This window comes from Magallana gigas, chromosome 1, assembly GCF_963853765.1.
Source record: "Magallana gigas chromosome 1, xbMagGiga1.1, whole genome shotgun sequence".
Taxonomy (NCBI): Eukaryota; Metazoa; Mollusca; class Bivalvia; order Ostreida; family Ostreidae; genus Magallana; species Magallana gigas.
The window spans coordinates 30,029,832-30,167,470 of NC_088853.1; the positions used below are offsets into that span (position 1 = coordinate 30,029,832).

General features: G+C 32.7%; 4 protein-coding genes, 6 long non-coding RNA genes and 1 other non-coding gene across 11 annotated transcripts in view; 4 read left to right on the plus strand and 7 right to left on the minus strand.

Moving 5' to 3' along the window:
• Window positions 1-1,379, minus strand: part of LOC136269925 (uncharacterized) — a 3,036-nt gene extending 1,657 nt beyond the window's left edge. Inside the window, exon 1 of the long non-coding RNA XR_010707545.1 lies at window positions 880-1,379. This is a non-coding gene — a long non-coding RNA (uncharacterized lncRNA). The remainder of the gene's footprint in view (window positions 1-879) is intronic.
• A 14,099-nt stretch (window positions 1,380-15,478) lies between these two features.
• Window positions 15,479-21,457, minus strand: LOC109619504 (uncharacterized). Its single transcript, XR_010711879.1, has 4 exons — window positions 21,370-21,457; window positions 17,075-17,149; window positions 16,626-16,780; window positions 15,479-15,709 (listed from the first exon to the last, which is right to left on the minus strand). It is a non-coding gene; the product is annotated as an uncharacterized protein (transcript).
• Window positions 21,458-31,999: 10,542 nt separating this feature from the next.
• LOC105339336 (uncharacterized) lies at window positions 32,000-33,655 on the minus strand. Its single transcript, XM_011444829.4, has one exon. It carries the CDS (start codon window positions 33,653-33,655, stop codon window positions 32,000-32,002), a length of 1,656 nt encoding a protein of 551 aa, XP_011443131.3.
• A 6,216-nt stretch (window positions 33,656-39,871) lies between these two features.
• On the plus strand, window positions 39,872-41,739 carry LOC136273674 (uncharacterized). Its single transcript, XR_010711881.1, has 2 exons — window positions 39,872-39,943; window positions 41,638-41,739. It is a non-coding gene; the product is annotated as an uncharacterized lncRNA (long non-coding RNA).
• A 4,777-nt stretch (window positions 41,740-46,516) lies between these two features.
• LOC109618155 (uncharacterized) lies at window positions 46,517-52,580 on the minus strand. The gene is made up of 5 exons (XR_010711883.1): window positions 52,415-52,580; window positions 50,074-50,154; window positions 48,383-48,451; window positions 46,755-46,803; window positions 46,517-46,558 (listed from the first exon to the last, which is right to left on the minus strand). It is a non-coding gene; the product is annotated as an uncharacterized lncRNA (long non-coding RNA).
• A 16,790-nt stretch (window positions 52,581-69,370) lies between these two features.
• LOC117687197 (uncharacterized) lies at window positions 69,371-72,717 on the minus strand. The gene is made up of 5 exons (XR_004600196.2): window positions 72,605-72,717; window positions 72,360-72,434; window positions 70,561-70,668; window positions 70,049-70,153; window positions 69,371-69,470 (listed from the first exon to the last, which is right to left on the minus strand). It is a non-coding gene; the product is annotated as an uncharacterized lncRNA (long non-coding RNA).
• A 7,612-nt stretch (window positions 72,718-80,329) lies between these two features.
• Window positions 80,330-84,739, minus strand: LOC109619268 (uncharacterized). The gene is made up of 3 exons (XR_010711886.1): window positions 84,591-84,739; window positions 82,351-82,498; window positions 80,330-80,862 (listed from the first exon to the last, which is right to left on the minus strand). It is a non-coding gene; the product is annotated as an uncharacterized lncRNA (long non-coding RNA).
• Window positions 84,740-89,314: 4,575 nt separating this feature from the next.
• LOC105332630 (C-type mannose receptor 2) lies at window positions 89,315-91,831 on the plus strand. The gene is made up of 4 exons (XM_066078730.1): window positions 89,315-89,620; window positions 89,988-90,067; window positions 90,155-90,245; window positions 91,593-91,831. The coding sequence occupies exons 1-4, from the start codon at window positions 89,320-89,322 to the stop codon at window positions 91,730-91,732; spliced, it is 612 nt and encodes a 203-aa protein (XP_065934802.1). The 5' UTR covers window positions 89,315-89,319; the 3' UTR covers window positions 91,733-91,831.
• An 8,440-nt stretch (window positions 91,832-100,271) lies between these two features.
• On the plus strand, window positions 100,272-106,319 carry LOC117687168 (uncharacterized). The gene is made up of 4 exons (XR_010707548.1): window positions 100,272-100,613; window positions 104,084-104,163; window positions 104,909-104,999; window positions 106,009-106,319. It is a non-coding gene; the product is annotated as an uncharacterized lncRNA (long non-coding RNA).
• A 939-nt stretch (window positions 106,320-107,258) lies between these two features.
• Window positions 107,259-107,915, plus strand: LOC136275808 (protein unc-13 homolog C-like). Its single transcript, XM_066085845.1, has one exon. It carries the CDS (start codon window positions 107,259-107,261, stop codon window positions 107,913-107,915), a length of 657 nt encoding a protein of 218 aa, XP_065941917.1.
• Window positions 107,916-120,805: 12,890 nt separating this feature from the next.
• LOC109621133 (perlucin-like protein) lies at window positions 120,806-122,343 on the minus strand. Its single transcript, XM_034465532.2, has 4 exons — window positions 121,957-122,343; window positions 121,511-121,590; window positions 121,240-121,330; window positions 120,806-121,114 (listed from the first exon to the last, which is right to left on the minus strand). The coding sequence occupies exons 1-4, from the start codon at window positions 122,255-122,257 to the stop codon at window positions 120,879-120,881; spliced, it is 708 nt and encodes a 235-aa protein (XP_034321423.2). The 5' UTR covers window positions 122,258-122,343; the 3' UTR covers window positions 120,806-120,878.
• Window positions 122,344-137,639: the final 15,296 nt, after the last annotated feature.

Below are 137,639 nucleotides of genomic sequence, written 5' to 3' on the forward strand. Positions count from 1 at the left end.
GAGCTATCTGGCACTGGTATTCAAACCGGTCTGATCATCACATATATAAAGAATTATTTTAAACAATGTTGTTCAATAAAAAATAACACGCGCAACCTTCAGTTTTTGTCTGTAATTAATCAATATTGGCTTGCGATCAGTTCTCGCCGAGTACCATTTCTCACCAGTGCATTGTTACGTCATTTTATCAACACATAAAATTATATACGAAAATATGATGTTACAGTGCACCAGCGAGAAATGGTCCTCGACGAGAACTGCTCGCAGGCCAGTACTGCCAGTAGTCAGATTAAAAAAAGAGAATAAAAAATTACATTTAAAACATTAACAAGGACAATTTAAGTACACATCATAACTGCTAAACAAGAAAAATTATGTGAACTGGTAGAATAGTACGCATAGTTCTAACCTACATGTACAAGTACATGTACCAGGTACCCGTTGGTCTGCTAAACCTTTCTAATGATACAATGATTGGCATCATAAAGATATTAAAGTCATGTTTTAACTCTGAAGTCTGAAGTATACAATTTTATTTACTTGAAGTTATGTCTACAGGATATTCATGACTACATTTGGAGTCTTCTGCACAAGAATATGATATGTTTCTAATTAGACCCTGCTTTGAATTTTGAGTTGAAAATTCACAATCTGTTATTTTTTTAAATAGATAAATTCAGTTACCCTTTCCAGTCCCCCATGAACCTCGAGCGAGTCTAAACATCCATGAAACATGTAAAAATTACACGTTAGCCTAGTAAACAAACACCCACACCATAACAAAAACAAACAGTGTGCACGTACTTACATGTACATCTATACTATATACTAAATTTTAACTTTAACTTTTTTAAACTTTAAAAGGAGTAAAAGCCTCACCTTCTTCAGTAACATCCACATAAATCATACACTTTAATGTCCATCTTTTCCCCTTTATTACTCGTAGCTTATCAACGGCTGATCGTCGACAGAAGTGTGGCTGTCAGAATTTCCTCGTAAACGATTCACACGAGAAAAATATCCTCCTTAAACAAATATGTAGTATTGTTCCCTGTGCATGTTCATATGTTTCACAGTAAATTGAAAATGCATTTGTACGTCGAAAGAATACACAACTTCTCTTCTGCATTACGGCTCTCTCTTTTCTACAATGCCGTTCGTTACTGTTTACATTCGGCGCGCGCGCGGGGGTTACAAACAGGGGCGCCCCGACAAATAGTTGCACATAGAACGTTAAAATAATGTGTGTTCATTGAATTCATAAATGATATAGATGAAAAAAATGAAATTGAATCACAACTATTTATCTAAGACGCAACACAACGTAATGCAGTATATGCCTGGGCCTTAAAGTGGCATTTGTTCGCTTGTGTGTCTATGTAGACAAAATTAACTCGTTCATGTAACGTTACGATTCACACATATTTGTTTTATGAAATTTGAAAAAAATAGGGCACAGAACTTTTTAAATTTGATACCAAATGACATTATTTAATATATTAACAATAACTGAATTAATTTTTTTTCATAAAATGATAACGATTTTTGCTATCAGAAAAATACGTGTATGAGCTGCTGACCCCTAATTATAGGGGCCAGCCCTTTTTTCTTAATTTTAAATGAAAGCTCTCGTTATTCTGAACAACTTTTGTTCTATATGTATTAACAAAATATTTTTAGTTTAAAGGTTATAATACAAAAAGCAACAAAATTTCAGCCCCGAAAAAATCTTAAACTTTGGCGACAAATAGCTCAAAAACTAACAAAGAAATTACCAAAATTTTCATGCCAGCAAAACTATAAAATGTTACCGACAATTTCGCCAAATTTCATGCATATATCATCTCTAGTTCCCGAGATCAACTCTGGACAAAAGACCCCCCAATTTTCAATTAAAGGGCAATAACTCATAACCGGAAGTGAATTTTAAAAATTTGAAAAAAAACGTCTAGAGATATTAATATCATCTACATACCCTGAAAGTTTCATAGCAATCAGACAAAAAATATTCGAGAAATCTCGTGCACAAAATTTGCGGGAAAAAAAAAAATAATAACTAGAGCAAAGCTCGTTGCAAAGCAACGAGTGGGTCTTCCGTTAATGTCGGAAGTAAAGCTGGAAGTTCCTGTAAAAAACAGAGCTCTTAAACCAATAACAAGAGTAACTAAAATATAAAAGATGAAAAAAATCGAATTGTTCCTGGTATGACTTAACAAAATACGAATGATTTTAAGTACGACTTAACAAACAACTTTCCGATTTCAAGAACGACTTAACAAAAAAAATCCGAATGTGTTCAAGTACGACTTAACATTTATTTTTGGTACGAGTTAATTTTACTTTAAACATTACGCTATTTTTTAAACCAAGGACGCGGAATCAAAATTTCCGGAAAAATCAATTTTTAAACCCCGATATCTCTGTAATGCATCGTCCGATTTTAAAACAGGTTTCGGTTTTAAATTAAGCTTAATAAAAGTTTCTTTGCTGCTTTATGATTAATAGCAAATTATTGGTCAGGAAGGAGTTATTATGAAAAGACTTAGTAGCCCTCCTGGCCCCTAATTTGAGGGGTCAGCCCCTTTTTCTTGATATCAAATAAAAGGTCTCGCTTATATGAACATATTTTGTTTTACAAGTGTTCGTGAATTGTAAACCGTTCTCGAGATATCTGTACAAATGCGTTTTAGGGGCCGACCCTTTAACCCCTTACCGGGGCCACTAACAACAAAATTTTTGGTATCATATTGTTAAGAACATAATTTTGAAGAACTTTTGTTCTGCATTGCTTTTAAAAATATTTCTTCTTTTTCAGATATTTATGATCAGAGATTTGAGTTCTGGCCCCTTGAAACCCCTAATTACGTAATATATGACTTAGGTATGGTAATGTATAGATGAACAGCTGTACAATGAACATTTTTGCTTTTATAATTAATAACAAAATATTTTTCAGTAAAGAGTTATTGTAAGAAAACATTAGAGCCCTCTTGGCCCCTAATTTGAGGGGCTAGCCCCTTTTTCTTGACACTAAATGAAAGGTCTTGTAAATATAAACATATTTTGTTTAACAAGTGTTCACAAAATGTTTACCGTTCTTGAGATATCTGTACAAATGTGTTTTAGGGGCCGACCCTATAACTCCTTAATGGGGTCATAAACAAAAGCATTTAAGATAGCATATTGTACAAAACATTATTTTGAAGAACTTTTGTTCTACATTGCTTTTCAAAATATTTCTTCTTTTTAAGATATCAATGATCAAAGTTTTGAACTTCTGGCCCCTTGAAACCCCTAATTACGTAATATATGACTTAGGTATGGTACTGTTTAGCTAAACAGCTGTACAATGAACATTTTTGCTTCAATAATTGATAACAAATTATTGTTCACTAAAAAGTTATTGCAAATAGACTTTAGAGCCCTCTTGGCCCCTAATTTGAGGGGACAGCCCCTTTTCCTTGATATCAAATAAAAGCCCGTGCAAATTGAAACAGCTTTTGCATTACATGTTTTAACAAAATATTTATACGTCAAAAGATATTACGGAAAATGTGCGAAAATTTTGTGAAAAAATTTGGTGCTAATTTTCAGGTTCAGGCGAGCTTCTAGGCCTTGCGCATTTTTCGCAATTGGAAGCATGAAGGGAAATCTACAGACATTCATCTACAATCCCTGCAAATTTCAAGCTTTTATCTTGATTAGTTTTAGAGGAGATGCGTGGACAAAATGACCCTTAAAATTTACAAAATCGTCCATATCTGAAACCGAAAGTGACGTAATCATTTGAAATTTTAATGATCAGTAGCGACATTAATGCTTTATAACTCCTAAAAATTTGGTGTAAATCGGTTGAATAGTTTCTGAGAAATAAGGCTCCAAAAAAGTCAGAAAAAGAAAAAAAAGTATAATAATAAAGAAAAAGAAACCGTAGAATAACAGAAGGGTTTTCCGTTGAAAACGGAAAACCCTAATAAGAAACAGTAGAATAACAGAAGGGTTTTCCGTTGAAAAACGGAAAACCCTAATAAGAAGAATAAGAAAGTCGACAAAAACAATATGTCTCCCCTTTGAAAGGGGAGACATAATAAAATATGGCAATATGTTTCTTGAATGTCCGAGTTTAATTGTGATGGATAAATCATTCACTTGCTAAGCACGACCTCTGGTGAGAGAATGACTTAGATGCAAGATCCAGGATGTATAGGGAGTTCGTTCGTCATCAAAAATATAAGCCCTTCCACCTTTAACCTCTGATGTCATTTGGAAACCATTGTCCTCGACACATGTGGGCAATCTCCAGCAGCTTTTAAGAACCTTCTCGTCTCCATCAGAAATTTTTTTTGTTTTTGTTTTGTTGTTGTTGATGTTGGTTTTTTTTCTTCAATGATCATAATTTAATTTATAGGAAAAATTGGTCTATATATAATGTGCAGGAATATATGATATGAATGGCTCTGACAAGTATTATTTCACTTCACAATATTTAATTAGTACATGTATCCAATACATAGATATAATAGTCAGACCAAATTGTAAGAATTCGAAACGTATGTTTGCTCGTATTGTAAAACTTTAAAACACGTCAAATGATTTCCACTTTTTTTATTCATTGCTGAGTGTGAGTAAGAAGTAGCAGTAACATGAAATGATAACGACTGAGAATTACAAGATAAATTTGTTGTTAGATAAAAATAAAATACAGGTAATTGAAATGGATGCATACATGTGCAAATGCGTATATAATTCTTGATTTTAGTTTATAGATTTTATTGGTATCAAACATAATTTTATTGAAAAATTATATAAAAGGTTATAAATGCTTTTTAATAATGAAATGTATCGATGCATGCTTTTAAAAAGTGCAATTATGAAAAATGATGACGTTTTTGACAACAGAACGTTAATGCCACTCAAGAGAATGTAAATAGTTAGGCACCCTAAGCATTTTGGTACAAGTTTGAACATGTACATATTTCCTGTAAAAAAAAAAAATAATGAAGTCTATCGATCCAAAAACAATAGTTAGAGGAGAATGTATTGTTTCTTGATGTAATTAGAAAAATAAATCCGGTTTGTCATCCGATCAAATCCCGAGAAGGCCGACTATTTCTAGTTGAACAACTTTGATTAGTATATGGAGACAGAATGAGCCTCTACACTTTGGTCAAATGATGTCTTAGAGTCATTGATGTTATCTAACCACAGATCATAACTTTTTTGGTCTCAGTATTGAATGCTTAACTTCATGATATAGAAAAATCTTTTTTTTATACGTTTCATTACTTCTTATTTTAAGAATTGAAATAAGCCTAAAAGATGATCATTATTTCGACAGATAATTGCTTTTTTCAATATATGAAATGATGTTTACAAGAAAATCTTAATAAATTTCTTGCAAAGCAACGAGTGGGTCATCCGTGAATATAAACAGTGATGGTTGTCAGTTCCTGCTCAAAGCAGGATCGTGAAATTATTTGTTAGAAGTAATATCTTTCCTGATTAAACAAAATTATTCAGTGGAAGCATGCATATATCAATTAGATAATCTGATAGAAAAAAAACAAGTTTAAATTTTCGACTATCAATAAGTTCATCAACGGGACGTTCATATCAAAAAGCAAGTTCAATCTTTTTTTCAAATCCAGTGTATCCTACGACACTGTCTACTACGGTTAGATTTATCTCAGCGAGATTCGTCGAGACTGAAAATTTTTTGACGGACGTCTCTTCCGAATCTCAGACCAGTGCCACACAAAGTGATTCGGGAAAATTTGCCCAAACTTCGGCGGGTTGTTATGATAGAAATACGCTGAATTAAATCATCTGCTCGCTTCAACTTTTTACTTTGAACATCCCTTTAACTCCCTATCAACATAAAATGTTAGGTTCTTACCGTTAAAAGATTTATATATCCCACAAAATATGAACTTGTTTATTTTTCAATTCATTTCCACACTCATTCACATCTCCAATTCTGAAGAGTTCCAGTCAAGGTCACAAATAGCCTGTTTCAGAATATGTCGTACTCAAAGATTTCAACCTTATCATTTCATGAATATCACATTATAAAATTAAAAGGTTTAGTTATAAATACCGGATATTTCCTTGTTATTTATTATAAATTCCATATTTTTTTTTTTTTTTGGCAAATAACTTGACATCTAAATGCATTTATAAAGTTTCTGTTTGCCCTATTATAGTTTTCTATGTAAAACTACGAATACGACATATTTTAAAACAGTCTATTTATGACCTTGACTGGAACTCTTCAGCATTGGAGTTGTGAATGAGTGTGGACATGAATTGAAAAAGAAACGAGTTCATATTTTGTTGGATATAAATCTTTTAACGGTAGGAAGCTTACATTATATATTGATAGGGAGTTAAAAGGATGTTAAAGGTAAAATGTTGAAGCGGGCACTTGATTTAATTCAGCATATTTCTATCATAACAACTGGCCGAAGTTGGGGCAAATTTTCCCGAATCACTTTGTGTGGCACTGGTCTGAGATTCGGAAGAGACGTCCGTCAAAAATTTTTCAGTCTCGACGAATCTCGCTGAGATTACGGTTATATGTAACTAATGATTGCTGTTGGATTACAAGCATTATGAAGCAATCTTCGGTTTTGCTTAAAAAAGGATATACATTCATATAGCTGGGATATCTCCAGAGGAACAAAACCGCTGAAGTGTGGTGTGACCCGATTTTTGATCAATGCAGCAACTTAATTTATCGTTGAAAGGATAAACTCAGCCAAAGTTTCGGCGTTAACAATGTTACTGAGCACTTACTACAGGTAACACCCAGTACATATTTAAGATTGCAGAAAATTATAGCGCGAGATCACTGTGACGTCATACATATTTTTTTTGCCCTCGAAAGTTCTGATAAATTGTCGGATAGGGGAAGGAAATGACGTCATATGTCATCAAAGTTCAGATAGGTACATTTTTTACTTACGTAAGCATGTGTTGTTAACTTTATTGCCTTAAAAGTATTTCAATTGTTAAATAAAAAATATGTTAGCGAATTGCAAGTAAGAATTGTCCGTAGAAAAACGCTTCCTGCTCCACCATGTTGAAATGCACTGCAAAGGAATATCAGGAAATGTAGAACTTTTTTCACACGGTTTCACAAAAATGTATTTAAACAATGTGCAGATCATCGTCTCAAGCTGCGAGTTTTGTGTCTATTCTATTTCTATAAACCCGTGGCTGCGTGCTTGGAAATTCCCACGTTTTACATGAATAAAATCATGAATATTTATTACGTGACGTACGCACCGATATCCAATGAAAACGGTTGTTATCTATGTAGGAATTTTTTAATGGCGACGTCCAGTGGAAAAAGTGTGGATTATGTTTGAAACGAATAACTGATTTAAAGTACTATAACTCTTTAGCAACAGAGGCCAGTAAGTTTATCAGTGCATTATTAACTGAATTAAGTGCTGCACGAAAGGGATACGCATGTAAATATTTTGTAAACAAACTTAACTGATTTGTTCGATTAGATGAAGATATTCAAAATAAGATAGACGTTTTAAAACAGAAGTGCTGTGAAATATTTGAAGATCAGACAAGGTAACAAGTGTGAGACGAATTTTTTAAGTGCTAAACCATCCTTGCAAACACCAGTTAGAAAATTTTCAAAGCGAAAGTATAGAGCAGTTTCAGAGACCCTTTACCTAGAAAATTAAGGCAAGGCAAATATTGCCGTTTGTCAGTGCTTCACGATGTTCTGCTCAAGAAAGCAGAGAAGGGGATGCTTAACCATCACCAATCGACGATGATCCACCACCAAGAAAGCCTACAACAGTTGACAGTTTACACTACTTAAATCAGTGAAGAGAAGGATTTTTCTGTGAAGGTAAGATCTTTATTACAAAATTATTAAAAAAAAACTTGAAAAAAGTGTTACGTAAAGCTACAGTATGCACGGATCCAGAAAACCAAAAAAGTATTATTTTTGGGGGGTAATTTTTATGTAACTTTAAAGAAATTTGCTTTTGCGGGGTTGAGGGGGTGTGATGGGGACCCCCTGACCCCGCCTCTAGATCTGCACATTTATAGACTGTTAATAAATATATGCCTGTTATTATGTCCTAGCATTAGCAGACCAATCTTATGAGATATTTATGTCATGATCCATATCTTCCTGTAAGAGACTTAAAGTAATGTGGATTTTTTTGATGGTATTTAAGTGCTTGCCAATTTTCATTTGTATAATATCAATATTTTTTTTTCAGATTGCTATCAGGAAACTACAGATCCCGTTTTATTGACAGTGAGGTTCAAAATTATGTGTGTAAGGCAAACGACAGGAACCCTTTCTAGGTGTAAACAGTCTCTTAAAAAAGATGACAAATTTAGGTCAGCTTTACTTGATTGGGTATGTAAGGAAATAAGAAAAAGATGTGCAACCTGTGTAGAAAAGAAAAAACAGTACTTCATTGAAGTATGATAACAATATCAGGTAGAAAATATATTATATGAAGTTATTTTGAAAGCACTATCTATAGTCAATTTTTTCAAAGTATTGTCAGTAAAGACGTTAAGTCCTCTAGTAGTACACAGTACACCAACAACCTGTGTACTGCACATTTGTATTGTTATGTGGTAGAAACCACCAACTTTCGCAGATTCAACATGTCATCAGCTTTGTTCTTGATCAGTGTGGAACCACCAAAGAGGTACAAGACAAACGAACGGTTGACTTTGTAGTTTTTTGTGTTTTCTCTGCAAATCTGATAAATTTTACAAACTAGCTAGACGCGTCATCGCTAAGAAGAAAACTACGTTCAAATTTAACATGGGGACTTTGCCTAATCATATATTTGATATAACTTCTAAATAATAAGCGGGAAAATATAACAATCTTATCATTATCAAAGCATCTAAAAACACTAAAGAAATTGAAAAATAAATGCTTACCGTACTCTTTTGCCAACTGCAGATGCTAAGGACTGTTGAAGCTGATGTTCTTACAGAATCAGATGCATGCTATATAACTAATGCTGAATGCATTTAAATTTAGATCAAACATAATTTAGAGCTTTTTGTATTTTAAAATTAGAAACTTGTGTTCAAATATTATTACTTTCTCTTTATTTTTCTAAAATGTACTTTCTTTTTGTTGGTGAAGACCATCTGCCCATGTATTATCTGTTCATTATTTATGTGTTCAATATGTGTGTTTTAAACATTCTTCAAATTATGTAATATGAGCAACCTCAGCCAATATTTATTCATCTGAGGAAGTCCGTATATTTGTGCGCGCTTATTAATAACACAAAGACGGCTAAGCAAAGATATCCAACGTGATGTTACAACAATCAATATGCCCTGAATAAAGACAACGCAAGCACACGGAATATTTCAGGTCCGATAAAATTCAGACATTTTTTTCTATCCTGAAATTAGCAACATGCAGCCAAATCTAGTTCGTTTTCGTGGCTATAGACCATCTGTGTATTTAGTATCCAATCAAATTCTAATTTGTCTTAATTTTTTTTTTGTATTGTGAAAGAAGAAAATAGCTCAGACATAATTTCTACATTTTAAAAGTTTTTTTTTTTAATATATTTTTTTATACCAAAGAAGGTTGTAAAAGGTTTATCTTGCACCAAAATCAATCTACGTTGAATGAACACATGGCAAGGACACTCTACTTATTAATGACCTCGAAACTTGCGTGTCATTAATTAGTTAAGATGTTAGAGAACCAAATTGGTTTTTTTTCTTTAACTTAGATTCAATTTTGTTATTAGAAATTCTAAACGTAGGATTGTTTAAACAATGTTGGACATGGAGTGATATATTTTTGATCAACAATTATTTTAGTTATACTTTTGCTGGCAAACTGCTTAAACAACTTAGTTCATAGCTAAGTGGGCTCCAATATTCGTACTTTATTCAGACACAATATTTCAACTGATAATCACAATTGATGTAATTCTATCAATTCAAGTATCCTTACTTTTCAATTTTACATTTTAAGTTCTTTAGGTAAAAGTTGATAGCATAACAAATAACTCGTTATCACATTAAGATAAATGATATAGTAGAATTTAGCAAGGAGTGTCAATTTTCTAACATGTTTATATGTGCCTCTCATGTACGCTTGGTATATGCTGTAATACATACCGAACATCACTGCGTCTTCCTGGAAACGTTAAAAAGGACAATGTAGACAAGTAGCAAGAAGATTGATTTTAAAAGAAAGAACTTGATGGAGTGCATTTTTATTTTTTTGATCATAGGTTTCGTAAATATGAGAAGAGAAATGTTGACGTTTTGTTTACGATCAACTCAGCTCCGCTACAGCATTATTGCTAGCGAATGGTTTACGATCAACTCTCTCTTCATAAATTCATGGCAAATTTATAGTCGAAACTATAAAAACTCGGTCAACGGCATCTGATTGGCCCTGAAAGGAGGCAATTGCAAGAAAACTAGTAATTGAAGTTTTTAGTTGTGTTTTTGTACACATTTTTTGTTGTATGTTTTTATATGTTTGGTGATTAACATACGAGTATTTCAAGGGACACAACTCGATTACGACGATAGGTGGCACTTACTTTTCTAACAAACCGGCTCAGACATGATTTTCACATTTGGGAAACCTTTTCTAATACATTATTTATTTTGTAAAAAAGTTAATCTTACACAATTATCAATCAACGCTAAATGAAGACATGTAAGGACACTATACTTATTAAGTGACTTGAAATTTGCATGTCATTGATTAGTTAAGACATAAGAGATGAATTATTTTTAACCGGGTTTTCCAACGGGAAAATCCGGTTATTAAAATGGAGAAAATGGCGGGCGGGTGGGCGGCTGCCAAAAGGGTACCCTCATTGTACGGATAACTCCTCCTACAGTTCTCAAGATAGGAAGTTGTTATTTTGCAGATCAATTGTACTTATATTAGAGATGTGCATATTGCTAGAATTTTGCAAAATATTGTATATAGGGTACCCTCATTGTACGGATAACTCCTCCTACAGTTCTCACGATATTGCATATAGGGTACCCTCAATGTACGGATAACTCCTCCTACAGTTTTCAAGATAGGACGATGTTCTTTTGCAGATCAATTGTACTTATATTAGAGATGTGCATATTGCTAGAATTTGATTTCCGATAATTTATCCAAAAAATTCCAGCTTTTGAACTTAGTCATTTTTTGGCAAAATATTGCATATAGTGTACCCTCATTGTACGGATAACTCCTCATACAGTTTTCAAGATAGGAAGTTGTTCTTTTGCAGATCAATTGTACATATATCAGAGGTATGCATATATCTAGGATTTTGATTTCTGATTATTTATAAAAAAAAAAAATACTAGCTTTTGAACTTAGTCAATTTTTTTGGCAAAATGTTGCATAGAGGGTACTCCATTTCACTGGATATGGGTTGACATGGATTATGGATACAGTTCACATAAAAGAAAACCCGGTTTGCTGTCACATTGACAGCTTTTCACTTGTCTTTTTTTTAAACTTAACTTCAAAGGATCAAGGATCAATTGTCTATTACAATTGAGTTGACCTGTAGGGCTGGTACATATATTGAATTCTGTCTTTACAAATAGCATATCTATTTCCGTTACAATTCTTGATTTTAGGCCATACACAGTAACCTGTTCGGTTCTAGCTCTCATAATGTTTAATGTGTTTAAACAAAGTTTCACAGTCGTTGTCCCAGCAGTATGAATAATAGAAGCTTTTTATTAATTTAATACCTTTACTTTTTCTTTTCAATTTACTTTCTATAATACGACACATGTACTTTATGTGCGTTTATTTACAACCAGGGACATATTAGCAACTAACAAAAAGGCGATTTTAAAGCTCGTTGTATGCATATTTTTTTTCTTATTCTATTGCCATATTAACATGTTATCCTTTAAAAAATAAGGAATGTTTTATTTTACTACATTCCCGTATAGGATCACACATTGTTACTGTGATGATGTTATTCTTACAAATGTCCACAATGATGGTAAAATCGGGCATTTATTTTCCTCATTACTTTAAAAAATACATGTTTCAATAAGAACATTCTAATACATGGTTTCTGATTATGTTGTCCATCGTAATACTAGGTAAGTGTACATACAAGATTTATAATAAAAATGTCAAAATGTTAATTTTGTGATACCACCCAGTCAATTTGTTAAAACTATGATAATTTGAATTCTGTGTATATACCCATTAACAGTTTATAATACGATGTTAAGCTGACATCGGACACGTAGCATGATTTTTGAAAGTGGGGGAGGGGGAGTGTTCATTTTCCTAGCTTTTTTTTTTTTTTTTTTACATAGAATTATAATAAAAATTGAACATAAATTTTTCAGTTAAAATTTAAATCATTTATTGTAACGGACACATAAACACATTACGTTAAATCTTTTCTGGAGTTAGCGCCTATTAAAAGCTTCTACGTAGTTTGCTATTAATTCAGTCTATGTGGCAAAATGACAATCAATCAAAGCACTATTGTTAAAAAAAACATGTATAGTATTTCTTTGTTCATATTATTGTACTTTCAGGTCATTTTCCCAGTACATAACAAGATATCTGTGAGTCAATGCTCACAAGTGATACCCCCGCTCTGATATGAATATGCAAAATAAGCAAAGTCGACATTGAATAGAAAGCTGGCATCCGAATGGTACAGAAATATATCCCACAATATGGCATGCCTAAACAAATAGTTTGTTCAAATTTCAAGCACCTGCGATAAATAGCTGGTGAGAAATCTTTGACGAAAATTTGTTTGAAAATGTTGGCTAAAAATAAACAAAGTCATTATTTAACAGGAAGTTGACGCCCGATTGTTACAAAAATATATCCCACGATATGGCATGCCTTCACAAACACGGTGTAAAAATTTCAAGCATCTGCAATAAATAGTTGCTGAAATAAATGGGACAGAACTTTTTATTACGGACAGACATACAGAAGGACAGACGGACACACACACAAGGGTAAAACAGTATACCCCCCCCCCCTCCTTCGGAGCGGGCTTATAATAATTAATAATATTGATAACTTACATTATTTTGTAAAAGGTAACGCGGGGTCTATTCATCGTATGAGACATGGAATTACAACTAATTCGTCCGATTACTAATTAATGGGTCTCGGGGGACAACGTTTCAAACATACAATTTCCTTTATTTTTTTCAGAGTGAAAGGTCAACTTCTGAGTAAACAGTGTGCAAAATATACAGTAAATGACCGGATAGTATATCTGTTTACCGCGCTCAAGTTTTGGTTTTATGTCTGAATCGTCCCTGACATTTTATATAAAAATGATGTTTACGAAACAAATTTAGTTTTATTTGTAATGAATACAGAAATATCTATTTTCTACTTACAGAGACAATGAAAGGATCGCGCATATCTTTTTATTTTTTAAATATATTATCCATTTTTTGATAGCAAAAAAATGCACGACATTTATTTTTCTCAATTGTCAAATTCTCAACTGACGTCATTGAAGGCGTTGACTCCGACGTGGATAGCGTCGATATTGAAGAATTTGTTAAAAAAAAAGTTACATGATAACCTGCATATTTAAACAGTTTACCTTGCATTTGCGTTGTACGACAGTGATGCGAAATACCCTGCGCAGAGGGCGCAAAATTTTAAACCCGGGACCGACCTTAATATTGATATTGTCCATTTATGATCAAAATACCATGCACATAAAAACAAGCCTAGAATCATCAACGGATCAGGAAAGTCCAAGGTCTCGTTTTCTTAAAAAACGATAATGGAATTTCATTTTACACTTTTCAACATCCTTTGTCAAAATTTTCAAAATGATTCAGTGTCATTATAACAATTTAAGCTATATTGAGCATTAGTGCTGAGCATAGCGCTCGTTAAACTGTTGTACCATATAGATAAGGAATTGAGACTCAATTAGTGGTCAATCTAAGTACTTCCAGAATAATTTCTTGATTAATTAAAAAAAAAATGTAAATTGCTGAATTGTAAATTTTGTCATTTTAAAATAATTAAATAAATAACAAATAAGGTATTTAATTTAAACATTAGTTACTTTTTGATATATTGAGTCTCATGCATGATTTAAAATTCTGATTTGCGGACTATACACATATATCCGCTTATGATCATGAATGACTGGTTTTACACAGTCTAATCTATTTTCTGTTTTTTTCTGATAGAATTGAGTAGCTAATTTCAAATAAATCGATTTACAAATCAAAAATGTGTGAACCCCTCATCCTATTTGTTCACCATGCTAGTGTACCATGTGTATACGTACCCAAGATACACATGTGTCTAGAACAGTAACTTTGTTAATTTACCTGTGTAATTGTTTTGAATCATTTATGTGTGAATTGATATTATGAAATCGAAAAATGAATAAATAATTAATTAAACTGCCAATGCACGTGTTTTAAGATATTATAAAAATCGATAAAAAGGCGACGAGAAAAACAAATTTTACAATCTTTTATGAAGAAATCTGACTGACAAAATGTATACGGATACAAATTTCTAAATCTACAATACTAAACATAACTAGATATATCAAAACGTCAGACCTATATCACTCTTTTCGCTGTAAAATCGAATTTTTTTTCTTCAGTTTTGTAGGGATACTTCCCTCTGGTTGACCTTGTGACGTCACTTTTCTTAATCATCATTATCACACATTTCTCAAGGCAGGTAAAATTAGCGACTTTGACGCGGCGTTACTCCGTAACCTTTGCATCGATTTCAATGCGGTATTTTTTGTATATAATTCTGGTAAATAAATTCTATGATATAAGTTTTACATTAGCTGGGCTGCAGGTACCCTTTAAAGATTCTGAAATGGCAATTGAAAGATCTGGATCATTCAAGTTTATTGAGGAACACGAACAAGTGATTTCATGGGGGGGGGGGTTAATTCTAATCTTAAAAAGTAAGATTAGGATCTGAAATGTCCACAGGGAGAGTTCTGTTTGCTATGGAGGATGTAAGATTGTTTTAATTTAAACAGGTAAATTGGCCACCTTGTTTTAGGTTATCTATGTAGATATATGCACATTAAATTTATCTTGAATTTAACAAATGTGTGGAAAATATTTTCTATTAAAGTCTTGCTCCTTTTTAATACCAGGTCATGTACTCTACTATGAAATTTTATGATTTTCGCTTAAATCATTGGTTTTATAATCCTATTTGAAAGCTTTTTGGCAGACAGGTGGTCGTCATTATAATATAATTTTCTACTCCAGGCTTATCTTTAATTAAATGCATATACGATACTCCTCGGCAAGTTTGTGCATGTGCTATGATACTCGTATTTCCATTTAGGCCTATTAGCCTATTGTTTTCAATTAGAAACATTTAATGCATTCAACGCAGAAGTTTTAGGTTAAACATACCATCGGCAAAGTACAAGACGGTTAGGATTCATGAATTGCATTTCATTAACACATGTGTTTAATTAATTTATCAACATAGAACTAAATATATTATAGTACAATTTCCACATAGATATATGGATAATGTAAACTAGTTTTTGAATACAAAGACCTTTTTAATTAATTATCTTAATTTTATTCATAAGGCACCAATGATTCATCCAGTCAAAGCTTTCTGTGCTCCATGAAGTCGTGTAGATACAGTATTTCCCGTGGCCGTAAATTTTACCGCTTTGAATCCTTTCTGAAAAAGTTCTTAAAATTTTAACTAGAATTGCATTAAAATGTACCATTTATTATTTACTTTTTGTATTGACAGAGATTTTTGATCCAAAGTATATATCATCAATGGATGATAATTTTGTTCTGCACTTTACGCCATAACGATAATTAGTCAGGCAGCATTTGTAATAACCCCATTATGAAAATATCTATTCCATTCTCTTTACACCATTACCTCAACATACGTCGCACGTCACAGGTGAATATTTATGTTCATTTTATGTTCATTACGTACATTTACAGTCATAACATAATATCTTTTAGAAATTAATGCTATGATATGGTATGCGATTTTAATGATATGCTATTAGATTTCTTTGTAATGCTATGAGATTTGTATGCAAAAAAAAAAATGATATTTAGGACTGAATTGAATGGTATGGTGTGCCATGCTATGATATTTTAACAAAAACGCCTCCAAACACAGATTTTCAAACTTTTTAAAGTAAAATGATAAGAAGCCAAAGATTACTTCTGATCCGGAATATGAACATTTATGTTTGAAAAAATCATTAAGTTAAAATAGTTTTGAATGCTATGCTATGGTATGTTATAGTAAGACACAATAATGAGAATCTATGAGGTTGTATGCTATGGTATGATATTCCACTGCTGTATATGGTATGATATTCCAATGCTATGGTATGATATTCCAATGCTAGGTACATATATGCGATTTCAATACTATATTATGGTTTATGTTGTAGACGATATGTTTGAAATGAATGTATAAGCTAATAGCAATATCATCTTGGGAGATTACAAAAAACAAATTATTTCTTTAATGCCCTTGTAAATAATTAATGATTGCAAACATCCGCGTCTATGCAAACAAATAATACATTTTCATTTAGTCTAGTTATATTTATATACTTAACCTCCCCAATTCTCTTCGTGTTCTTTCTCTCCAAATTCCTGCTCCTTCCCATCCTCCTGCTCTTCTTGATTTTCCTGCCTTTCCCCATCCTCCTGCTCCTCCCCAGTTTTCTACTCCTGGATAGTAGTATCTCCTCGGTTTATTGCCACTCATATTCTGTAAAATTCAAACGAGGAAGTAGGTATAAACTACCTACAATTAGTAAAATGGTGACGTTACAAAAACAAATATCAACATATGGAACTCCAATCGTAGATCACAATTGTTTATGTAATCCACAACTGAATACCGTTCCTGTTATACCTTTTAATAAACATTTGTTAAGATGAATATGTTGATAATATAGAGCTCTTAATTATATTATATCCAACAGGGTGGTAAAATACCAAAGCATGCCGTTTTTCACCATCTGTATATGAACACTTTGATATTTGCTGCAATAATACTTACAGGAATCATCTGTACACCTGTAACATTTACGTTGATTAGGAAAACTGAGACAAGTAGCAGGAAGATGAACTTCATCTAAAATATATCATTATTTTACAAATAATGCAATACGATTGACATATAAAAGAGTTTATTATCAACAGGCATGTTTGTCCTAGACGATGTCAAAGAAATATCATAATGATGTCAGGAATGCATTATATATGCTTTATATTTTAAACGCAATTCAATTACAACATTAAGCCTATTTGATTGTAAGACAGATGCCAAGCGAGTAAATTATATAAGAGCAACAAAAATTTTGGTAAAATAAGTTGACATTGATTTAAAAGACAAGTAGCGTCTGCATGTGCTTAAATACAGGAGTCTACGATTATAAAAAAACAATAAAAAATAATAGGATTTCTTTTGAAAACGTAACAAATCACAAGTAACACCTTTTGAAAGTTAAACTTAAATAGACTTTCATGAACTGTTGCTCTTAGTGCACTTGTACAGGGATGATACAAATCATGGATACCACGACAAAAAATATCCAATGGTCCATACGATGTTGCTATGATAGAGTTTAACTGTATTTATATGTCTTTTAATTGTTAAAAAATAAGGTAGCACAAACCGCCTGTAAAACAATTTTTTGGATTTTTTTCTTCTTAAAAACTCGGAATATCGTTTTGATACTATGTAAAAGCCAATGTAAATATATTTCCTTTAAAAACAAAATAAATTCTACCTATTAATTTTTCAAAGCGGACAGAAAAATATATCGTATTTTGATCATTCTGCACCTCATTTGAATGAGGTTTGCATTTTTCTTCAATATACAGACTTCTACAGTACAGGCACCAAAGATTCCGTATTTTCCGCGTGCCCCCGCGGTCAAAATTGCAATGCAGTTTAAGATAAGAGTCTAATGTAAAAAAGCGTACTCTTGCGGAAGGGTCGTTCAGCAAGCCAACACCCGGCTAAAACAAAAGTTATCTCCATCGCCTGAAAAATTAATTGACTCAAACACGTAACTTTATATCATCTTACTAACTAAACTATTTAAAATTACTATAAAGAGTGATATTTTATTTAGTTTCTTGACGATGTATTTGTAAAATTCATTACAAATAATTCGTATCCTCTTAAAAATATTATAACTAGTTACGAACTAAGATGTTAATCTCTTTTTTTCTTTTTCAATCGTATAATATTAAGAAGACGTATTAATTTTTTTCCTGTTTTATTTATGTAAACTTTAGACTGGTTTAATTAAATTAATGAAATGCTTTGAAAATGCCGATTTATATCAGTGCGATCAATTTTAAGAGACTGCCACCGAGTTTGCACACGAAGAATTACCCCTCCCCTTCCAAGAAAATACACATTTACTTATGTAATTTAATTATATTCGTATGTTGTATGTATTTGAAGTTCTTAATCTACTTGTACACTGGCAATGTTTCCTGTACAAGTGACATAATACACGGCCAGGAAACCACCGCACAAAACACTGACCACGGTAAAATTAACACGAAGCAGTTTATGGCAATTTAGGTTTTCAGGTTGCCATCAGAGTAAGATTGATAATACTAAATTATTAATATTGTTCTTTTATTTCATATTGTATTAGAATTATCTCATTGAATTTTTTTTATCGAAATCGACAATTCCATCATAGATATGAATAAGAAATAAATAAACACAAATCTTATTTTTATCAAAGGAATTTAAGACACCAGTGGATAATTAAAAAGAAACGCTTAATGTTCTCTTTAGCCAGTTATACAATAAACGACTGCAGATTCTAAGGACTGTTGAAGTTGATGTTCAAACAGAATCCAATGGACGATATATAAGTTGCAAGCAATTAAATTTAGTCCACACAAAATTAAAGCTTGTTGTGTTTAAAATAAGAAATTTGTATTCAAATGTAATTCCTTTCTAATTAAAGGTGAAGACCATCTGCCTATGTATAATGTGTCCAGTATCTAAATGTGCGTTTTACACAGTCTTTAATTATTGTAATATTAGCAAGCTCAAACATGATTTATCCATTTGAGGAGGTCAGCATATTTATGCGCGCTTATTAATAAACCAAAGATATTTGTTTTGCCTTGGACTAGAATGTTTCGACGTCATTGGATGAATCGCGTCACGTGGTTGCCTCATAAATTTCTTTACAGGGCAAGCGTCAAGATTTAAACGGCAACATGGCAGACGTAACGTCATTTGAGCTGATTTTTTACACAAACGTTCAACCATACCTTTAATTTTTAAGCCCCAAAATATTTAGAGTGACCCCCCTTTGCCCGTGACGTAATATTATGATCCTACAATAGCATCGAGGTTTGCACAAACGACTGACGAGGAAGGTAAAAAATTAGAGAATTAAGCTATGAATGAAATCGTTATATATTATCTTTTGTTTGTTTACATATCAGACTGTAGGTCCTTGACAAAACAAAACACTTATTAGGTTCGTTACTGACTGTTTACAGAAATTCGTGGTGTCGGTAAAGTCCATAGAAGGCTCGGCTCCGCCTCGCCTTCTATGGACTTTACCGACCCCACAAATTTCTGTAAACAGTCAGTAACGAACCTAATAAGTAATAATATGCACGGTAACTAACGTGATGTTATAACAATCAATCTACGCTAAATTCAAGCATTTTCGCTGTCTGAAATTAGCAAGATGCAGCCTAATTTAGTTCATTTTCTTGGCCATAGACCATTTGTGTAGTTAGTATCCTACCAATATCTAAATTTGTGTTTAATATTTATTTTGTATTGTGTGAAAGAAACCCATCTTAGACATCATTTAGACATTTTTAAAGTTTTTTTTAATGTTTGTTTTATTTGAAACCAGAGAAAGATGGTGAAAGGTTCATCTTGCACAAAAATCAATCTTCGTTGAATGAACACATGGCAAGGACAGTCTATTTATTAATGACCTCGAAACTTGTGTGTCCCTAATAAGTTAAGATAATAGAGAACCAAATTCAGATGTTTTAAAACTTAGATTCAATTTTGTTATAACATTTTTTAAACGTAAGACTGTTTATACAAAGGTAGACATAGAAACAAATATTTTTGATTAATAATTGTTTCAATTATACTTATGCAGGCTACTTGCTAAAACAACTAAGTTCATAGCTAAGTGGGCTCCAATATTCGTACTTTATTCAGACACAACATTTCAACTGATAATCACAAGAGAGAAATTTTCTAGTTTTATATAGAGTTCAGGGAATCAGTAAATCAGCAACGTATGTCAATAAACACATGTATATACATGCATGCATGTATCTATATATGTGCATGAATACTTATCAGTCCCCTTTTTAAAGTCATGTAGAATATTAAAACGTGGGTGCATTGCTAAATAGTGTGTGTGTGTGTGTCATTGAGATGGCGGCATTTCTTTGATGCCGGCAAAGCGACCCAGCGAATTCTAATGCAGTCGTACTGCAGGAGTATGTTGGGGGTATGTCTTTGATGCCGGCGATGCGACGAGCGTTTGAATTTAGCGAACTGCTGACAGAAAAGAGCTATCTATTTGCTAAAAAAACCGCTATTATTTCTATTTATAATAAAAATAAAACGGAAAACATTAAAATACATCATTTTAAAGATAAATCATTAAACAAAGCAAAATTAAAAAAGAAAAAGAAAAACTTTCGGCACGTTCTGGAGTTTTTAAGCGTCTCTATCGAATAGTAACATTAAAAAGTTTCAAAAAAAAAAAAAAAAAAAATTAAGGTTTTTCGTTTCCTTCCGGTGACGACCGAAAGTAACAGCGGATGTTCGGATATGCAAAGGGCACTAGGGCTAACAACTTTCTATCATTACTGAAAATTTGAAAGTCCTATCTTAAATATTTTTCAAGAAAAACTGTGAACAAACAAAAACGTAAATTTTTAAAATCTTGGTACCGGAAGTGACGACCAAAAAAAAATTCGCGTAATTTTCTTACAAATTTTGTCATGAATAAGATCTAAAAGTTTCATGAAAATCGGCTGAAGCATATTTGAGAAAATTTGACAAAAAAACCCAATAATAATAATAGTGAAAAAGAAACAAAGCAATAACAATAAGGTCTTCCGTTGGGAACTGAAGACCTTAATTACTATATTAAAAAAAGGCGATAGATTTTTTCTTTTTCTTAATCCAAACAGTTACATATATTTGATAAGAGATATTCATTAAAATCCCTGATTTCAGCATTATTGTACAAATAAATTAAAAGCAATTTAATCGTTAACAAAGCATGTTATGACAATGATGGTAAATTAAAAAGAAAAATTTACCGTTTTCTTTTGCCAGCGATACCACCAACAACTGCAGATGCTCAGGGCTGTGTAAGTTAGTGTAACAGAAACCAATGTTATATAACTAACGTTGAAGGCATGTAAATGTAGAACGGACATGATTTTAACCTTTTTTGTATTTCATAATAAACTACATGTATTTCACTTTATATTGTTTTTAAGGCTAAAGCACATCTGTGAAAATATTATGTATTTATCATGTTATATAACTAACGTTAAAAAGATTTAAAAATTAAAACAGACATAATTTAAACCTATTAGTCTTTCAAAATAAGCCACATGTACTCAAACTTAGTTTGGTTCAAGGCTAAAGCCCATCTGTGAAGATATAATGTATTTAGTATCTAAATATACGTTTAAACCATTGTTCAAATTGCGTAATATATCAAAGTTCAGACACGACTAATCCATTTGATAGGGTTTGTTTTTACATGCAAGCTTGTTACCAAACAAGGGATGGTTGTGCACAGGCTATCTTACGTAATTTAAAATAATCAATATGCGCTGATTGAAGACAATGCAAGCTTAACAATGAAATTTAGAACCAACATGATTCAAACATTGTTTTGTGTAGACAAAAAGCAACACGCATCCAAAGGATCACTTGTATAATATATGATAGAATTGACCTATAGGGCCGGTATTGGTTTCTGTCTTTACAAAAAGCATATTTATCCCCGGGTGTTTGTTAAACGCAGAACGGAAAACGGAACGGAAAGTGGAACGGAATGGAATACAGAATTAACAAGCTATAAACGATATACTAAACGTAATTTATTTAATATTGTTAAAACTGTTATTTATATTCAATTTTATTTACTTTTAAAATGTATGATTTTCTCTCAATTAACATTACCTGCTTTGATCACTAGTCCAAGTTTATCAAACTTAACAACATATCCAGCGCTCTATACGGATTAAGTTGCAGGACTGTGCAATCACGTAGGTAAACGTAAAGAAACTGTAATAGCTAACATACTAGGAATAGGTAATCTTAACGAGGCCCATTTTACTTGATCTGCGCATACGTTTTAACGCAGCGTCGACTCAGGCACGTCACAATACCCTTGACTGCCGTCACAATTGAACACAATAACGTCACAATTAAAATGGCGTCAAATTGCGCTAAATGTTTCGTTGATCTTGCTTACCTGGTATTCTATAGATTATGCATTGAAAGCTGGCATTTCTATTATTATTCTTTTAAATATTTAAATAAAAAACAACTTTGGAACCTCATTAATTTTGAGGGATCAATTTTTTGGTACAGATTCATTAATTTTATCCTGTTTTATTTCAATTTGTGAGTTTAAACAAACAAACACGGCAACTCGAAGTAAACGATTTTAGTCTTTCTCTTTGAACATGTTGAAGTGTTTATATACACACTCTTTTTAATGCCGACTTGAATATGCATGGATTATTTTCAGTTTAAAAAAATAAAATAAGTCTATAAATCATTGAAATTGAATCCCAAAAACATTTTCTTTTTCGATATAGTACATGATATCAGTAAAAATTGCAATTTTGTCGCCTTTACCACCCCCCACCCCCCCCCCCCCCCCCCTCCTCCTTCTACCCCCTTTTTCCACGAAAAACAGCGTCGCGAGTTAAGAGAAAAATAAAGCATGGCGAGAAAATTATTTCAAATTGTAAATAATATTTATCTTTTAGAAACTTAATATACAGTATTGCAATCGTTTGTTGGTGTTATGTAAACCCATTGCGACCTATGAAACACGTAGTTGGACAGAATAAATCCATATTTTGTGTTTTTACATGCCCCCTTTTCACTGCAATAAAGGCTACCTCCAATTTTCTTTTCATTTTTATAAGAAGAATGAAAATTGCATGATATATGTTAAAAACAAAGAATTTCATCATGTATTTTTTTTTATTTGTAAATTTCTTTGTTTATTGAAGAGTTTTAGTATGTAATTGTGGATAAAAACACGAAAAATGGTCCATATCTTGACAGTGCCCCCATTTCACTACAATTAAGGCAAGGTAACAAAATTTCGTTTTAATTTTTCTAAGCATAAAACATACAAGTATATTTCCAAGAATTAAAATTTTTTATCATTCCTTTTTCGTAATTTTTAACTAGATCGGGCCTCGTTAAGGTCAAGATCTAGTAAATGATTCCAGAGTATATTTTGGTGCTAGAACCATTATGACGTCATAATTGATTTGAAGAATCTTTTTCCCGTACTTTGCGGCCTAAAAGTAATTACAACGAAAAGTTAACAATTTCTTGACACTCTATATAAAATCATGGGAAAAGTAATCCCGATACCAATATTCAATTTGACATCATTTTAAAAAAAGATGTCAAGAGCTTATTTAATTCTGTTTTGGAGAGACTGTAGACATTCTACATTTATTTATTTATTCGTCAAAAATGAATAAAGCTCCAAAATGTATTACTCATTGTGTTTACCAAACATCTAAGCCTCGGTACGCCCTATCAAACAAAGCTATTGTTATGAAGCACCATTTAAATATTTTTTATCTTTAATCTTATAAACCTGAAGTCACCTTTCATTTACTAGATATCAGAAGAAAGAAAAGAGACTCTGACGGACATCTAGAGCATAAGTGACCCCAAAAATGATTTTGTTTTCGATTAAATGATCTTTAAAATAGTGAGACGAAACGGTGAGCAAACAGATGTTGGAGTCTTGACAATAATGGTGGATGTTTTTCGTCGGTCACGTTTTTGATATCAATATCTACTAATGAATTTTTAATTAAGATTTAAGCATATTGTTTCGTGAATACAAGACGAGACTAGGGCATTATTTTTGACTGAAACGATACACTCCAATGGGGAGGGAACTTACTTTTTACCCTTCAATTGGGGGGATAGGTCAATATTTCGTTGCGAAAATAGTGTTAATCATCTCTCCAATGTGAATTGAATATTATATAGGAGGGTCTCAACATTTTCTTGCTAGAGTCTCGATAATCCTATCTGCAATAGTGATTGTTTCAGTATTTTGCGGCCATTTTATTGTGAACGGATTGATATTTTTATTTTTTCAGAGGAGGAGAGATGATATTGAAGCGTTCAGTATTTTGCAGCGATATCTAGAGTCCGGGCTCAGAAATTTGCAGGATTTCAAATACACTATTTAAATACATAATTTTGGAATTTCTTCTTTCGCTTTTCCCCTCTGTTTTAAATATAATTTGAAATTTTGATCCATAATTACTTGTTAACAATTCTGACTTTCTGTATGTTGCAAGTAATGGTTAAAATAAGGATTTCTAAAATCATTGAGCCAGCACCCGTGGCTATAGGAATTTGTTAGAGCAAACTCTTGAACACAAGTTTTAATATACTTTAAAATACTAAGTAGAATGGAAAATGTTCCTATACAATAATTTTGCCATCAGTATTGAATCATTGTGTACCCTGCATCCAGCATCTTATCCTATTTTATCAAGTGCAATTAAATCGTACGTAGAAAAAAATTGCCTTTTCTTTTCTTAAATAACCAGAGACCCACCACAACAGCCCAGTGCTGTATCGCTATGAAAGTAAACTGTACAACAGAAAATAATGCACTTTTTATAACTAAAGCTGCTGCATTGCATTAAAATTTATGCAAGAAGTAATAGAAACTTATTCGTGTTCTTAAAAACAGTGACATCATGTTAGAATTTAGTTGGTTTTATTACTAAAGAACATCTGTGTAGAGGTATAGAACTGTTCATTTGCATAACATTATGTAATATTAATTAGCAGATACATGAAATTCTCTATTTAGCAAAGATCACATGAAGTTGCATGCATACATGCAAGTTTATTTATACTCAATACAATGGTTTAGAAAGTCAATCTCGTGTCATATAGGTTTCAATTAATCTGCGCGAAGCATTTATACACACTGACCACATTGATAATTATGTCCCTTTACGTAGCATTATGAAATGTAGATTCTATCACAGTGGCAAACTTGTTTTAACATTAATTTCAATGTGACCATAATTAAAACAAGGGATCGAAGTCTGACCCAGAAAAAAAAACTACCAGCTCGCTTCAATTCAGAATTTCAAGTTACAGCAGAGATATACGTCATTATTCTCTCGAAGTCGCCAGTTTATTTTACCTCGGACTTTTACCGGTCCAGGGTTCCCGTTAATATTTTGCCTATGACAACAAAAGCATTTAGACAAGTAGAGAAGCATTTACAATTTTTATACAAAAAATATATACATGGAGAAAAAAACACCTTTAAAGCAAATCCGCCTTGATTATATTTTGATTTCAAATAGTCTGTCAAATATAGTAGAAATTTTGGATATTAAATCGGGCTAGAGATCTGACCATTCTATTGTTATTTTAGAACTAAAGTTTAACCCTTTTAAAAGAGGTAGGGGGCTTTGAAAATTTAATAATAGTTTACTGACTGACATGGTTTTCATTGATAAAGTTAAGGAAACTAGAGACAGAGTAAAGAGTCAGTATGCATACAATGCTGATATTCTTAAATGTTTCAGTAAGGATATAGATGACTGTATATATATTCCTAGAGATGCTTCTTATGGAAATAAGGGGTCTTTCTACTTCATAATATACACACTGACCATATTAATAAATATGTCCATTTACGAAGTATTATGAAATGTAGATTCTATCACAGGGGCCAATCCTGTTTTAACATTAATCTCAATGTGAAAAAAGATATATTGAAGAAAATACTAGAATTATTCATGATTTAATGTCGTTGACTGAAAATGAAAACATACCAGGTCTTTTGGTTCTTATTAGGGCCCCGCAAGGATTTGCGGGTGCCCTATAGTAATCACTCTGTCCGTCCGTCCTTCTGTCCGTCCGTCCGTCTGTCACTCTTCCGTCCACAAATTTCCTGTTTTTTTCTAATAACTTTTTTTATGGTTGCCCAATCAAGTTCAAATTTGGTATGGTAGTTCAGTAGGCAGAAATACATATTTTGATGCTAAGTTTGGTTCTCTATGTCTTCTGGTTTGGAGCTGGGGTGGTGGGGTAGATTCCTAACTATGCATAAGAAGAATGGGCAAAGAGAGATAACTGCTGAGAATGAATGGGCAAAGAGAGATAACTGCTGAGAATGTTACCATTGTATACATGGAAGGCTGTGCAATATTTGTCCTTTGGGATTAATTAACCTTCCACAGGAAGAAAATCCTAAGCTTTATCTTTATCTGTCACATTGAGATTAATAACTGCACTGCCTGTGTCTGCAAATGAACTTTGTTTTGAAGTTAAGGTCAATTTTGAATGATGTGTAGTATTGTGTACATTCTTTGAAATATGGATTTGAAATATAATATTCATATTTTTTTTGGTTAAAATACCGTACACAATGATTTATGATAGTTTTATTGAATAGAGGCAAAGCCTAGGTATCATTGCATTGGTATCAATTCTTTGTTTTTTAACAAATTTTATTTCATCCCATGTTAACCCACTTTATCCCGTGGATATGACTCATTGGATATTTTTTTGATATTCCACAGTTGTGACTTCCCAATGGGATTTGCCTAGGCATAATGAAGTAAAAATAATGTAGAGTTTTATAAACAGTGTAAACATTGATTGCGGTGTATAAAATATGGGATAAATAGAATCTCATGATTTGTAGTATAATATGATTTTTATCCAACTTGTGTGTTTTATCCCCTCACTAAGGCTCAAGAAAACAACACTTTAATTGTTGGATGAAAATCATATCCAACTACAAATCACGAGATCCTATATATTCCAGTTCTTTACATCTTCTGCCGGGCATTTATTTTTCATCATTGTTAATATAAAGAGGATGGAATTCAAAGTTTTTTTCACTTCTCTATATTAATTGTCATAGCGGGGCCCTTCCTGACTGGTCAGTTTTCTAGTTGACTTTGAGAAAGCCGTCGATTCTGTTTCATCGTCCTTTATTTACAAAGCTCTAAAATACTTTGGATTGGGAAATGATATTATAAATTGGATAAAAATTTTCAACAAAGATTTTAAGGCTACTGTTTTACAATGTGGCTTCCTGTCAGAACAGTTCAAAATCCAAAGAGGATGTAGACAGGGGGACCCAGTAGCTCCTTACTTATTCTTGATATGTGCAGAAATTTTAGCTTTTCTCATAAAACAAAACTTTAATATTATAGGTATAATTGTCAATGACAATGAACATAAGATTTCTCAGTATGCAGATGATACTTCACTCATCTTAGATGGTTCACAAATGTCACTTTTCGCAGCTCTTTATACTTTAGAATTTTTTTCACACATTTCAGGTTTGAAGATAAACAGCTGTAAAACAAAAATTGTATGGATATTTTCTAAAAATATTTCTAACGAAGTCTTTCACCTTTCACATTCGAAACTTGATTGGGGCTCCACTTCTTTTAATTTACTTGGAATAGAATTTTCTGTTGATTTAGATAAAATGACATCACTAAATTACAACAAACAATTGCCAAAACGTTTTTCTCTAATTTAACAATGGAGGAGGGGAATTTTAACTCCCATTGGACGCATCACAGTTGTAAAAAGTTTGATAATTCCAAAACTTAACCACTTGTTTATTTCACTTCCAAATACAAAACAAGATGTCATACTATCTCTTAGTAAGAGCCTGTTTGAATTAATTTGGAATTCAAAGTGTGATAAAGTTAAGAGAGAAATTGTTACTCTCGATTACCTAAAGGGTGTTTTACATAAGGAATCATTCTTTGAGTATTATGAGGTGATAATTTTGGTCGGGGCGTGATTAAATCCAATAAAGCCCGAAGGGTTTTATGATAGCTTTGGTCACGCCCCGACCGAAATTATCACCTCATAATATTCAAAGAATGGTTCCTGATTACTTATATGTATATAATTTTAAGCCATCGTACGATTAAATATTTAAATATAAGTAAGCAAAACCCGCTGGCGCCTCAATTTGGCGTCATTTGTATTATGGGTTACATCGTACAAAATCGATACGTAGTGTTATCACAGGCAAAGACACTGGAAAACGTAAATATAAATGGATAACATATCTAATTTCATGGCATCTATTAAATGTTCATGGATTAAGAAATTAACTCAAGGCTACAAACCATGGATGGACTTTATTTTTATCAATAAATGGTAATGACTTTGCCAAAAAACTTATTGATTCTATCATGCATGGTTGATCAAAGAAACAATATTTTTTGACAAGATGTTTTTAATTCTTGACTCTGCTATACTAAAAAAATGATTAAAAGCTCATTAAATATCAAGAATGTTTTCAATATTCCTGTATGGTACAATTCTAATATAAAAATTACATGTAAATGTGTATTTGTCAAAGATTGGTATGAAAGGGGTTAAATTCATTGGAGATTTTTTGAATAAAAATGGAAACATGTTGTCAAGAATAGATTTCTCCAATGTTATATAATTGTGTTATATGTGCAATATCAAAATACTTGACATATTTGTCTATTGATAAGTCTACTTTGAACAGAGACTGCACTACATGTATGCCATTTTATTATAAGTCTATTTTTTTGAAAGAAAAAGTAACAAAGCATATATACATATGTTTAACCTCAAATTATTGTGTACCTACAGCTATCAACCAATGGAATGCTGAGCTATGTGATATATTGCCAAATGATCTCTGTGTACAGGGTGTGTTTAAATATGTTTTAGAACTACCAATGATTCGAATATTAATTGGTTACAATATAGAATTCTCCATAGAATTATTACTGTTAAATATTATCCTAAGAAAATCAGAATTACTAGCTCTGACTGCTGTACTTTTTGTAATGATTTGCCTGAAACTATAAAACATGTTTTTGCAACTTACAAGAGAATCCAGCCTCTATGGAATGCACTTGAAGTATATATATATGAGAAATAAAACAAAAATGTTAGTTTTGATGTCTGTAATGTATTATTTGGTGTTTTTCCCCTTGATTGAGAGAACACAATTCTAAATTTTGTAATTTAATTTACAAAGCAATATATATTTTTATATTTGCATATCCGTTGTTCTTTCCCACTGTAAGTCCATACGGAGGAACTGCAATTATTTTTGTATAATCGCATTTGCTCTGTCTGTATACTATGACGTCTTAAAGGTGTGACGTCATATACTTTTTCATGACATTATAGATTTAAACCACTATACGAAACATCATGTGTTTTTCTCCAACTCCATCAAATTGATGTATTTAATAAAAACATGTCTAATAATAACATTTTAAAGGAATTACTGTTATAACAAACCATTGTTTCTGTTAACACATTTATGGGGATTAAAAAGATATATTTATACAGTTTGAATGTTTAGTTTTGATGCAATAGCTAAATGTTAAGGTCTACGTTAATACAGGGTATTTGCGAGTGGTAAATTGTAAATATAAGTAATAAACAAGGATTATTAAGTGAAAACGGCGTTATGAATAGCAACTGCTCTGCTGGCATATGGAATATGCCAGCAGAGCAATTGTTATTCATAACGCCATGTTCACTAAATAACGTTGTTTATTTCTTAAATGTTTAAAACAAAATATGATGCCAATTTTTTTAGCGCTTTTACACTACTTAAATCAAAGATACAAGACTGAAAAGTATATTTATATTCAGAAATTGATGTATTTGAAAAAGCATGGTCTCCTTGGAATGATTTTATTAATCATCTGGCAGTTTAGAACTAACATGCATACGATAATGCATCAATTTAATATTTCTTATGTTTTTGGTTTTTTGGGGGTTTTTTTCTTTGGTTTGTTTGTTTGGTTTTTTTCCATGGATTGCAGTTTTACTGCTTAGGCATAACTATTACAAGCAACCACCCTACTCTTTATTTTATATTACAATATGGGATGAAAATGTGAGTATGTGAGAAGTGAGAGAGTGAATATTTCATAAAATGATTTATATATTCAACCTTTGTTTACAATAAAAATAATCACATTAAAAACACGCTACTTACATGCTCAAACTTCAATAAAATTCCTTAAATGCTTTCTAAACTTTTATTCTGCAACCACATCGACTTCAGACAAGGCCGGCGATTTTGACGTCTGCGAGAAAGGCTGATTCTGATTTGACGATCGGGAATCTGTTTTTATTATCTACAGTGCTGTAGGAATGCATTTTTAGTGATTAAATAAAGCTTGAGAGTCAGTCGTAGAGTTATATGCAAGATAAAGGGCTCACAATTCTTTGTCATGTAAACAAGGCTCGTGTCTCGTTTTTTGTTTACATAGGTTCAATATACTAGTAAAAAATCTTTTTAAACTGATTTGTCTATCTTCTTATTCATTTAAAGCATAAATAGACAGTTTCTAACATTTAACACATTCATTTTAAGTCTGAAACTAGAATTTTTACTTCAACATTCAAAATGTAAACAAAAACTTTGTTTACATTGCAAAGAATTGTAAGCTCTGTAACTCGCTTATAACTCAACGAATGACACCCAAATTTTGTTTGCCCATTAAAAATGCCATAGTGTAGCATTGTTAACATTAAAATCGGAAAAATAATTTTTGACCAAAATCGTGACCATGTCCATTTAAACACTGAAATCCGATTGGTTTAGACGCAGTTGATAATCCATTCTATTACCCTCAGCGTTAGCAACACACTTAGCAATGGGTAACATAACGAATTGTTACATGCGCGTAAATTATGCGCGTACGGTTCGCCGTAAAATTCGCCTCATTTCTATAAAAGGGCAGTAGGGGAAATCCGGGTAATTCCGGACAGTAATTAGGTCAGAGCTGTTTGCAGATAATAATAAACTGTCTGATAAGTATCGTATAATTGAACACATGTCATAACTACTTATTACATCATCACTATATCGATATTATAATGGTTTTTCGTAAGTAATTTTAGAATTATAAGCAAAATAATACACATTCGAATAGGGGGGCATTTCCGGACACAGTGCGGGTAATTCCGGACAGTGATTTTTTGGCTAGTTTTTACAATTAATTCCGCGGATATTCTTGCGTTCTAATAATGAGAGCATTTCTGGCTGTTACATTTGCATAGTTTGCGTTCTTTATAATATCGAATATTCATTTTTTTTTATCTGATATCTTCACCAGAGAGAGAGAGAGAGAGAGAGAGAGAGAAGAGAGAGAGAGAGAGAGACAGAGAGAGAGAGTACTTGCTCTAAGCATCACCTGGAAAGTTTTTTCCATTAAAACTAGAATTGCGCATTCAAGAAATTAATTTGCACATTTATTTGTTAAACATTTGTTAAATCTTAATTCTTATCCATACTTTAAATAAATCAACCAAATAAACCAATCAGTGTACATCACTTTACTCATAGTTTGGCTGTTTCGAAATAATTTCTCGAAAATGAAAGTATGCTTTTGATTAATTAATTGCACGATATTTACTTACTAGGTAGAATTCAATTATACTTTACATGCATCATCTCACGTGTGTTGAAATACCAAAGGTGTTATATAAATCGTAACTCTGGACACTCCTTTATAAGAATAGATATATTACAACTTATAATGTATTATATATAAAGTTCACGTATATTGTTAAAAAAAAAAATTCTAAGCATTAAAAATTCAAATTCAATCAATGTAATTTATTTAAGATTTCAAACATAATTCAAAGTAGCTTTTTGGTTGTTTTCATCCCTTTCTCCCGTGTTTTCATTTCTTTTAAGGCTTTCCTCTGTTCTAAATTTTGTTTTTGATCGACGATGTCCTGTGATGTCAGAAGGCGATGGGACGATTGGCGTGCTTTTACCTTGGTTGATGAAGAGGTAGCTATCGGAGGCAAAAACATCTCTGATATTGCCTCATCCCATACCGAGATTGATGCAGACTCTAATTGGAGCTGGATTTCATTGCTTGCAGGGGAGAAAATTGCTAAATCTCCGGAGGTGATGAGATTAAGCAATATGTCAGGGTCGTCAATAGCTGGGGGATCGGATGCTAATGGGGTGATAGGGGCAGTGGCTGTAGTCAAAGGCGCAGAATTTGTTGGCAGTGTTTGAAAACCGGAGCTCTCGGAAATGACATTAGAAGTAGTGGTCAGGTCAGATGTTGCGGTAGAGCCAAGTTGTTCGTTCAGGCCGGAATGGTCATGGGACATTAGAGGGATATCAGATGGTTCAGACGGTCTCATCATCAGAGGGCTGACAGCATTAGGGTTGAATGGGTATATCCCACATGCACGAAATCCGCTCCGGATGTTTGTTGAATTCACCGCCGTTTCCCACGCAACCGCAAGAAGGTCGGGAAATGACCACTTGTTGACTGAATTCAGATGGTTCTGGCCAAGGAAATCTGAACAAGCGCTATTGTAGGCGGTATTCATGGGACCAAAGACAGACCTATCTAAAGGTTGTAAGGCATGGGTCGTGTGTGGAGGCAAACTACTGATGTGGATATCATTTTGGATCGCAGACTCCAAAATTGCAAGGCTCTCATGAGAGGAGTGGCCATCTAAAATTAAAAGTTGCGGTCTTGCTTCCCCGCATTCTTTTAAAAAGATATCCTGGAACCACCTATCTCCTATTTCATCTGACATCCATCCATTCGCCTGGTAGTGCCATTTTGTTCCAGGTGGAGCAGCTGTGGTGTTGAAACCAAACAAAGACCTAGGTGTCTTTCCTTTAACAATCAAAAGTGGAGACATCTTTTCTCCCGCAGCATTGACACACGCCTTTACTGTAATATTCGTGCGTCCAGGGGAGGTACGACCGACCACAGATTTTGATCCCTTTTCCGCAATGACGCGAACTGGATCATGTTCGAACTGTTTACCAGTCTCGTCACAATTCCATATTTGAGACGGTTTGCCATGTAGATCTAGACGAGTCAAGATGTTGTCGAGGTCGTCAAAATAATTTTTGACGACCTGGGGGTTCACCATTCTGGCCCTAGTTGTCGAGAGTTTCTCTGCCTTTCTTATCGACAACTCTGGGTGTCGTTTTTTAAAACCCTCAAACCAATCCTTTCCAGGAAAATTTCCGGCAGTGGATGGAAGTAAAACTTTCATTTTTTTACAGAGAGCACCCACTCTACGCAGGAGTTGTCTTCGCGACACTCCCATTCCCTGTCTGGCCGCCTCGGTCAATGCGGTTGCAATTTTATTTTCGATTTCTATAGGAACCAAGGGGGCTCGTCCAGGTTTTCCAGGATTTTTATACTTTTTTTTGCATGTATCGTGCAAAGTAGATTTGTTTACTCCGTATTTCTCTGCGGCTTTTCTAACAGAGTATTCTCCCTTCTGCACTGCATCAACAGCCTTTTTCATGTCTTATGAGTCATTTTTTTTCTTTTTCTTGGCAAAATATGTCCTAGGCATTCTGAAATTTTATATTTTATAAAATTGTTATTTTTGTAATCAGTTATAGCTTATATATATGAATATGTTTATATATCAAAATACTTAGTTTTGTTTGGTTATTTAGGGTGGTATGAGCAACTGTCGATATTAATGTGGATTAAAGTACAATATAATTAAAATGCTTTCACCGGTTAAGAATTTTCAAATTTTACATTATATAACATAAAACTACGTTTTCAATATTTTTGGAAAGATAAAAATTTATTAATCTCCTACGAGATTAGAACTCGTATTTCAGATCCGTAGTGACCCCCTAACTCACTGCGCTACGCTGTTGGATGACAAATTCGGTATAGAAACTTACTGTTTATAAAATTATACTTGATTTTATTGTTTATTTCGATAAATAATACGTCACAACATGAAGGTGTCCCATATATACTACCTTAATTGTATTTTAAAAATTAATGACAATTGCAATTTAAAGTTCAATATTCCTAGTGGAATTTTATCCCGAGTATTTAGATAGACAACAATTTTTAAACATGTCATTCGGCAAAGGATTTACGACCTCTCTCTCTCTCTCTCTCTCTCTCTCTCTCTCTCTCTCTCGTGCAATAAAACAGTAAACAGTATAAACATATATATTTTTTCATAATAAGATTTTATGACAATGATTTTTTTTGCACAGCGTTACAAAGCTCATAGAATCAATTTTGATCATTTTTTCATTTCGTAAGTCATGTTTGCCGATTGCAGTTTTACTTTTGCAATTTCAAGCTTCCCCTCGTCCTGATAAATGCACCCTATAGAGCACCTCTGTTGAGGCCCAGTTCTTCTGCTACACACAATTGGTACCTCCTTCGGTTTGAGGAGCCATTGGTTCGTCAGTCTTAGATTAAATAAGAATTTAACGATTTCTGCACTCTCTCTTTTCAAATAAGCTTTCTTATTTGGACCATCAAAGATGGCTACAGCATTAGGGTCAATGGAATTTTCTAAATCTTCCTGTAAATTGTAGCCTGCACCCACCATCAGTTCTCGGGGACCCCAATGGTGCATACCAACAGCCCGTAGGTTGTGGATTATCAGTTTAGGCATGCTGAACAAAAAATGATATATCATATAGTTTCTATTTCTTTTGCGTGTGCAACACAATACCGGTAATTTGAAAGATTTATGTTTTGTAAACAAATATTAAAATTCAAAAATAAAACTTATTTTTTCGAAGGGTATGGTTAGGTGCGCTTGAAGAAGGGGGGGGGGGGGTCAGTATTATGTATTAAGAACACGTAATAAAAATATTTTAAATTCTCAAGAAACTATCTTGGATCTGAGCACTACTTTATTTACTTGATAAAATATGAGGTGTCAAGAACCCCCATTTTGTAAATATATAAATAAGCCTTGTATTAACTTTCTGTGTACAGCTGAGTACTGTGATTTTCCATGCTGTCCGGAATTACCCCACTGCTTTAAAACAGTGGGGTAATTCCGGACAGGGTTTTAGAAATTAAATTATTTCTTAATTTAAAAGTTTTATTATTCATTTGACTTAAAAATTTGTTTTCATCCTTTTTTTCTATGTTATTATGTCTATTAATAAATTACTTTCAAATGAATATTTACGTTTATGGTTGATTTAAGTTTTTTTCTCTTAGCTTCTCTTCACCTTCAAATTTTTCCGCAGCTAAACAATCAGAGTGACAAGGTCCAAAGTTCAATTTATAACGTAGATATTTTTAATCGGAATGCATCGGTATTCACGCAAGGAAGTAAGAAAACAAAAGAAAAACAAAAGAAGATTTAAGTAATGATGAGTTTATTTTTAGATACTCACATGACAACGTAAAAGCTTAAAAATAATACATGACGTTTAAATCTGTCCGGAATTACCCGGTGTCCGGAATTACCCGGATTTCCCCTAAAAAATTCTCTAAAATTAAGACATTCAGTATAATAAATTAAATCGTTTGGGAGTTTAACAGTTGAAATTAACAACCCTTGAAAACCGTATTAACCAAAGAAATTGAGTTTAATATTATCTTTCTTTATTTATGGTTACATTTAAATTAATACGGGCTTAGCCCATGTGGATTACATATAGTGTAGAAGCAGAAATATCGTTGGGGATTTAATTTTGTTAATTTCGTTGGCAGTATAAATCAACAAATTAAATCCATGACGAATTCTTAACCAAAGCATTAATAAATACAAAGAGATTACGATATAACGAAATTAAATGCCAACTGAATTTTATTTGGTTAATGAAACAACGAAATTTTGACCCAACAAAAATATGTGCTTCTACAGTACTCTGATCAAGCGAATGGTAAATGAATGGAATTTAATCTTTTGTAAGATATAAAAGATTGTGTTTAAGGTAATTATCCATACGTCACAAAACAACGTCTGACGTAATTCACGCGTTATTACGTCTTATCTGTGCCCGACCTAATTGAGACCTAACGTTAAAAGGTATTTCAAAACAAAGAAATCAAGCTGACATAGAAATTGATTCAGAACGAATATATCAAAATCCTGACAACTGCAACCAATTAGGCCTACCGGGGTATTATTCAGCGAAATAACATGACTGGGTTGTGTCGATTGCGTACTTGTTCTGAAAATATAGACCGCTTACTCTTGTCATGCATACACATCAATCCATTATAAGGTTGAATTTTATCCGATTCTTTGAACATTAATTCCTGAAAGTCCATAAACATCCAAAATGAAATCGTGACCGAGATCTTTATTCAAGTGCATAAGGGAGATAAAAACACAAGGGGAAATACTTTGACCCATATAATCTAATATAATCATTATAGTTATATGTCTTGTAAACTTTTATTCATGGTGTCCTGGTTTACAGTTTTTATAACATTTTAGTTGCAGTTCACATGACATAAACAAATGCATGCCATACAAGACCGTCTTTTTAAGATGGTAATGAATGAGATATTTCTGCTGCTGTATCTTATTTACAACCAAACGATTGTAGAGTATCAGCATGAGATAAGTCAGCACTCCAAGTACATAGAGTCATTCTAACGAGTTTCCCTGCAGGTGTCAAACTCGGGTTTTTACCAACACGAGGAACCTTCAGAATCAAAAATCAGCAAACTGGTAAGTAGTTGGTTTTTTTTTTAAAGTGGTTACTTTTACCGATTCCAGAATGTAAATATCTTCAGGCAAAATACCCAAAAATCACTTGTAGACTAATTGTCCACGGAACAATTAGACTAATTGTTCACGGAACAATTAGAGGCCTTTCCACCTTTAATAATGATTTTTCAAAAATCCCAAAATGTTGATAATTATTGAGTAAATTAGAGAAAAATCAATATCCGAAACAAACAACATCAAAAAAACTATTTCCGCAATGCGGTATTGATCCGAGTACCCTTAAATTTGTTGGCGAAAGTGTTGCATTCAATTATATAACTTTATCACGATACAAAAGATGTTATTGACAAATGTCCAAACATAAATCTTTAATCGATTCACATATGGTTTTCAATCACCGAGATAAAATTCAACTAGAATACACGATACTTCTATTTTTAAACCAAAACATGTTTGAATGACGTAAGTTCTCCGTCTGGATAACTGCAGTTTTTGTTATATAACATCCATTGTACAAGTTACAACGTCCACTCTCACAGTGTTACATTACGTTCACAGTGTCATCTTCTCTTGTTACATGTAACTGGTGGTCGTTGGCTGCATATTTCACAAACATAAGGTAATATTGCATTTAAAATACTTATCATTGACTTAACAGGCTTATATTATAATGCCTTTGATACTCTTCTTGTTATTTTTGTATATAAATTGAATACGACTCATATTCTGACTGCTTAAGAGTATAATATAACAGCAAACGATGTACATATGACAATTTGAATTGAAACAAAGCCTCCGTTGGATCGCATTTGCATCAAATAGTTTCTAATCTTCACATCACATTTTCCCGATAAAAACGTAACGTCGTCTGTCATATAGTGGTTTTTTATTTGGTTTTTTTTGTCATTAAAAAACAAACATCTCTGCAATGATATAAAGTTTCACCTTCTCACAATGTTTTTATTCACAGAAATTTTAAGTTCTCTTGAAAATGTCCTTGCTGCATTAGCAATTACGTTTTAACTGCTATCTTTGCTCGAACCTCTGGACTATAATTGTTAAATTTCCTCATCTTCTTTGCAATATAGCGCAAATGACAATTTGTTTTAATTGACAAATGCCATTGGAAATTATTTTCCTCAATTTAATCTAATTGACAATGCTATGATATAAGAACTACGAACGGTAGCACTATCTAACCGTCACTAAAAGTCATTTTTGATAATTAACTAATCAAATTTATTTTTCTTTAAATAATGTTTATATTTCTGTAAAACTTTCTTTATTAAATATGAATGATTTAGTCAAACAAAGAGAGATAACTTTTTATATAGGGTTTAAATAGCTTGGTTAATGATATTAACTAACGGAAAACGAATTTGTTTTACCTCCCACCGATATAATAATTCCTTGGGGGGGGGGGGTTATATACTGTTATTTAGCATATTTATACCAAAGGGTTTGCTGTTTCATGAGAGAGGGGGCATATGTCTACAGACATTTTGCTTTTTAATGTTTAAAAAAATAATTAACTAATGTCAATGAAATGAATATTTACTTTAATATATGACGTATACACATGTGAATATTACGTTTTATGCACATATGAACCGCAAAATAATATTTTCGTAACTCAAAGAGACCGATTAAGATGAAGAATTTTATAGACTCCCAATAAGCAAACCTTTCGTTTAAAAATAATTATTTGATAACATTTAATATTTTAATATTGATTAATTAGATATTGTATAAACCTATTAGTAAATAGCTTTCGTTTTGAAGATCTGACAGAAATTCCGAAATGTAGGCGGGAAACGGGCGTAAGCATTCGCTGTTCTTTGCAAAGGCAAATTTGCTAGCAACTTGTATCTCAAGTTTTAACTACTTTTAAAAATGTTAATAAAAAGTGTTGACTTTAGTTCTGGGTGTATAAAACGCTAAACCCAAAAAGCTTCGTTTAAAACTTCACTTAGTGTCCGTTTCTCTTATCACTGAACCTTTTTAGGCACAGCAAATTTATTTTATACTCCATGCGACTTGGGCCGCGAATTAAGGGCTCGTTTTATTTTTCTTTATCTTTTTTTAATTTTGAAGAATCTTATCCGTCCTAAATTTAACATTCAAGACGACCTTTTCACCCAAATATCTTTCTTTAATTCAAGTTTTTGTTTAGTCATTTATTAATACACCTGCATATGTTTAAGATATAAGCGATCGCGATTAAAAATAATGTTTGTATTAATTATTTCTTTATTCAGAGAAAAATGAAAATGATTATAGCATTAAGTTTTGAAAAAACCATGCTTTTTCACAAAATCCAGATTTGTTTCAATACAGTATATACATATAAATAGTTAAGTATTCAACATCTGTCTTCTAATTGCCTAGAGACGGGTCTACATGATCAACACAATTTCATTTAAGACCCAATGTTTACATCTGAAAATTAAATAACTTCTCTCTGAAAATAAATTGTTTAAAACTATAATCATTCCCACTACAAAGCATTTTATTTATTTATTTATTTTTTAATTTTGTCATCAAAGTTTAATGGAACTTAAAATTTCACTTTTTTGTCTCCGATTTTGACGAAATTCTTGAAAATAGGTCCCTTTTTTTTTTTTTAACAAAAACTTTAAAAAAGCCGCGGCTTATTTTCAAGGTTTTGGGTGGTTTTGGGTGGTATTTTTCTATTATACTATGCATATATATGAGTTTTAATTATCTCAGTAAGTTTGACAATATCCATCGTCTATTGCATATTAATAAGTTGATGGATTGTTTCCAATGATCGATACATCAATGTTAATTTAGATGACTACTTTTTTTTCTTTTTTTTTTTTTTTTTTTTAAATCAGTAACTTATGTGAAATAGAACTTAACAAGTTTATTGTTGTCAGTTTTAGATGAAGCTCTTCCTCTTTCTACTCATTTCGTTGGTCCTTGTCAACATTACATATACGGAACCACGTTCGGTAAGAACAAAAAACTTACATCGGGCGAAAATAATCTTTTCGCCACATGTTGACTTGCTAGGTCGTTTTTGTCTGTGTGAACGTGGGGTGGACGGACAAGCATCATTCAGGAGAGAAGAAGAAGAAAATAAAAGAAGATTGTAGCAATGATGTAAAGTATATATTTATTTTCATTATTTCTTTAATGGCATCCTATCCATATTAGGACCGAGTTTTTTAACCTTGAATATACATCATATGAAACACATTTTTAGTAAACGAAGAATTGACTGAAATAAATTATTTATTAACTAAGCAGTAATAAATAATTAATTAGTAAAATTGTGTTGAGGTATATGGGAGAAGCACAATTTTAAAGATAAACACTAAGAATATGAATAAATGCTTTGATGGAAGTGTGTATTTAATCATTATGAAAACAAAAATCATTGAAAATATTTATGTAGAATTAATTTCAACAGATTAAAAGCGACGTGGACAACTCTTCAAGAACAGGAAAAGGTCATTTATTAGAACGCATTCCGCTATTATATACAGATACTTAAACATGAAAATTATGTCCAATTATACGAGTATTAATCCCATACATGCAAGCTATACATCCAGATTCATTAAAGTTTGGGCTATTATGGATTAGATACCTCAAATCTAGATAACTTTTCAATTTTTAGCTCACCTGAATCGAAGCTTTAAGTACTAATCTGACCACGTGTTTTCCGTCCGTCCGACTGTCTGTTACCTTTTTGTTTTTAAATTGAATGACTTTTATAGAACAATTGGGCCAAATTTTCTGAAATTAACTACAAATCATTTTTTTGCAGGGAATTCAAAATTGATTAATTGTTAAGGGATTAACCTATTACAACAAAGACAAGTATAGCTCATTTGCGTCTTTTTGTTATTTTGAGTTAAATATTTTATTACTGTTCAGTGCTGCATCGATACCAAAATAGACGAATAAGTACACAAATATATTTCAATACTTAATGAAAATAAATTGTACGCATTGAATGATAGTAACTTTTGTATCATTTAAGCTAAATGATTTTAAAAGATTAATATCAAATCCAACTAACTCATTCAAGTAAGTCATGACAGAACCAACGTTTTAGAACACTGTTTCATACATTCGATGTGATTGCCTTTAGAAATTGAATTGGTATTTAATATTTGTTTTTGAAAATCTCTTCCATCTTTTTATCGAAATAAATAGTTGTTTATTTTTAGAGGTTTTTCTTGTCAACCATTACCTGATACAAGTTATCAACACAGCATCATAAATTCCTTGCAAAAAAATAGTATCACTAGTATGTGTTAAATGGTCATGATTTTGTTCAAAAATTATTTTTTGGATTTTAATGATTACAATGCTTCAGTAAGGTAATTTTGATAGGCAACCAAAATTTGAGAGTCATTTTTTGAGCTATAAGCGAGTTACAGAGCTTACAATTCTTTGCTATGTACACAAAGTTTTTGTTTACATTTTGAATGTTGAAGTGAAAATTCCAGTTTTAGATTTCAAATGAATATGTTAATCGTAAGGAACTGTTTATTGATGCTTAAAATGAATAAGAAGATAAACAAATAAGCTGGAAAAGGATTTTTTACAGGTATATTGAACCTATGTAAACAAAAACAGGACACGAGACTTGTTTACATGACAAAGATTTGTTGGTCCTGTATCTTGCTTAAAACTCATCGACTGGCACCCAAATTTCATTTGATCATTAAAAATGCATTCCTAAAGTATTGTAAATAATAAAAACAGAGAAACAACATTTGACCAAAATCGTGACCATGCCCCTTTAATGTGTCATTTAAATTGTTTTTCACGTTGTATTTCAGAAAGCAGTGACACTATCGAAACCATTATTGAGACACTGATCAATTTTGGAGCCAACGTTTTTCTTGTAAAAGCATTACTGCAAATAAACAAATAAGTGTAAACCGCTGTCATTTCTTGTATTCATTCTGATTATTCATGTCTTTTTTTTAAACTTCCAAAAAAATAAAGAATTTTGTTATACCGTAAATAAAATAAATTAACTTTATTTATTTTACAACGATTGATCAGCAAGTTCTTCACTTTATGTTAATATCTCTCGTTGGCACGGATGTTAGCGCCAGAGGGTAACTGATGTGGGAAGAAGCCGGAGTACCCGGAGAGAACCGATGTGTCCAAGCGGGCGACCGTCAACCCTATCACATACAACCACTGTCGATCAGGGATCAAACTCGGGTCGCAGTGGTCATAAGCGAGTGCATTGTCAACTATGCTACTTAGACACCACAAACTATTCTATTGATTTTTGTTATGTTTACTTATTTCGTTTTATTTGAAAAGCTCCTTTTGTTCAGCATTAGAGCTGATTGCGTAAGATGATTAACATAAGCTTATTTCAGTCTACTCAGTATATACAACAGATGATAACATGTTAAAAATATACAAATCAATGAAAATCAAAACTTAAGGTAATGATCCATACCCCACTAGATAAATAAAATGCGTACAGAATTTTTTCATATCTTTCAAGCGTGTATCTGAGGATATGTTCTTATCAAATTTTACCCTGTTGGCTGGTCCATTGTATTATAAAGGCTATGGCCGTTGCTAAATATAGAACCGATTGCGGAAAATGGCGCTTTTCTCATACATATAGAATATAAGCCTAAGCCTGAAATTTGACTTTCACAAAATCATTTTTTGACTTATATCCTATGTCAAATAAAGGAATTATTATTTCAAAACATAATTTTTTTATGTTACACTTGCTTATTTATCAAAAAATAGATAAACCTGCATACAAATTAGATACAATGAATAAATTTTCAAAGAGAATTTAAGTTCTTATAATTCTACTTACGTACATAATTCTCTAAAATTTTCATATTATTTACACCTTAACGCCTTTAATCAATTAGAAATAAAATTACCCAAGGGACCGGCCTTTTCAGGATCACAATAAGCATATTTTTGGTAAAATCATTAGAATATATTTTGAAAAAAGATCCGTAAAAATAAAACTGCATAGGTTTATTTTTCATAACTCTAAAAAATATGTTTTGATTATTGTTAAATAGAAAACATGATTTAAAAAAACTGTTGATTAATCTGTATTATTTAAATCTGATATTGGTATTATGGATCAAGATCGGTATTTAGAAATTGCAGTCACATGCGTGGATAATGCTAACTACCTGATATATGCCTTCAAGACAAAACCTCTATTCAAACTTTTTTTTACTGGTTTTAAAGACTGTTACAGTTCTTATAATGAAATAGCTTCTCTTCAGCACATGATTTTAATTCTAAAAACATTTTTTGTGGAAAATTAATCTATGCTTGTTGCTACGTTAAAACAAATTGGGATCTTTAAGCAGGGATTGGTTTGCTGACAGCAATATTTACAAAAATGCACGTTTTTAGCATATTATGGACACACGACAAGTTCTCTGAAATATATACTTTACTTACAGTTGAAGGTATCTAATACATAGAATGTACCCCGGGATTTTTTGTTACCAGTGGTACTACTAATGAATATAAACGTCGATAGCTAGATAAGTTAGTGAGATCTTTAAACCCAGCCTAGGTTTTTGTTTCATGCACTTTGTTTAATTGAATTGTAATGAAAATTTAGCATGTTAATTAACTTTTAAGAAAATTTGCATTTTTTTTTTTATTTTTACAGGTAATGTGTTTGAGTTTGTTTTAGTGAGCTGAAAGTGCTTGAATGCGAGTTATATCTAAAAACAATCGTAACTGCAGGTTTCGTTGAAAGTGAATACTGAGGACCACTATGATTCATTCTGTAAGTCAATACTATGAACTGTTCGAATTACGAGTTTAAATCAAAACCATCCGAAAAATGGAAATGGCTGCGGACTATCTTATCTGTGAGTAACGGCATTTGTGGGCTAAATGAAAGGTTAGTATTAGACGAGAGTCCACTGAACTACGAGTTATGACGTACAGGCAGGAGAACTGCGAGTTCCTGCTGAGAGTCAAATTGCTGAGAGCCATTTTAGCTAACAGTAAAGACTGACTGTGAGTTAATACTAATACTGAATTTTCAATTTTCTAAACTAATAGATCTAGGCAACATATATCCTACCTTTTGGGATTGGCTGAAAGTTATTTGAAATGTGAGTGATGGCTTACGGCCATCAGAATTGCGAGTCATGTTCGAGAGCCATTTGAACTTTGACTTAAGGCTTAAGAGCAATGCAAATTGGTTATCAATGTTACAACATCAAAAATTGGTATAGATGCAGTAAAAAAATTCGAATCGTTGCAATCTTAAAGATAATGGTTTAAGTATGATACGTTGATTTTAATGTTTGAAAATACTAATTTAAAATAATCTGTTTTCTTTTACAAGCTTGTTTTTTTCTGTTAAATAGTTTGAGGTCTGACGTTCCTAGTGTAAAATGTTCTTTTTGTTTTCTTTACATGCATGTATCACGATTCGTTTCGGCTTGAACAGTAAAGTTTTTTGAATTTTACAATTTTGTATATATATATATATATATATATATATATATATATATATATATATATATATATATATATATATATATATATATTCAGTTCATTATTCTATATTGAACACAATTTAAATATTTTTAGATGGATCTTCTAAATATTAGTGTTAAAGAAAAAGAAATGGAGGAACAGCATTTCCTGCAGAGTAACCAGAGGAAGAGTAAACGTTCAATTGTTGGATTCCCTTCAAGCAGTCATATGTTTCAGGCAGTCATATCTTGGGGGGAAATTGTATCGTACCGTGAACGTTACTTTAAGTATTATAATTGTGCATATCGATTATCGTTCTGAGCTTTTAAAGTCATTTAAATTTAGTCAATTTAACACAGTCCTGTCAAACACATATTTCCCTAAAACATGGAAACATACCAGAGTGTGTATTCAGTAAGAATTCGAGGAATTTCCGGTACGTGCAACCAGGTTACCATGTGATGCCAGTACCTACTGTGTACCGAGGAACCAGGGAATAAGCCGCAGAGGCTAAAAAAAGAGCCAACGCAAGTGGTCCTCCACTTTTTAACCTGCCTGAAAATTTCAAAGCCAAAGACATGAAGCCTTGCACCTTATATTTTTTGTATTATAATGTGCAAATGATAAACAAAGTTGTAGTTTTGATTTCTTTAAAGAGGGGGAACGTAGAAGCTTTGATTCTTCATATATTTTCTTATATTTATGTACCTGACACTTGCAACTGTTAATTATTTTCTTTACGATTCCAAAACGGACTTTTGGTATTTCATTTTTTCAGTACTTTTCGTAATTGTTATTATACATATTTTGAGAAACGGGAATAAATATCCATGTTTTCATTCTGGCCTAGTTTCTGGTTGGCTAGGTCAAGCATCTTTCTTTGGATTTTATGGGTTAAAATAAGTAATTACAATCCAGCGCCAGTTTTTTTGAAATGTGGTTAAATTTAAAGTTGTTCAGAATAACAATGCGTTAAAGTCTAATCAAGTTACTAAGTAACACTGTAGTAACATTTTGTTGATCGAAAGCAATTTAACGAAGCTAACACTGGGTTAACAGTAGATCACTTGTTATTCACTTTATACCCATAATTCATTCTACTTCCTTTAAATAAAGACAAAAAAAAAAGATTTTGCATTGATATTTCAATAATTCTGAATTAAAAGTAATATTATTAACATAATGATATGTTGGACATTTTTTTTTTATTTCAAGTGTTCCGTCCTAAAGTGTCTGCAATATCCCACACCCTCTTTTGTTGTCCATATAACAGAGTTAAGGTACATTTTCTTAGCTTCAAAATACATGTACCATTGTGAAATTTCTTTCAATATATATAATAATAGGGTACATTTATCATAAACAAAGATCAAATGCTCAATATTATTGTATTTATTTTTATAGCATTAAACCTGTACTAACATTTAATTAAAAAACAATTCTGTCTTATAATAAGAAAGCATATGCATTTCTGAGAAGATATATACCTCATATTGTAAATTCTATTGAAGTTTGAAAAATGTATGCTATTTAAGTGTTCTGTGAAAGTGAATGCAAAGTAATATTAAATCTAAAATTATAATCAAATATGTTTTAGATATGACATTGTTAATGTTATTGAAGATATTGATTAATTTATTTCCGTTCTTTGACCGTATTCAGGATTCTTTTTGTCTCGTTTAATGTCTGTCCTTCTACACTTGCAAACAGTTTCACATCGCCTTAAATTCGCTCAGACACAACTGCTCTACAGAGAAATAATTATAGACATTGGAATATGACCAATGTCAAATGTCAATGTTTGACCAATAAATTTGTTTATTGACATTAAAGGCGAAAATAATTTCCATTTTAAAATCATCTACTATCCGTGAAAAACTGCAAAGCAACTGGTAGTTTTTTTTTTTTATTTAATAAATACTTTGTCTCACATACCTCTCAAGGTTTCAACATACCTTAATTCCAGTGTAAAATATCATCTGTTGTGAATTTATCAATAAAAAGACATCAGATTATATCATTTGTTAATCTTTGCACCTATTTACAGCAAGTTTCCACGCATTACAAAAAAATCAGTAATTTTTTCGTGTAAGTAAATACATGCATACGAAACAAAAAAAATCGTTTACAAACTATTTGATATTTATTTTTGAATTGTTTTTACAGATATATTAAGATAGTATAGAACAAGTACGTGTATCGACAATGTTTCCAATCATTCTTGTTTCTGTATTGTCCTTGGGTTCTGACCTTCATATAAAAATATAATATAAAATGTACACGAATTAACATAGTACAGACATTTGATACTTAATTTTCTAAGTTTGAAAATCTCAACAAAACTAACTAGGAGTTGAAATAGGGATACATTTCATATGAAATAACAATTTAAGCATGAAATAAAATTGATAGGTTGGTAGTTTTATAAATAAAACAAAAGCATTACGTTTATTCCGAATGAACCAGTGCGTAGGAGTCCACACAAATGTTCTTGTCTATACACAAATTTAATTATTATTAAATCAGTTATGGTATAGAAATTTACGGTTTACAAAACACCATGATACATACAGGGTGCTAAAATGTTATATGTATTTTAACACAGGATCAGCCCTGCTAACGTGTAAAGACATGAGCGAAATTAAACAGCTGGTCCATGGGCCATATCGCCCTCCAGGGGAACAAAAATCAAGCTTAGTCGCATCATAATACATACTATCTAGACAATGTAGTAAAATACATGTAGATTCTGTATGAATAATTCCATTCCCCTCATTGGATATTCTTATGATGATTATCAAGTCGCTTTTGTAACAGTATTATTTTATAGTAATATCACATTTTGAGTATTGCAGTTTTTAATAAGATCTTAAACAGTGTTTACACATGGAAAATAATCCTACAAAAATTTTTGAACACAATTTTGAATTTACCTTAGAGTCATTTCATGCATATTTTTTTTACAATTTTATACTATGCTATGGTATGCAATTTTAATGATATGCTATGAGATTTGTATGCTATGCTATGAAATTTGTATGCTATGCTATGAGAAATTGAAATGAAGGGCTATGACATGGTATGCTTTGCTATGATATGGTATGCTTTGAGATTTGAACAAAAGCGCCCCCATACAGATAAGAGTTCATTCGAAGTTAAAAAATAGGTAGCCAAAGTTACCACAGATCTATAATGTTAACATTTTTTTTTTCAAATGAAAACATTCAAAACCAAGTAAAAATAATGTTGTATGCTATGCTATGGTATGATATGACGAATGTGATTCTCTGAGATTTTATGCTATCATACAACAAATTCTTCATCATAATTTCACAGAAAATAAAAACATTACCCAGAAATATTTAAAATACCACGAAAGCATTATGATAAAAGACGTCTTTTTGAAATAAGAGGCGGCCATCTTGAAAATGACCAAAACTTGAATAGCCAACGATATTTTTTGATCAAGTAATGTTCAAGAAACCTTCATGCAAAATTTGGTGCTTGTCTTCACAAGTGAAATATCTTGCTGAAATATTGACCTAAGCCGCTACACGATGTTTTCACACGTGTATCAGCTTTCATGGCTGATTAGTTCTGAGAAAAAATATTTCTAAATATTTACTCTATCTATTTAAATGTAAAAGTTCGGCTGCTAATGGTAGCCCCATCCTAATACCAGGGGACATGATTTACATTACTTTGAATTTACCCTACTTGAGGATGCTCCCACACGTTTCAGTTTTCTTGGCCAAATGGTTTTTCAGACGAAGAACTACCTAAAAAATTGTCAATTATTTCTAATTATCCCCTTTTCAAAAAGGGCGTGGCCCTTAACTTTTACAACTTTGAATTCCCTTTCCCTATGGTTCGCGTGCAACGTTTGGTTGCAATTTGTCCGGTTGTTCTGGAGAAGATGTTGAATATATGAAAAGTTTTCGGACAGAGGGACGACAGACAAAATGTGATCAGAATCGTTCTCCGCACAAAATTGACTCAATGTGTCTTTTTAGTCTAATAATGATATATCATGAAAAAGTGTTCAATACAGATCAAATGAATTCCTAATCTTACATCACGGGACACCCTTTTTCCTATTTTATAAGGCCTGAATCTGTCTATTCTCCGTCTCTCAACAACAACCTGCAATTTATGTAACGTGTAATAATTATCACAGTGTAACACTTTGCAACACAATATCCATTCATTTTCATTCCGCCCCGGCCTCCAGAATGCAGTCTGTTATTTGATATACATTTGAATATTGTTACTGCGTTTCTGCGGGATAGTTTTTTTTTTATAGAATTAATATTATGCTTATTTTTATGAATCAAACCTAAATTTGCCTGAAGAAATATGTTCTATGCCTTTAAAAAAATACTACATATTTTTTGGTTTTAATCGTAAATGTAGAGTAAGCCTTAAACTGTCGTGTTATGTGCGTTTTTATCGAGACTTTAATCTTTTCGGAACATTTCGGAGTTTTTCATTTCAAAACAATGTATCGGGATCTGTATACGGGACATACTAAAGATCTAAAATAATAAAGACGTGAATGACATGAAATTTTATAAATCTATGTTCTGCGTCAAAGAAAATGACTGTGTGTGTATTTATTATAATTCTATGTAAAATGTGGGGGGAAATATCTTGAAATGACATCCATATCAATTATTTACGCAAAAATATGAAAAAACTAACAATTTGAATTAACCTAATAATTTGAGCTTATCTGTTTTATTTTTAATTCCTTTGAGAAAACATTCTTATCTTCATAAACTGAAGTGTAGAAAAGATTCATAATGCCATTTAGCAAAAATTATCCTGCTTATATTTACCTTTAAAATTATGCAAATTCTACTGGATGAGCATGATCTTAAATGTACCTTTAAAGTAATCCATTTCTTTTTTACCTGTGGTCACCTATTATCATATGAACTGAGGCATTTAGTTATAATTCAATACAATGCAATCAAAACTCAAAATGGTTTGATACGTTATCTACAAAGGGAAAATGATGAGTTGAACTTTGTATTAAAATTATATACAAATCAATGTGTTCTCCATTACTTCATACTATGGCAATAATCATGCTATTACCATTAAAAAATATTTACAGTAATGAACTCGATTCCTAATAATAATGGTTAATATTAAAAGTGAAATGTTAAACTTCAAAACGTGTTGCTGAAAATATATTAAAATTTGCCGTAAAAATTAGTACAACCAAATTATTTTCTTCTTTGTGATGTGTTTTGATTCAAACAACCAATGATGATTCATACAACAAATGTACTTTTCGCTGCCCATTTGACACCTGTGTCAAGATGATATGTTTTATGTATATGAACAATGACAACTAGAAGACTATACAGAGACCTAGAAACCAAACTACAAATATAAAAAAGTACATAAATGTTATCATTTTTTCAATGAAATGATGTCATAATATATTGTTTGTAGAACATAACGTTCCATCAACATGAACATACCTTAAGGATAGAATAGGAATTTAAAGGTAAACATCACATTTGCAGACAAGGCAAGAAAGTAAAAAAAAAATGATAATGTAGTCATTTTTTCACTACTTTTTAAAATGTACAGCCTCGTAAATGCAGCGGTGGGTAGGGACAAATTTTCATAACAAAAAACACGCGTTACTCAATTGGTATGCAAACACCGCTGCAGTTATGAGTCATTAAAAATATTTAATGCTTAAAAAACACCTCACATTTTACCTGGATATATGTTGCAATAATACGTACCGAAACCCTCTGTAGTGCCTCCATTACGACAGTATTGTTGAATAGACCAATGTAGACAAGTAGCAGTAGTATCAACTTCATCTAAAAACAAAAGGCGAACCGACGTTACACCTTATTTTCATAGCCCCCTTATACACAGACCTGTCGAGGAATTCCATATTCTCATTTACTTAAGTTTCATTCTGGAAAAAAGAAATGCTGTAATTGCCATACCCTCCCTACCTGAAATCTTTCCAAAAGGACTTTGAAACCTGTAATTCTAATGTGAACAAAAAGAGTGCAAGGCCTGCTGTTAAAAAGATGCAAGACGGATGAAAAATAAAATTCAAATTAATGTTTACTTAAAAGGTAGCTTTTAGTCGTGTGTGTGTATGTATGTGTGTGTGTATTTATACTAGGCGAGTATACATGTTTTGTTTAAAACAGCTCCTATCCCCATACTGAATCAGGTCACCTGTATACAATAGCCAATACACAAATCTGTCGACAGGAATCCCATTATTACATTTAATTCAGTTTCATTCTAGAGTAGAAACATTATAATATTTTAATGACAACCACCCCTGTCGGAAGACTTTTAAAACAGGATTAAAAAACATATATACATGTATTACGAAAACGTTCGATCATAATAGATTGCTAGATCTGATGTTAAGAAGGTGCAAGACTGCAAGGTCTATTTGAAGTTGCAAACAATGCGATTCCGACGAGACATTAATCTTTTCTTCTGTTTAAAAAAAATCAACATTCATCTGATTTGTTTCATATTTATGTTTGAAGGTCACCTGTATCAATATTACATGTCTGTCTGAATATCTTATTGTAATATTATCAAAGTCGTCCAAAGTAAGAACATGATACATGTATAGCCTTCATTTAGTCATGCAAATTCTTCCTTCTTTCAAACGCTTTTTTTAATTTTAAAAAACCCGCAAAGATATTCAATTAAAAAGTAATTTAAAGAAATATCAGCTGTATTTTTTAGAATTTTATTTTGCTGCAAAAAGATGCCTGTTTGATAAGTCTGCATATTACTTCAACTGTTATGATTAAATTTGAAAAAAAAAATCATTAATTTTTGTAAGAGGGAAGGTTTGTCATCTAAGGAATATATATAAAATCAAATTTTGTACAGGACGACAATAATTCAACTATGCTCCAATTAAGGCTTCTTAACGGCCTTTTCGCACAAAAATATGTCTAAAAGATATTTAAAAACCAAGATATTTTTGTCATTTTAGTAAAAAATCATGTTTTCGTAAAAAAAAAAAAATTCAACATGAAAATTGCAGCTCATATTGCTTTAACTTCATGTACAAATTCATAAAATGTGTTCCTCTATAATAATACTGAAAACATTGTTACTTTTTTGAATAGTGCTGATTAGTAAATTAATATAACAGATAAAAGAGATAACTATGTCGTCTCGTTATTTGTTTATTTATAAACGATACCTCTTACCCGCATGCATTGATATATGAATGTATTTCAAACAATCATCAAACAAACCTATAAAACACAAAAATATATCATTTAGTTCAGGTCTAGTCTCTGCGAAAATGGCCTTACATAAATAGTATCGTGTGACACGTAAAAGAAAATCACATTGTTGCCAACAAAGAAACGAAGAGGTTTGATTGGAAGCTGTTTAAACAAGAAAATGGGGAAATTTTTAACAATTTTTCGAACTAAAAAGTCATGTGATTAGAGCATTGCGAATAGCAGGAACTTAATATTTTTGCATAAAGGAAAAAAAGCAAATTTACCCATATGGAAATGTGACCGATAGACGTTCCGTCTATCGGAAAAAAAAATTGATGAGAATTTTAGAGACTATCGTCCTCAGTCGGATGAGTTTTGAAGGACGCAAGGACACTAACACTACAAGAACTATCCAGCAAAGTTCTGATTTGTAAAATCATTTTCTTGAACCAATTAATTCTTTAATGATCAAATATGGCATCCAAGATGAGCAAGTATAAAACATGGACCAAACGAAAATTCCTATATTGTACAAAGTCATTACAATGGACGAACGAGACTCAGAGAATGCCAACATCTATGCCTATTTAACAATCAAAGTGTACTTAGTACATGTACAATTGTTTATACATATTGTTGTTACTTGGATACTTAATCATTAATGTTTTGAGCTGACGATGGCTTCGAAATCATTTTCTCGTATGTCTTTTTTCTTCTGTTTTCCCAAATCACTTGCAATATACCAGACCCACAATATGATTCATGTTCAAATCATATACAGATATATCGGTAAAAGATTCAAACACATCATAATATAAACGTGTTTAGACAATCATACGTATTATTAATGCAATGTTACCTTTTGGTTGTGAAATATGCAGCCAACGACCACCAATAAACAAGAGAGGATGACACTGTGAATGTAATGTAGCGCTGTGAGAGTGGATGTTGTAAATTGTACAATGGATGTTATATAACAAAAGCTGCAGTTATCCAGACGGAGAACTTACGTCATTCAAACATGTTTTATTTTTAAAATAAGCATCATGCATTCTAATTGAAATTTACCTCAGTGATTGACGACCATATGTGGATTGATTAAAGTTTAATATTTCAACATTTGTCAATAACATCTTTCACATCTGCAGTAGGAAAAAAAACGTTTTGAAGGCATCAAGGACAAATTTAATCACATATGGATTATTGACAGTACTGTTAGCTTTTGTAAGGCTACAGAATTCTGGTAGTTGGTGTATGCAGAAGGTGAAGGAATGTTTTGTTTGTTGTGTAGAAAAAATGATGAACACAACTTAGAAAACAAATCCAAGGTTTTTAACAGAGATACTGCTGTTAGATTTAGGAAAGCTGCTCTAGAGGAACTCAGAAATTCTGCTCAACATAGAGGAGCCATACAAAGGGCGATGAAGCGAGTTTCTGTCTTTCATAAAGAAAACAAAGAAAAACATTTTGGTTTCAAAATATTAGGACAAACGTTCAACAATGGAGAAAAAGAAGAAGAGCAAGATGCCACAAAGAGAACTTCTTTAACTGAATCTGAAACTGGAAAACGAGAAACTATGAGAAGAAATTCCAAAAAAAATCTAGAACAAAGGCTACTAAAAAGAGGAGATAAAAATGCAAACTGAAATTGACTTCATAGAAATCAAAGTCATATATCATATGTAAACTTAATGCAGAGTTTCCGGAATGTCTGCTAGAAATAACTTTCATATGACCATGCTAGTTTTGCTAACTTCTCATCATCAAAACATCAGGGGTCCCGAAGTCACTCGTGAGCCACAAGTGGATTCCGGACTTCTGACGTTGTGTCCTACAAACGGGAAGGTCTATAGAAACTTCTGTTTTAAGCATTTAAGTTATTATTTCTCTTAATGAATAATTATTGAATCATAATTTTAGATGACATAATGAATACTACCGTGTATTTTCAGAATTACTAGCGTCTATTTTCTTATCTATTTCGATGTTAACGTTTTTTTTTCCTATCTAAGTACTGAGAGGATAAATAAGTACATGATATGTTTCTTCCTACAATATATCTCTGAGATGCACACTCACATCTGCAAGTTGTTTGTTTTATTATTTGTTTTTGTTTTACGTCCGTGTTTAAACGGACAAAAGAAGGCGTCCCATGGTTGGCATCTCTATAAACGCAGTCGGAAAGTTCATAATGCCGAGAAAAGAAAGGTTTCATGTAATCAAACAAACAGTACTTAATTTGAAGTTACAAGTCGAAGTTGAAAATAAAAAAAAATAGCGATGAAAATTTGGCCGATCACACTACATTCTGCAACCATTACTACAATGCCCTTTATCGTCATATTCCGATTATCACGTGAGCATTTAGGTAAAAACAAATCAGACACGAATTAATTAGGAGAAATCGAACAGCTTTTAATGGTGAACCAATGGGTGTTTCTCCTCTCTTTTCAGTTGGGTCTCTTTCTGAAAATACATAAAAACCGAAAATTATTCAACTTTCCCCTTGAATACAATTTAATCATTTCGAGGTACATTTCACTAATTCATAAAACGATTGAGCTAATGCATGTACATGCCTCTTTATCTAAAATATGTCTTGGCAATGTTCCTGGATGTGACTGCCACGTAGTGGTTTGCGGGGTTATAAGGTGTAGCATTTACATCTGGTATATTATACATAATGTCACTTCGCTCAATACCTATGTAATGAAGCACCGCACAAGCAATAACATATGCTGCTGCTTGATCTTGGTTTATTCTTAAAGTGTCGTACTATATATACTATATCTATAATAGGTATGACAGGTGATGTTGAAAATTATCTTTTATTAATAAATATTTATTTTTATTCAAAACCACTGATTCTAATGAAAAATATACCTCAGGATTCCTTGAAGACAGGCAAATCGCTTGTTAAGGATCACAAAGCCTTGTTCCACCAGGACACGCGTTCTGCATTGGGAAGCGTTGTAATTTTGGTGGGCCTCTGTGGTCGGATATATAGGGAGTAAAAAAATACCTTCGGCATGGATACCCGGAATCTAGGAGAAGGCCATTGTGTTCACCTGAAAAAAATGTTGATTACCCTTACAAATTTTCAAAGGATATGTTATCTTGAGGGCAACTGTCATACTGCTTATAGAAAAAATTCTGATTGTTTTGATAAGTATCATCCTCAGATTGTGTGCAAAGCGCTGATTCCCTCCAAATACGACTGTCCTGCACACTTCCTGGTCAGTTTGCACACTTGTTATTATAAATTCATTATCACACATTATTAAAAAAAAATAAAAAAAACCATTAGTAAAAGCGAACATAAGTCTTGTCAGGATAAAATCAAATAAACACTGAAAATAAACCTAGCGGAGTCTTAATAGTTAATACGCATATACGCTATTATAATAACAGAAACGAAATACCTGGACAGTCAAGGTATGAAATCCTTTCCGATTTACGAAATTGGGCTCGTTTTCTGATGGGGATTGTATTTTAACGAACGTAACAAAAAAAAAACTTGAGAGAATAAATTTAAAGGAAAATCTTAGGTTATAGTTGAGTATTGTCTTGAGGAATGTTGGTGACGTCGGGGCAAGATGGCTTTATTAATTCAGTGTATTGTTATTGTCACTAAAAGAGCATAAATTTAACTTTTTGATGTGGCTGATGTTCTGGACGACTCCATTTCTGCAAACAGTGAGACATTGCATAAAGTTATATTGAGAGAACTTAGTGTCTTGGGTGACGATGTCTCTAAATTGTCCAGTGTTGTTACAGATTTAGCCAACGATATGACAGGTTAGTTGAATGGCCTCTGTGCACGACTCAGACAAGAGTTTCCTTGTCTAATATCGGTCCATTGCGATTGGCGTAAGCTTGTGTAAAGCTATGCGATCAGGCAGCATACATTAAGAAGGTATCTAAATATCGGATACCATTGTTGAAATATACTTTGAGGACTCTCCTAAGAGAACTGCAATTTTAGTGAGAGTGCACTTGAAAATGGCTAACTGTTTAGTAAAACTGCCTCATAAGGTCAGAAAAATTGTTGTTCACAAAGTCAAGATGGCTTGTTCTACTAGTTCCCTTGTCTTATATCGGTTCATTGCATTTGTCATCGATTGGCGTAAGCTTGTGTTAAGCTATGCGATCAGACAGCATACATCAAAAAGGTATCTTAATATAGGAGACCAGTGTGGAATATACTTTGAGGACTCTCCAAAAAGAACTGCAATTTTAGTGAGAGTGCAGTTGGAAATGGCTAACTAATTAGTAAAACTGCCTCATGAAGTCAGAAAAGTTGTTCACAAAGCCAAGATGGCTTGTTCTACTAGATGGTTGTCTTTGAGTTTTTTTGGATATGACATCAATCCTAAAAACCTTAAGAGAAATGAAGGATGAAGTCATTGCAAAAGGCAAATTCATGTCAACAATATACATACTGAAAGAAGAACTACAAATTCTGTCCCCTCTCACCCTACATTTCAAGCAGAGACCATTAACTATGCTAGGGTCGAGCTAAACATCAAGTATACAATGAATGCTCTGAATGATGTGCTTCAAGCAAAGTCCCCTATTGTCAAGATTGAAAAGGATCTTCAAGAGGGTGGAAAACTATATACTCTTGGGCTACATTCAACAGAGCATCTGATGACAGAGATGCAGAGTCTACTAGAAAAGTCCGTTAATGCACTCATGTCCAATATTCATGACAGACTTGATGCAGCAATCCAATATTGTCTTCATTTTCAATTTTTGACATAACCATTGTCCCAATGCGGAAAGAAGAAGCTTTTCGAGATTATGGAACGAAGGAAGTCAAAGTAATTGGTCTTTATTTTGGATATGAGAAAGATGAGGTATTGGCACTAGAAGCAGAATGGGCTCAGTTTAAGTATCACTTTGAAAAACTGAAATCCTCATTAACAAATTTCCAAAGCATTACACTCTTAGAATATTATCACCATCATTTACTTTAACCCGAACAACATTTGGACCATCTTTTTCCCTGTTGAAGAAGCTGGCTGAAATCATTCTTTCAATACCAGTTATTAAAATCCTCTAGGTGTAACAAAAAGGAAACTAACGAGAGACATCAAGTGGAGTAAACATGACAGCCTTTAGGAACCCATGTGTAATTACGCCAAGAAGGACCTATTATTAAACAATAGCTGTGTTATATGTGGATTTTTTTGTGACAACAACAAAGTGGCGGAACCGTTAATGTTACTCAACATTTCAATAGAAAAATAAGACTTTCCCAGGAAAGAATTAACATCTTAACATACGTTGTAGGTGTTGTGCATGTAAGTGACAACAGTTCAAATGGCGTTTGTGTTCAATGTCTCCAGTCCACTAAAACTCAAAATAGAAGCTAAGAAATTTAAGACGAATTCGCCGAGTCACTCTGACTGAAAGACATTTTCATTAATAAAAGAACGTAAAGCTATTACATGGGGGATGTTACATGTAGAAGATCAATTGATATTTTAAGAAAATATAACCCAGAGAAGGTATCTAAAGGATCAGCTGCAGTTGTTGCTAAGTGATGTAAAGACCTCTGTCGTAAGAATTCAAACTCGATGCACACTTTATTAATGACTCTACACAGCAGGCACCGGGACCATTAAACTTGGCCAGCTCAGATTTATGACCAGAAAAAAATCTCAGATATTGATTTCAACTTAGTTCGTCTCATTTGAGGTGGGTCATAAAGGAAGAATAAGCTCACATTAAAAAGTCTAATTTGAGACAGAAAGTGCGATCTAAACTTAACAGGATATTAAGTGAATTATGGATAATCTTTGTTTTAATAACACAGTGCCACGCCCACTCTATTGCGCTATAAAAAAAATTTGCATAAAAAGTATAGAAATACATTTTCCGACTGTAACTTCTATTCAGTGTAATGTTTTCTTAGTCCATATGAATATTGTTACGTCAATTTACGTTGACGTCATCGGCGTTAATCAACGTAGCAGCCGATATGGGTAAACGCGAAATTGATTACCTAATTTGCAAAAACGTTGAAAAAAAATTAACAATTTTCAAAATGAGCCATACTTTGGAGAGAAAAGTGCTACATGATGAAGTTTTTAAAAAGATTGGACTTATAGATGGGAAGTTCAAAGGGGCAAAGAGCGACACGGCCGAGAAAAATCAAGCCTGGCAAAGTAGGTCGTTTATTTCTAAACATGTTGAAAATGAAGTGTGATAGACATACTAATTATTTCCAAAATACTTTTCTCATCTCATATTCAATTGGGGCAGCAAAGATGCAATCATGACAATGACATGATTAGTTTTCGATGAATGTGTCGTATAAAAAAAATAGGTATACGGTAGAGTAAAAAACTATATTTATATTCCATATCATTTTGTAAACAGAGTCTGGCGAATAATCAAAAGTCCCTCATCTAAACCAGACTCATGAAGACCCTTGTTCAGAAATGTAGAGACTCGGACTACTTACATTTTACGTTATGGCTGAGAACATGTAGGTGTCGCCTATTTCCGCCCACACAGATATTAGGCACGGATGTATATTTCATTTTGGAATGGATTCTACTGATAGTTTCCTAAAAAACACAAAAAGATAATTTAATTGCAATTGAAAGTATTCACTGTCACCATTAACTACTAAAACTTAAAAATGTTGCCCCTATTTCTTTATATAGAAAGGAAACAATTCAAAAAGAGAACTGTCAAACAAGAACATAAGCAATGGCCCAATATGAAGCAGCAGAGTAATATATATATTCAATTTTTTACTCCGCAGTGAATTTTTCAAATTTAAGACATCATGAGCAGTTTGATGAACTACCGTATTCGCAGTAAATCATAAGATTTTTTAAACCAAAACAATCAACAGTCAAAAGAAGTACCCAGCGACGGGTGGTGGAAAAAGCCTACATCCCCTATGCACGAGGTCATGTTGACCTTCCTTGCAGGAAGCCCTCACTGGATGGCATAGATGGGGGTATGGAAACGGCTTCTACAGCTACAGATAAGTAATAAATCATCCCATCATTCATTGTTCTCATAATTGATTTAGGATGTTTCCTGCAGTAGATCAACCCCAACCTGAAGAACCAGAAGACGCTACATGCAAGACTGCATGTACCAGTCCCCCATATACCAGAACTAGTGTACCGGTACAACAGTCTGCTGATGGAAATCAGAAACAGAGACACATGTGAGATTCATTTGGAGGTGTTGGACGCTGAGAAAGATAAAATAAGATTGGAGTGCGAGTATATTAAACCGAAAATGAAAAAAAAGTATCTGCAGACCTGGACTTTGTCAAGATGCAGAAAAATTCTTTAAGAAATTGTTTTTTGACCTACTTATCACTCTCTACATTTTCAGAAGTTTAATGCAGTTTTAACTCAGTAAATTGAGAAAAATCTTTCCTCATAGCTAGAAGAACAAGTAATCATTTTTTTCTTTTTGTGTGTTGGTTGTTTGGTTTTTCTTTTGTCTGATGGATAATTTATTTATTTAAGATAACCATAAAGACTTATAGCTTTTTAAAAAGGAAAATATTATTTGGTAAGAGATTCTCATTTCATAAATGTAACATCAATCTCCCAGATTCATGCTCATTTTATTATGGTAAATACAGTTAAGAAAGGAAATATATAACCTCAGTAGTATATGGGCAATATTACATGTAAAATGTATTGGAAACTGACATACGGTAAAAAGTATCTACAAAAATATATTCAAATACATATGTTCCAAAAATCTCTGTCGCCTTCTTTCTCCCTCTTTGAAGCTTGCTTTTGAGATTGTTTTATCATAAATCAAAACAAATTAACTTTGAATATGAACAATATTAAAATTTGTTCCTTGCATGTTGAAAATATCTGCCTTAATATTATTATGTCTAAAAAAAAAATTGGTTATAAGTTCTTTATTCTACATTTAACTGTTTATCAATTTTGAAAGTCAATTAATGTAATTCAGAAATAATTAGAGCACTGTGATCCCTCACAATTTTCTCCTTGTCCCCAATGTCAACTACACCATCTATTACATCTTCAGCATAAGTCATTGTCATCTGAATTTGAGATGATGTCTCCTCTGTCGATGCCAATATTGTGTAACATACAACATGGAACCACTGCAACACATGCCCTCTGTGGTAATAATCGCAGTTCGCTGTGCAAACACCGAGAACCTTTTTTTATTTACCCCGAATATCTGCTCTATCAGCATCCTTAATTGTCCTGCAACGTGCCGTCTTGTATCTCTGCATGTGTGCCTCTGTGGGGTTTTAATGCGTAGTCATCAAGAAAATCATGAGCGAATAGCCCGAGCCCCCTAACAGCATTCATTGAATGTGTCCTGCAGGAATTTCATATGTAACATTCAGTTTTCAATTTTAGGAAATACACAGTCATACAGGTGCAATAATTCAAATCTGAATAATAAAGAATAAAACCTTTAATCCCCCCCCCCCCTTATTAATTTTCTAATAAACTCAGGTGACGTATTGCTATCCGTTTTCGTCCGTCGCCGTGCAATAACAATTTACATGTTTAACTTCTTTTAAAAACTAAAAGGCTGATTGTTACCATTTTTGGCGTGAGGCATCTCTATGGTAAGAGGAATCTAAATTGTGAAATTCGTGGCTCTACCAACCCCGGGGCGCCACATGTGGCGCCAATTATGCAAAACAAAAATTCCAAATTTTCAAAAATCTTTTCTACTCCCACACATTTGGAAAAAAATGTTTGCATAGTTATAATGTCCATGAAGACCTCTACCAACATTGTGAAATTTATAGCCCCTGGGTCAGGGGTTCTGGCTCTAGGGTCGGGCCAATATGACCAAAAAGTAAAAATTTATTAAATCTTAGAAAATCTTCTTCTCAACTACCAAATATATTAGCTGAAAACTTAATGCATGATTATGATGCATATGTATGATGCACATGAAGCCCTCTACGAAAATTGTGAAATTCATGACCCCTGTGTGGGTGGGGCCAATATGGCCATATAGTAAAAATGTATTAAATCTTAGAAAATCTTCCTCTCTACTCTCATATATATTTGGTAAAAACTAAATGCCTGGTTATGATGTCCATGAAGCCCTCTACCAAAATTGTGAAATTCATGACCCCTGGGTCAGGGGTTCAGGCTTTAGGGTGAGGCCAATATGTCCATATAGTAAAAATGTATTAAATCTTTGAAATTCTTCTTCTCTACTAGCATACATATTTGTTAAAAACTAAATGCATAATTATGATGTCCATGAGGCCCTCTACTAAGAATGTGAAATTCATGACCCCATCATATTTTTTCATTGTTGAGTATGGTTTTCCATCAATTAATGCATTATGAGAGGTTTCCAAATCCTGAAGAAAATTATCGTAACCATTTTGTTTTTTAAATTTCATAATTCCCAACAATCCATAAGATTCGATCTATACTTTGGCTTTCCAATTATTCTAAAATTTCCTCTTTCCAAGAAATCTCTTATACATTTTTATTATCATTAACAGTCATTAACAGTTATGGGTCAGGGGTTCAGGCTCTAGGGTGGGGCCAATATGGCTATATAGTAAAAACGTATTTAATCTTTGAAAATCTTTTTCTCTACTCCCATATATATTTTGAATACATGGTTTTGATGTCCGAAAACTCCTCTATCTAAATTGTTAAATTCATGGCCGATGGGGCGGGGGGGGGGGGGGGGGGAGGCAATATAGTGTTAATGCATATAATGTTTAAAAATCTTCTTCTCTATTCTAACACATCTGTATAAAAAGTGACTTGTTATTTACCAGGAATTCCTCTACTGAAATTTTAATGTCCCCTGGATTATAGGTTTTGACTCTAGGGCAGGGCGAAAATGAATATATAGGTGTTAATGCATACAATGTTAGGTCTTGTAGGTATGTTATGGAGTCGCGAACTCCTCTGTCAACGATGAAGACATCATCATCTTGTATCCAGCTGCGGATATCCTCAATGTTTGACTTCATGGCGTGATTGAGAATGCTCGCATCATTATCTTTTGCAAAGTATGGCCCATTTATTGAGATGAAATATTCTGTAATTATTACAAAGACCATGGGCTTCACCAGTGGTCTCCCCTTATGGAAGCTAAAGGACTGCCTTTGGAATTTGAAGTTGACACTCTTGGTGATCCATCCAGGACAAGTATCACTTGCAGGCGAGTTGCGTCTCCGAAAAGGGTCTGTGCCAGTGGAGGGTGTGTTGATGAATGATTTGCTCTCTTGTGACATGTTGGAACCCGAGGTTTTCTGAAACAAATGTACCATCGATGAGGGCTGATCTAATTGCCGCGATACTTCTTCAGATACCAGATTTGGAGATGTTGAACAAGGTAGACAATATTCTTTTTTTTTTTTTTTTTTTTCAAATTCTTTTATTGATTTTATATAAAACAATTTACAAAGATAGCTTATACATAGATATGAATTTCAATTGAAATCATTATTCATTATTATGCCCACAGTGATAAATATAATAGAACATACATACTAACATATAATGTATCGTCCGAAGACATAATCATACATGCATATATTGAAATGTTACATTCATTGGTATACGTAGTAAAAATAAGTTGAACCCCTGGCTTACCCGGTGGACATAACACATACATATGCATACAGTCCTTCACTACGTCCCCGGGTAAAGCGCTAATACACATAGACAGTCCCTATGTGTATCGGGTATATTATTGTTTTGAAAAGAATAACAAATATCAAAGTTTAGATATCAACAGTTGAAAAAGCTCATTTTCTTTTGTGTTTTTTAGCATTTTCAGAACTGCACAGTGTGTCGTAATATACTCTTTGAATGAGTTTTTTATCAATAAAATTGATTCGGGTAAATTTTCAAGTCTACAATACATTTTACATTTGTATATTCTATATGCAATAAATGACAAAAAATAATTATATAATTTGGTGACTTGTGTTTCTTCCAGGTAGAACAATATGCTTCCAATTAATATCAAAATTTAAGCACTCGCTAGCCACTTTCATAACAGATTGTTCAGTAGTTTGTAATTAAACTCAGCTAAGGCTTTGTCTTTGGTATTTTTAATTTTCTGTGTATATATTGATTTCCATACATTTTTGCTTTCCAACTTAAATTCTTTTTCTAATTTAGATTGTGTACAAGGTGCTTGAAATTTACGTTTTATTAATCTTGAATAAAAAGTTTTGGTGTTGTGTTGATCGGAAATTATTTGTAGTTGTTTTGTTTGTAAGTATGGAATTTTTGAAAAATCGTATTTGAGTTCAAATTTGGTAAAAATTTGTTTTATTATTTTGTATTCACATAACCAGTTTGTTCTTTTGCGTAATGTATCGAATATATCCGACGAACTTTTTAAAGTTCCATTCTCTTCAAAAATATCTTTTACATATAGAATTCCGCTTTTAATCCAATTTTCAAAGCAGATTGTCTTACCTTTAAAATTGAATATTTTATTTGACCAAATAGGTTGTAATAAAAAAGCTTCGGTAGAAAGGGCAGGTATTTTGGTTTGGGTATCATCTTTACATAAATTATAGCATACAAAAGCTTGCTTGTAGAACTCTGGGAAGTTGTTTATTATACCATAGTCTTTGGTAACCGTCTCATTTGTTTTCATCAGATATTCAATATCAATTTTTGTATCCTTACAGAAACTGTTAAAAAAATATTTAATATTGTGTTCTGTACTAAGTAAACGTGGAATCCACATAGCTTTTAGGGCCGTAAATTTAGATTCTATATCAACAAGACCTATTCCTCCCTCATATACTTCACCTATGATGGTATTTCTTTTGATCCTATCAGTTTTATTCCACATGAAATTAAATATAAGCCTTTTAACATTTTTTATGAAATCATTGTCGGGTATTTCCAAAATGCTAGCTACATATATAAGTTTAGAAATTGCTAATGTGTTTATTATTGTGCATTTTCCAAATATTGTTAGTTTTCTTTTTTTCCAAGATTCAAATAACGTTTCCATTTCATGATATATTTTCATCCAGTTTTTATTGTAACACTCAATCTTATCATGACCAATGTGTATACCTAAGCATTTCACTGATTGGTTCGTTACATGTATTCCTTCAACATTGTTATATTGGTTTTTAAGAGTGCCAAGAAGGATGCATTCTGTTTTAGATAAATTTATTTTTGATCCCGCGAGTTTGCAAAAGACGTCAATGGTTTTAATGGCTTGTTTGAGAGAATCTATATTCTTCAGTGATAATGTCATATCATCTGCATGTTGGATGTTTTTAATTTCTTTTTCTGAGTTTTTAACTGTAAATCCGTTTATTAACCCATTATTTTTTATTTTATCGGATAAGATTTCAGCGACGAAAAGATATAATAATGCTGAAATAGGACAGCCTTGTCTAATTCCTCTATGCATTTGACATGTTCTTGAAATCCATCCATTATTTTTTAATCGAAATATTGGGTTTTTATATAAAATTTTAATCCAGTGAATAAAATTAGTTCCGAAATTAAAAGTCTCTAACGTTTTGAATAAAAAATTCCATTCAACAGAATCGAAAGCCTTTTCAAAATCTAAAAAGAGGAGTAGCCCGTCTTGATTATTGTTTTCGCAATATTCAAAAATGTCTAGAATTAGTCTAGCATTTGTACCTATAAATCTTCCCTTTATGTACGCTGTTTGCTCATTACTTATATATTCATCTATCACTTTTTGCAATCTGCGTGCAAATATAAACGCAATGATTTTATAATCCGTGTTAGTCAAGCTGATAGGTCTGTAATTTTTCAATAGATATTTTTCACCCTTTTTGTGGATAAGAGAGATTACTGCTAGGCGTTGAGAGAAAGACATTTCATTTAACTGGAAAATTTCTTTTAACATATTAAAAAAAAGTGAAGATAGTTGATCCCAAAAACATTGATAGAATTCTGCTGGCAATCCATCAAGCCCGGGAGCTTTATTACTTTTCATACTCATTACTGTATCTTTACATTCATCTAAGGTTGGAAATTTATCACAATTGTCTTTAGCTGTAGTAGAAAGCGTTTTAATATTACTAGTTTCTAAATAATTTTCAATGTCTACGTCGTTTATATTTTTTGTATCGTATAAATTCTCATAGAAATGACACATTTCACCTAAAATTTCGTCATCTGTTGTTAAGTTTTCCTGTTTTTCATTCTGTAGTTCATAAATTACGTTTTGTGTTTGATGTTTTTTTTCTAGACATAAAAAATATTTCGTGTTCTTTTCACCTTCATTAATCCATTTTGCACGTGATCTTATCTGAGCACCTTTAGACTTTTTATCATAAAATTCGTTTAACTGAGTCTCTAAGTTTCTTTTCCTAATCATATCAATTTCATTGTAAGGCAAAGATTCTATATATTCAATTTCTTTTTCTATATTGAATATTTTCTTTTTAAATTTGTTTGATTGTTTAACGGAGAAAATTATAGAGAATTTTTTAACCTCGTCCTTTAAAATTTCCCATTTTTGTATAAATGTGTCATACGTGTTGGAAATATTTTTTATGATTTCAGAAATTTGCTCTTTGTATTCTTTATTTTCTAAAAGAGACGTGTTAAGCTTCCAATAACCACCCCCCTTTTTGTAATCAAAAATATTTAGATCAAATTGTATCGATTTATGATCGGACATTCTATTGCCGTTAGAATGGGTGCCGGGAATTTTTTGTAATGCTAAATTATTAGTTTTTAATGATAAGTTTTCACTCATAAATACAAAATCAATCCTACTTCTTGGTGTGTTATTTGCATCGCACCAAGTAAATCCATCGAAGTGTTTATTTTTTTCTTCCCATAGATCTGAACATTTCATTTGCTTAATAATTTCTTTCAAAAGTTTTGAACTCTTATCAGTATTACTATTCAGCTTACAGTTGAAGTCACCACACAAGATAGTATTTGATATATTATTCGAGTTATTATTAATAAATGTTTTCATTCTTTTAAAAAATTGAATACGGTGTGATTCATTATTAGGGGCATAAATATTTACCAAAGTTAAATCAGTTTCGCCTATTTTTACATTAATCAAGATTTTACGTCCATCATTAGAACTGTGCCTATTAATAATATCTATATCTAAATCTTTCTTAAATAGAACTGATACACCTTTACTATAAGTAGAGTCTGAAAAACAATGAATAGATTTTCCTCGCCAGTTACAATTGTAATTAAACTCGTTCTTTTGGGTAAAATGAGTCTCTTGGATGAGAGCTATATCTATCTTTGAATCATGTAACCAATTATAGAACTTTAATCTTTTTTCTTTAGTATTAAGGCCTCTTGCATTAATAGATATAAAATTGATCAATGCCATGTTACTCATGAAACAATCGATAATAAACAAAAGTCTAAGGTAGTTTTAGTTTACCGTATAATCTGAGTCCTTAAATCACAATAGTGGTCAGAGTTCCTGTAAGAGTCCGAAAGGGATCGAGTCCAGCGTTAACCTTCAGCGGTGCGCGCGTGCGAATCGCGAACCTGGCTTGTCGTAGCTGTTTTTTTGGTAACTGAGCCGCCAGAGTTTTGAGTCTTGCGAATGTCCTGGATCATCTCTGAGATCTGTAGTTGTTGAGTTTTAGATTTATCCTTTGACGCGGTCCTGGTCTTTGGTCCGCTAGCAGAGTGAGAACGACCTGCAGAGCGACGTAGGCGCCCAGCGATTTCAGACATGATAATGCCAAGCTTGTTTGTTCCCGGCCAAGCGGATGCGCGAGTGTGGATGGTGGCCTCTTTGTCCAGTCCAGATGCCCAAAAATCGTCATACGTGGTCTCAACAAAGACGGACTTTTTGTGTTTTTTTAATAAATCAGAAAATTCGGGGATTTGATCAGCTTTTGCCTCCAGAATTTCTGTCATAATGGCTATCTGTTTTTCCGTAAAGCTTGGAGACGGAATGATTAGCTTTCCGATTTTTTTGGCATCAAGTGCAGTAGCAGCCGATTGAATTGATGTTGCTCTAGGGATGTCCCCGCTGCTCATTGCCTTTATGTACTGGAATGCATGTTCAGCCGATTTGTGTGAGATACCAAACACGTTCAACTCACAGGGGTAGAAATTGGAAAGACAATTATCACGCCCGGCGAAGGGAAGCACATTGTTTTCAGATTCAACGTGGAATTCACACGATTCGTCGCCTGGTAGATGACCCTCATGTTTGCAAACTTTGCATCTTTTATTGTTAGGACAATCTCTAGTAAAGTGTGTATCCTCCCAGCAGTTGGTGCAACGGGGGTTTTGTTTTGTAGAGGGTTGACCATGGTGATAGATGGAGCAGCGCAGACCGGCGCAGGTGGATGTACGTGGAAGGAAGACACCCTCGTCTAACGCTTTCACGTAAATGAACCGATTACCGTTAAGGATGCTCGTCATCTTCCTGGTTACCGGATGGCGGATTTTCTCATATTTGATGTCACTAGTGAATGACACATTGAAGTTTTTTAGCATGTTAAGAACTTCATTGTCGTCGACGGACAATGGTACACCTTTGACTGTAATTTTGATGACGTTATCAGATGGGTCATTAAGACCGGCTGAGTAAGGATTTGTATCATAAACTTTGACATTTGTGTTTCTTATATCAATTCCTTCTGTTAGAATTTTTGATCTGCTTTCTTTAGATTTTACATATATCCTCCACAAGTCTCTATCTTTTTGTACGCAAGTGAGATCACTGATGCTTTTGGTTACAGACATAGATAGATCAAAGTCGGAGATACGGGTAGACCCACATTGGATCTCCCTGTCTCTCAGATAAACCGGTTTTATGAGATCCATAGTACCGTTAGATAGTCACTGGTCACTGAGCGTACCTAGCGTATCTAGGATCGGCAGCCCGTGTAAGTAACCAGTATAATACAGGTAATACAGGTATGAGCGATGCTCACACAAAAGTTTTTCAATTCAGTTAATTTTGGCTTTCAAAAATATTATTTAACTGAAAAAACACCAAAGTTTCACTCACAGTTATGCATCCAAAGGAACATCCAAAGGAATTATCAAAATACACAATAAATCCTTTAGAAAATGTCAAAAACACAGAGCCGATATAAGCACCGTCATACGTCCCCGTGTCACGTGACAAAAAAGTAGACAATATTCTGTTTGACTCTCCTCCTCTCAGTTTCATTAGAAATATAGCCTAACTTGTCCTCACTGTCCTCGATGCGCCACTCAAACATTAATTATCTTTCTTTTGTTTACGGTTGACTTAGCTGTCAATCGGAATGAGACGTCGCTGTGAACTTAAGAGAAATTCTTGACGATTAAACTTAATTTTTTAATAGAATATATAGCGACTTCTGGTATGATGGAAAAGTAAATTATGTTCTAAATGATATTAGAACATTATAATAAAATAATTTCATGTTCAATCGCTTGTATGCAATTTCTTTGTAGATGATATATGAACTCTTTGTTAGTAAAACGAGCATTTCACTAACCGTAAACTTCACTCATTATATGATGAGCATACTGTACTAGTTTTTTTAAAAGAATTATTCTAAGAGTACGTTGATATATTTTAGTATATGTCAAAACACCCGTATAAAGAGGAAATATTTCTGTTTGCTGGTGGTTTTACTAAATATTTGATACTGTTGATTTCTTATTTTACATGATGACTCAATTCCACGACCACGCTCTTTTGTATCTAAACGCTATAATATACAGTCACGAATGCGGAACTTTTATTCTAATCTCTTATTATTCTCATCTCTCAGAAAACAAAAGCTAGATTTGAAAATCTGATAGAGGTGCTATTCGGGATTTTTCACTGATATTAGTTCCACGCAATTAAATAGAAATCTATTGTTTATATTTACCTTTTACGTCTACTGACTGGCTAGTAGCAGCATATAGCGGTCGTCTCCAATTAGATTAATTAAATGTCATAATACCCTAGGTTAGGGTCATAGCTAGGGAATTTCCGGGGGGAAAATGAGAAGATATTTAAAAAAATTGAAAGAATAAATCTTTTAAGGTCCAAATATTGCGGAAACATTTAGAAAGAGTTTGGGGTCGGGGGGTATCATTGAAAAAGGTAAATAGAGTTATCTCCCCTTGTTTGTTTTTACTGAACTTAATGAGTATTAATATTATAAAATGTTCGTAATGTCATTAGGAAGTTACATTTTTAAAAGAATTATTAAATGATGTTTTTATATGAACAAGACTACTACAATTTAAAACAGTTTTTGAATTTTCTGAATAAACACAATGACTTGTCTATAGTCAAGAAATCATTTGCTAGCCCTGACGAAGGATGGATGTTTGTTATGAATATAACAATATACTAGTCAGCTTATTCAGTATATCTATGAAAACATTAACATATACAAGCTTTCCTCAATGTTAAGTGTTGGAAAATATTTCTTTAGAGTTTCGCACCTTTTTAATATCAGCTCATGCACTCTATTTTGATTTTAAAGTTTTCAGCCAAATTAAAGGCTTCATAGTCATTCTTGCAAGTTTTTTTTTAACGAGAGCAGTGGGTGCTCATTACAATAGTTTGGGTTTTATTTTCTCCAGAATGAAACTTGATTCATCTACATGCATTGAAAGAAGAAATATATTGCAGACTGACTTTGTTAACAACATACTTGTTTTTGAATAGCATTTTCTCAAAGTCAGTTGTCTTTGAAGGCTTGAAGGATTCTAAATAAGTATTAATATATGTTTTATCTCTTTATAAAAAAAAAGAAAAAAAATAATGCATTGCAAAGTCAGTCTCTAGCTTTAAAAAAGGCATACACTGTGCTATTGGTTAAAGAAATTGCAGAGAAATGTTCAACTTTAACATTTTATTGTCTGACAAATATAAAAAAAAGAACAGGCGTTTTCTTTCAAAGGGTTGTTTTGCCTCTCTGTTACTTCCAATGCTCAACACTGTAAAAATTAAAGAGATATATCATGTTTTGAAGAATGTACAAATAAGAACTTCGTATCAAACAAATTGCAAATGTAGTTTAGTATTTTAGTTCATGACACACCCTTTAGGTCGTAAGCAATCTTTACATGAAGTAGGAATATCTTTATTAGAACGGTATAAATCAGACAAAGATTATAATTTTTTTTCTTTTCATTGACCTTGAACTTGCCAAAATGACCTTGGTTGAAAATCATTGTACTCTCTGGTTATAAACAATAGTTGCTGGAAGCAAACACTGCCAATGTTTCTCAGTAAGAAACATTTAGAATAGACAGGACACATTTTTTTCACTTGGCCTACCAGTGACCTTAAACTTGCTTAAATGACCTCGGGTCAAAATCATGACACACCCTCAGGTGGTAGGCAATCTTCAGTTGATCTAAGAACTTCCAATGTTTCTCCATAAGAAAGATACGGACCGGACACGGTTAAGTACAGTCAGACAAACGGACGGACAGGGGTGGAGAGCGATTCCTATATACCATTAAACTTTGTTTGCGGGGAAGATGTATAAAAATTTATATCATTAATATACCTTACGGGTTCCTCTTTTTACCCAACCTCTGTGATTAAAACTCAAACCAAATCCTGCACCATAATACAACCAGCATCCGCCACTCCATTATGTATTAGGATTACTCTAAATGTGTAAAAAAAAAAAAAATAGTACTAGTATTTAAACGTTTTTCTTAAAAAAAAAGAAGATTTTTTAAAATTTTTTTTTTATTACATTTGTCGTAAATCATAAATATTTGATATAGTTACAAAAAATAATTCATGTAAAGAGTAATTAAACATTGATTAATTAGTAACAAAATATTATAAATATAACGAAGACTTTATTAAGCATCGTGTTAATAGGGCCCGATGGTCGTAGCCATTTTAAAATGCATTGATCTCCTTTAGAATAAAAGCTCTATTTCAAAAATCAGTTATATGCCAAACTTTAAAAGGTGAAATATATAATTTCTTTTTCAAGTAAATATAACTTCTTAAACATTTTGAAATGTGTTGACCACAGAGTCCCCATAATCAAAGAAATTATACATGTACGTCACGGGTTCCCCTTTCACCCGTCATTCCTGTGAATTTTTCAGGAACTCCACCACTATAGTATTTCCAGTATTTGAAATGTTCTCGGGCATCACAACTATTCTGAAGTATTGAAAACAAAGAAATAAGAGGTCACATTGGCATTAAATCAATAATTTTAAAAATAACTACAAGAGTGCAAGCCACAAAAAAATTAGAAACGAGCTTAAAGCCTGTCTCACACAGAACACACGGCTTATACGGTTGGCCACCCGTGTAAATACATACAACCGAACCAACCGTGGCCTTATCCGACTTACACTCGGGCCACTTGAGTGTATCCGGCTTTTTTTAACTTTTAAAAAACTTGCAAGGGTGCCATGTCCGTGTATGATCATATTAGCTATCGTACAAGACCGTATATACAACCGCACATGAAGTCCATTCCACGAGTGAGCTCAACCGTGTCAATATCGTATATAAATCGTATGGAATCGTGTGAAACCGTTCCCAAGTCCTACATCCAACACCCGGATTAACACTCAAATGTCACACGATCACCATACGATTCACACGGGTGTACACACGGATTTAAACGACCAATACGGTTTCATACGATCGCCATACGACCAATACAGTTCAAGTACGAATTATACATGGCCAAGTACGACCAGACACGGTCTCTACGTCTGTAGAAAGCTGGTGTATGATCATACAGCACTCGAACACAACAGAAAACACAAATACCTGCTGACACCTTGAAACAACAGAGTACTTGCTACACAATGCCTCCAAAGAAGAAGGTCCCCAAAAGAATCCCCACCATGGAAGATTCTCCCAGAGAGATTACAAAAAGGGCCTTCTATCAGTCTTCTCGTGATTTCTAATTCCCTTATTCTGTCATCTGCCATTTTTATAACTTCTCTGTTAAAAATTCGAAAATTTATGAAGCCAAGCCATCAAATCGAGTCAATTTATATCAAAACAAATGTGTGATAATTCGAGCATAACTCGAACAAAAGTCGGTGGGACCGTATGTAAACCCTGCAAATGTCCAGTTAATCGAGTGAAAGTCGTGTTTAATTGTACTAGGCCGTTACAGACCGTACTTGGAACCGTACAACAATCGTTTGAAAATAGTTTGCAAATCGTGTTCAAACCGTGACAAACCTTGCCTGACCGAGTATATCCGTGTTTTTTTCGTACATACTCGCGCTACATTCGAGTCTAAATCGTACCAACTCATCCCCAGGCACTGTTGGAGCTCAATACTCGTACCAGTCAACCCGTGCATAACCGAGTATACCGTATTGGAACCGTGTGCCCAACCGTGTTCTGTGTGAGACAGGCTAAAACATATAGTTCTATCAATACCGTTGCAAAAGGCCTAAAAACAATTTGTGTGTTAAGGGTAACCCGACCTTACCTACAAAAATGCCCCGATCCTACCATTTTAAGGTGTCTGCTTTTATCCAATTGTAAATTTTGTTATTTCTTTTAAAAAAAATCCGTTTTTAAATGACACAAACATTCTAAGGATTCATGCAAAAAAATAAAATGATAAAATAAAAAAAAATCCCTACCTACCTAACCTATTTTTTTCATCAGTGCTACCTTAAACACACAATTTTTTAGAGGCCTAATTGGGAATACATTTTTATGTTTAAAAATGATTTACAGTTTTGTCATGTGATTTAGTATTGAAAAAAAAATAATTTTACGAACAAGGTCTGAAGCAGCTACATTCGTTAATTTCCGTACTATGTACATTTTACCACCTGTAACACCTTGATATCTACTGCAATAAAACTTACTGGAATCATCTGCACACCTTTAGCATTTACGTACATTAAGACAACAGAGACAAGTAGCAGGAAGATGGACTTCATCTAAAATAAATCATTCATTTATAAATAATCCGATGGACAAATGAGACACATTTGCATTGTTTAATAATACGATATTAAAACAAGTGTTTTATTAGTTTATTAAATTAAGTGATCGATTAATTAATTAAAGCATGTTAAGATAATAATGGAAATGAACAAGAAATATTTACCGTTTTATTCTGCCAGCGACACAACAAACAACTGCAGATGCTCAGGACTGTGTAAGTTGATATTGTAACAGAAACCAATGTTATATAACTAACGTTGAAAGCTTTAAAATGTAGAAAAGACATGATTTAAATATTTTTGTGTTTTGACATAAACTACATGTATTCAAATTTAGATTGTTTTCAAGGCTAAAGCCAATCTGTGCAGATATTGTATTCAGTATCAAAATAACCGTTTAAAACATGCTTCAACTTATGTAAAATAAGACATGATTTAGTCATTTGAGAATGGTTTTTTTTTTCATGCATGCTTATTGATAAACAAGGGATCGTTGTGCAAAGGACATCTTACGTTATTTTACAACAATCAATCTTCCCTTAATAAAGACGATGTAACATAATAAACTCATTAATGAACACGATTATTGAATGTTCCCGATTAGTTAAAATATAAATTGGAGAAATATATACTGAAATTTTATTTATGTAACTTCCGTTCGAAAAAGAACCCCGATTACATAGTGAAATATATTGATTTGATTATACACTTGACAGAATCAGATGTAAAACAGTATTTTCTCTTTAAACGCGCATTACACACTGTATCAGCAGTCATCAATTTACTCCCACAGTATTCAGAATCAAAACGTGAAAAAAGTGCAATATTTATAACCCCCCCCCCCCATTTTGATTTAGTTATTGCTTAGAAAATGAAGGTAATATAACGATACTTTGTATACAACCTAAAATATGTTGTAGATTTGAGTTTTATTAACACTTGTTTACATCTTTAGGCTGAATAGCACCGACAAGAAAATTGATCGATAACTGAGCAGTAATGATCCATCATAAGGCTTCGTTCAACCATCGATCGATAAGTGGCCAGCTAACGTGATATAACTTCAGTTCGTTATAAGCATTTGGTTCTATACATGTACATCGCCGCTGGTTTACAAACAAAATGTGGATTGTAAAACATTCATTTAACATAAAATGAAAGAAGAATGGCAAAGGACTGAATATTTTCGCCGAATTGGATAACATACCGGAACATTTTGATTCAACAATATTTGTTTATTGTATAACTTCGCAATAGGGTATAAATTAATTATTTTGGTGTTGTTTTGTATATTATTTCATGTTGTTAAATTGTAATATTCACAGCCAATTGGGCAGAGCTTAAGACTTCTTTTTTTTCGGGGGAGGGGGGATACTGAAGCTAAATTGTGAAATTCGTAACCCTTTGGCCAAGGATTAAGGTCCTAGTGCGAGTTCAGTATGGCTACGTAGTGAAATATATTTATTTGATACTACATTTGACAGAATAAAAAGTAACACTGTGTTTCCTAATCAAACGCGCATTAAACACGATATCGGGGGTGAAAAATCTAATTTTTTACCATTCTCAACCATTGAAGATTGCATTGCGTGGGCATCGTTCCGTTATTTTTGTACGACCTACGTCGATTTTAATCAATGAACTATTAAAGTCAATTTTAAATCTGTGTTACATTTGTACATAAAGAAATTGAATTTTACGACAAGAGTAATGTAAGTATTTACTTCACTTACTATGAACATAAACAATGGCTTGTCAAGATTTTTTGCATGAGTTTGCCCCCCCCCCCCCCCATTCCACCACTACTTTCAACACCGATGCTACGTGCCTGCATTAGGGCCGGTCACGAAAAAACTAGAGATGAAAAATATTTTATCATAAAACCTCTGTCCGTAGCCAAGTGTCGTTAGATGCTGTAATGTTATGACGGACCTAATAACTTGCAAGCATAATAAATGACATCCATATGCGATTATAGAAATACATGTAAATTTATTACTTTGTATCTTAATAAAAATATTTTACCGTTTAATGCCACTCGCTTGAAACGGCGGCTAGAAGTGACCCACCCTCAAAAACCTGTTCTTTGCTACCATTGAGAACCCTTTTCTATTGGTCAATTTCTGACCGATACATAATATATAATTTATAAACAGGTAGTCATTAATAAAACATTTTCCCGCTTTTGCTATCGAAACGCGGGAAAATATAAATATTGATATATAAGAGTATACTGTGATAGTGGAAGCCAAGTTTAAACGTTACAAGTATTCCATGTTTTTCTATGTCATTGACAAAATTAATTCTCAAAGGTCAAATTCCATTATAATTAAGTTTTTGCGGGAGAACATCGTGTAAAACATTCAGGTCTATACGATATATGAGAAACAATTTTATACACGAATGATATCCCCTATTATCTTGTCGGAGTTATCGGACGTAGTAAAAACAAAAGTATAACCAATATAAACTATCGACGGGAAGTCCCGCAGACGAATATTGACAGCTATACGCTGAAGAAGAGGAGAATGATAAAATATTCATTATGAGCCAGTCAATCAGAGCCAGTTAGGTGCCCGACAATATAATTTTTCACCAAGAGGAACCTTTAATCGACGAAATCACATGTTTGAATGTTTTATATTTCGGAAATCATACCGAGTTTGTGCCATTGTCATCGTCCGAAGACGAGGAAGAGGACAGTGAGACTACAGGCATCAGTGCCGGTAATTATTCAGATTCTACATGTACAGTAAAGCTCACGAGTATCCCGACACCCCCTGTGTAAAAAACACGGTGGAAAACGGTCTGTGTCGCACCGTGTACACGGTGTGACACCGTGTATGTGTATTGGAAAATTCAAGAAAAAGCACCGTGTCGCACCGTGGCCGCCTGTGTAACTCCGTGGCCACTGTGTTACTCCGTGGATATCGTTACCTGAGACGTTGATAGAAGTAGCGTATGTTTAGGAATAAATAAATTATGGCTAAACAAGGTTTGAAACATATACATGTAGATCCTTTTCATATTAAAAAAAAATGTCGACTTATGTTGCACGGACCCAGAAAATTGTTGGGGCTTTCAACGTGAAATTAATTTTTTGTGATCTGAAAACTCGAGTAAATGGGTACCTTTTAATTCATTTGTTCTTAAATTAAATGAAATAAATTCACCAAATATATTTAATAATCAGTTGATATATAATCAAAATTCAAATCAATTTGATCGTGTTTTTTTTTCTAAACACACGTAATGTTGTAACTGACAATCTGATTAAAATGTCGGGAGCTTAAACGTCTTTTTTTCTGTTATCTGAAAACACTTTCTGATTTATTAATTAATTTGCTGTCTTACTATAAACCAATAAAAAATGAAAACATTTAAGATCATGTTTTTTTTTAAAAAACATGTTGATATGCTGTAGTAAATAACAACCCCATATTACCGGTGACTCGAATAATTTGGACTTTAGCTATTTATGTAGCAATAAGTAAACAAAAAATCACTTTTATATTATAGTTTATAGTTAAATACATGTACAAACTCTTGTTAAATTATATTCAAGCATTGTACAGGTACTAAAAATATACCCGCATTTCATAAAATAACTTTCAACTTTATTTCCATATAGCTGGTAATGGCCTCGTGATTTCACATGAAAAATCACTCGTGCGATACACCTGTACGGAAGCTGAACAGATACACAACATTGTCTTTCATCTTGGGTTCTATACACAATAGGTGTTATTGTCTGTCTTGTTAGATGTCATTGTAATTTACAACTAACAGTGTGTATATTTGGACGTCTGAACAGGTGTACTCGAGATGCCGTTATTCACACCTTTCCACGGACACCTGTTTGGTAACTCATCACAACCCGTCGTGTGTATGGTCTGAATATATCTTACTTGTACTTTGATAGTTCCATGATTTTTTCTAATCTCTAACAAACAAAAAAAAATGTCCGTAGATATGTACACAAACAACTACACGTAAGACTATCGGCGCGTGGATCCGGAGAACAATTCCGTAACTCTATAAATGCGGGAATTTCACAAAGTATTAACTTGCGATAAGAAATCATTTACCGGGTACACATACATGTATGTTCGAAAAAACTTGATTGATTAAAAAGATGAATGAGATAATACCGGTAAAGTTTTGCAAGCATTTAAAACAAACACAACTTTATTTACTTTATAACCAATCTAATCTGTGTGATGTGAAATAGCGTCGAAATGTTAACAAAAAATCTTATTACATCGTGTACTTTACAAACTTTTAGTCATTGTGTTAAAATCGTTATTAAAATTATGGATCTAAAATAAATGAATTAAATTCATACAAATAGAACTCTTATAATTCAAAAATTGCACAATTTAAAAGTACACACTAAGAGAGAGAGAGAGAGAGAGAGAGATTTTACAACGCAATATTCCAACCCTCATACATGCAGTATAAGAAGGAAGAAACTAAACATTTCAAACACTAAATACTTCATTGCTAAACATTTTTTTCTATTTTGCGGACTTAAAAAAAACAATAGAACGACATTTTTTCCTTATCATGGAAGGAGCACTGGTCTATCTCGCGGGCTGATTTGATTGACAGGGATAGCACGTGGACTCTGCATGCATAGATTCTATCGCAATTTTAGGGAAAAGGGTTCAATGTAATGGAAACTATAAATCTAACTTATTACACTGAATTACAAGTAAAATGTACTTAAAATTAAACTCATACCGGTAACCCCGCCCCCCCTCTCTCTCTCTCTCTCTCTCTTATATGACGATCTTTAAACAACCAAACAGTAATTATTGCAATACTTAGTAGTTTCTTGGAACACAAATAATTTCTAAACCCAAGTTTCTTATAAAGATGAAATTAAAAAATTATCAAGTACCGATCCAGGGACTCTAAGCGCTATGAATATGTACTGTGCGGTACTACATGGACAAGTACATCACACATGTCTAAAAGAAAGAAAATTTGAAAATATATTAAATATAAAGCTGTATAATTATATATTTAGAGAAAGTACAGTTGCTTTCAACAACCCGTTATATTTGTTATCGTTGAGTAGAGTAAAAGTGAGAGAAGATCACAGTTATGATTCTATGTACTATTGAAACTACCAAACTACAGTAACTACGATTACTACTACGTTTAAAAACGAACTGATCATGAAACAAAAACTTACGGAACCGTGTATTTGAATTTGAAAAAGGAAAAGAAAGTGTTAGTGTTTTAATTGATCAAACCTTTATGTGGGCGATAATGATTTTTTTTGTTCTTAATATCAACAAAAATCAACCGTAACAAACTTTGTAGAGTAAACCCGAGCCTGGCCTTCAGGGTTTTTCTGAACAAATGTAGCTCTAAGTCCATCCTCACCATCTCTCTGAAATATCTTGAAGGTGAGACAAGTTCAAGCCTGAACCAGCAATATTTTCTGCTGTGTTGTACTTCTTAACACCTTTAGCAATCAAAACATGCAATGACGTTATGTTTTGATTTCTCATTGAAAAAAGAAGGCCTTGGGGAACAGAAATTGGTTGAAGACTTAACTGTAAGACCTAAGGACCTGATAACGTGGTCTGCTTCATCAACAAACGCAAGATTTTGACATTTTCTTTAGCATCATAAGCAGCGTAGCTGGTGTTTAGCACCGCTTTCACTAGTGTCTCTTGCTTGTAATTCTGCTTTCGAGGAAAGGCTTTCTTGAAAACACACACAGGGAGCCAGAAACATCAGAAAGCAGTTATACTGTTCTGTTTAAGGTCCTCCGATCCTCAGGTACCAAAAATTGAAAGTGTAAATTTTAAAGCAAATGACATTTTACAGTCTCATACTAATGATTATAATAATAAATGAAGCATTTATTTGTATTGTTTCCATGCGTTTTTCAAAGATAATGCATTATCACCCATATAGATTTATTTACAGTGTAACACACTCATAAGAACAGGAAAGTCAAATTCCCTCCCATTATGTGCTACTAATATAAAATTTGAAAAATTCTTTACCCATTCCACAAACTCCATTATTACATGTATACTTTCATGTTAAATACCGAAATCTGATTGGTTTAGACGCAGTTTGTAATCCGTTCTATTACCCTCAGCGTTAGCAACCCACTTGGCAACGGATAACACTATATAAATAATGCCTGTTTGGGAGGGTAACAGTTGAAATTGACACCCCGAGAAAACCATTGTCAACCGACGCGAAGCGGAGGCTGACAATGGTTTTCGAGGGGTGTCAATTTCAACTGTTATCCTCCCAAACAGGCACTATTTATTTTGTTATACTGAATGTCTTAATTTTTAAGAAAATTTTACTGCTTTTATATAGGAATAACGTAAATTCTACAGCGAACCGTAAGCGCATAATGTTCGCGCATGTAACAATTTGTAATGTTACCCGTTGCTAACGTTGAGGGTAATTGAACGAATTATGAACTGCGTCTTAACCAATCAGATTTCAGTATTTAACATGAAAGTATAACAAAACGAATTGTTACATGCGCGTAAATTATGCGCGTACGGTTTGCCGTAGAATTCACTTCATTTCTATAAAAAGGCAGTAAAATTTTCTTTAAAGAGAAGACATTCAGTATAATAAAATAAATAGTGCCTGTTTGGGAGGGTAACTGCTGAAATTGACACCCCTCGAAAACCATTGTCGGTTGACAATGGTTTTCTCGGGGTGTCGGTTGTCAATGGTTTTCTCGGGGTGTTAATTTCATCAGTTAACCTCCCAAACAGGCACTATTTATATATTATTATATAATGTTAACTGCATCAACCTCCCTACTATGGACAATCATTTTGTTCTGAGTCAGAATTGACTACAATGCCAGTCGTTTTCATTGTTAATCTTTTGAAGAATATATTTATTTTAAAGATATGGTTTCCAATTCAACTGCAGCAAGATGAGTGATATGTGACATCTGTCTTCCTCGAACTGAATTGCATAAAAAGATTTTTATAAATTCTACACACTTTTATTTATATTTTTATTTAATTTCAATTATTGTTATTTAAAAAATAGGGAACTTTTTATTCTCATCTGGTTTTTATAACTTTCCTAAGATCAGTGGTCTCTAAAACAAATACCACAAGAGAGGGAGATCCACTAGATGATGTGAAATGTTTTAAGACACCATGAGGAACAGGATCTGGTACGTGTACAACTGCCACGCGGACACGAGGGGGACATCAACACTGCCGATGCGGTTATTGGGTAGTTCGTACCTCATATAATCCGGTTCCAAAACACTTCTTTTCTTCTTGAATTATCACGTAATACCCTAGTGATGCGCTGGCTGTTTTCAGATGAAAAATGTAGGGGAGATCGATAGTAATATAAACATAAACTTTATCATTGTCGTATTTATGTATACATTGTGTGAAATTAATTTCATACGGTAATCAATAGGCGTCCTTAACATAGCCGCGAATGCTTTGAAAAAGATCAAAAAAAATAGCCCTACAGGGAAAACATTTTAACTTTTTCTTTGACATAATATAGGAAACAAATATCTAGACGTCAAACCTTTAAATAATCATGATCCTTTTTTTTAAATTCATTATATCGATAACTTTTAACTGCCAAAATATTTTTTTAATATTTCGTAAATAAATTACCTCAATACATTTTTTTGGTGTTGATACTTAAAGAAGTTAACTAACATAGAAAAAAAAACGTATGAGACTTTTGAAACATTCGGTTTTAACAATCCGCACAATTCAAACAAATAAAAGAAACTTCCGTCTAGTTTGCAACTTCTATTTTATTTATATTTAGCAAAAGGTACCCCATAGAGAGGTAACATATTAAAAAAAATCGGTTCCAAAATATTAACCAAATTCAGTGTTTAAGAATACTAAGCGTCATTACAGATCGTATATCCAATGGTGACTGCCTATAATAGAATCTCCATATAGATTTTTGTCGTAAACGGAGAGGAATCGAAAATTTTCTATAGTTATATCATCTGCTATCAAAGCTGGAAAATTCAAAATGGCGTAGTATACATCCTTTTCTTCGCTTCCATAGTAAGTCGTGGCGTATTTCGAATACTGGCTATAACGCTTGAAAGCAGGTTCGTTCTTATCAAGTGAATACATCTGGACATTATCTCCCGAGTTGTAGCGAAGATCAAACATGAAGTACCTTTCGTGGGCCTCTTGATATTCGCAATTCCTTAATCTTGCTTTATACTGTGTTAGATTACCATTTTCTAGCTTTTCGATTCCAACTTCACAGTTGTTTATGACAAAAGATGTTAGAGAGATCGGGAATAAGTAGCTATTAAAACCCAGTTTAATTGTTTCTCGTGTGAAATTCGACTTGATAAATAACTCTGTCTGGCTGAATTCCTTTCTTGTCAACAGAACTGTGAACACATTGTTTTTTCCTGAATAAAAAAAAAGAAAAATATATGATATTCTTTTGTTCATGTTTCCTCTCATAGAGAAACTTAATTCGATATAAGCGTTTTTACCTTTACTAATATATCATTAAGTTACCAAATTGGTTAAGTTGCGTCACAATTGCCCATATCATAATGTTGTCATAGATTTTAATCAATTGAATGTCTCTGAGTATAAATACCCAACTTTGTATGTTAACGATAACAATTATTAACAAATTTTTGTGTTTTGAAAACAATTGCACAGATTTTACATGCAGCAATTTTTCTAAATAATTTTTCATTCATTCTTTAAATAGTATATAACAGTGATTTATCATGTGAACGTTTATATTCAAATAATTTCCATTCTTAAAAAAAATTAAAGGCATTGTTTATTGACCAGCTTTATACCATCATGATGATAGTTCACTGCAGCCGTAATAAGTTTTTTAAATGTGTAATAAAGGGGTGTTGAAAAAATTTGAATCATATCATATTAGTTAAATATTTTTACTTTAATATATCTATACTTATTTTTGGGAGTTGGTTTTAATCAATATTTAAAGATATAATTGATTTTATCAAAATATGTATCGGTATTCGAAATATTTCAAAAATTGTATGGATCCAACCAATAATGAACTCTAGTCTCGTTTAATCAGATGCTCGGCTATCTCCGTTAATCTCCGACAAGTAAGAGATACCAGGTCACGTGATAGCTTGATGATGCGACCTCTCAATATTAGACTGACTCTTTGCTTGTCGGAGATGTACAGAGACAGCCGATGATTGAACGAGACTATATTGAACTCTGGCGTAGGAATACCTACGACTGCAAAAAACTTCTAAATTGTTCGTACTATTTAACATCTGACTATTTCCAAGGTATTTAAAAATAAGTTTCTTTTAAAAAAATATTTCAGTGTACATTACATCGAATTTATCGATTATTTTCAAGAACTTAGTCTTGTCGGCGGTGATTATTTGTGCTTAGGTTCAAACACTGTTTCAGTTTCGGTTTGCGAGAGTAAATGGATAGGAGATAAATGCATTCGACCACCTTAAGTGCAAGCTTGATTTAAAAAAAAAAGAAGTGAATATTGTGAGCACTTTTTAAAATCAAGTTCAGGGTTTTAGCGTAAACTAAGTCATTGACACTTGTTGAAACCAATATGCCGGATAAACGTAAGGATTTAGAAATTTGCAGATATTACATAGTACTAATAAAATGGATTGTCTTTTGTATAAAAGCAATAACAGTTGAAATGTTGTTATTGTACTGCATTTATAAGAGAAATAACTCAATTGTCGCTGATGATATGATCATCTGCTTAATAGATATTATGTAAAGTAATCGAATTTTTCACACTCCTATCTACTAGTCGCTATTTATTTGTCGTTTCCAGCACAAAGCATATCAGATTCAAAGGAAACAAATGTAATACTAGAGGAAAGGTATTTCTTGTTTGATTTTACAGTCAAATTAAATACCTGTGGTAACAAATATGCTTTTGCCTGTGGATTCAAACTGTGTATCAGGCGGGCCCTGAATATTAATGGTGCAGGTCCATCCCGATTCAGGAGTCAGACTCTGAATTTGAATTGATGGTTTCTCCAGTTGGCGCACAGTTTCAGCAATCTGAAGCAAAGGTGAAAATGAATAATTGGTAAAACGATCGATTTCAAGGATCCTATATCATTTAGTTTTTGTTGCTTGGTTTTATCTCTATTCAAACAAGAGATGTTTGTAAAACACTTATGCCCCCCCCCCCCTCCTCCCTTGGAAACATCCATAAAGAAAATGAACGTAAACTGCAAATAACTCGAATTTTCTATGTCCAAGGGGTATAACTCTGTCGAAAATTGCTCAATTGTACCCTATATCGAAGTTGACCTAAATATTATCATGATAAACCTGTATACAAAATTTAATTCCAATATGTTGATCTTCTGCGAAGAAAATGGGCGGAAACTGCAAATAACTCGAATTTTTCTACGTCCAAGGGCCATAACTCTGTTGAAAATTGCTCGATCGTACCCAGTATCGAACTTGATCTAGATATTATCATGATAAGCCTGTATACAAAATTTAATTCCAATATGTTGATTCTCTGCGAAGAAAATGAGCGGAAACTGTAAATAACTGGAATTTTTCTACGTCCAAGGGCCATAACTCTGTCAAAATTGCTTGATCGTATCCAATATGGAACTTGATCTAGTTATTATCATGATAAATCTATATACAAAATTTCATTCAAATATGTTGATCCTACGCGAAGAAAATGAGCGGAAACTGCAAATAACTCGAATTTTTCTACGTCCAAGGGCCATACCTCTGTCGAAAATTGCTCGATCGTACCCAGTATCAAACTTGACCTAGATATTATCATGATAAATCTGTACACGAAATTCCATTCAAATATGTTGATCCTCTGTGAAGAAAATGAGCGGAAACTTCAAATAACTGGAATTTTTCTACGTCCAAGGGCCATACCTCTGTCAAATATTGCTCAATTGTAACCAGTATCGAACTTGAACTAGATATTATCAAGATAAAGCTGTATACCAAATTTCAATTCAATATGTTCATCCTCTGCGAAGAAAATGAATGGAAACTGTTAATGGACCAACCGACCGACCGACCGACATCAGCAAAGCAATATGCCCTCCCTTCTTCTAAGGGGGGCATAAAAATATTACAGTAAATTATACCTTTAAATTTCTCATATCAATATATGTTGCAACATAAAAATACTATATTGAACGGTTTGAAAAAACACAAATGTAAATGGTATATCATAGAGGATAATTTGTCTTCCACGTCTAATATGCCAACAATGACAAAAACATTTTTTCTTTAAAAATGACGGTCCAAAGAGGTCGCGTTTTGGGAGAAAAATGGAGTTCACATGAAATTGTATTTTCCTCCGACATAATAGAAGTAAGCAATTTTAACTTCTAAGATATTTTTACGTAACCAAATGGACAGAGAAGAACAAAGGAGTTGATCGTGATCAGTGAATGGACTAAACATGAAAGGTCTGTGATATTGCGTTTGCGATTTTGATCGAGGCTTGTAATAAAATCAGAAATGAATTTTTACTGAATTAACCCCTTTGACAAATTGAAATTGTAATTTTCAAGAACGCCTCGTTACGATGTCGATCCATAAACATTTTTCTGTTTACAGGACTATCTTACATGAATCAAAAAATTGTATTCCCCGCAATTAATGATATATTTTTTGAGAAAATGAATGATACACTGTTTAAAAATATAGTTATATATAAGGTCCATAGGCGTTTGAACCGGGGGGGGGGGGGGCGGGGGGGGGGGGGGGGGCTTACCCCTACTTTTTTTGCAAACTAAGACCTTACCATAAGGCACATAGCATCAGAGAATGTATAGCCCCCCCCCCCCCCCCAACTTTTTCTAGCAGTTATAGGTCCCCCCATCCCCCGGATTAGGAATTTCTTGATTTGGGAAAAAAATTGTTGGGTAGGTAAGATTTTTGAGTTATAGGTAACCCCCCCCCCCTCCCCCCTACAGATTAATATTTTTATGGTTTTTGATATTCATAGTTTTGAGATTTAGTTTTCTTGGTTGGTCAAGATTTTTAATGATTAGTCTAGTCCCCCCCCCCCCTTTCAATTTGCTTCATACGCCACTGAGGTCAGATTAGTTTTCCGTTACTGATCAATAATAATTACTGTAACATATGCAAGACTTACGCAATTGCTACTTCCGATCAATATTGCTGCCGTAATCAGAACTATATCCAACGTGCCTGTCGCCATATTGCTTTAAACAATGTAGTGAAGAATGCAAAACACTTTTCCATATGAAGATCGTTCCGTAAAACAATTTATTTTATTATGGTGTCTGCTTTCACGAATGGGACAAGATTAATGAGAATCGCCCTTCTCGCGGAGAACATTTATAAATGCGGTAGCAAGGTTAATGTTCTAGCAAATTTGAATAAAGAACAAACAATAAATTCTAAATCTTAAGATCGATGTAGGGTGGGTATGTGTTATACATGTGCTACAGTCAATAACGTTTTTTGTTAAATTAAATAAAACTTTTCCTGAAAAATTGTGTTTAAAGAATTTGTTGGTCATTTGAACTCTTGTATGATATTAGAATCATGTTATTGCCTGCCAATACAACGTTTAAAACATGTAATAATGAAAAATCAGTCCTCAGTCCACAAAAATTGCAGGATGGAGATTTGAATAATCTGAGTTTACTTTACAGCAACGAAATGGTCTGTAACACATAAATCATCAAAGCAGAATAGGGAAATAATAGGATAGCGAACTGTTGTTTTAGTCAGTTATTATTTGGGACGGCATATTAAAATAATATTGAGCTGCATGTACATACATGTATCGCTATTAACAAGGGACTGACCTGGCGTTCAACAGAGAAGTTATTTTTTTCTTTGTAAAAAGAATAATGTTCATGAAACTTTTCTAGTTTACAAATTTAATATATTGTTAAAACTACAGTGTGATACACTGCGACAGTAATATACCGGCTGTTTGTAAAATAACGCCTCTTCTAATACTTTGGCATGGTTTCGTTTATCTACATAGGAAGTGAAACATCCCTGGATATAGTCAATTCCAACTTATTTTTTTAAATAAATTAATATAATGGAAATTTAAAACAAATAAATTAATTCTTTTCTCATAATGAAGGCTTGGCGCAATTTGATTAAATCATATGATAACGTGAAACAAAGTTCCGTTAGTAAAGAGAAAAATGTAGATGGGTTAGGTATTTGTGTAGTTCCGGCTACTTCTATTGGTATATATATATATATATATATATATATATATATATATATATATATATATATATATATGAAAAAAACCACAACACCGAAATAAACTCAACTAGATGCCGAAAAACAAAATGCTGAAAAGTTACACTATAGAAGAGGATTTTGTACTTTTTACTATTTATATATATATATATATATATATATATATATATATATATATATATATATATATATATAAATATATATATATATATATATAAATATATATATATATAAAACAATTATACCGAAAAGCATTGCAAATTTTAATGACGAAGTAGCATTTCAAAGCTTCAATTGAAATTTATCTGAACAGACTCTTTCCTGCTTATGGTTTATCTTCGATCCGTTTACAAATTTTATAGAACATTGAATTTCCAAATGCGAACGCCAGCAATAGCATCTCCAGTGTAGGCATCTTGTTCATAAGCCAAAAATTATAAGCGGACATTTCAGAGACGCCATCTTTTTCCATTGTTGGATTATTCATAAAAAGCATAGTAGATGTCATGCCACCCCCCCCCCCCTTCTTGTATGTATCAACGTACTTTAGTTATTCGTCATGCATTATTATCGGTTGATTCCAGATGCCGTGAAGCAATGCTGATTATCTTTTTAGCATTGTTTACCCTCAAGACAAAGACGAAGAACTCATTAACGACATCATGGTTTCCACAGTTTTTCATTGTACATGTGTCTATGTATTCCGTTTGGTGACCTCTCTCTGTCTTCTCTTTACCGACGACTTCGCAGCTGTTTTCAATGAACATGGTTGGAAAGCGGTTGGCGAAATTGTAGTTTAAAAGTACCTGTAATGCTTCCCAGCGGCATCTCACTCTCAGATGACCCAACTGTTGTAGTTGGAGATGCCGTTTCTAATGTACGCTTCAAATTCATTATTGTCGTCCAACTTGTTCTCTGATTTTAGATGTCAAGAAAAACAATTCATCACTCTTTATCATTTTAAATAATACATAATTTATCTTTGAATTTCAGTAGCAAAAGGTTTGAAGGTACAGAAGTAGTTAATAAACATAGTCTATTAAGTTGCAAGAACGCTATAATAAGCAGGTTTGTATTAACGGAGGTTTTTTGGGGGGTTGAATAATCAATAACGCGCACAACAATTAATTATTCAACAGTCTATTTGTTTTATCCAATAGTCTACTGAACTTGCTATTATTCTATGAAATGGCAAGTGAAATGGCAAATGAAACTTAAGTTATTAGTATCATCGTTATCGCAATTATTTACAATGGAAGTTACCAACCAAGACAACTAATTACTGTCTGTATATTATCATACTTAACCATGTTCAAAAGAAACTAGTTCGTTTCCTAAGAACTTTGCTTTAGTATCAGAGAGTCCTAGAAACCGTCCAAAATAGTCGGAATCTTGCCCAACATATGAAGTACTAAGGAACAGCGGCTGTATTGCTTCTTTCTTGGTTGCTCGTACAGTTTCCGAATTTTGCATAGTAGAGGTTATGAAGTGTTATGTTTTTCTTATTGTATAGCGTTCTTATATCATTTAAATCGGTTTTTGCAACAGAACGTATTGTAAAATATAACGGAATCGAAGATATAATTTGTCATTTACAATATTGGTATTTTACCAGTACGTTATTTCACAAGTCTAGGTATAATTTAATGATATTGCATTTGCTTGAAGTATGTTGTTGAAATCTAATTTTACAACAATAAAAAATTCCTCAAGTAAATTAATTATATCTTATGTCCCCTATGCAAAGTTAACCTTTAAGATTTAACGATAATCGGTCATACATATTAACTGCAGTTCACGTGGTTTAAAAAATCTGACTAATATTAGAAACCTACGATACACGACATTTAGCAGATTTTAAATTATCTCCAGTATCTTTAATTATACTCGCCAAAAATATTTCATAGAATTTTGTCTATTAGTAAATACATTTTTCTATTCATTTCATATTATTTTTTTTCATATAGGCTTTGTGATAGATATCAGACATCCTCAACATGATAAATTCATTAATAAAATATTTTATACTAATGTGAACTAAATTGATTTCATGAAACTATGTATCGGGGATCGAAATATTTCTGGAAAAATACGTTAGCAATGCCAATTTTAGACTCCAATCGGCTGTGTACGTTAATCTCCGATAGGCAGAAAACCTGTCTGCTACGACTATGAAAATATTCTAATTTGTTTGTTTCATTAAAAAATCTAACTGACAGTTTGTTATTGTCATTTTTTCATTTAACTATTTTCAAGGTATTAAATTTTTTTTACTTAAATAAGGAATACATTGCGTTAATTTATAGATTATTTTCAAATACTAAGTCTTGTCAGCTGTGATGGTTTGTCCAAACACTGTCCACCTAAGGTTTGTAGCGTTACTGCTACTCCGAAACAGTAAAAGGAGATCATCAGATAAAAATAGTCGCGTGGTAGCGAAGCGATCGGGCTCGATCTTAATGTATGCCGTAATCTTTACTTAATATGATCTAACTTGCTAAGAATCGAACCCACTGTTTTTATTGGTAGACCCACGTTCACAAAATTTATGAGCCAATTAAAAATTAACTCTTAGAGCTGTTAAAAAATAGTTAAAAGCTGACGTATATTCATATAAGCATTCGGTTATCAAATATAAGTTTCGATTGCTAAACTGCAACTGGGGTATATATACATTGTATACCGGTCGAAAAGTTACAGTCGGTTGCTTTCCGATGTAGGCATTTAGGTTGCTCATGGACTACACATTGGAGTGTAATATATGTAAAAAGCAGTAAAGGAAACTGCACTTAATGAAACATATAGCATTATTTATTCTTTGAAAGAATGTGCTAGGTATCCGTATTATTTTACATAGATACTGCATTACTTCGCATGCACATTGAACACGTGTGTCGTTCTTTATCTGTATGAAGACCACGGCGACACTATAACCAACATACTAGATAAATAATAATGATCTAAAAAAGTTACAATTAACGCAATATCGTTTTTTTGCAGTTTCTACATAGACACTTACTATGTTTCAAAAATCTATGCGGTCATTGCACGATCTATCCCAGTGTGTGGTTTGTCTATGTCTGATGTTAAAACAGACATAGAGAAACGTTCTACTATTATTTTATTAAATTATATTTATTTATTTTTGGATTTTAGTCTGTTTTGTTCCATTTCTCATTAGATGTTCCTTACTAGCGCAGTGGGTGTCATATTTTCTTGTGTTCAAAACGCGTTTTTACAGGTCTGTTCGTCCAATGGAGCGTGTTCGGGTGAATAAAATACCTGAATGCAGTGATAGATGAGTAGTGCTGTTGGCTTTTTATAAGGGGTTTTAGCATATCAGTAAAAATCGGCAACTAATATGGCGGTAGTCGCAGGTAAAAGGGCAATTATTCGTTTTTAAGAAATCATGTCAGTTTGTAGATGACGTTGAGAAATTCTTAATGACAGCAAAATAACTTGTTATTTATAAGCAAATCCCTATGGATGACAATAAACGTTAATAATCGATTCCGAATGCTCTTGAAATACACATTACTTAAAGCCTCATTAAAAGTTTATGATTAACCAATCAGTATCTTATCACCCAGATCATAATGACACCAAGCAGAGTCCGCTCTAACATGATAATGGCGACACATCTATATCATGTAGTTTTCTGGTCCATGTTGATGAATCTCGTCGTGATTTATTCCGATATCATAGCTAAACATTTTACAGAACAACCTCTATATACCGACGTATTTCTTAAAGTGAACATCTCCAAAGAATACACAGCAGACTCATTCTTCGCGTGTGCTTTATTGTGCGGACCTACCTGCTCGTGTGTCGGTTATTTAGAGGCGTCCAAGAGATGTCGTGTGTTTGATTCCTGCAACACGACGGATACTGTGAACGAAGACGGTTGGATTTATTACACAACACCGAGTGGTCAGTGAAAGCACTTATTAAGTTTTTAAATAAAAAAAATAATAAAATCATGGTTAAAAAAAACTAATTATAAAATATTTAATAATTATAAGTTGATCAACAATTTTATGTAGAAGATGAATAATACATTTAATAACAATGCTATGGACAAACAGCTTTATTTTTAAACAACTCCTTTGTTATTATAATTATAAAGAAAGAGGGCTTTTTTTCTACGATAAAGTAAGCATGATGATAATAAATTAGTTTGAAAAAAAACCACATGCTTAATAGGTGGTCAAACATATACTTTGCAAAAGCAGTGTGATCATACATGTTTCTAGAAATTGTGTGAAGGTTTTTAATTGTATGACGTATGTTTCTATAGAATGTGACGGAGACTGGATGCTGTATAATGGACATTGTTACCTCCTGAACCGAACAAAGCTATCTTGGCCTGATGCCAAGGTATGTCATTTCTATGTTGCAAAAAAATCGAAACAAAACCAAGATTTCACGGCAATATGGACAGATCAACATTTTGTTTTATTGCAGAGTGAGTGCACAAGGTGTGGTGCGTATCTTGTTGAAATAAAAAATGAAGACGAGAATAAGTGGATTGAAGAGTACCTTTTACAGGATGTCTGTAAGCATAAATTCATTACATTTTTCAATGAAAAACTAGCAGTTGAAAACAATGTCTTATAAAGGTCTTCCGTTGCAACGTTTTCGTACTGTTTCTTCTTATTTTTCAAGGAATTTTGTGCTCGCGATTTTTCGAAAATCATTCCCCCGATTTCGACCATTTTTTCACAGATGATTGTCAGTGGTCATATGTTTATAAGTTTTCAGGAATCGTCACTTCTGTTTCCGATTTACGGCCGATTTTGTAAGTTTTTACGACCACTTTTGTGCAGACAAACTCAGAAACTATCAGAGATATAATTATGAAATTTTCAGGATAAGTAGACCACAGTTTGAAGTTATGCACATTGCAGTTTTTTGATGGCGGTGGTGCAATGTTTTGGAGGTCGCTTACGCTTGAAGAATGAGTACAAATTTTGAATCAAAATTTTCATACATTTTAAACTGTATCTATTTATCAGTTGAAATTTTGTTAAGACATATATAACAGAAGTGTAAGACAATCAAATGTTCTTTCCAACGAAATCATAAAAAGGGCTGACCCCTTTCATTAGGGGCCAAGAAACTCGTAAACTCTATTACAAATGACTCAAAAACGAAAAAGATTTTCTAATGCATTATTATAACCAAGTTGTTGATCGTAACAACATCTATCTGGAAAACTCAATGCCACACTCACTGATGACGTAATTAAAGAGTTTTAGGGGCCAACGTTTTCAAACTTCGACACAATATATTTAGAGAAGGATACATATTTTGTTAAACATTGTAGAAAAAAAATGTTTGTGTTGATAATTTTAATCGATTCTAATATTCGAAACACCAATGTTTGTTCCCATTAAGGATCTACAGGGTTGGCACTTTAAATAATCAGCCCCTTGTATCTAAAAAATTAACAACAATTAAAGATGGATACAATGACAAAAAATGTTAATATTCGTGAGACTTTTCGTATCAAATCAGCAAAAAGGGGACTTGTAAAGTGTGTTATAAATAACTTAAAAGCGATCAAGATTTTGTAATGGAATATAGAAGCACAGTTGATCGTAGCAATATCCGTTTGGAAAATATCATTGCCTCATCCTTTGATGACGTATATAGGGTTTTTTATTCATTACCTGTAAAGGGGGGAGGGGTAATTCTGAAATTATTACCTGTAAGTGGGGGGGGGGGGGGGTAATTCTGAAATCATTACCTGTAAGTGGGGGGGGGGGGGGGGGGGGGGGTAACGAGATCTTATTTCGTTTCTTTAATGTTTATATTTAAGAATCGCTCAAAATCTGATCATGTCTAGTTTCTTGTATATGTATTTCAAATTGATATTTTACGTCCACATTTCTTTTTTTAGTCTGTAGAAGCAAATACGATTGTACGTCTTGGATTGGTGGAACTGATATTGAAACAGAGGGACAGTTTGTATGGGGACACTCGAAAACACCTTTCACTTATACAAATTGGGACTTTATCAATCCGAACGATTTTCAATAGAGTATCAAAATTCGTGATTGTGTAGATATGTTTTATAACGGACAGTGGAATGATCGGGCATGTCACTTTTTAGCAAATTTCATTTGTGAAAAATGAGGAGTCCCCCCCCCCCCCCCCCCCCCCCCCCATTTTCATTTCAAAGTATATCGACCTTCAAAAGAAATCTAGAATAATCCAAGTCGCGGCATTGTACTTTGTACAGGCTTATTTTTTTTTGCTCGGTGTAATTGTCGCTATTCTACACTTGCTTACAGGTTTGCCCTTTTGCAAAGAGACGGTTAGGTTCAACAACAAATGATTTAAAATATTAGAATTCAGCCCCTGTTTTATTCGTTTCTTACTAGGGCTAAAGGGGCGAACAAAACACAGAGGCGAAATGTTCCTGTATGCCGTATTCTAAACTTATGCCCAGCCAAAATGCCAAATGTAGGACTTATTCTTTAAAATTTGACGTTCAGACGTTAATGTGATAGTGTTAGTGGCAGCTAGGCTAGGTCATATGCATTTCTTCTGAGAAGAAGAAACATAAAAATGGTGACTGCACTTAAGAAGATTAAAAAAATACAACAAGAAAATTTTTAAGATTTGTATATTTCCTTTAATTGTAGGAATTGCCAATATTCCTACCAATGTCTTGAATGCAACTGTATGTAATAAAATGAATTAGAAATTGGTATTTACGTTCTTAAAAGTCATTTCCATGAGCAAGGACTATTCAATTTCCTTAGATACCTAAAACACAATTTTGTAGCCCATTTATTTAAAGAACTTATTTATACTTGGAGTAAATTCTTCTGTTGTTCTCAATTCAATGGATGATATTTTTATTTTTAAAAAACTGCTGTATTGCCATTTCTTTTGTTCCAGCAGTCTAAAAGTTTACCTGTACAGTCGTATATTACTGAGCTTCTTAGTATCGGACCGTACCCTGTGGTTTCAGTACTGATATTATTCAAAGTAAGGCTGTATTTGGTTAATCAAAAATGTAATTCGATGACAGCGTCATAGGTACGACATAAGTCTCAAACACTTCTGTATGAAAACAATATCAGACAATTCGCGGCCCTCACAGGCCTCGAAACTGTCGGATATTTTTCATGCCGAACTGTTTTCGGCATATATCTATTACAACAGCTTATAAATGTGACAATCCGGAAATTGTCATTCTGCCCCTGGAAGGTTTACTAGATACGCAAGGTGGCGTCGTTTGGAAAGCTTATACAAGGAAGTGTTTCGCGTCAGTAGATGCAAAAGCTGTGCTAGAGGAAGGTCGTAGAGATCATTACTTAACTCCCTTCGATCAATCAAATGTGATTTGTTGTTTATAATTTACCGTACAAGGTCTGAACGTGACTGAATAAGTCTTTCCTGGATTTCTATAATTTTTATTTATTTTATAAACAATTGAATACGGTGCGACAAGAGCCGGAGCCACGGGGAGCCGGATCCGCGCCAAAAGAGCCGGAGCCATAAGAGCCGTGCTGAATGAGCCGAGCCTGTAGATTAGAGCCAGCGCATACTTGTGCATACTTGATTATACGACAAGCAGTCGATTTATTTCAGAAAGATAACTGAGGGTTCCTATCTACTTTCATATTTAATTACCAATAGGGTTGCACGCTGCATATTAAAATAATTAAATAGACAAACATGCGGTCGTGATTATTTAAAGTGAAAAACCAATTCTTATGTTCGCGTTTCTGTTGTAAACGGTTTATTTTAAAAGTCATGCTCTTAAAATTATAGTTATCTGCTGAATATTGTAAATTACCACGGGAATTCTATTCTTAGGCAGAATTATTGAGAATGCTAAAATTCAAGGTAGCACATATTTTTAGCACATTACTTTTGCTGTTAGGATACCACCATTACTGATAAATAATGTCATTATCTGATCCATAAGTCTTTAATTGACTTTAACATATATAAGTTATACTCAAGACAAACATTCCCTAATTATAAATGACTTACATTTTCTAAACTTTTTAATTTCCACTCAAGTAAAGGAAACACCGGCACATTTTAAATCGATTGACCTCAATCGATATTTAATTACAGTAATTGCATTTCAACTTTTCCGTGACTGGATATACAATGAATCAAAATATCAGAAATAAATCATTCTTAACATTTTATTTTTTTTTACAAAATAACATTTTTACGCTACTATAACAAAATTGTCTTTAGAATTGCTATGGGTGTATATACGGTCTGCTTGGATTCGCCTAGCGCACTAATTTATGAAGGAGAACCCCTGTTTATTATAGCGTACTGTTTATTATAGCGCACTTGACATACTTCAAATACATATACATACATACATATATTCATATATTTACATCTCCAAAGTATTATTCCCTCTATTTCTTACGGAAACTTATAGTTAATTCATAGCTCTATAAAAACAGCCAGACTGAAATCTACACGCCCCATTTATCGATTGGTCGAAATCTACAGCGGCTGAAACTGACAAGAAAATGACAGGACAGATATCGACACGCCCTGTTTATCGATTGGTCCAAACCTATAGCGACCAAGGAAAACTCATGGACTGCACGATATAATCATGACGATGTCAGACACACAGTTTCACAGGAGACGATTTGGCTGTTTCTTTTAGCTAACTTACTTACGTACATAAAGTAATTTAGTGAATTTTACTTCCTTTTCCTAATCAATTTGTCGATTAGCTTAAAGAAAGATGTTAATATAAACAATAAAATGCTTTCTTTGACGATTCAGTCGGGTTATGAAGGTAGAGATCATTGTAGAAAAAATTTACATAACGTTATGTATTTTTTCTGCAATGTCACTACCTTCATATCCCGAATGAATCACAAAAGAAAGCATTTTATTGTTTAAATATCAGTAACGATAGTAAAGAAAACGCGTGCATTTGTTTACATGATGAAATGGACGATGTCAATCGAATTTCTCAATACATGTTTGGTGAAACATTGAACGTTTCAAAATTTTCAATTGCAAATTTTATGAGCGACGATGCAAAGGGAGACAACTTGTCTGCATTCGCTGGCCTGCACGAACTCTCCGTTCTATCTTCATGAACAAATTGCGGTCTGTTTGTTCAGCTGTTAGTAAACAATTTACAATTTTGCAACAACACAGGAATAATTGAACAGCATCGGGGGGGGGGGGGGTACACTGACCTTTGGAAGAATTTAATTCATTAAAATATTTATTAAAATCAAAGATGAAATAAACATTACTCTTAACATTTTTACAAAAAAAAGTAGCCATTACCCCCCCCCCCCAACCCTATTTTAACAAAAAATGGTTTCCACTGAAAAATTAATGTTCCTTCAATTTCGCTGTGGAGTGGCCTGGTCAACAAACGATTTGTTTATATTTGCTAAATTGCTTCGTAAGTATTGAGAGATCAATGGTATCCGATTAAAAAATGATTGCTCAATAAAACCTTATTCCCTAATCCAAGATAAAAGCTCTTAAATCAAATTCACTGCTCAAAGAGAAATACAGTAAAAAGGGCCTTTGGGGTTATCAAGAGCAGATACAAGTTTGATTTTGTCCTTATATTAACATGAATTAATTAAAAATTCTCATTCAACCTTTATCCTCTTCAAATAATTTTAAATTATCCCATGTGAATTCATTTTAAATTCACTTTACCTTTAACTTTCAATTAAATGGATGTTTGAATAAGACATTACGACGTCTTCAGTTCACCGCCCATAAATGCATCAAAATAATAAAATATGCCCAATACTCCACAATATGGAAATCAATGAAGAACGTTCTTTTGAAGCAGCAGACAGCCCATCCAGATTATGCAGAACCTTAATGAATACCAATAATTTTTTTCATTACCTCAACTCATCTAAAAGTAACATTTTACCCAAGTATTCTTCAATAACGAATATATGTAAAGTAACTGATGAAATGAAATTAAAACGAACTACATCAAAGGTAATGTGAAAAAAATCTATGAACTAATATTTATCCCAGAAAAAAGTTTAAATGAAGAGGAAGGCTGCGCTGAGTGTACAGACTTGAATGCGATGACCTCCAACGCTGCTTTTGTCTTCTGCCCTCGTCTGTGAAAAATTATGTTTCTAATCTTATTTCAAATGTGAAATATAGAGCGCAACTTTGAACAGTCACCTATTATCAAAAACAAAACAAAGAATTCGATTTTTAGTTCTAACACTTGCATGAATACAACCGCTGATTTGCCTCCTCCGTTATTCTTTGAAAATACAAGCTTACTAAGAGCAAATTGCTATTGGATCTCTTACGCCCCCTTCGAAAAGAAAAATAACCATAGAACACACTGGAAACACTAAACAATAGAGAACTGACTGTGTCAACTTGTTAGATGAAGTCTGGCAGGCTCGGAAAAACACCTCGCATGTATTAGGATTCCTTTCTACAATGATCCATTCAAAAGCTGTATGATGATACATTAAAAAGAAATATGCTACTGTCAATTCTCAATTAAACGCAAGGAATTAGTATCCGCGTTAAATCGCGAGAAGCACAACTCGTGGATTTTAAAATTATGGTTTATATTTTTAAACAGATATAAACTATTAGCAATTATGGTTAAAATTCGGCTTTCACGATTTTATATTCTCGCGAATAGATGTGAAACCGTTGAATCGCAAAATTAAGTACTGGCGTATGAAATGAATCTACAGTATATGCTACACGTTGTGTTGCACTCTTAGGCACTGAATGGAAAACCCGGGTTCCGACAATTTACCTTCAAAGAAACTCTTCAAAAACCCTAATGTCGTTTTGAAATATTTAAAAAGTAATTAGAAAGAGACCATTAAACTCTTATTAGATAAAAGTTATGTTCTTAACGCATCTACTCAAGTTTAATCTAAATCAATTATTGTTATTGGAAGAGAAGTTGTTAAAACAACTCGTAGTATTTATTGATTTTTGTAAGATTTTAATCAGTTTAAATTTTCCACGAACAGTAATGTATTATTCATTGTTAATAAGTTTAGGACGATTGACCCAATTCACTTCGACAATTATGGTTTTCATGGAAATTGTTTACCAGTTAGCAAGTTCAATTGTTTCATTTCAATTGCTCTTCAATTTACATAACATGCAGTGCTTTCAATGTCGTTTTGAAATTTCTAAAAATGTAACTTAAAAGAGAATATTAAACCTCTATTAGATAAAATTTATGTTCTTAACACAACTACTCAGGTTAAATTAAAATTAATAATTGTCATTGGAAGAAAAATTATTATAATAACTAGTAGTATTTTTTTAATTGTTGTAATATTTTAATACGAGTTATATGGTTAATAAAGATATATCAAAATCAATCAAAAAAGAACATAAAATTCGAATTTGAAAGTTATAAGATAGTTTTGATATAATACCCGGTTTTATGTAAAATATGGTCATACTATCGGTTTCATTTTTACGGTGGCACATGCCAAGTGCTTTAATTTTCTTCAATTTCTCATGAAAGTACTGCGCAATCTCTATGAATAGGGTTACATGTAGCTACATCCTTTCGAGGTTAATTTATGAAACAGAAAATCTGTATTATCTGACAAATCTGGGAAATTATTATACGATTTTAAAAAGAAAAAAAATATTTATTATTTATTTACTAGTTTAAAATCCGTTGATTTATATGTAAGTAATTATAAAAGAAGTCAACAGTTAATATAAAGGTCACTACAGTACAGGGACATCCTCGAAAGAAATCTGTTCATCTTAAATAATGTTATAAAACGTAGTTTAGCATGTTTACTTAAAGAAGGACAGCCAGGTCTTACACTCTCATAAGATTACGTCTTAAGCGAAGTTTAATCCAGTTTAAGTGGTGTTGACGTTATATTGAAATATCGATGAACATGTATGTAACGATCACCCCTTTAAGGTGCGCGATATATATGCGCAAAGCAAATTGGGTCCGTCGGCCTTAACAAGTTTAAAATCTTCATGGAAATGAAATTAGGTATTCTTTGAATTTTTCAAGGGATTAGGGAGTTTAATCTTTATGGATAGGAATTCTCAGTAGTAAACGAATTATAAGCAACAACAACGCAAGCAATGATAACGAGAATACTTATTGATTTGTATCAGGCTTGAACGTTGAATGTACTTACTGTGAATATATGTAAATTGCAATTGCGAAATCGCGCACATCGGTTATATAGCTAAACGAAGACTTACTTTTAATTATATTGGGAGTTTTTTTTTTTTTTTTTTGTTTTTTTTTTATTTTACTCTCAAGAAACATAATAAATAAATTCAATACAGTTTTTTTTAAATATTCTTTCACGCATGCTCACTCTCTCACACTCAATCTAATTGGTAGAGGCTGCTTAAATTGAAAAAATACCAAAAGAATTAAACAAAAAAAAAAAAACAAAAACAAAAACAAAAACAAAAAACAAAAGAAAAACAAAAACAAAAAAATCATATGGTAAATATAAAGAGTAAGAATATTAGAACGGATGAAAGCACATAAATTGGTAATTAATGAACAAAGTGTTAGTTAAGCCCAATAACATGACTAAGATTGAATCATAGTGTCAAAGATAGAATACCAGGGTTGCCAGGTATTGACAAATTTTTGCATTTCAAAATTTTTACAAGCTATATATTTTTCAACCTTGTATTTGTTAAATAAATAAGATAAAAGTCCAGAAAGGCATGGCAGTTTGCCTTTTTTTAAACAAGTAAACAAATATTGTTTCGAACATAGAATAATTAAATTAATAACTTTGTTGTTTTTAGACATTGGAAGTTCACCAAACAAAATATTAACTACATTAAAACCAAGTCTTAAGGAAGTTGCATGGTAAATATGCAAGCTTAGGTTGCTCCATATTGTGGATACTTTTTCACAGTTTATGAAGACATGCTGAATTGTCTCAACTTCATGTTTACAAAATGAGCAACAGTCAGAGGACACCACCTTAATTTTTTTTAAGTAATGATTCACAGGTAGAATTCTATGAAGTAATCTAAATTGTAACCATTGTAGCTGAGTGTCTTTGGTTGTTTTAAAGCATACATTAAAAGCATCATTAACACATATTTTGGCTCCATATTGAACTAACTCTGATTCCCACTTGGATATGGAAGTAGGAATTACATTACAAGAGTTTAATTGTCTATACACTACATTAGTACATTTATTATACAACAACAAAGATTTATAATATATTGGAATGTATGGAGTAATAAACCCTTGGTATGAATTTTTTGTAAGAAAAGATTTAAGATATCTTGATATGGCACTTACTACACTGTTATACTGCATAATGCAGACATTCATATTGAATCTATATTGAAAAATATCATGTGGTAAAAGATTTCCATCCACATCAAGAAAATCACTGATTATTTTGACACCCTTTTCATACCAGCTTTTTATAAATAGTGTTTTCATACCCACTTTAATGTTTGTGTTATACCAAACAGGAATACTAGGGAGGTTTTCTTTGACGAAACTCCCATTAAAAGATTTTATAACACAGAGAAAAGAATTGAAAACATCTTGCCAAAAAACATTATTTTTTGGAATTACACATTCTGATATGAATGCATCACCAAAATCAAGTAATTTGTTAACAATTTGTACACCATTAATAGCTTCAAAAATATCTATCCATGATTTTTTACCTTTAATCAATCTTTTCAACCATGAGCATTTCAATGACATAATAAATTTGTTCATTTCTAACATTTTTAACCCTCCTTGTTGATAGTCTTGAGTTATAACTGAACGCTTTATTTTGTCACACTTTGCATTCCAAACAAATTCAAAAATGTCTTTATTGAGAGATAAAATTGTCTCCCTTCTGGGTGTCGGCAATGATATAAATAAGTGGTTGATTTTTGGAATGATTAAGGACTTTACTACAGTCACACGACCAATTGGAGTTAGAATTCTTCTATTCCAATGTTGTATCATACTTTTTATTTTAGGAATCTGCAAAGAGTAGTTTAGGTCAGTAATTTGTTCTAAATCAACAGAAAAACAGATACCCAATAAGTTAAATGTTGTTGAACCCCAATCAAGTTTCCATCTAGAGTGATGAAACACCTGATTTGAAAATTTTTTTGATCCTATCCAAATTATTTTTGTTTTAGAGCTATTTACTTTCAACCCAGATAGTTTTGAAAAAAATTCTAAAGTATCAAAAGCTGTAAATAGTGAATTTGGTGAGCCATCAAGAATTAAAGATGTATCATCAGCATATTGACTTATTTTATGTTCCTTACCATGTATCAGAATGCCCTTAATATCATTATTTTCCTTTATCAAGGCTGATAGAATCTCAGCACAAAGAAGAAATAAATAAGGTGCAACAGGGTCTCCTTGCCTACATCCTCTCTCAACACAAAGTTGGTCTGATAAAAAACCACTTTGTAAAACAGCCGCCTTGAAATTAGTGTTAAGAATCTTAACCCATTGTATAATGTATTCACCAAATCCGAAAAACTTTAAGACTTTGTAAATAAAAGACCAAGAAATCGAATCGAAGGCTTTTTCAAAATCTATTAACACTAATTATATTGGGAGTTAACAACGTCAATATACGTTCCGGAAACATGATGACATTACATATCAATTCAATTTCAATTTTCTTGTGGATGCAAACAGTCTTGATTACATCCGAAGTTATTGCAAACCTCTATACACTGCAACCGCGCTTTACTGGTAAATTTCTTACATCCGTTAACAAAAAAGAATACAAAGCAGAATCAGTTGTGGCCTGTTTAGCTTTCTGTGGACCTTTGTGTACATGTTTTGGGTATCGACAGTTAACAAAGAGATGTCGTGTTTTTGATTTTTGTCTGGATCGGGATGTAACTTTCATCGAGGATGGATGGGTCTATTATACATCACCAAGCGGTGAGTTTTTTTAATACATATTACGTACGATGTTTTTTTAATTTATATTGTTGATATATCAAACTGTTATTGATGTGAATTTGATGTATTTTAGATAATTGAATGAAATAAATGCGATCCATGTTTCAGAATGTTATATTTTTTTGAAAGTAAAAAACTGTAAAAGTTACATGCATTTTTTTTCTATTACAACGTAATATTATATATGTTTATAAGAATGTGAATATAATATTGATATATGATTTACATATATGATTTAATTTACATGGAATCTAAAAAATTTTATTCCCGAAACAAATTGATTTAACATGTCATCCGAATAAAGCGGGGAGTGCCCGCTCTAACAACGTACCTTAGGATGAACATTTTACGTAGTTTTGCTTTAAACTTTACCTTTTAATTAGTAAATATACAGCCGGCATATAACTTTTAATTCATTTTCACTATTCCTCTCACACTTTTATGTGTGAAAACATGGGAAATAATCTATATTCTAAAACTGATATAAAGAGATCTACAATGACCTTCACATTGCTTTACATTCACTTGGTTTAAAAGCACTGCATACCTTCAATCCAAAAGCTGTTTTTACGTAAAGCAGTAGCCAATAGGGCTCTTTGGAGAGTATGTGTACTCATGGTAAAATGATTTTTTATTCAGTCTGATATGATCTTGACTCTTGACCTACATGTACATACTTAGTTCAAGGTCTCTATATATCATTTGACAAAAGACACCCATGGTAGAAGTGCTAGCCAAATTTGGCAACAATGGGGAAATATGCTCCGGACAAGGAGTTTCTATATAGTACTGCTATGATCATCACATTTGTCCTTGAAGCTTGTTTTAAAGTCAGTTCACACCATTAACCTAAAAGCTCTGTTCTCAAAAAGTATGAACGAAATAAGGCTAAGTGGATATATGTCCTCAAAAAGGATTTTTTGCGAGGTCCGAAAATAACGTTGACCCTGAACCTACAAAGATCTTTTAAGGTCACCGCAAGCCCTTTGACAGTAGTACACTGCGAGTGAGATTTTAGCCAGATTTGAACAAAGGGAGACAAGACTTGCTCAAGACAATGATTTTTCTTATCAAGGATCTTAGACCTACATGTAGAAACATGCATATATTTCAAGGTCACTGCATATCTGTTATCTATGCTCAGACTGAAGATTATAGGGCGCCCGCAGAAAATTCGATATTCCGTCGACAATTTGCCCAGTGGAGACTCTATTTGGCGTTTTCGTTCATGAAAGTCTGCCAAACATCATTAAAATAGATTGACGGAATTACCCCGGTGTTAAAATAAATTTTGATATCTCAAGATGTCTTGTTTATTAGGAGGTGGCCGGCTTTTTAAAATATTTCAATATAGCTAATATCACTGACAAAATATGTTATATATTTTCATTCTAAATTCGATTAGGGTATCCGATCTATAACAGTTTCAGAATAAATGAATCACAGATATATTTTGGCTTCAAACTAAGTAAAACTAGAAAACTGACCAGTCAGGAAGGGCCCCGCTATGACAATTAATATAGAGAAGTGAAAAAACTTTGAATTCCATCCTATTTATATTAACAATGATGAAAAATAAATGCCCGGCAGAAGATGTAAAGAACTGGAATATATAGGATCTCGTGATTTGTAGTTGGATATGATTTTCATCCAACAATTAAAGTGTTTTTTTCTTGAGCCTTAGTGAGGGGATAAAACACACAAGTTGGATAAAAATCATATTATACTACAAATCATGAGATTCTATTTATCCCATATTTTATACACCGCAATCAATGTTTACACTGTTTATAAAACTCTACATTATTTTACTTCATTATGCCTAGGCAAATCCCATTGTAAAGTCACAACTGCGGGATATCAAAAAAATATCCAATGAGTCATATCCACGGGATAAAGGGGGTTAACATGGGATGAAATAAAATTTGTTAAAAAAACAAAGAATTGATACCAATGCAATGATACCTAGGCTTTGCCTCTATTCAATAAAATTATTATAAATCATTGTGTACGGTATTTTAACCAGAATAAAATATGAATATTATATTTTAAATCCATATTTCAAAAAATGTACACAATACTACACATCATTCAAAATTGACCTTAACTTCAAAACAAAGTTCATTTGCAGACACAGGCAGTGCAGTAATTAATCTCAATGTGACAGATAAAGATAAAGCTTAGGATTTTCTTCCTGTGGAAGGTTAATTAATCCCAAAGGAAAAATATTGCACAGCCTTCCATGTATACAATGGTAACATTCTCAGCAGTTATCTCTCTTTGCCCATTCATTCTCAGCAGTTATCTCTCTTAGCCCATTTTTCTTGTGCATAGTTAGGAATCTACCCCACTACCCCAGCTCCAAACCAGAAGACATAGAGAACCAAACTTAGCATCAAAATATGTATTTCTGCCTACTGAACTACCATACCAAATTTGAACTTGATTGGGCAACCATAAAAAAAGTTATTAGAAAAAAACAGGAAATTTGTAGACAGAAGAGTGACAGACGGACGGACGGACAGAAGGACGGACGGACAGAGTGATTACTATAGGGCACCCGCAAATTCTTGCGGGGCCCTAATTAGACATAATTCTCATGTTTAGGTGCATGCATCAGTATGTCAGGTCAGAATGTGTTCCGATAAATGATCTTTTTCATTTACTTATTAATTTTTGCTTAGGTAATACAAATTTTGAAACCTCTTGGTAAATCATTTTCTTTTCCAAAATGCAATCAAATTAATATCAGAATATGTTATATATGATGGATATTTAGGTTAAAAAAGTAAGTTCTAATATGGATCGGATACCTTATAAGAGATCCGATTGACAATTATATAGAAATAGTTGATTTTTAACATGAGCTTTATTTGTCGACTGTTTTAATACAAGAGAGCTATTGATTTCTAACTTGTACTTGCTACATGAATATACCTGTATTTCAAAAAATGCACACTTTTGTTAAACACTGGCCTTTTCTCTGTGCACATCCTATCAATTATTAATTTGTTTTGATGATAACATAATTGATTAAAAACGTTACATAGCGATATTTTTCAGACATCTTGGTGGTAAAATAAATCGCGAAAACTGGATCAACTGATTTTTTTCTGAGAATGTGCAAATTATATTGATGTAAAGGAAAATTAATTCAGAAAGTATAAAATTTAACAGACTACGAAAACTGGCATCTTTCATAAACACCATCAGACAATGATCAATTTTTTTTAAAAAAGTTTTAATTGGTAATATAGAATGGTGTCGTTATCTTAACATATTTATAATTAAAAGAAAAGCAATCACTGAAAGCCTTGTTTTGATTTTTATTAATTCATTAAAAACTTTTGATAACAGAAATGAAGGTATAATGTGCATTTTCTTATCAAATGAAAACATCTATCCTTTTTCATCTTTTATAAAGTTTATGATTTTGGTTCATTCATCAGAATGTGATGAAGGTTGGGTAACGTATGGTGGACATGACTACATGATGAATACGACACGGGTTTCTCAACCAGAAGCGATGGTACGTCTTAAACTTACATGGTCGATTTAACTGAATGTAAAATAAGGGCAAAGTGTATATAGGAAAATAGATAAAAAAGATAATCATATAAGACGGTAAGAGACCCGTCTAAAGGAGCGATATACAAACTAAAAGACATCTCTCAGAGGTAGAATGAGAAGAAAGGAGAAATAGGGAGAATGTGTTAAAAAGGCACACTTCGTAAATGTTTCAAGGAATGAAGTCAATATTTATTAGTTTTATACGATATAAAATGGTCTGGGGCAGTTTACGCTTTATAAACCATTTTATATCGTACAAAACTAATAAATATTGAATTCATTCCTTCTAATTTAAATTTTTGTGTATATTAATTGTTGATAAAAACAGTCGTCTGATCTTTAAAATGACATTGAATTGTTCAAAATTCAAACGTAACGTCAGGCAGATTGATACGTTTTTGACGTTGGTCTTACTATGACGTAGGCAACATTTTTTATACGATATAAAATAACTTTTTAGCCAATCAAAAAGCGTTTTACAACCAGAATTAAATTTTTAAAAATTGAATATTGTTTGATGTACGCAATTGTTATCCAGATCCCATCAAATCGACATAATTCGGGGACAAAAATCAAACAAATAAGTAAAATGTAGACATTAACCAGTGCAAACCTAAATATTGATATATTTAATGGAAAAAAGGATTTACATTTCAGAAAATTCATAAAATGAATAATCATTAATGGAAAAATGACTTTTACAGAGAATATGTCAACAGTGCGGAGCCTACTTGGTTGAAATAAACGATGCAGATGAAAATAACTGGATTAAACAAACAATTTTGAAGGATATATGTACGTTGAATGAAAACTATCTATCTTTGCGACAAAAAATAAAGTTGTGATTGGTGATTCATAAAGTTTTAAAAAAGGTCATTTTTTCTGTTTCTGTCTCAAACTAATGAAAATATGACTAATGAAACATTTTCATCTTGCAAATGAATATTTAGCATACAAAGTCCTATTGACAGGAAAAAATACATTAACAGAGGATAAATATCATATACAAAAAAACAAACAAAAGTAAAAGCAATTTAAAAAAAGAAAGAAAGAAACGTGTCATTCGGTCAACTGGACGAAAAAATCTTCTAATGGCTCCAACAGCTGATGTTTGTATTTCAATCATCTTTAAGTCACATTTTAGTAGACTTTGGCATGCTACATGTATGCAAATATTAAAGGGGCATGGTCACGATTTTTGCCAAAAATTATTTTTTCGATTTTAATGTTTACAATGCTTCAGTGAGGCATTTTTATTAGGCAACCAAAATTTGAGTGTCATTTGTTGAGTTATAAGCGAGTTACAGAGTTTATAATTCTTCGCCATGTAAACAAAGCTTTTGTTTACATTTTGAATGTTGAAGTGAAAATTCCAGTTTTAGACCTCACCTCAACTGTATATGTTAACCATTAGGAACTGTTTTTTATGATTAAAATTAATAAGAAGATAGACAAATCAGCTTGAAAATGATTTTTACTAGTATATTGAACCTATGTAAACAAAAACAGGGCACGAACCTTGTTTACATGACGAAGAATTGTATGCCCTGTATCTTGATTAAAACTCATCGACTGGCACCCAAATTTAATTTGTTAATAAAAAATGCATTTTCAAAGCATTGTAAATAAAAAAAAAACAGAAAAATAAAATTTGATCAAAATCTTGACCATGCCCCTTTAAAAGTAGGAAACGAAAGTTACGACAAGTATTAACTGTATATATTGATATTGATAAAATGAGAACGATTTAAATGGTTGATATTCTTTTCCTCTCTAATAGTTTAACCTTTGTTCTTACCTTTAGATTGCACAGACAAATATGGCTGTACGACATGGACCGGTGGAAACGATATACAGACAGAGGGAGATTTTATCTGGGGAGCATCAAACACACCCTTTAGTTACACAAATTGGGACAGCAATAACCCAGACAATAGTTATGATTTAAGCAAGCCCATTGACTGTGTCGATATGTTTTATGATGGCCAATGGAACGATCGACCTTGTGATTTCCAAGCAAGTTTTATTTGCGAAAGATAATTTTTTTCATAGTTATTAGTTAAGTGCGGTTTTTGTCCCCAAAGTTCGGTCCTGAACTGTCCCTTTGTTTGGTAAAAAAGCAAACTGTTTTTGTGATCATAAATGAATTGATATGTTGGTAGTTTATGCACAATTGCTTATAATTGGATATCCTAATAACTGTCCTAATATCACAATTGCAATTTTAGCTGAAACAAAACATTAACCTGTTTTTACATGGATATGAAGTTTATTTGGTTTTAAAAAAATGTATAAAATACAGTTTATAAATAGTGTTTTTGGTCCGATCTTTACATGATATCCAATAACTTGACTATTACATTTAAAGGTATGAAGTCTGAAACTTACACAAATTCAATAAGATGTGGTTATTTTGTAGTGTGTATGTTGGTGTTTTATGTTTTAGTGGGAAAAGAGGAGAAGGGGGGGGGTCTAGTTTGACTCGCTAACATTTAAAGCTAACAAGTAAAACTCAAATGTGCATCAATTTCAAATAGTTTTCAATATGAAAAATAATCAATTAAAATATTGTTTTTAAATTTTCAATATATATTTTTGTGCTTTCGTATAATTTTGTTCCATGGATTGCTTATAATATAAATTTACACCTTAAGCTTTAATAAACATGCATACTTCTACAATGATTAGGACTCCTATCCTTTTAAAAGCCATATGTTTGAAGCTAGTATCCGAGATTTGACAAAATAAGGGCTTTTGTCTCGATAAGAAACATATGTTTCAAAGCAGCTATCCGAGAAAATGAAATTACCCAAGACATAAAAAAATGAATTGAAAAAACATAGATTCTGCTGCGTGTTGAGGATTAGAAACTGGTGATGCACTCGTGTCTTATGATATCCTAGATTTATTTTTTGTCTAATAAATATTTAGAAACGCAATACACACATGTATGCTATAAAGTTCATTAATTTATCTTTAACTGGACACTTTCGGCTGTGTGAACATTTAGCGATTTAGCGACTACAATTTATGTTTGATGGTGCGGCAAAAGAGATGAAGGAAATACAGAAAGAAGTAAAAGGAGAAACAAAAAACATGAAGAAGGATGTGACGGATGTGAAAACGAAATTAAATTCAAATAGTGGTTCGATAGGCCGTATCAACGCCGAGCTGGAAGAGGTACGTGACGAGCTAAAGGAGGATATGCTGGATCTTCGATGCCGTTCCATGAGAGACAACTTACTCTTCTGTGGCATACCGGAAGAAGAAGCAGAGGATTGTGAGGAAACGGTGAGAAGGTTCATGTGCGACAAGATGCGTGTCCGGAAAGATATTAATTTCAAAAGAGTGCACAGAATTGGACGAAAACCTTCTAGCCCAAATGCGCGACCACGCAATATCGTCGCCAAATTCTCGCACTTTAAGGACAGAGAGTTGGTGAGAAAGCAGGCTCCAAAAACTCTGAAGGGGACCAACTTCTATGTTCAGGAACAGTTTCCTGTCGAAATCGACCAGCGCAGAAGAGCCCTGTTTCCAGTGATGCGGGAAGCGCGCAGACGGAACCAGAGAGTACGGTTGATGCGGGACAGACTTTTTATCGACGGAATCGAGTATACACCGAGCGAAGGACGCGACCAACCCGCGCATCAACCCACTGTGTCGCCTAGCCACCGCCAGGATCGCAAACGCCCGAGGGTAGGATCCAGTTAGGACAGACAAGAGGGCCAGGGACCAACGTGTACAGAGAGTGAGTTTAAGTTAAAGTTGCTTAGTTGGAACATTAATGGGGAACTCGAGAAAAAAATTAACGACCCTGCTTTTTTAAACTTTATATGTACATACGATGTTATATTTTTGTCTGAATGTTGGATAGAGAATGAATTTGATTTCAATGTACCGGGGTTTACATGTAGATTCATACCAAGATCACTTTCTAGATCTAAACAAGGAGGTGGGATGGCCTTATGTATATGGGATGAGTTTCGGAAACATATTACAATAACTGATGTTATTTTCGACACAATTTGCTGGCTAAAGATTAACGGTGATGTAATAGAGTCTAATGAATGTTTATACATATGTTGTATCTATATTCCGCCGGATAAATCCTCATTTTTCAAACAATATAACTGTGATATTTTTTATGAATTAGAGAATCAAATTGCTAAATACTCCGAGAAAGGTAAAGTAATTATTGTCGGAGACTTGAATATCAGGTGCTCGGTGTTAAATGATTATATTGAATGTGATAATGTACATGAACAAATCTCTGATTTTATATCACCTATCTGTAATTACAAGGAGGACGATAGATTAATTGATCGTGTGTGTCCAGACAAAGCAGTGAATGCCTATGGGCTTAAGTTGATTCAGATGTGTATTGAAAGTGGGTTACGAATTCTAAATGGCAGACATGTAGATAATATGGCTAACGATTTTACATATTGTGGTGCCAATGGATGTAGTGTTATTGATTATGTATTGAGCACACCTGACATATTTAGTTACTTTTATAAGTTCATAGTTTGTAATTTTAACACTTATTCTGATCACGCACCATTGCACATCGAACTAAGAACGGGTATAAACATAGCATTGAATCAGTCAGAAGGGAATTCATTCAGTAGTCATGATCACGTAAGATATCGCTGGAAGGAAGATTTAGTAAATGATAGTAAATATTAATTGTCACTGCAGCAAAATGTGTATAGATTAGAGGAATGTTTAGTACAGAATGATTTATCTAGTACATGTAATACAGGGTTTGAAAACGGTGTCAAAACTTTTGTAAATGAATTGTCTTTTCTTATGTCTGACTTTCATAAGGTGCCCAGTCCTCGTCATGTCAATAAGAGTAGTAGACAAATAGATAATGTTGAACCTAGACATGACCGACCATGGTTTACTGCTGAATGTAAGCGATTATATGATATTTATCGTAAAGCGCTAGCTGACTTTAACAAAAGTAAATCTTTAGAAAATCATGAATTATTAAAATCAAGTAAAAGGCAATATAAAATATAGGAACGAAGAATCAAGAGAAAATATCTTAATGAAGAGGGCAATTTATTAGAAACAATAAGGACATCTAATCCTAAAGTATTTTTTTCGAAATTTAGTAGGAGAAAAGTTAACAAAGTAAATGTTTCACTTGTAGATTTACACAATCATTTCAAATCCCTTTCTTGTATTGATCATACAGCTGTGGGAAATGACATGGTCGTAGGTGAAAAAGAAGTAATTTTTGAAGAATTAGAAAGTGACATATCTTTGAATGAAATTGAAGATGCTATAAAGACTTTAAAACCAGGTAAAAGTCATGGACTGGATGGTATAATTAATGAATATTTCATTGAATTCAAGGATATTTTGGTACCTTTTGTACACACAATTTTTAATGCTATGTTTTATATCAGGTCATTTTCCACATATACTGTGTGAGTCTCTCATTGTACCAATATATAAAAAGGGTGGGACAACTGATCCTGCCAATTATAGAGGAATTAGTTTAATTAGTTGTATGACAAAACTTTTTACTTCAATTTTGAATAAGAGATTTATGTCATGGGCCGAGAGAAATGATGTTATTACAGACGCACAGTTCGGGTTTAGACCATTTCATAGTACTGTTGATGCCATTTTTGCATTACAAATAATTGTGAACAAATATCTCTCTAAAAAATGTAGATTGTATTGCGGCTTCGTAGATTTCAAGCGTGCCTTTGACACAGTGGATAGGGTTAAAATGTGGAATAAAATTTCAATGTATGGAATCAGAGGTAAACCTCTGAAGATTTTACGTTCACTTTATAATAATATTAAGTCTTGTGTTTTATTAGATGGTAAGTTATCAGATTTTTTTGTCAATAATCTTGGTGTTTTACAAGGGGAAATAATTTCCCCTCTCCTTTTTTCCCTTTATGTCAATGATTGCGAAATGGAATTTTTAAGCAATGGAAATACTCCAATTGAATTACAAGAGCTATCCTTATTTTTACTGATGTGCGCAGACGACATGGTTATTTTTGCTCAGTCTGCTGCTGACTTACAGTCAATGTTGAATACTTTAGAAAATTATACAGAGAAATGGTCGTTAACGGTTAATGTAAACAAAACAAAAATAATGGTTTTTAGAAATGGGGGAATTTTGCGAACAGAAGATGTGTGGTTTTATAAGTGTGAACAAATTGAAGTAGTGAACAGTTTTTGTTATCTAGGACTTTTGTTGAATTACAATGGCAAATTTCATGTTACGCAGAAACAATTGTCATTACAATGTATGAAGGCGCTTATTGCACTGAAAAGGAAATGTTGTAATATGAGTCTTAATTTTACTACGCTTTTGTCCCTTTTTGACACTTATGTAGGAAGCATTGCTTACTACGGTTGTGAAGTCTGGGGCTTTCATTCTGCCCCAGATATAGAAAAAATTCATCTTAATTATTGTAAAAACATACTTAATGTTAAAAGGGGCACACCTAATGCAGTTATTTATTGTGAATTGGGCAGAATGCCTCTGCAATGTATCAGAAAAATACGTATTTTAAGATATTGGATGAAACTTTTATCATCAAGAAATTGCATTTTGAATTCATGTTATGTTAATATGTATAATGAAACTTTAGGTAAAAACAAATGTAAAAACTGGGCTGCAGAGATCAAGAATATGTTAACAAGTATTGGGCTAATGAACTTATGGGAAAACCAATTTTTTGAAAAGCCAGAAATTATTTTAACGATCGCCAAGCAACGTATTTTTGATAATTTTAAACAGTCTTTACTAGCTGACATAAATGCCTCTTCCAAATGTACAATCTATAGATATTTAGTTGATCATTGTACCTTGCAGTCATATCTAACAAAAAGAATTCCTTTACAATATAAGAAACTTATATGTAAATTAAGATTTTCATCCCATTGTCTTACCATCGAAACTGGCAGATATAACAATGTTCCATTACAAAGACGTTTATGTCCTCTATGTACTTTAGATATAGAAGATGAATATCATTTTATATTGAAATGTCCCTATTACTGTAACTTAAGAGAAAAATTCCTTAAGAAGTTTTATTATATTAAACCCTCTGTCTTTAAATTAATTTTATTATTGTCAACACAAAATGTAAAGGATTTGTGCAATTTAGGTAAATATATTAAGAATGCTTTTGTAATCAGAAAACTTCATGTATAAACTTGCCTTTTTCAAGTGACCAGTATATGTATTATAACATGTGTATATTAATTGTATATGTCTATGAGCTGTACAGCTGTTGACTAATAAACAATACAATATCGGCTTTGAGCGCATTTCTCACTAAAAGTATATAGTTTCATTTTAAATTTACGGAATTGTAGTAAACAAAATTTACAACATGACGACTTGTAAATTTTTTATTTACTACCACCCGGTTGATTAAAAGTTTACAGCATTACAATTGTTAAACAATTATATGAGGATGATATCATTACAACCACCGTGCGCTCGTTGTTATGACCGGGAAAAAATAAATTCTGGTCTTACCAGGTATACTGGCACTGTACCAATTATCGGCTAAAATTTTATGCTAAAAGATAAGTGTTGTTTTTTTTAATTAGTATTCGATTAAATAATAGAAATCATTTAAGAACTATACATGATATTGGTAAAATTTTGCCTCCATAATTCGCATATTTTAAAGCGATTCAGTTACTTTAGTTTGTTGTGTTATTTTATAAAAGAGTGGACATAAAATATGTTTTCACCTATTTTTTGGATTTAAATGCACTCACTGGCAGTATATGCCGTCAGAAGTGACGCTATTTTTATAATTCAATCAAAATCAGTCAAAAAATTTCATTTTTCTTATCTTTTTTTGAATCGGATATATAGAGCGACTCTTTGAACAAGAACAAACTTGTTGTCACATATAAGTACTGGAGAGTTACATCTTAAATATTTTGTTTGTTCAAGCAGTCGCTTAATGTTTCCTTGAAGACAACCTGCCTCAAAACAAGCCGTTTTATGCGAAAATTGCGGGAAAAGGTAATCATAATAATGTCATATTTTAAAATTGTGGGCACTAAAATCAAAATGTAAATTATGAAAAAAACCCGCAAATTTATATTTGTTAAAAAACACACAAAGAATTACAGTTAAATGACGATGTTTATTTAAGGGGACCATTTTAGGCTCAAACCATATATAGTCCTTTCATTAAAATATATAAAATTGAATTTTCCCAATTTTCTGGTTTTGTCGCTATTTTTTCCCAGTTTAAAAGGTCCAAGCCCCCGGAAAAAAACACTGCTAGATGAAGACTAGTGATCAGTAGTCTGATCTAAAGAAAAAAATCGGGGTTGGCATGTCGTAAGTCAACTTAAAAAGAAGAAATATGCAGCTTATTAGTATTACATGTAATATATAGGAAACGATTTTGGCTGACCTCTGTAAACAATAAATATAGAAAGAAAGCTATATATGTTTGCAAAACACCTGTGACCCTCCCTTGAAGACCATTGTGATAAAAATGAACGAAAACTGCAAATACATGTAATACAAATTTTTTCAGTCAAAGGGGGCAAACATCTGTTTTAAAATTGCTCGATTGTACGCAAAATCAAACAATATCAAGCCTGACCTCGATTTTAATTTAAATCTGCGCACTACATTTCATTTCAGTAGCAAAAGATAATCTAATACACGTTGTTTTCCGGACCATTAGGCGGGACAGATTACTAGTGAAGAACTTCCTTAAGGCCAATTTCAGTATTTTATGCTGCTTATTTATGTGCAACTCCTGTGTGTAATAAGTTTGCATTTTTTTCTAGGTTGTATTTAATTATGTGCTATTTTTATTCTTGAGTAAACTAAATAGTTAAGAGAAAGTATTAAACCGGTCATACTTCCTTCAAATTTTACCGACAAATTGCAATCCATGGACGGATCAATCTGGAAAAATCGAACTATTCCACGAAAAAGTAATTTCAGGAGTTGTATACGAATTTGATATTAGATCAGCGTTCCGATGTAACATTGACTATTAAACCGTTTCTCCTGCTTTAATCAGTAAAAAAAGTCCCTTAATTTAAAATGACTTGTATAACTGTGTATGAGCATTTTCAAGAACACATTAAATAATTGCAACAATCGATTTTAAAGAAGCTATAATGTTCAATGTGCTTAAAGATTGATTTGGGTTTATATCTCTGGTTTTCTTTTAATTTCCCCGTGACTTGCAAAGCTTTTACAAGGGGTATATATTTGATATTTAATACAGTATAAACAATTGTTTTCATTCCACCGCTTCAAGTTTCAAGTTTTTAGATTTAAGCTATGTAGGATTTTCAAAAAATATTTGTTAGTTTTAAGTCTTGTGATCTAGTGTCATGTGAAGAAAAATTGAATTTTGAGATAGGGTTTTAGTTCTTTGTAGAGAGAGAGAGAGAGAGAGAGAGAGAGAGAGAGAGAGAGAGAGAGAGAGAGAGAGAGAGTTCTCTCCTTTTAGGTATTTGGGTAAACTCAAGACGAACATATGATTTAAAACGACGATGTTACCTATATTAACGTGCATAAGTGAAGAGCTTTTTCTATCTGAAATAAAGGTATATGAAATAAAGATAACATCATAATTTAAGGAATTTGTAACTCGTCGAGAACTATTAAATGAACACATGATATTCCAGATCAGTAGCCAGACACAGATAATAAATTACAAATTTTTATCTATGTAAAAAAGACAATCTAAACGGTTTTATCCTGTTATTTTCAACGGCAAGGTGCATGCCCTAATGCCATAAAAATATATATATTCCTGCACCAAAACCTTTCATAAGTTAGCCCGCGATCTGACTAATTAATTATAGTGTATACCTAGTACATGTATATTAGGACCAACAGTTACATTTTTTGTCTTACCTTACTGATAAAGTCAATATTGTGGTGCGTTATCGGTAATTTCTATTTTTCAAATTCGGAAGCAGTTTGGAGGTAAATTATGCCAGTGTTGCTATAGAAATTTAAAAACATGAGAAAAAGAAATTGACATAAATTGATAAAAATTAAAACCAATTAATTTTTTTTTCAGAGCTTTTCTGAATTAAAAAAAAAAACAAACAAATAATGAGCAAACTGAAAAACAATATAATTTATAAATATCTCGATTACCTACATTCAACATATATTATATGGATTTGGGGGCGACATGCCATTATATTTGCCCTGGGTGACGGGGAAGCCCTTGAGTGTTTTGTCGCCCGATGTCAAAGACAGAAGGCGACATAACACTCCAATGCTTTCCTGGCACCAAAAGACAACTTTTCCGGTATTGTCGCCAAAGAAGACATGTAATCTATGTTATATAACATATAACAAATAAAAATCGGGTTATCAACGTATTTCTTCTTCTTCTTTTTTTATTAATTTTTAAGTGTATTTAATGGCATGTACTCAAATTAAGTCAATATGTAGTGTACAACATCTAGTTATACGCTGATCGGTGATTGATAATTAATCATAATGATAGTGTGCATTCACACTGTTGTTATGCAGAACTGGTTTGGCTAAATCTGTGCATGATGTTTTATTTTCCCTGATACAGGTTGAAATTTGTATCTTGTGTAATGTGTGACGACTGTTTCTATACTCTGTCCCGAGTTTTTGCTTTCACCACTTTTTGCTTGATATTTCAATAACAGTAAATACCTTTGTGCTCAAACTCCGTTCATCTACTAATATGAAAAATGTCCAGATTATCTGTTTTGAAACGCCCCCTTTACCGCTTCAGGTTTCAATACACATCCCAAAATTGAAAGTCTACGGAGAGTTTGCATTGCATCAGCCATTAATAAGCCCGGATGATAACGTTAAAAAATTGCGCGATGTATTCCGAGTGTATTCCGAATGGAGAAAAGATGTAAACATTTCCCATTATAAATCTCATTAAGAAAATTGTTTTCATTTCTGTGAAATTTTATGAGTGAAAAGGGATAATTGTTCAATGAAGATATCTTGGATATATTCCCTTTCATCGATTTCAATTGTATTTCTTTCACAGGTATGTGTATTTTTATAAAAAAAATCATCAAAAATTGATAGTCTACGGAGATTTTGCATTGCAGCAGCCATTAATAAGCCCGGGTGATAACGTTAAAAAATTGCGCGATGTATTCCGAGTGTATTCCGAATGGAGAAAAGATGTAAACATTTCCCATTATAAATCTCATTAAGAAAATTGTTTTCATTCCTGTGAAATTTTATGAGTGAAAAGGGATAATTGTTCAATGAAGATATCTTGGATATATTCCCTTTCATCGATTTCAATTGTATTTCTTTCACAGGTATGTGTATTTTTATTAAAAATCATCAAAAATTGATGGAAGCAATAACTTGGGACAGACTATAGAAGCCTGTGATTTCAAGAAAATCCATATCTGTTTGAAGATAACATTATGTGAATATAGATGTACTACAAGAAAAAGAAATATCGAAGATAAACAATTTTTGGTTCAGTGTTTACCGTCAAACTGGGAATCAGCTCTATCGTCATCTTGAAGAGGTAACCTGACAGAAGAAGAGTTGCTACCTTTGTATTCAGCCGTAAAATTGAAAATAGTTGCTCTTTAAGAGAATTTGATGTGTCACTAATATATTTCATCGAATATTTTTCCCCTTACAAAAAATACACCCAATACAAGTATTCAAACTACATACATGTACCAAAAATAGAATATCCAAATAATGCCTTTGAAATCAAGATTTTTCTTATCGTCAACATAAGCCGAATAACTTCTTTACTTTCTGACTGATGGCAAGATATGGACATGATATGATGGGCTTCAGATCCCGATCTAGTTCTGTGATAGAAGTTGCGTGCAGACAGTGGTATGTATATATTTTTCAAAGTCCAGCTTTTTTTGAGAAATTCTTTATTTTCCCAAAGAGTATTTTGTTGACATGATTTTATCATACTAAGTCATTTCCTTTACTTGGCCTCTGCAAAAGCAAAAGATCCCGATTCAGCTTATTAAAGTACAACAGAAAAGATCCTTCAGGACAAAAAATACTGCCTTTCAGTTCGTACATTCTCCCTCCTTGACTGTTTTTCGTTATTTCTGTGGGTTTTTTTTTGTCGCATGATCCCACGATGGTCAGCTATTCTGATCACATTTTGTCCGTCGTCCGTCTGTCTGTCCGTCTGTAAACTTTTTACATTTTGAACTTCTTCTCTAAAACCGCTTATCCTTCAACCAAAGTTGGCACAAAGCATCCTTATGGGAGGGCAAATATAAATTGCAGAAATAAAAGTCCGATCTGTATTCAAAGCGGAGAAAAAACCTTGAAACTGTAGAAAAAGGGGGGTGCATTTTTAAAAATCTTCTTCTCAAGAACTAATTAGTTCAATTCAACGTAGTTTAGCATAAATTATCCTTATTGGAAGGAAAATATAAATTGCAAAAATTAGGTGCTAATTCTGATTCAAATCTGAGTTATTACGAAAATAATAATAAAGGAAAGGCGTGTTCCAATCAGTTTAATAGCTTCTGGCCTGGCATACGGTAAAATAGGTAGGCAAGACTTGGCCTGAGCAAAACAAAAGATTGGCAGGTATTAATCTGCCAATCTCATTAAAATTTCGGGATATTTGATGGACCAGTGTATTTGTATTCGCTGTAAATATTGCTGCAAAATAATGCGTATTTGGAATTGACGATTGCCGATCTGCCCCGGCTTTTATTTTGCCACGGCCCGGGTTTGCATACCCATTTTACCAAGACTCGTATTCCATACTTCTAAAACGAGGTTCTTTGTTTAAAGCAGCCATGACATTATACGAAAAAGGGTCGATCTGACTATGATGAATTTGCTTGCTATGCAACCGTTCGCGTATAAGGAAAATTTTTGAAACATGCAAAATATATTGGTGCCGATTTTGTGAAGTAAATAAAGGCTAAATATTTCAATGCGTTGAAAGTTTTCACAAATGACGTTGGTGTTAGCTTGTTCTGATTTTCGTTTCGTTTTCATTATTTATGCTTTGTAACCTGGGAACTATCGTCTGTATTTCGTGATTTTTACGTATCAAATCAAACAGAGACTACGGTAAATCAAACAGTTAACTGTTTACCTGCGCAAATTAAGCAAAATCTGATGTAGGGGTACTGAAATACAATTCATTCTATCGGTAATTCGGCATTATCTTTTGCGTAATGGTAGATTAATGCAATAGGTTTTGTTGAGATGCTCGGCATTTTCTCGAGTTTATTCAGTCTAAATAGAGTTTGAGATCGCTGACGGAAATATGTAGGTATATACATGTATATATATGATTCATTTCGAAAAAAATAAATTGTGTTCTTTATTTGTTATACATGTAGTGCATGTTTCTTGTGTTTAATTGTTACCCAACAATTTCTATTTACTAACCATATTTGAGTGTTAAGCTTCGAATTATAAGCAAGATACAGAGATTTGCTCACAATTCTATGTTTGTACACAGATCTTAAAAGCTAAAGATTAAAAAAGTAAAAAAAAAAGTCAATATTTATTACGAAAATTTTCGAAGTCTGTTCTTCCAGAAACCAACATATTGAATTGTAAACTTAACCTTTTTAGCTCACCTGAGGGCGGGGCCACAATGGGGGGGGGGGGGTCGAAGTTTAACATATGAATATAAAAAGTAAATCTTTAAAAATCTTCTTCTCAGAAACTAATCGGCCAGGAAAGCTGAGACTTGTGTGGAAGCATCCTCAGGTAGTGTAGATTCAAAGTTGTGAAAATCATGACCCCCGAAGGTAGGGTGGGGCCACACTGAGGGATCAAAGTTTTACATAGGAATATATACAGTAAATCTTTAAAAATCTTCTTCTCAGAAACTAATCCGCCGGCAAAGCTGAAACTTGTGTGGAAGCATTCTCAGGTAGTGTAGATTCAAGGTTGTGAAAATAATATCCCCTGGGGGTAGGTTGGGGCCACAATGGGGGGGTCGAAGTTTAACATATGATTATATAGAGTAAATCTTTAAAAATCTTCTTCTCAGAAACCAGCCAGGAAAACTGAAACTTGTGTGGAAGCATCCACAGGTAGTGTATATTCAAATTTGTGAAAATCATGACCCCTGGGGGTAGGTTTGGGCCACAATGGGAGGTCCATGTTTTACATAGGAACAAACAGAGTAAATCTTTAAAAATCTTCTACTCAGAAACTAATCAGCCAGGAAGCTGCAACTTGTGTGAAAGAATCCTCAGGTAGTGTAGATTCATAGTTGTGAAAATAATGATCCCCAGGGGTAGGGTGGGGCCACAATGGGGGTGGGGGGGGGGGCAAAGTTTAACAAAGGAATATATAGGGTAAATCTTTAAAAAATCTTCTCAGAAACTAATCAGCCATATGATTCTTTATAATTGTTAAGACTTTGGCCCCAGGACAATTCTTTGGCCTCACGAGAAGGTTCAGAGTTTGATGTACGTTTATATCCCATATATAAACTATTGTTAGGGATCTTTTTGAGAACTGCAATACTCAACATATGATATGACAATAAAATCATCCTGTTAGAAAAGGGACTTATGATTATAAACATAAGAATATCCAGGGGAAAATGGATTTTATTTATATAGGATCTACATGTATTATTGTACATTGTCCAGATAGTTTGTATTATGACTCCATTGAGCTGATTTTATCATACCTATTGTTCCTCAGGTGAGCGATGTGGCCCATGGGCCTCTTGTTTCCATAGAATCATTAAGTGGCTTAGTTTTGAAAAAGTCCTGACTTCAGCTTTTTTCTATTTAGCCAGATTTAATATAAAATTGTCATATAGCCTTCATTCTTTTTAGATTTTAAATTGATGTTTTAATAATACTTTTAAACTCCTAGCCCGTCCAGGTTTTGAATAACAAGTCTGTGTATAGTGGTATAATGAGGATATGTATATAGATCGATTTATCTGAAAATGTGTTTTGTTTGATATCAAATTAATTTTTTTATCTAATTAGCTGCATTCATCAAAAAGGTAATGTTATCTCAACACCCGATCTCTTCACTAAAACATAGATGAAATAAATAAAAACAGCAGAGATGATGTGGAAAATATTATTAACTAAAATGTTTCCAAGAGAAAAACGTTATAATGGAAATAAATATTGTACATGTGTACAGACTTGAATGCGATGACCTCCAAAGCTGCTGTAATACTCTTCTGTAACTGGATCATCTCGCTCTACTTATGAACCGTCTTCTTAACTATAAGACACTTCTGTCATGTTTAAGGCATTTGTTTCTCTATCTTTCCTCCATCAAGGAATTCTCGTATGATAATATCAGATTTACGAATATTATTCGTTAATGTAAAAAAAAGACCGTTTTAAATTTGATACTGTAAAGGAAGGGCCACTTCATTCATAAAATGACTCACGACAAAAAATGTAAACTGATTCCATAAGCTTTCAAATAATAGCATCAACATAGGAACGCAGCATTTGATTGAAACTTCTATCATAATACATATATGTAAACTAAACTAGACTCGCGATTTGTTTACAATACCATTTATTTCAAACTCAGTATTTTGCTTGTAATCTTATATTCGACTTTTCAAATTTTTACGAAGCATAAACGATACATATATTAACCATTTAAAACATTAAACACACGGGGGGGGGGGGGGGGGGGGGGGGGAGTAGAATTTGAGCTCAGATCGTTTTAGGTCGCTTTAAATTGCCCTTAGCGCAATTTCAACTGGCTCTGGTGAGCGTCCTCAGATCAAACGGTGATCGTCCTATGTACACAAGTACATTTTACCAATCGACTAAAAGCACGCTGAAGGAAAATATCTGAACCAAGTTAGTCATTTGTTGTTTTTGAATAAAGATGAAAATAATGGGTGGGCCTTAGTAAAATAGAGTGATATGCCTGTCAATACATTGATTATAATATCTCTTTAACAGGTACCGTGACAACATTTTGCATTCGAGTGTATTCATCAATCAAGTGAGTAAGATTATAAAAGTCAGACGAGTTTACGCCTGGCAAACACCAAGGGGGGGGGGGGGGGGGGGGGGGCAGAACGAGAATATAGGAAATTGAAAGTTAATAGTGAACCCCTATCAAAAGTTCAATTTTATATCTTGCGTAGGATTTTCTTATTTTAATATCGTTTTAAATAAAATCTCTTTCATTTAACGTAATGTGATGACAAAGTGCGAAGTAAAATGCGAAAAATAAACGACATGTACTGTTTTGCTCTTGCATTTTTTTTTTACCAAGATGTTATGAAAAGTCAGCGTCTTCAAAATAGTGTTTATTATTTATGACTTAGGGGCCAACAAACCGATACAACTAGACTGGCGTATTTTACGACATCGTATTGAGATCATATAATTTTTAACAAATGTCCATAGACATAAAGTAATTGATCTCCAAACCACATACTTTAGTGTGTAATTACAATTTAGTGTGTAATTACAATTTCATAACTCTAATGTTGAAAGCTGGGAACCTAATAAGTTTCAGAACTTATTCTGTAAACTGCTGAGTATCATATATCTATATACAGCTGAATATCAACAATGCTTAATTCAACAACGATGTTTTTTTCTGATTTTATTGTATGTGAGTTTTTTAACAATAAAAAAATATGTTAGATGTCCAAGTAAATTATTCAAAACTTAACCAAATAAAAGGGGGGGGGGATCTCATTTTTCACAGATAAAATTTGCTAAAGCGTCACATAGCCGATCATTCCACTGTCCGTTATAAAAAATATCCACACAATCCCGAATTTTGATCTCATGTTCATAATCATTCGGATTATCTGGGTCCCAATTCATATACGTAAAAGGTGTTTTTGAGTGTCCCCATACAAACTGTCCCTCTGTTTCGATGTCATTTCCACCAATCCAAGAGGTACAGTCGTATTTGTCTGTACAGTCTACAAACAAGTAATGTTGGTTAAAAAATAGATATATATATATGAAATTCATGTGGGTTTTTTTTAACAGATGCAATGGGATTTTTTTTTTCAAATAACGAGAAAAAGTGTAAAATGATACATACAAACATCCTTTAGCAGGTGCTCTTCAATCCATTTATTTTCGTCTTCATCATTAATTTCAACAAGGAAAGAACCACACTTTTTGCACTCACTCTACAAATAAAAACAGTAATTGAAGTACACTTATGAACTTCTGAGTGCTCTATTTATTTCGATGTATCATCTATAATTTTTCGTTTTATTTATCAGTATTAATGGCCAGAAATTGTTATTTTGATATGGTAGTATAAATACATAGTCCGTGGTTTTTTTTTCAATATATGTATGACATACAATTGCATCAGGTTGGGATAGCTTTGTTTGGTTAAGAATGTAATAATGTCCATTATACGCCATCCAGTTTCCGTCACATTCTATAATGTAAAGTCATATCCAGATTATTGTATTACGATTTTGCGAATTTAAAATTTATCATCTTTATATTGCACAAACAATTAACATTTGCAATCCTACGATATACTCAAATATACTACGACCCTATCTTATAGTTTTGCTATTAATAAAAAAGCGGTTGTTGCAACCCAGTTGATATGAGTATAAATTCTGCAGCTCATATTTTAATTCTCTACATATGTATTCGTATATTGCTATGCAGAAAATTATTATATTCAATGAATAACTTTTTTAGATATGCCATAATTAACAATAATCTAAATCTTTCATACTTATTTTTTAACACAATGGCAATCATAATGCAATGAATTAGTGTGTTTACTGACCTGTCGCTGTTTTGTAATAAACCCATCCCCTCTCATTCCCAGTGTCCTGAGAGCGGCAGAAATCAAAAACACGACATGCTTTCGTCGAATGCTGGTAACCAAAACACGAACAATAAGGCCTACACATACTTGCACAGGATAGAGGCGAATCTGCTCTGTATTCCTCCGCGAAGTTCATTTTAGGCCATTTGTCGGTATACGAAGGTTGCTGTGAAAAATTTCTAGTAAACATTTCAGACTTATTGGCGATGAGTTTCATCCATAAGCACCAGAATATTAAACAAACTGGAATTACCATCATGTTTGGCCTTGTGATGGCTGGCAATGTTTGATGATATAGTTACCAGGTGCTATGTTAAGTTACAAGAGTTTGGTTGATCATGAATGTCGAATGAATTCTACGAAAAATTATCCAAGAGCATTCAATATCAGAGACTCACAGTCTATTGATTGTCATCTATTTGTAAGTTTGCTTCTTTATATTAAAGTTAATTTTTGTTCTTTCAATTATTAATGCAGGCATAATAACTTTGATATCAATCTCACACCTGTTTCCTGAAAATCAATATTTAATCAACTTATTTGTGATAGATAGTTTGAAGTATTTTTAAATTCTATTGAAATCTGTAAGAGTAAGTAAAGACCTCGATTTGGGGCTATGGATTTTCCTACCTCGTGCTTAACACACATTATGTTTGTGACGTCATGGTACGGTCATACTTTGGATTCCACTTCATTGCATTTCATGTAGTTCGCTATTTCTGGTCCTGACTATGAGAATTTCGGTTTATTAAAATGCTCCTCGCTTTTAGTTATTATCTATCACAAATGAGAATCAATATCATTATTGAAATCCTTTAATATATTACTCTTTACCTATCACAAATGAGAGTCAATATCATTATTAAAATCCTTTTTTCTTTCTTTACCTATTCCCATTACCTTTAATGTACACAATTTTACACCAGCATTAAACAATTGCATTCTTTCTCTACTTGGGTGTTGATGACTCGTCGGCTTTTACCACATAGAGACTACTTGTCTGAATTGAGCTGCATAGGGCCTAAAAAAAGTTGCGTGTTTAGGGTAACCCGACCTTACCTACAAATATGCCCCGATCCTACCAGTTTTAGATGTCTGTTTTTATCCGATTGTGAATTTTATATTATATCTATTAAAAAAATCTGTTTTCAAATATGACAAACAAATATTCTTAGGATTCATACAGAAAAAAATATGATAAAATTTAAAAAAAAATCTTTACCTACATGTACCTAACCTAATTTTTTCATCAGTGTTACAATGTACCCTAAACACACAATTTTTTGTAGGCCTAGAATGTCCTGTCCTTATTAACGAAAGTATTGCATTCTGTCTACCCATCTGTAAGTCAGCAACTTTAACAACTCAATTTTTTAAACACACAGAATGACATAAATAGAGTCAATAACATAACACAGTAACCAAATCGGTACCATGGGTGGTACATCGGTACCGTGAAGAGCTTGCCAGGACACGGTGAGTCCTACGTAATCTGCTGTCATCGCTTCTCTTCTATCAATTTTCATTGAGTTGTGGAAACTGTGAATCGGTAAGTATTAATTAAAAAATATATTAAAATCATATAATAATAAATTGATTAACCTGGCCTCGGTCAACAGGCGATTAATTTAAATATTGGCCAATTACTCACTATCTCATCCGATGGAACCTTTTAGTGGCTTAATTTTTAAAAAACTCCGGATTCCAGCTTACACTAAATGTATTTGACTCGATCCATTGATCTAAGAAACAGAAAACAATGAAGCTCATTTTCCTACTTCTGGGGTTCTCAAATGCAGATACAGGCTTGTTCATTTTTTTTTATTTCAGCGAGATTTAAAATAAAATTTACCCAACACTGTTTTAAAGTTTTACATTTAAATAGATGTTTTAATAACATTTTTAGACCCCGAGCCCATCCAGGTTTTGAACAACAATGTTGTGTATAGTGGTATAATGAGAATATGTACACAGATCGATTTATCTTAAAATACGTATCGTTTAATAACAAATGAAATTTTTTTTCTAATTAGGTGCATTGCTGCAACCACTATTGAAAAAAACCACAATTGAAATGAATTATTTCAATAGTGGTTGGGAATGTATTTCATTTTAAGAATCAATTTACAACCACTATTGAAATACAACCACTATAGAAATAATATATTTAAATAGTGTTCCGGGATGTATTCCATTTTGAAAATTAATTTACAGACACTTTTGATGTACAATTACTATTAAAATTATTTTTTAATCGTAGTTAGAATAAATTTATTTATCAATATTACTTTGAAAATTTATATTTTTTTCTTTACATTTCTCTTTCTACAAACATATCATGTCCTATGGTATTGTTTATTTTTTGCACAACAAAGAACATCTTGTAAATTGACAGAACTTCTATTCAAACCCCCTGTGTATTGAATAATTATTTATTGATGCTTATAATTATAAATATCACTATTTATATAAATTATATCAATAGTGGTTGGGGTGTACTTCACTACGACCACTATTGAAATATATTATTTCAATAGTGGTTAAGGATGCAATTCATTTCAACCACTATTGGATTAATTTATTTCAATAGTGGTTAGGGAAACCTTTCATTTCAAACACTATTGAAATAAAGTATTTCAATAGTGGTTGCTGATGCATTTCAGTTTTATGTCTATTATTATGTCTGTTTGTAACACTTTCCTTTCTGCTAGGGGAGTTTCTTCAGAAAAGAAGTATGTCTTATGAGAATTCCTTTTTGATTATGATGTTCTTTGATTTACCTCTATACTGTCATGTTTCCCATACCATCTGGAACCGAAAGTGTTATGCACAGTCAGAATAATAGGTATTAAAATAACATCCTACCACTATTTAAATATTTTATTTCGATAATGGTTGTAATGAACCGCATCCTTAACCACAATTAAAATGAATTATTTCAATAGTGGTTGTAATGAAATGCAAACCTAACCACTATTGAAATAATCCATTTCAATAGTGGTTATAATAAAGCGTATACCCAACCACTATTGAAATGATTTTTTTCATTAAATATTGGTCTTAATGAAGTACATCCTCATCCATTATTGAAATTATTTATCTTAATAGTGATAGTCATTATTACATAAATCTATAATTATATATAAGCTATAACTTTTTTTTAACATGCAGGGGTTTTGAATAGAAGTTCTGGCAATTTACAGCGTTGTCTTCTAGTAAATATAATTTACAATTTCCATAAAACATGATATATCTATAGAAAGAGAAAGGTAAAGAAAAAATATGAAAACAATTTCATATGTTAATCTGCGAGGATTGGTTATTTCTGCACAACAGTGAACATCCTAAAATTAGTACATCTATATCATAGTCTTCATTACTATTACCGTAAAATATGCAAGTGTTTAGTACCTTAATTGTGCATTTGAATTGTTTGTTAGATAAAAACAAATGTATTAGCATGTTTATCTGCGAGAAATGGTTATTTACTTCTACACAGCAGTGACACTTGTAACATAATTGTGTATTTGATATTATTCGTTAGATTTCTTGCATTTCAAAGTAGTTTGCAAATATGATATACAACTTCTTTCTTTCCAAATTTTGAAAAATCTGTAGAAAATAAAAAAAGTGAATATGTGTGTTACCTCGCTGCGTTGTATTGGACCATTGCTACTCTACTTGTTTAACAAATTTATTTTTGAGCAATAAAAGACAGAGTAAGTATGAATAATTAATGATGAATGTGTTTGCTTTGAATTGTAATTTGATTATCTTTTTATTGTTGTTTTTTTTTTTTGGGGGGGGCTGTCAGTAGCATCCATTCAAGAGTAAATTGTGCATCCGTGCCGAATATACGATTGAGTTTATCACTTTTGTCGTATTTTCCATTTTCTTTTTCATCAATTAAATTATCGAGTTCCTCTGAATTTAGATGAACAATCCGCATACATTTACCTGACATGTTTAAAATTTGCTGAACTGTTTACATTTTCTTAGCAACTGGCTGGTTGTATTTTGATCCTGACGTAATTTACTTGCAGATTAATTGTACGTTAAGATGATATTACATTTTCGTGAGGGCAATATAACTATTTCCCATCCCGTGAAAAAAAAAAAATTTGACGATTTTTGATAAAAATACACATACCTTTGGTAAGAAGTGCAATTGAAATAGTTTAAAGGGGTAATTTTCAAGAAATTTTTATTGACACAATATCATATTTGACTCGGAAAAATTCACAGGAACCAAAAAAAAAAAAATTTCTTACGGAGATTAAGAAAGGGGAATGTTTTTCATCTTTTCTCCATTCGGAATACACTCGGAATATATCGCGCAATTTTACAACGTTATCTTCCGGGTTTACTGCAATACAACATCCCCGTAGACATCACATTTTTTCGCATTGTATTGAAACCTGATAAGCTAACAGGGGCGTTTGTGACGTCATAACTCAGTATCCCTTCATTAGCATATCAAAAGGATGTGTAGCCTTATCTATCCTGCGTACCATAATAGCATCTGGTGCATACACCTTCGGCATTGGGTGGGAGATCGGTCTGTGTGTCTTTTTTTGTGTGTGACCCTTGTGACTGTTTTTCTTCTGTCAATCTTAGTTTAAGTTTAACTAATTTTTTAATTTGAATATTACCATCTTGGACTTTTTCTTTTACTACAAAGGAAAAACTACAAAGACAACACACATTTGTAGTGCTATATATTCTTTGCGGTGTTTTCGGTATGGCCGCAGCCATTTTGAATTCCTGTGTAACACCTTTGGGGAATTCGAGAATTTTCCACGTATTCCGAAAGCGATAATCTGAGCCGAAGATTCCGTAGCCAATGCGCTGATTGGAGGACTGAAAAGGTCACAGGAGTTGACCTGTGAAACGGGTTTCTTTAAATCTTTGTGTAGCGATCTATTTGGGGCGGATTAAAGATATAATGTAAATTATATTGTGTGGTATGTTAATATATTTCAGATGTGAACAATCTGTCAAATATTTCAGGGATAAAAAGGAATACACGACAATGCCACCGAGTCTTGGAATGACATCAATGAATGGTTGATTGTGGATGACTCCTTATAACAGTTGTATGGCCGGGCTATCACCACCCCCCACACCGATGTAAAACAGCACGATCTGGAAGGCATAGTTCATTTCAATTAACGGCTACATGTGGCAATTCCGTGGGCACAGGATTTTAAAATGGCGACGTTCCAAAAGAAGATTCCTTTCAAAAATTTGAAACAAGAAACGAAAATTAAAAATGAACCCATGCATATGATGTATTTATAAAAAATCAAGCAATGAAAGAAAATGTAAATCCAGGATGTTTTGGGACAGAGTATAAAAAAAATAAAAACACATGAATTATGGTTTTAAAATTTTATCTTACATGAATGTTGTCCTACTTAGACCATTTACAAATTTAATGGCCTATCAACCACTTTTACAAAGCACTGAAATCTGGAAAAAAAATAAAAGAACTGACTTATAGAGAAATGATTACACCTCTTCTTCACTTCCCAATCTTTTTACATTATCTTTTTTAAAAAAAACTAGTTCATGTATATTAGAACATAGTTTGCTATTAAAATGAACCCTGTAAATGTTTATGAGTGAAATCTATAGTTCACATACTATAATAAAGTTTGAAAGTAAACTGACAAAGCATATTAATATATCAATCGTGTAATATTATTGCTAAATCTGATATGGCTCATAATTATAATGATCAAATACTACATGTAGAGTCATTGTTAGTAATTTAGTAAAAATAACTTAGTAAAAAGAAGTTATAAACCAATCTGAAAGCAACTGAGGGACAATGTACTTATCTGTACTACTGGACAAGAGATCCTTGTTTCATCGACCGGTAACCCAGAATTCTGCTTGCCACTCACGACTTTTGGAATTGCTTCCAGTTTGTTGTCTTTTAGTCTTTTATTTTTCTGTAGGTATACATTACAGTTCTTTCTGTAACATTGCCTTGCTCATCAAGATCATGGTCATAAACAATATTTTAGGAATCCTGAAATCCAGGTTTCATGCTTTCACTCTAATAGTACACACCTCTTCATTAAATGTGTTTTACTTTTTCAAACTAGAGATGGCGGGGGGGGGGGGGGGGGTGCATGCGTTGGCTATTTGTCCATAGTTGCATCATCGTTAAATAGCTTCTGCGCATTTACAATCAACTGTTCCATTGATAAAAGTTTACCTTAAGAAGTTGCGTAAGATATTGATTTGTCTTTTACAACTTGTAACAACAACAACAACAGAAAAAAAACATTTGTTATAATATTAAAAAACATAACATTTTACTGTAAATTCGTTATTTACATTTTTACGATTCTTTCGAAATTTTTGGGGAAAAATTTTTCCCGCTAAAAGTCAGACATCAACGATATCTTTATATACAAATGCGCAAAAATGTTTCATATCTATTTTAAGAAGAATGAAATTATTTTCGGAATTACCATAGTATACAAAGGCGTAATCCGAGACCACCCGATAGAAAAAAAACCCCAAAACTCTATTTTGGGAACAAATATAGGTAAAAAAAAATCTAGAGTTATTGCTCTTTGATAATCCATACCTTCTAGTACTAATTGTTAGGGTATTCAAAGTTTGTTTCAATAGGGATGTCTTCCAGATGAATAATTCAATATTATGAAATAGAGGAGCAGAGTTCATACTATGAGGGTTAATTAACACTCATTCACGTTCTCGTCACCTCTCGTTCCTTCATCATTACGTGACACGTGTCCCAAGTTATTGCTTCCATCACTTTGTGATGATTGTTAATAAAAATACACATACCTGTGAAAAACATACGGTTGAAATCGATGAAAGGGAATATATCCAAGATACCTTCATTGAACAATTATCATTTTTCACTCAAAAAAGTTTACAGAAACGAAAACAAATTTCTTACGGAGATTTATAATGGGAAATGTTTACATCTTTTCTCCAATCGGGTGTACTCGGGATACCTCGCGCAATTTTTCAGCGTTATCATCCGGGCTTATTAATGGCTGATGCAATGCAAAATCCCTATAGACTTTCTATTTTATGATGTGTATTGAAACCTGAAACGGTAGAGGGGGCGTTTCAAAACAGATAATCTTGACATTTTTCATATTAGTGTATGAAAGTTGTTTGAGCACAAAGGTATTATGATTATTGAAATATCAAGCAAAAAGTGGTGAAAGCAAAACCTCGGGACAGCGTATAAATTAAGCATATAACTTAAACCGTGCATTATTATACGTTACACATATATATCTTGCGCCCACTTATAAGCAGTGAAACACACGCATCTTTCACTTTCGCACTCGCACGTTCAAAATTCTCTTACACAAAGGATTTTTCCTTGGGGTCTGAACTTGATTTAATTAGAATTAATCAAGTACATGGCGCTTTCAGACCACAAGGATTATGTTTTGCATTAATTATCTAATCAATCACATCATTGATTACATAAGTAATTGGAGTTATGGATTTGAGTTGTAAAATATTATGGCATAAAGAATCAAATATTCATAATTTTATGATTAATTTTATAAACTTATTAATTATTGTGATATAACCATCTACTGTCTTTTTCCTGATTATTTCAAACCAAATTTGGTTAAATAATAAAGTCACAAAAGTGGCAGAGTGCAACATACCTATTTATTATGTGATGTTTTACTGTGCAAAAATGAAGGGCTCACGTGGTTCAATTTCAAGCGGATAGAGGTTAATCATTTCATGAATATGCGGGGGGGGGGGGGGGGGGTTCGAAGTTTTACCTAAGAATATATAGAGTATATCTTTAAAAGTATTTTTCTGAAAAATTAATCAGCCAGGAAAGCTGAAACTTGTGTGGAAGTATCCTCAGGTAGTGTAGACTTACAGTTGTGAAAACCATGACCCCCGGGGGTAAGGTGGAGCCACAATGGGGGTTTAAAGTTTTACATAAGAATATATAGACTAAATCTTCAAAAACCTTCTCCTCAGAAACTAATCAGCCAGGAAAGCCGAAACTTGTGTGGAAGCATTGGTAGGTAATGTAGATTCAAAGTTGTGAAAATCATGACTTATGAGGGCAGGGTGGGGCCACAATGGAAGGTCGAAATTTACATAGGAGTATATAGAGTTAAACTTTCAAAACATATCTCATAAACCATTAGGCCAAAAAAAGCTGAAACTTGTGTGGAAGTATCCTCTGTTTGTTTTTAGTATATTACTCCGTAAAGCTGATTTTATAATGTCTATTGTTGCTCAGGTGAGCAATGTGGCCCATGGGCCTCTTTTTTGGAGGGTGGACTGTCAGTAGCATCCATTCAGGAGTAAACTGTGCATCCGTGCCGAATATATGATATGATAATTTCTTACCAGCAATGACGTATGAGACTGAGTCTCTATATAGTTTTGAACTAGAGACTTCACAGGTCTATTTTAAAGAAGCATTCTGAGAGTATTGCATAAGCAATACACGTCCCCTACCGGTTTGTATTATTCTATGAAAGCTTCCAAGCACACAACTATTTCAGAGCTATTGTAAACGAGATATCATGCTTTAATCAGAGATAAAAGGACAGAGGAAATTAAAACTATATAGTTGATATAGAAATTAAATACAAAAAAGGTAAAGTAATACTCTTTATTTCATCTCCTGTAATTTCGCCAAGTCTATCCTGTATTCGCTGGTAAAAATTTGTGAAAACAATGCACTGTTATGCACAATATCATTTCTTACCGTCTTCTGTACCCCGAATCAAACCAAACAGTTAAACAGCCCAACCCGACAACGAACCCGATTGTAATAATACCAAAAAAAAACCCCTGCCGATTAAATTTACAACACAATGTTTAACACTATTTTACATAATTTATTTGTTTGTTAGAAATGGTAAAAGGAATGGTACAAGTAACGCACGATAGTATTACTGACTACATACTGGCCTCGTTTATTCAATACACTCCGAACCCGATAACGAACCCGAACATTAAAAAATTGGAATATAAAAAAAAAATGTTCTCGAAAATATGTCAATTAGACGCTACAAAAGTGTAAACTTGATCTGTAGTTTCACATTTTGAAGCTGTTCAGCAAGTTTCATATTATTCCTCAAATGCATAAAGAAAAAAAAAGTGTGGAAAACTGAAGTGGGACAGACAGACGGACAGACGGACTGACGGACGCAGAGGAAAGCTATAGTCCCCTCCGGTGAAACCGGTAGGGGACTAATGAGCGACTTTACACAACTTTTAAAACAAAACGATGGACAAGAGTTGCTTTTTTATGAAAATAGCTTTTTATTCTACCGTTTACCTAACTGTAAGACATATTCAAAGAAATACCGACCATTTAATTGTCACGGTTGCATCGTTGCCGCCCTAATAAAATATGTATTTGAAAAATTATTTTGGAAATTTTTATAGTCTTATCAAACTTTATTTTCAACATCTTTTAAAGGAAAGACTAAAGCATACACTACTTCTGTAATTTTTAAACGACGCGATTTTTCTCAGCCTTGCTGCTATTCGCCTCTTTAAACTTCTCATCAACATAAAAAGCCGTAACAATATAAATATGAACTAAGAAAAAGAAACACTGAATGGAAGTTACATTTAAAAAAAAAATCATACCCATAATTTTTATACATATATATTCATGTTGTTGCTTAATACGGGCATGACACTGCCATTTTTAAACCATTGATTATCCTCAATTCACTTGATAATTTTCATTTCACTTTTTGTCACAAATTAGAATTTCTTATACAAGCTCAAACTTCCTTAATGGCACACCTTTCGTGAGACTAGGTTGAGATAAATATCAGAGATTTTTTGGAAGTCTCAAATCTGAGGTAGCTAAGTTTTATGGTCTCGGGTCCTGGTTTCACGGTAGCATTTTATCAATTCAACATATACATTGCATTTCACAAACATTTAAATTTACACGACTAAACATTCACTACCAGTTTCTGCATCCTAATATTGATTATTAACACATACCACTATATTGCATTTGTATTCTTTTCTTACGACTTTTGATCTTTGGTTGATCCTTGGTGATGTGTAGTTGTGGACGTGAATTGTCTATCTCCTAATGTAACCTGATGTACCAATTAACCTTTTTTTCTTTTCATGGTTGATGGCTGTCTATGCTTCTTTTGCAACACAGAGGTATCGCCGCTATGCAAATTGACGATCATTGAAAATCATACACCAACATTCTTACTATTTGAGAAGTCTATAGCAACGGCAGTATCTTTTATCAAAATTCAGAGGGTTTGCTCAATGTTGTCCACCTGAAGTTCTTTGTATGTTACTGTGGAATCATTTTATTTGTATAAATCCATTTTTATGGGGAGGAAGACAAAAAACTGGTACCTGGGGACTGGACTATAGAGACCAAGGGCACAAGTGAGGTACGCTTGCTGGAATCGACGACAGAGACAGATAACGGTTCTTTTTTGCGTGATTAAAACGCAACAAAAATTGATTAATAGATAGTTTCAATAGTTTATTATTATACAGAAAATAAAACATAATTTAACTGTATATTCGTTATTTATGTTTTTACCATTCTTTCGAAATTCTTGGAAGAAAATTTGTCCCCGCTAAAAGTCAGACATCAACGATGTCTCCTTGATATACGAATGCGCCAATATGTTAAAATCTATTTTACGAAAAAATATAATTACTTTTTTCAGTCATTTTAACAATGTTCAACACATATGCACGTTCTTGTGATCTCGCAGTCCTTCAGTACGTGATACTGTAATGAAACAAAGCATATACTAATATCGTACATTATATTAATGTAACTGAATTAAAAAATAGCAATATTTCATGTTTACACACATATCCTTGCGCCCACTTATAACCAAAGGAACACATGGATCTTTCACTTTCCCACTCGCACGTTCAAAATTCTCCAACACAAAAGAGTTACAATAACTCGTACGTATAATCTTTCGTGAAATAACTTGAGATTATATCTAAGTGTTGACATGTGTTTTGACATAAGACTTTAAAAAAGGAAGCCGATCCACAATTCAGTATTGCCGTGGTATGTGAAAGATAGAATAAAATGCCACAAATTTCACACCCTTAACCCAAAAAGCCCCATTCCCTGTGTATTATAAAGATGACAGATTAATGGTTTTCTTTTTTTTTGAATGAAACTGAGTTAAATGCAATAATAAGACTCCTCGACAAGTTTGTGTATGGGCTCCGGTACACAGTGACCGTTAAGGTCTACTGGCCTCTTGTTTTATGTGGTGTATTGATTTTTCTCATTAGGAAAGGTACCGTTTAAGCTAATGAAAATGCACGACATTTCATATGACTAAAAACTTCCATTTTTTGAAACTTTAAACTAAGTTAAGTTTTATACCGGAATATAGCCAAACTGCGCTTGCAAATCAAGAAAAAACGTCCATGTACATCTTGTACGCGTGGTAAGAACGGTCCCACAATTTAAATAGCGCATTTAAAGCGAAACATAGAAATACAAAACAACAAAACAAAACAACAAAATTGAAACTTTGCATATTTATTTTTAAAATGATTTGAAAGATTAAGTAGCTTAAATGATTTGAAAGATTTCGTGGCATAGAGTAGATACTCATCTTTTTTTTCCGTATATAAACTTAATGCCTAAAAATTGTTTTGTTTTCTTACATTGTACATGACTGACAAAATGCAAAGCAAATACACTGTACTGTGAACTATTCCACTAATTTTAACAAGTTAATAAATTACACGATTTTCATTCAAGTTAGCAATATGTCTTATCGCAATTTTAAAAGCTGGGAATCTAATGTACTAAACATTCACAAGCTCACGTGTTAAAATAAAAGAAAATAAAGCAATATTATCAAGCGGTCACAATATCGATTTTTAATCAAAGATTTACAGTAATTTGATGACAAATGACAAAGTTAAATGCGCAAAATAAAACACATACCACACAAAAATACTACTTTGCCCTTGCATTTTTTTTTTACCAAAATACTTTGAAAAGTCAGCGTCTTCAAATGAGTTCTTATAATTTGTGGTCAACAAACCGATGCATCAAGACTGGCGTACTTTGCGACATCGTATTGAGGTGCATGTAATATTAGACAACTAATTTTTGATACACATAGTTTCAGAACTTATTCTGTAAACTAATAAACATTGTATACCTATATGTACAGTTGAATACCAACAACGCTAAAACAATCAACGATGTTTTTTTAGTTCTGTTTTTACTGTATAGTACTTTATCAACAACAACCAAAAATGATCAAAACTTTAAGTAAATTATTTAAAACTTATTCAGAAAGGGGGGGGGGGGGTATATCATTTTTCACAGATAAAATTTGCTAAAAAGTCACATGGCCGATCATTCCACTGTCCGTTATAGAAAATATCCACACAATTTTTGATCGTATCAACATCATCCGGATTTTTGGTATCCCAATTTGTATACGTGAAGGGTGTTTTTGAGTGTCCCCATATAAACTGTCCCTCTGAGTCGATGTCATTTCCGCCAGTCCAAGAGGTACAGTCGTATTTTTTTATACAGTCTACAACAAAGTAATGTCGGTATATATATATATAAATATATATATATATATATATATATATATATATATATATATATATATATATATATATATATATATATATAATTGATGTGTAGTGTAAAGAGAAAACCATGTTGTTGTTTTTTAACAGATACAATTGGATTTTTTTCAAATAACGAGAAAACGTGCAAAATGATACATACGAACATCCTTTAACAGGTGCTCTTCGATCCATTTATTTTCGTCTTCATCATCAATTTCAACAAGGACAGAGTCACACATTTTGCACTCACTCTACAAATATAAAAAAATAATACTGGAGTACTGTTATGTACTCCTGAGTGCTCAATTTATTTAGATGCTTAATCCACAAGTTTTGACATCGATTTATCTCATATATATATATATATATATATATATATATATATATATATATATATATATATATATATATATATATACCGGTATGTATATTTTTAAAAAAAAAAGATAGTATACATATTTTGTGGTGTTTTTTATGTTTTCAATATATGTATGACATACCATAGCATCAGGTTGGGATAGCTTTGTTTGGTTGAGGATGTAATAATGCCCTTTATAAGACATCCAGTTTCCGTCACATTCTATAATTTAATGTCATATCCAGATTATTGCAATACGAATTCGACAATTTTAAATTTCATCTTTATATTGCACCAAAATTAATATTTTCAACTTTATGCTCAAATTGTTCCACTATCCTATTATTAACTGGGTTGGGACAGTTATGGTATTAATAAAACAAAAATGTAATTTAGATTGTTCCTGCCAAGTTTTTAGAGTATAGATCCTTCAGCCCTTAATTCTTTTATCCACATATGTATTAGCATATTATTACATGTATCAAGAAAATTAGTATTTGCAATTAATAACTTATTTAAGTTGTGCCATAATTAAGAAATAAACTGCAATTTAAAAAGTTCAACGGAATACGAACTTGGTTGGTCACGTGATAAAATCAAAGGGCTTATCAGAAGATTTGATCACGTACCAACCGAGTTCATATCCCGGTGAACTTTTTAACATTGCTGTTATTTACTTATATTTACGTTTGAGAATGGCAAACCGCTCAGAATCATTAATATAACGGTGTTTTTAAGTTTACAATATTGCAACAGTCAAGCGATAAGCGCGTGTGGTGATCATTGTGATGTCACGAAAACGTTCATACAGAATTGAACGTTTTCGCTATAAGGAACATATTTGCAAATGTACAGATTTAACAATAATGTAATGTATTCAGGGACAGATTTTTCGCCCATTTTACCCTCATTCTCTGCAAGCAAATTAAAGAATTGGCAAATTCCTATGTCTCAAACTATCTTTCTTTTTTTGTCTTTGTCTGGGCGAAGTCAAGACGGGATGAAACCGTTTGCAAGTAAAAAAACGCAAAAATAACACTTGGGGAAATTTACCCTATATACATTAATTCATACTTATTTCTAACCGAATGTTTAAGTACAATAATATCCAGATAATTAGTATTTGCAATTAACGTATTTTTAAGACATGTCATAATGACAGTCAAAATGATTCATGCGTTGTTACAACGCATTTTGAAAAATTACGCATTCTGAAACTTTTTTCAAAGTGCGTTAATTTTCGGACCAAGTCAACCCACTTTGATAAAAATAACAAACATTTTTTCAAAGTGCGTTAATATCGTCGATATTACTGCACTTTGAAAAAAAAATTGTTCAGGGTTTAGTTAACATAGTTGTACAATACATGATTATTTTAAACTTGTTTTGCTTAATATCATATATAATAAAATGAACCTATTACATTCTCAGCTAACTAGGTAAACAGTTTTTAGTTGATTTTATTTTTATTTTTCATATGACAATATCGACAATATACACACAAATTCGAATTTGAATTATCCAAATATAATGATACTATTTATAAAATTATATACTTAGCAACTACTGCATTTTCCTATTGGAGTATGCAGCAAAAGTACTTCTTATCTGGTATATTGGGCTATGCCAGAACGAATATGAATTATATATATATCTTGATAATGGAGATCAATGTATAAAATATTTCAACTGGCTTATCGTATGCATTTGTAAAACCCCTGTCACAGCGGAGCTGCGTACTCACGGGGATCCCGCTGCATCCTTAATATTGTAAAACGCCAAGGTTAACGCAGTAGAGTCTCCTACAGCGCCGTAACAACGCAATGTTCGTCGCAGTGGGATCGCCAAGAATATTTTAGAACGCCATGCGACGTCGTGCACTTTGAGCATGAGCAAAGTACGCGCCGTGGCTCTGCGTTCTGATAAACCCGCCGTAGAAGTGAGGTCGTCGTGACAGCGCCGTAAGGTTTCCAACAGTGCCACTAAAGCTCCGTTGGCACGCTCAAGGAACGTGCAGCTAACCACAGTGTATATATACCAGTACAAGTCAACACCATTTTAAACTGAAGATAATAAACAAAACAGGTTAACAAATGAAATGGAATATCTAAAATGTGTTTTCATCTGTTAACAAGAACTTGAAGTTTTAAAAGATACCAGCGCCTTTATTTTGCGTTCGATTATTTAAAATCAAATTAAATTTGGAATTTTAAAAGCATTATGAATTTCTATTTGCATCCTGATTAAAATGAAGGTATTCAATATATTATAAAGCAAACTGGTGTATCTTTAAATCAAATTATGTAATAAATATGTAAGAAATAAAACGGACATGAACCAAATTCAAATGACTAAAGACATAAGAAGCCCGCAATTTTGTAGCTTAACATTTTGTAAATATTGCTTTAATGAAAAGAAGGAAATTCATTTTGTTTTTTTTTTTTAAATATCTATATGGTAATTGATTCTTTTATTTCATATGTTGATAGTGAAATTATTATAAAGGTCAAATTACTGCTAACTTCCATTTAAAAAATAAAATCAAAAACAAAACATGCGCAGCCTTTCACCTTCAATGTAATATCTAAGGCGGTGCAGCAAATAATCCGACTATAACAACAATATAATATCCCTTTGGTTGAGCATATTTTTGATAACATCT

Coding starts and splice junctions, on each gene's coding strand:
- LOC105332630 (XM_066078730.1), top strand. CDS start 89,320: ATGGCGACACATCTATATCATGTAGTTTTCTGGTCCATGTTGATGAAT. Junction 89,621..89,987: donor TTATTACACAACACCGAGTG/GTCAGTGAAAGC, acceptor ATGTTTCTATAG/AATGTGACGGAGACTGGATG. Junction 90,068..90,154: donor TATCTTGGCCTGATGCCAAG/GTATGTCATTTC, acceptor GTTTTATTGCAG/AGTGAGTGCACAAGGTGTGG.
- LOC136275808 (XM_066085845.1), top strand. CDS start 107,259: ATGAAGGAAATACAGAAAGAAGTAAAAGGAGAAACAAAAAACATGAAG.
- LOC105339336 (XM_011444829.4), bottom strand. CDS start 33,655: ATGAAAAAGGCTGTTGATGCAGTGCAGAAGGGAGAATACTCTGTTAGA.
- LOC109621133 (XM_034465532.2), bottom strand. CDS start 122,257: ATGATGGTAATTCCAGTTTGTTTAATATTCTGGTGCTTATGGATGAAA. Junction 121,591..121,956: donor TTATTACAAAACAGCGACAG/GTCAGTAAACAC, acceptor TTTACATTATAG/AATGTGACGGAAACTGGATG. Junction 121,331..121,510: donor TATCCCAACCTGATGCAATT/GTATGTCATACA, acceptor TTTTATTTGTAG/AGTGAGTGCAAAAAGTGTGG.